This window comes from Alosa sapidissima, chromosome 11, assembly GCF_018492685.1.
Source record: "Alosa sapidissima isolate fAloSap1 chromosome 11, fAloSap1.pri, whole genome shotgun sequence".
Lineage (NCBI taxonomy): Eukaryota > Metazoa > Chordata > Actinopteri > Clupeiformes > Clupeidae > Alosa > Alosa sapidissima.
In genome coordinates, this window is record NC_055967.1 from 29,441,737 (window position 1) to 29,583,972 (window position 142,236).

The 142,236-nt window shown below is 42.3% G+C and overlaps 10 protein-coding genes and 2 long non-coding RNA genes across 21 annotated transcripts in view; 6 read left to right on the forward strand and 6 right to left on the reverse strand.

The window, feature by feature from the left end:
• The window catches only part of zgc:56622 (uncharacterized protein LOC326033 homolog), an 8,647-nt gene extending 8,634 nt beyond the window's left edge, over positions 1-13 (reverse strand). Inside the window, exon 1 of the mRNA XM_042110868.1 lies at positions 1-13. This exon is cut by the window's left edge and continues 100 nt beyond it. The gene's annotated coding sequence lies outside the window, so the exon portion shown is untranslated.
• A 4,550-nt stretch (positions 14-4,563) lies between these two features.
• On the reverse strand, positions 4,564-12,993 carry tat (tyrosine aminotransferase). Its single transcript, XM_042111026.1, has 13 exons — positions 12,867-12,993; positions 11,814-12,133; positions 11,575-11,679; positions 11,247-11,314; positions 9,993-10,151; positions 8,768-8,906; positions 8,606-8,658; positions 6,206-6,358; positions 5,925-6,053; positions 5,693-5,776; positions 5,329-5,427; positions 4,736-4,902; positions 4,564-4,577 (listed from the first exon to the last, which is right to left on the reverse strand). Exons 2-12 carry the CDS (start codon positions 12,118-12,120, stop codon positions 4,762-4,764), a joined length of 1,437 nt encoding a protein of 478 aa, XP_041966960.1. The 5' UTR covers positions 12,121-12,133; positions 12,867-12,993; the 3' UTR covers positions 4,564-4,577; positions 4,736-4,761.
• A 6,609-nt stretch (positions 12,994-19,602) lies between these two features.
• Positions 19,603-20,763, reverse strand: LOC121724458. Its single transcript, XR_006035209.1, has 3 exons — positions 20,542-20,763; positions 20,260-20,422; positions 19,603-19,668 (listed from the first exon to the last, which is right to left on the reverse strand). It is a non-coding gene; the product is annotated as an uncharacterized LOC121724458 (long non-coding RNA).
• Positions 20,764-21,034: 271 nt separating this feature from the next.
• On the forward strand, positions 21,035-23,130 carry pdf (peptide deformylase, mitochondrial). 2 transcript variants are annotated; one of them, XR_006035208.1, is made up of 4 exons: positions 21,035-21,147; positions 21,455-22,080; positions 22,435-22,654; positions 23,044-23,130. XR_006035208.1 is itself a non-coding variant. In XM_042111027.1 (3 exons), the coding sequence occupies exons 2-3, from the start codon at positions 21,486-21,488 to the stop codon at positions 22,590-22,592; spliced, it is 753 nt and encodes a 250-aa protein (XP_041966961.1). In that variant the 5' UTR covers positions 21,035-21,147; positions 21,455-21,485; the 3' UTR covers positions 22,593-23,024. The 2 variants fall into 2 exon arrangements, 1 of the variants encoding a protein (XP_041966961.1); XM_042111027.1 differs by lacking the exon at positions 23,044-23,130 and having other exon boundaries at positions 22,435-23,024.
• spata2l (spermatogenesis associated 2-like) lies at positions 23,075-26,440 on the reverse strand. 2 transcript variants are annotated; one of them, XM_042111024.1, is made up of 3 exons: positions 26,281-26,440; positions 25,238-25,571; positions 23,075-24,979 (listed from the first exon to the last, which is right to left on the reverse strand). In XM_042111024.1, exons 2-3 carry the CDS (start codon positions 25,568-25,570, stop codon positions 23,651-23,653), a joined length of 1,662 nt encoding a protein of 553 aa, XP_041966958.1. In that variant the 5' UTR covers position 25,571; positions 26,281-26,440; the 3' UTR covers positions 23,075-23,650. The 2 variants fall into 2 exon arrangements, with proteins under 2 accessions (XP_041966958.1, XP_041966957.1); XM_042111023.1 differs by having other exon boundaries at positions 26,246-26,436.
• A 918-nt stretch (positions 26,441-27,358) lies between these two features.
• On the forward strand, positions 27,359-30,981 carry si:dkey-238o13.4 (uncharacterized protein LOC560780 homolog). Its single transcript, XM_042111028.1, has 6 exons — positions 27,359-27,936; positions 28,359-28,466; positions 28,557-28,696; positions 29,089-29,185; positions 29,500-29,624; positions 29,900-30,981. Exons 1-6 carry the CDS (start codon positions 27,852-27,854, stop codon positions 30,074-30,076), a joined length of 732 nt encoding a protein of 243 aa, XP_041966962.1. The 5' UTR covers positions 27,359-27,851; the 3' UTR covers positions 30,077-30,981.
• Positions 30,982-35,149: 4,168 nt separating this feature from the next.
• On the reverse strand, positions 35,150-79,463 carry vps9d1 (VPS9 domain containing 1). Of its 4 annotated transcripts, XR_006035207.1 has the most exons (17): positions 79,214-79,463; positions 78,789-78,861; positions 63,624-63,818; positions 61,217-61,364; positions 59,218-59,329; positions 54,814-54,876; positions 54,361-54,413; positions 52,153-52,240; positions 51,949-52,034; positions 51,336-51,835; positions 51,073-51,202; positions 50,271-50,476; positions 47,409-47,493; positions 43,987-44,091; positions 41,921-42,035; positions 35,784-37,901; positions 35,150-35,167 (listed from the first exon to the last, which is right to left on the reverse strand). XR_006035207.1 is itself a non-coding variant. In XM_042111018.1 (16 exons), exons 1-15 carry the CDS (start codon positions 79,307-79,309, stop codon positions 41,924-41,926), a joined length of 2,052 nt encoding a protein of 683 aa, XP_041966952.1. In that variant the 5' UTR covers positions 79,310-79,463; the 3' UTR covers positions 35,720-37,901; positions 41,921-41,923. The 4 variants fall into 4 exon arrangements, 3 of the variants coding, with proteins under 3 accessions (XP_041966952.1, XP_041966954.1, XP_041966955.1); XM_042111018.1 differs by lacking the exon at positions 35,150-35,167 and having other exon boundaries at positions 35,720-37,901; XM_042111020.1 differs by lacking the exons at positions 35,150-35,167; positions 35,784-37,901; positions 41,921-42,035; positions 43,987-44,091 and adding an exon at positions 49,202-49,317 and having other exon boundaries at positions 47,408-47,493.
• Positions 35,303-35,870, forward strand: LOC121724459. The gene is made up of 2 exons (XR_006035210.1): positions 35,303-35,524; positions 35,678-35,870. It is a non-coding gene; the product is annotated as an uncharacterized LOC121724459 (long non-coding RNA).
• A 76-nt stretch (positions 79,464-79,539) lies between the features above and the next one.
• Positions 79,540-95,458, forward strand: tbc1d15 (TBC1 domain family, member 15). The gene is made up of 17 exons (XM_042111022.1): positions 79,540-79,650; positions 80,698-80,796; positions 80,939-81,013; positions 81,369-81,513; positions 83,488-83,692; positions 84,595-84,697; positions 84,936-85,133; positions 85,441-85,569; positions 86,615-86,718; positions 89,205-89,299; positions 89,561-89,677; positions 90,048-90,148; positions 91,706-91,805; positions 91,923-92,020; positions 92,688-92,804; positions 93,383-93,469; positions 93,712-95,458. Exons 1-17 carry the CDS (start codon positions 79,627-79,629, stop codon positions 93,898-93,900), a joined length of 1,986 nt encoding a protein of 661 aa, XP_041966956.1. The 5' UTR covers positions 79,540-79,626; the 3' UTR covers positions 93,901-95,458.
• A 1,695-nt stretch (positions 95,459-97,153) lies between these two features.
• tph2 (tryptophan hydroxylase 2 (tryptophan 5-monooxygenase)) lies at positions 97,154-105,343 on the forward strand. Its single transcript, XM_042111025.1, has 11 exons — positions 97,154-97,532; positions 98,173-98,316; positions 98,663-98,846; positions 99,634-99,773; positions 100,001-100,068; positions 100,292-100,488; positions 100,910-101,045; positions 103,727-103,853; positions 104,203-104,298; positions 104,483-104,616; positions 104,838-105,343. The coding sequence occupies exons 1-11, from the start codon at positions 97,350-97,352 to the stop codon at positions 105,010-105,012; spliced, it is 1,584 nt and encodes a 527-aa protein (XP_041966959.1). The 5' UTR covers positions 97,154-97,349; the 3' UTR covers positions 105,013-105,343.
• si:ch211-218c6.8 (apoptosis facilitator Bcl-2-like protein 14) lies at positions 105,211-110,782 on the reverse strand. Of its 2 annotated transcripts, none has more exons than XM_042111031.1 (6): positions 109,888-110,782; positions 109,538-109,630; positions 109,332-109,390; positions 108,594-108,863; positions 106,332-106,372; positions 105,211-105,656 (listed from the first exon to the last, which is right to left on the reverse strand). In XM_042111031.1, the coding sequence occupies exons 1-6, from the start codon at positions 110,120-110,122 to the stop codon at positions 105,650-105,652; spliced, it is 705 nt and encodes a 234-aa protein (XP_041966965.1). In that variant the 5' UTR covers positions 110,123-110,782; the 3' UTR covers positions 105,211-105,649. The 2 variants fall into 2 exon arrangements, with proteins under 2 accessions (XP_041966965.1, XP_041966963.1); XM_042111029.1 differs by having other exon boundaries at positions 109,332-109,408.
• A 2,538-nt stretch (positions 110,783-113,320) lies between these two features.
• Positions 113,321-118,833, forward strand: LOC121724587 (zinc finger protein 436). 4 transcript variants are annotated; one of them, XM_042111258.1, is made up of 8 exons: positions 113,321-113,613; positions 114,459-114,652; positions 114,739-114,843; positions 114,955-115,050; positions 115,481-115,591; positions 115,929-116,049; positions 116,831-117,082; positions 117,238-118,833. In XM_042111258.1, the coding sequence occupies exons 1-8, from the start codon at positions 113,586-113,588 to the stop codon at positions 118,620-118,622; spliced, it is 2,292 nt and encodes a 763-aa protein (XP_041967192.1). In that variant the 5' UTR covers positions 113,321-113,585; the 3' UTR covers positions 118,623-118,833. The 4 variants fall into 4 exon arrangements, with proteins under 4 accessions (XP_041967192.1, XP_041967191.1, XP_041967193.1 ...); XM_042111257.1 differs by having other exon boundaries at positions 116,831-117,127; positions 117,238-118,828; XM_042111259.1 differs by lacking the exons at positions 115,929-116,049; positions 117,238-118,833 and having other exon boundaries at positions 116,831-116,912.
• Positions 118,834-142,236: the final 23,403 nt, after the last annotated feature.

Sequence of the window (142,236 nt, forward strand, 5' to 3'; positions counted from 1 at the left end):
TCTTTATCTCTTGGGTTAATCATTCAACCTAACAAGGTACGTGCGCACGCACGTGTGTATGTGTGTGTGTGTGTGTTGTGTGTGTGTATAGGAATAAAATGCTTGCCTTTACAGAAGGAAGTGACCTTTACAACTTTGCCTGCTGACATTCCCCAACTTCCCTATGCTAAGCTCAAATAAAAAGCTGAATGCAGCAGTTGTTCCCTGTGTCACTGTTTCATACGACTCTCACACAAAACTGACGCTTCCTGGAATATGGGCGGGAAAACGAAAGTACAAACATCCATATGGGTGTCTTTGTTTTGCTTGCAAACACATACTAGCATACTATTAAATGCACACACACACACACACACACACACACACACACACACACACACAAATGCACTCATATGGAGCAAAATAGAGCTAAAACATTTAAAACTTTTCTGCTGTATATAATTGTGTGTGTGTGTGTGTGTGTGTGTGTGTGTGTGTGTGTGAGTGTGTGTGTGTGTGTGTGTGTGTGTGTGTGTGTGTGTGTGTGTGTGTGTGACTACAGTGTCTCCCAACTAGGTACAATCTGGCAACATGGTACCGATCAAAGCACGAACCCTACTGTATATTACACCCAACTCAGCAAGAAAATGAAACCGTTGCTCACATACTAAACGGATGCTACAACTACAAAGGACTGTATGTGGCCAGAGACGACCATCTGGTCGATCTGGTTGCAAAGGATTTGCAAAAGATAAACTATAGACATGACAGCAAGATTTACAAGCACAACACTGTAAAACTTAACTGGTTCCATCATAACACATCTGACAGTGACTATTTAAAAAATATTACAAACACATGTGACATTGCAATTGTAAATGAGGCTATGAAATCTGTATTTATCGTTGAGGTGGGCTGTTGTTTTGACCTGTATATGGACACTTGCTACTATTCCAAACTATTGAAATATCAAGCATTGATAGATCTCATTCACCAACTTGGATACAACTGTAAACTAGTAACCCTGGTATTTGGAAGTTTAGGCCATGTTCATAAGAATGTGGTCAGGGGTATGCAGTTAGGGGGGCTGCAAAAAAAGGAGGTAAAAAGAATTCTGCTCTGTTTCAGCCGTTATAGGGAGCATGCAAATATGAGCCATGTAGACCTGTTACCTTATTAATGACTCATATAAAGAGTTTTTTTTTGTGTGTGTGTGTGTGTGTGTGTGTGTGTGTGTGTGTGTGTGTGTGTGTGTGTGTGTGTGTGTGTGTGTGTGTGTGTGTGTGTGTGTGAAAAATACAAATTTTGTATTTTTTAGGGTCTGCTACAAACACTACATGCAATGCATATAACCACCAGTAGATGTCAGTATACTATTAGTCATCCAGCATCAGTCTGCGAAGCTGCAGAGAAGAACATGGAACCACTCACAAAATGACTTGGCAGTTTTTGTTAACTCTCCCATTAAAGCATAATACTACTTAAAGCTGTGAAATGAACTGTCTTATTATGTGGGACATTTATGTTTGCACAAACGCAAGAAGCTTTGTCTGGATGGTTAATAGTTATGGTTATGGTTATGGTTATGGGATTTGGCAGACGCCTTTGTCCAAAGCAACAAATACAAAACGAATACAATACAAAAAACAATATAATATTTTAAAAATGAACAGGGAACAGATTAGAATGTTGGTTAAACTATAATAAGGAGAATAGCAATAATAAACAACAACGTCAAAAAAATGAGGGGAAAAAAAGCAATATTAAACAATAATGTCCATTCAATCAATATAGTATAATAACAATAACATGGTAAGACTACATTAAGGAGAATATCAATAATAAACAATAATGTCAAATTAATCAAGAGCCTAATGGAAATAAAACAATAGACAAACCATAACGCATAAGAAGCGCTTAAAGAACTAAGTGCATGTTGAACAGGAATGTCTTTAGAGCCCTTCTTAAATGACCCAAAACTGTCTTTAGAGCCCTTCTTAAATGACCCAAAACTATCACAGGAACGGAGAGCACTGGGCAACTCATTCCACCAACATGGAACCACTGAGGAAAAGAGTCTTGAATTTGACCTAGTCTTTATGACTGGTCGACACAACAGACGCTCATCAGAAGACCGCAGTGGGTGGTTGGGGATATACATCTTGATTATTGAATTAAATAGGAGCAGATCCAGTCAGTGTCCTTTAGGCCAAAGTGAGAGATTTAAATTTAATTCTGGCTACTATAGGGAGCCAATGGAGAGTAACTAGGAGAGGAGTTACATGTGTCCTCTTTGGCTGATTGAAGACCAGGCGTGCACATTCTGAATCAGCTATAATGATCTTATTACACAAGCAGGTAAACCAGCTAATAGTGAATTACAATAGTCCAGCTTGGAGATGACCATGGTCTGAACAAGAAGTTGTGTGGAATCTTGTGTCAGATAAGGTCTGATCTTCCTAATGTTGTAAAGCATAAACCGACATGATTTTGCTATAGAAGCTACATGCTCAGAGAAATTAAGTCGGTCATCAATTACAATGCCTAAGTTACATGCCGATCTAGTTGGGGTCAGTGAAGTTGAGTCAAGCTGGATGTTAATCTGTTGGGAAATAGCTGTTTTAGCTGGAAACACCAATAACTCAGTTTTTGAGAGATTAAGCTGAAGGTGCCGATCTTTCATCCAGGTTGAAATATCCTTACGACATGCAGAAATCCGGTGAGAAACGTTAGAGTCATCAGGTGGGAAAGACAGATAAAGTTGAGTGTCGTCTGCATAACAGTGATAGTCAAATCCATGGGAGTGAATGGTCTCACCTAAGAAAGTGGTGTAAATAGAGAAAACCCAGGGTCCTAATAAAGTATTAAAGGAACCATATGTAAGAAATGTATCTCAATTAATCATAAAATGGCCCTGATATGTCACTAGACATTAAGAAATCATGTTCATTTCAAATACTTATATCACTGACAACAGTAATCCGGCCAGGATATTGTCATTTAAAAAGTGAAGTTGCAGCCCTCAACTGATGTTGATGTTGTGTTTTGTCATGTCATGTTGTGTTTTGGCCTGATGCGCCACCCTCCACCTATCTACTAATCACAAAGTCAGTAGTGTTTCGGTATCCGGGTTGGCAACCTCAAGTCAGAGGGGAGGGGGAGGGGATACACCTCTCTACAGTAATTTGAAAGTGATTGCAGTACCAGTTTTGGCCACAATCTTACATATGGTTCCTTTAAAAACATGTGTGACTGCCGGTAGAACAGGTGTGATAGACTGTAGAAGAGTGGACGGGACAGGATCCAATGGGCATGTTGTTGCTGAAGCAACTGAGAGACTGCTTCCTCATCAGGAGGAGAGAAAGAGTCCAATGATGCTGTCATACACAACACAAGGCAAAGCCCTCCTTATAGGTTCATCAAACTGAGCACTTATTTGAGCAACTTTTTCAGTGAAAAATGTTGCAAATTCATCTGCTGACAGTGAGTTGATGGTGGTGGTGGAGGATTGAGAAGAGACTTGAAAGTGGAAAAAAGCTTTGATAGAATGCCTTTTTTGCAAGTGTAACAGTGGATTTTTGGATATAGAACTCTTCTCATGGAAATGCTCTCTGTGACTTTAGAGCAAATGGGTTAGGCCTACAGAAAGCTGTTTCAGTAATACCTTTCAGCCAGTGGAAAAGTAAAAGGAAGTCGGCCAAAGCAGTGATCATCTGCTTCAATAGGAAACACATGTGGAGGAGACCTCCAGGCTGGTTCTGAAGCTCATGTCAGAAGGTAACTGTATAATGTGTATGTGTCCTTGTGCGTGCTGTGGTGAAATTAAATGTAATCATACACATATACTGTATCCTGCACCATACTGTGTGTAAGCAATCATGACACAGTTAGGGGAAAATACACAAATGTCTCTGAAATGTTCTTTATTTGCTTGTGTTCTCTAAGAGGAGATAATAGAACAAAATGCAAGTTTAAAGTTCCTACGTTTTGATTTTACACTGTGATGAAATAAACAAGACATTCAAATGGAAAGATTTATATACAATGACTGTATTGTTTGCAAAACATTTTTATCTTTCGCGTATCTATTTTATTTAAATATTTTCCTCCTCATTCCATAGTGAAAAACTATAACTACATACAAATACTCACGATAACATCAGGGTAAATTTACAGGCATGACATACTGTAAATCTACTATCAAGGAGAGCATGCATCAAATTAGCAAACATAAAGAATATACAAAGCAAAGCCCATAGTTAATATGATAACTGAGTTTTACCTAGACTGAATGTTGGATGTTAGATATAGAAACAGATGTGTCTGAACTAACATCTGGAGTCAAGCACTACGACATTGTCCTTAAATATATTGGTGTAATTTTATACGGATGGAATAAAGGAATCTGTTCTCAATGACATGGCCAAAAATTACAAATAGTATAAAACAGAAAATGGCTTTACACAAGACAGACCCACACTGGCTGTACAAAAAAATTATAAATACATGGTCTGGACAGAATCTTGGGTTTCTGAAGAGAAAACAACAATACTTTCTCAAACCTTACTCAAGTGCAACACACACACACTCTTCCGATCCTTTTAGACTGAGCTCTGTCACTATCATTCTTCCATTTAGACCCTAATCCCTTTCCCTTCATTCCTCCCTTTTCTCTTCTCTATCTCTCCATCTCTCCTCCATCCCTTTTTTCTGTGTGCTTGACAGTATCCAGCTCTCTAGCTTCCCCCACCCCCACTCCCACCCTCTCATTCTTAGGCTCTCTCATTGGTCGATTTCATTGCTGTCTTGGCTACGAGGTCTGTAGTGGCGGGTGCAGAACTCTCGGATCCGGACGCATGCCTCCACCATCATGTCCTCAGGAACCGTCACCACGATGCGGAAGAAGTTCGGGTACTCGAACGGCTGTGGGGGGAACAGATACAAGAATTGCTGAATAGGACAGAAGCATGGTTTGGGGGGGTGTCGTTTCTTTACTCACTTCCTCAGTTACTTTCTTTACATTGTCTCTCCTTGTACACCTGCAAGGTGCTTCTGAGTGTGTGGAGCTCTTGCTTTTGCTTAGTCTGTATTTGGACAGCTGCCACAGACAGCTGCCACTCAGCTGCAACACGTTTTGCAAGCTCCCTGTGGGGACTGGTTTGGGGGGGGTGTAGTTTCGGGGGTGGGGGATTGTTGCTCGACCTACCAGCCATTAAGAAAAAGGGGGACCCCCAACACCCTCAGGGAGTCATTCTCAAAGTCAGTTGACTTAGCTAACACTAACTATATCACTTATATAAGATGTGGAAGTCTAAGAAAATCTAAGAAAGGTGAAGAAATGATGCATACTGTGGCAGGCAGACAGAAGACAGACTGCTCTGTCACCAGGCGCTCGGTGAATTCCACGTCATTCTGGAACTCTGGGAAGTGTTTCATATCAATCCCCACCTATACAGAGACAGGACGAACGCATTCGAACGCAAGTTATTGTGGTTTTAATAGTGACTTCACACACACACACACACACACACACACACACACACACACACACACACACACACACACAAATGAACTTGTTAACTGAATCAGATCATAACATTTTATCAAATGTATAATCTTTGCAGTTACATGCTACATACAGTTTGATCAATAATAATTAGATCCACACACACACACACACACACACACACACACACACACACAGCAGACCTACCATAAGGTACATGGCCCCAGCGGGCATGACAGGAGTCAGCCCAGTAACGGTGGACAGTGCAGAGTAGCAGATCTCAGAGTTTGACTGAAAAATAGGATTGAGAGTAGATGAGGTAAAAACTGAGCGAGATATTAATAACATTACATAAATAATAAAGAAATGATAGTCTATTGCAGCCTGTGTGGGGGGTTTCAAAGTGTAGTTATGACAGGGAGGAGGATACTATTCCTACCTTGATGAAACTGATGGTTCGGTTGTAAAACTCCTTCGGTGTGTTGTTCAGAATGCTCTCTAGCGCCCCCTGGACAACAGTGCAGGCCCCCAGAATCCTCTGGCTCAGTTTAATAAGACCCTCACGGATCTGGTGTAGGGAGTCAAAGAAGGCAGAGGATGGAATTTAATGTATTAGGAACATAAGAAAAGTTGTCCACAGTGTGTGTGTGTGTGTGTGTGTGTGTGTGTGCACGCCTATGCATGTATGACTTTGTGTGTTTACAAATGTGCGTGTCTCACCTCTGTGCCGAACACGTTTCCGCGGTCGTGGATAAGAATCCAACCCATCCTCCAGCCGGGCACCAGCCAGCGCTTGGCCAGCCCGCCGCACGACAGGATGGGCACGTCCCGGCTCAACGGTGCCAGTGAGTGGAAAGAGCATCCTGGGAAAACCTGCAGACATAGACATGCACCCGCACAATGTTATGAGAGCATTGCATCAGGTGCCTACTGTATCAATATTATAGTTATGTAACAACATGATGTCATATAGCCTACTACACTTTCTTATTATTATAACAACAACAATAACAACAACAAAAACATAAACATAAACATAATAATAGTTGTTACAAATCTCTTTAGTTACACGCTAAACGGCACAGAGAACATTGTCTGATTGAAGAGTAAATGATTGTGGATTGTGTGCAAATGATATCACATGTTCTTTTCTTGAGATACAATGTTTTTCTGTTAGAGTCAGCCAGTGTGTCTGGTTCTGGTTAGTTCAGAAGGCTCGATGCTAAACATGTGGATCCACCCCACTTCCCATTGGCCCTTTGGGCTTGATTGACACTCCAGCTGAGTGCGGCTAAAAAATGAGTGAGGCACAAAAAAACAGCATCTCGCAGCCTTGGATCTATTGGCACAGTCTCTTCAGGGGCTGTGGGGTTTTTCCACTCACTAGAGCCTACTGAGCCCCATAGGTATAGAGTCCTGGGGGCTTAGTTACACACCACTCACACACACACACACACCAGAAACTTGACCTCCCTTAGAGGCGAACCATTATTGACTGGAGACATTGCGTCTTCACCAAGCCTCCAACAGATGCCCTGCCATTAAACACAGGGGCCCCTCCCCTTTATTTTACCCGCCCACTCTGGTGCTAAACCTTTGCTTGTGGACTAATGGCAAACACATGCAGCCAAAAAAATGCAAAGTCATTGTGGGGTACGTGGTGTACATTGTGGGTTGTGCTGAGAGGAGGGAAAAGGGGGGGTGTGTGTGTGTGTGTGTGTAGGCATGAGATTTATTTGCCTCCAAAGCCCAACTAGACCGCATCTGGACCCTTTTAGCTGGGCTGCTTTGGTCACTTCACACGGGGCCAGCTCCCCTCCGGACCCCCAGTATGGTAGAAACATCTACACCACACAAAGTGCACAGTCACCATCAGGGATTCAGTCCCTAAACACCCATCAGCTCAGTTGTGTGGGGCTACAAACCGCTCACAATTACCGTAATTGCCCCACGCCCTCAATGCCCTCTCTGTGTCAAATGCTGAATGAGAGAAAGAACTAATCTGCCAACTACTCTCAACCAATCAAACACTGTAGAGTCCCCCCCCCCCCCCCTTACTTGAAACAACCAATCAAATCATGTTTCTCAACCAGCCCCATGTTTACATCCACCACCTCCAACATACATTAAGAAATGTACATCTTCCACCCTAAACACACACATATAATTGCATCTAACCCCCCAACACACACACACACCATCACAATACTGTTGCATGTGGCCTGGGTGTCTTTCTACACCAAACTCCCCAACTACACAGCCTATCCACCACACACACACACACACACACACACAAAGTTCCTTCCAGCTCAGTGCTGTACATCCCCGGGCATTCACCCCCCCACCCCCAAACCACCTCTTCATTCTGCCCCTCTGGTCCCTTGCCCCCGATGACCCATCTCCCAATGCTCCCCACCACCCTGTGGCCCTGCCAGCCCCCCATTCACACGGACACACTACCCCTAATCCCTGTGCTGTTGATGTGCTCGGACACACGCTGCACAGCTGAGCCAGGGAAAAATCTTCCCTCCCACTGTCAGGGAGGAATGTGCCACGCTGGTATCACGAGGGAGGCCTGGTCAGCACCTCCACCTCCACCTCCACTTCCACCGACCCAAACCCAAACCCGGGACCTGCAAGCACCAACCAGCCAACACCTCCTCCTCCTCCTCTGCTTCCACCTACACCGACTCAAACCCTGGACCCCTGAGTACCAACCAGCCAACACCCCCCTCCTCCTCCGTTTCCACCTACACCGACCCAAACCCGAGACACCTAAATACCAACTGGGCATTTTGGTTTCTACCCATATAGATACCCTGAGGGCAGTCCCTGACTGTTGTATGGCCAGCTTCCCTGGTCCTGGACTAAAAGCTTTTTTCAGTGGACGTTTTCTGTTAGTCTAAGACCAGGTTTAGGTATTGCTTTGCCAGTAACCTTAAACGCAGGGGCTGAGGATCTGAGTGCCTGAGGCCTGCATTCAATTCATTGACTTGGAATTGGTTGTGTTGTGCTGTGTTGACTAGGTGGTTGAATCAGTGCATATGGATGTTTGGTTGCACAGACTGCATTGACACAGTCTTAATGTGCGCCTGTCTTATCAAATGACCACAAACTCACCATGTCTCCATAAATCTCATCAGCCAGGATAGGTATGCAGTGCTTTGAAGCCACTAGCAAAAAAAGAAAATAATAATCAATCAACCATTAGCTTTTTTCCCTGACAAAATCCTTATTGGCATAGATATTGCATAGATATTAAGTACAGCTTTTGTCTCCTACCTGATAGGATGTTCTGCAGATGTTCCTTACTGAAGACTGATCCACATGGGTTGGAGGGATTGTTGACAATCAGGCAGGTGGTTTTGTCATCTATCAGACTCTCCATATGCTGGAGATCCACCTCCCATGATCTCTCTGGCTGCTCAGAAGCGGGGGAATAGAGAGAGAGAGAGATGGAGAGATGGAGAGGTTAAAAGCAGAGCCGCCATCAGACATCACATCCGACAGCTGTGTGTACCTGACTACACAAACTCCCCTGAAGACACCTGGGCGTCCACACACACACACCATACACACATGGACAAATCGATACATAACCTGAGAGCAAAGATAAAGTTTGATTAGAGAGTTGTGATCATAACACACATGTTATATTTTGCACACACACACACACACACACACACACAAACAAACACACGTGGCAAAACAAACACACCCAGATGGACAGACAGTGCCATCCTGCTGGCAGAACATCAGGATCTCAGACCTGCTCATCTCTGGCATGTAAACTGTTTGCTAAATTAGCTCTCAACCAATCGAATAAGCTCCTGCCCATGCCAATACGGTTACATAACAGAAATGACCAGTAGCATGGACAGTATCACCCCTGGCCAGACCTGGGTTTCGTCCTGAAGTCTCAGTGAGGTCCACGACCTGTGGCTATCTGCAGCTAAGCACATAAAGTGTGTGTGTGTGTGTGTGTGTGTGTGTGTGTGTGTGTGCGTGTGTGTGTGTGTGTGTGTGTGTGTGTGTGTGTCAGAGAAAGAGATAAAGAGAGAGAGAGAGAGAGAAAGAGAGAGAGAGAAAAAGAGACAGTGAGTACATACAGCATGTATGTATGAATGAGTGAGTGCAGCACATGTGTGCACATACATGTAACTGTCCTTCTCATGAATCACACTGGCCTTTATCCCAGGCCATATCCTTGCCAGATGGGCCCCAATTTGTGTCCCACCAAGCTCTCTTCCACCCCCCTTTATGCAGCCCTCTACAGTACCCCTCTACGCCTTCCCCAAGAGACAGCCTAGGCCACACACTCATAAAGGCCTCAGTCCTACATTGCCCTATAGTTTTCCTCCTTTTTTGCCTTTGCTGGATCTACACATGGTTCCTAACTCACACACACAAACACACACACACACACACACACACACACACACACACACACACACACACACACACACGCACACAATTGTATACACACACCAATAATCAGACCACTCACCAGCAGGTCATACAGTTTGACATTTATGCCAAGAGATACCGCAAGGGTCTTGTACAGGGAGAATCCAGGGCATGGAACCAGAATGTTGTCTCCTGGGTTACAGAAAACACTGATGGCCAACTCAATGGCCTGGCTACACCCGCTGGTCAGAATCACATCCTGAGTGAGATTAGAGAGAAGGAGAGGAAACAGTTGTTACGTTGGAAATACTTTGCAAAAGTAGGTCTGGCAAGATCTACCTTGATGGTACTGTTAAACAATGGTGAATAAATGAATAAGGGCTGTTCAAAATCAAGTTTCAGAGTGATTTTGAGAACAATAAAAAGTTGACAGCCAATCAGAATCCATCAAATTTTAGCCATCACATTCCTCAACAAGAGTAGAGACTTTCCTTATCGTTGGTCGTGTGGAAGCTTTTATTGTTATAGTTATGTTTATAGTTACCGTTCCTGGTGTGAACGGCCCTTAACACATGGCAAAGATATTATATTCCCTCGTTTCTATAAAATAGTTGTACAATCATACTAAAGAACAGTGCAGAGAAAGAACCACACACAGGAACAGTCACACAGGAGTTGTGCCATATGTGATACAGCTGTAACAGAGAAACAGCTAACTAAGTTGAATTCTTCTATTCCACCATAATTCCTGTAACTTTAAAAAGCATAAGGATGTCTCATGTCAAACATTTTTACTAGGCCTCACAATAAAAGACTAGGTAAAAGACTAAAGGACTTCACCTCACTGTGTGCTGTGTTTCACTAATTCACGGATTGGGTTAAATGCAGAGACCAAATTTCCCTCACGGGATCAAAAGAGTATATATACTTATACTTACTTATAGGTATATGCATGCCTTTGAGTGTGTGTGTGTGTGTGTGTGTGTGTGTGTGTGTGTGTGTGTGTGTGTGTGTGTGTGTGTGTGTGTGTGTGTGTGTGTGTGTGCGGTTTGAACCCCGACCAGTAGGAACGGCTGAAGTGCCCTTGAGCAAGGCACCTAACCCCTCACTGCTCCCCGAGCGCCGCTGTTGTAGCAGGCAGCTCACTGCGCCGGGATTAGTGTGTGCTTCACCTCACTGTGTGTTGAGTGTGTTTCACTAATTCACGGATTGGGAGAGAGACCAAATTTCCCTCACAGGATCAAAAGAGTATATATACTTATACTTATACATTTGTGTGTGTGTGTGTGTGTGTGTGTGTGTGTGCGCATTATTTTAGAAATAGGACAGTAAACAGTTGGTAAAGGTGACTTACCTTGGCGTCTAGTGGGGCCTCAGGTCGGCTGTAGAAGTTAGCCACAGCCTCTCTGCTCTTTTGATAACCTGTCAGTGTCAAGGGAAGGATAATAACTGACAATGCCAAACAGCAAAATGCCTAAGATATTGTAATGTTTTTTTCTTTGTTATTTGGTGATTCTCTATCTGCTCCCTCTTCAAAGACTTTTCTCTGTCTTTTTTTCTGATGCTCACATTCATGAATCTCCCCTTCCAACACTACAGTTGGTAGTTGGTGGGTGAAATGATGTTGATCTTTGTCAAAGACATGGGCTGTTTGTGTGTGATGTTGATTTCATCAGCCTTACCCACTGATGGAGCGTATCCATTATACTTCTGTGAGTCAATGGCATCCTTCATGGCCTGTAGAACCTTCTCGTCTGTGGGCAAGTTCCCAAATACAGTGGGATCCCCTGGAAAAGATCAAATAAAAACATACAGATAAGTGACAGAGAACAGAGACAGGCCTAAACTGGACATGCAGACTCTAGGACTGCAGGTAAACCATTTTGGAAGGGGTATGGATTGAGCGCAAAGAGAGCTGTACCGATAGAGAGGGCGATCATGGGCTTCTCCGGGTTGGGTGTAAGCTTCATCCCATCCACGATGGCCCGGATGGGGTTCAGCGTGTTCTTGGACATCTCAGAGGCGTGGACGTTCCAGCGTTTGATGTGTCCTTTTAGTTTGGCAGGGTTAATGCTGCTCCGGCTGACATGATGGACACCTTTGCCACTGATGCCATTAGTGTGCACACCATTACCGTGGACCCCATTGGTGTGGATACCATTTCCATGGGTCCCATTACTCTGAACATTTTTGCCATTCATTTGGACTACATAAGATTTAGGATCCATTGTTAAGCAACACCTAGGGTGTGAGATGAATCAAAGCACAAAAGAATGAGTCTGACATTCAGAGGTTGAGTCCAAATAAATTGAACCTATAAAGCTTTAGAAAAACAAGTAATAGAAAGTTGCGATCTAACAAGAGAAGTTACAGTTCTTGAAAATATTTATTGAGATGTTTAAAAAATAACTTAATTGGACAAATATCATTATTTAAGAAAATCTAACATTCTAAATTTCCAAATATTTGGAGATGTACTGTAGTTGCATGTGTGCAATCTGCCGCCAGGAGTTGTAACGTACAATGAGGGCGCAATTCTCCACTCATTCATTGATAAAAACATAGACACGCAAAAATATTCATACGAAGGGTCTAAAATTAGTTAGGCTACTCAAAGCCACATTCTAGGATTGCACAAAAACAATTACCTGTTCATCCAAAACATGCAGAATCAGATAAAATAGCAAACCCACAATCATGCACTGTATAAAAATGACGAGTGCAACTAATTGACAGAGATTTATCTAACAGTTATCTATTACATCCCCTCTAACAGCAGCACTAAATTACTATTTTAATTCAATGTATAATTAATACTTCTGTTCACAATTTTCTGCTAAAATATCAAAATTCATCAAAGTAATTCCATATGTAGCTTGAGATCCGCCTATTTTAAATATTTTGTTCAATTCAAATTTGCGCTTCATTATTTTAGTGCCATTTATTGACATGAGATAAGATGCCAGATAAATACCTGTATAACGTCTGAACAGTTTTCACTCAGCAGTAGACTGTATTGTAGTTATATGCAATGTATATGCAGAATGAAATTAAAACCTTTCCATAGACCGGCTTTATAGCGAGCCCCCCAAAACTGGGTGTCGATTCCTGCCCATTTTTTCATTGGTGGAGGATGAGGGCTGTCCCAAACTCCCCCGTTACATCATTGCTTAAAATGTAAAACACTTGAAGGTTTAGATTTGAACAGTATCAATGAACTCTTTCCGCTTACTGGGAGGCGTCTCTCGACCCGCAGGACATGTGTCCTCGTGCGTAAAAGCGCAAACCATGTGTGCACGGTGATGGGCGCTCGATGATGACCGCGGCGTTTGAACAGCCGCTGACGGTCAGGGCCCCGAAAACATATTTACTGTACTTCTGTTCAGTCAAAAATGATCTCAGCATTTTCGTATTTATATTTATCAATACCCTAACATAAAAATGGCGTTTGTAGCTTGATAAAGTAGCAGCCTTATCACCGAATAGTACATGCTCCTTGTCTTTTCTCTCTTTGAAGAAAGTACAAGGTGACAGCGTCTATCACAGAAAGTTCTACATTCATAAAATCATATTGGATTTGTGAGGGGTTATAATGAACACGGGATTGAGTGATGCATCGTGACAAAGTAATGCTTCAGAATATTTTCCAGAAAATGTATAGGTCTATGAACTACATAGTGACTATAGCAAAGACACACAGTGTGGCAGTTATTTACTTTTCGTAAATATTGACAAGTTCCAAAAAAATCCATTTCTATACGCGTCAGTGAAATGCTCTCTGGCGTCAGCGAAAAGTTGCCCGGGCATCACTTTAGAAAATATGCGCACTGGCTTGGTGTCTCCAATATCGTCAACCTCACCATAAAACACATTTGACCGGGTAATAGACAACATCAGGAACGTTCAAGGGTTATCAGCTATCATTTTCGAACTGATCCCCAACCCCCCCCCCCAAACACACACACACACACACACAGGAGGGGATCCTGTTTTGCTCATTTTCTTTGAGGGCGTATGTCTTACATAAGATCACCATCCCCTCACGTTTCTAACAGGCGGTTGCTGTGCGCAACTGAGCTGCCAAACAAGGGAAGGGCTGTAGCCTGTTATCGTTGTGGCGTTTTTTTATATTCAGGTGGACACACAACACACAAAAAAGATCCCATGTTTTCACTTTGAGATTCACCTACAAAACCATACATGATGTAACTCTTTTGTCCTGGCACACATCAAGTTCTGTAAACAAGTGTAGGCCTACCTCTGCCATGTATATACACAAATAGTCATGAAATGGTCCACACACATTTGCCTTGAACATTGAACCTTTGTCTTTTCTACTGACCAAACCTTTTTTCTTCTGGTTGCTTGCTTTATTTAGTAGCGCCCTGTACAAAACATTTACAATCTGCAATTAAAATCCCCCACCCCCATCATCATACATACAAAACAGGCGACCACACAAGTACACTTTCCCCTAAGGACATGGCCCTTCTGGGCCCCTTTAACCTCACATCCCCCATTGTTTCCTTCCATATTTTATGCTTTTCTTATTTCCTCTCCATTTTGGACTAATTCTCTTCAGATTATTCCAAGGAAAAAGTCCATGACTACTGCAATGTTCTTATACCCCCCCATGGGGGCAATTCATTCATAATTACATTCATTCATCCCACACCAGGCCTCTGAGCTCTTTTAGCCTCTCCAAGTAGCATGTCAGTCTACACTTTGCACTGTGAACATATAAACATTTCTCTCTCAAAGGCCCCCAAAGCCCACTAACTGTCCCAGCATAACCCCACGGGTGCTGTGCTGAAGTAGTTGTGTCAACACTACGTGCAATGGCCTTAGGGAACGCTTGATGACCCCCCCCCCCCACACACACACACACACACACACACACTCCCCCATACCTCTCTTTCTCTCTCTGTCTCCTTTCTTCCTCTAAAATTGACATCACCAATCATGACTGAGAGTGATGAAATACTGGTGTGTGCTTGTGTGAGGTATAGTATACCCACTGAAAACACGCACAGTGATTGGACAATAAAAACCGGGCTGCCGTATGGCTGGTGGGCTGACATGAACTGGAGATTTGTGTGTAACAAGAGCCAGGTGAAAAATTATTTCACCCACAGAAAAACAGACATATTGTACATTTCACAGCTGGGCAGGGAAAAAGATTGTGCTAAGACTCAAAAACATGAGTTTCAGTGGTTCAGAGTTAACAAAAACAAGTCACAAATTACAGTATGTGATATACTGATATGAGGTAACGGTAACAATAAATTACTGCAGCAAACCAATAGATGCACATGTGTCCATAAAATAACATTATAAATATAAACAGATTTATGCTTACATAACATACATATTAACATATGTAATTCACACATGCACACTTGTGTGTAGAAAAAATTGGACTACAGGACATGATCTGAGTCTGAATTGTCCGACTCACTCTCAGAGAAACAAAGATTTCACATCAAACAATACACTGTCTTTATCCTCCTCCTCCTGCTCCTCTTCAAAAGATACAGTAAGCTGTGTGACATTTAAGAATGAGGTAATATTACTAATAAATTACTGCAGCAAACCTTGCACCACATAGATGCATGTGTGTCCATAAAATCCCCAGATAAATAAAAAGGCATCTGTGCTTATATAACATAATGTACAGATTATATATGTCTTCATGCACACACACAGTTCTCCTTCAACAGTCCCAGAAAATGTTGCTTCTTTTCTATTGGACTACGGGACAAAGTCTGAGTCTGAATTGTCCGACTCACTCTCCACAGAGGAGTCAGAAAACAAAGAGTTCACATCAAACGACCCATTCTCTCCATCCTCCTCCTCCCCCTCCTCCTCTTCCTCAGACTGGTTCCCCGTCTCCTCCTCCCTTTCCTCCTCTTCCTCAGACTGGTTCCTCGTCTTGTCCGCCCCGCTCATGCTCGCGTGAGGTAGAGGGAGTCGCCTGAGCACCACAGAAGGCTGGAGCAGCGGGGAGCGGATCAACAAGCGCTGAGTCTCTGCGGAGATCCTTGTCACACACGCGGGGCTCGCTCCACCGCTCCACGCCGCCTCCTTGGGGGAAGGGGCCAGGGAGGGGAGTGGGGCGGGGTCCTGGTTGGGACTCCTGGTTGGGAGGAGGATGGGGGTGTCTGGATCGAGGGGAGGTGTGAGGGAGACGAGGGCTCCTTGTGTGAGCAGCTCTTGGGAACACTCCAGCAGAATGCTTTTCATACGCTTGTGATGTGTGGAGCACATCTGTCTGAGACCTGACACCAGCGCCACCTCCACTCTCTCCTCGCATTCCTCCATCCTTAACACATCTTCCCTCTCCCTCCTCTTCACCCCCTCCTCCTCCTCCTCCTCCTCTCCTCCCTTATCTCCCTCTATCTTCTCCAGCTCTTCTCCCTCTGTCTTCTCCAACTCCATCTCATCTTCTTTCCAATCTCCTCTCAGGCCTCCTGCTCCTCCTCTTTCTCCTCCTCCATCTCCTCCTCGGCCATGATCCCAGATCAATTCGTTTGAGTCCTGCTCCTCAAGTAGGAGCGGGCTGTCGAGGTTCTCACTCCCCTCCTCCTCCCTTAGCCTAATCTCTGGGGTGGAATCTGCGGTCCGACTGGCAGATTGAGGCTCTTGGGAGCAGCTCGGCTGCTTTTGTGTGAAGTTTCTGTGTCTGTCTCCAGTGCAACAGTTGTGACAGCACAGTTGTGGCTTTGTACTCTGCTGGGAATGCCTGAAAGTGACTGGAGAAATGACAGGGCTCAGGTTTCCATGTGCAGAGCACTGGCTACATGGTAGACTGGTAGTGTTTGGAGAGCTGCTGCCAATGCTCAAGGCTGGGTGAATGAAGAGCAAAGAAAGAGGGAACATTTAAAAAAAACAAAAAAAAAAACATTTTGCATAATATGCTATTGCAGGGACATTCAACGGTGTGTCCTAATCACAGCAGTCACAGCATCACAAGCAAAACTGAAAGATTAGTCATTAGGTTATAAGTGGGGGAGGTAAAGAAACTGTTCAAACACACCACATTGTAGTAGCCTCTTCAAAGTCACAGGAAGACTGGTCGAACTGGAGGCCAGCAGGTCCAACAACAATTCTTCCCCTTCTGTCATGGGCCACTGTCTCCTCAGGACCTGTCAATATTCACTATTATTACTACTATATTATCACCCAGAGAGAAGAAATACTCTTTACTGATTGGCTGGCGGGGTGGCTTTTAATTCTGAATAACGGGACACCTATGAAGTAGATCTGGTAAAAAAAGTTTAATTGCCATTCCATATCAATGCTTATGAATGGTAACTATAACAACGATAGTAGGAGCAGGTTGAGCCTGGAGGCAGGCTTCGCAACAATGGAATCAACTGTAAACAAGCTAACTGTCCATGCTATCGCAGTTATATAGGGCCAACGGGCGGAGGCAACTCGGGCGGAGGCAACTCCCTTCCGCTGCGCGTCGGGGAGTTCTTTGCCCCTCGCCCTCGTCCATTAATTCCGTATAACAGGACACCTCGGCGGCCGTTATCCCTTATTTACTATCTAATTTTATCTTACTGAAATGGTCTCTCTCTCACACGCACATATGCTGTGCCTACAGGCGACCCATCCAAAGCAAACACACACTGACACAGATATAATGTACACCTACAGGTTTAAAGAAACACAGACCCATGCGTATTACCTGGTCCAGGCATGTCGGTTGTGGTAGTGCAGACTGTAGCTCTTGTAAATAATGGTCCAGCCTCTCCTCCAGTTTCCGGGCATACTGTTCACCATACTGCTCCTCCATAAGTTCCTATTCAACAACATTTTACTTTAATATACAGTATCAACATGTAGGGGGGAGCCAAAGATGAAAGATTTAATAAAATTATGATATTCATTTAATTTTCTGGAGGCATTATAGCTGTACTACTGCATTATTGTATTAATACAACAAAAGACAGTAATATAATATAAGCTACAATGACATATAGCATGAAAATGGGTTTGGTAGATAAAACCGCCATATATATTCAGCTCTGGCATTAGTATGAAGATTCTGCCCCCTGCAGGATATAACTTAAATCGGTCACCCACACGGCAAATGATTAACATAACCATGCAATACTGATATATCATTAAACGTACAATTAGTACTGCCTTCTTAATTAAAGCACAGGAGTACATTTGAAACATTAAAATAAAATAAAGTAAAAGATAACTTCAGCTGTCCAAGACTCATCTGGACAGCCTATTGATGCCAATAACATTCACCTAGTTAAAAAGGAGGGTTAACAACAGATGCACAGCGTGCACTGGATCTTAGTTTACTCTGATATAGGCTTGCCGGCTGTCCTTGTCTCTGGCAAGAGACACCGCAAATTCTCTGAACTCCACTGAATTCTTTCTCATCAGGTCCATGTGTCTTCGAGACTGTGTGTAAACAAGTCAGAACAATTACAATTCAAGTTTCTACATGTCTAAAGTATCTCGGTCTGCAGCAATACAATGCTAACACATCGGTTTATACATATTGCTGATTAACACCAGTCCTTTTAGACAAGTCACTCAACTCGGCGGCCATGCAACGCACTTTGGGCAGTTATTGGGCAGCTATTTTCCTATTCAAGAGAATGGGGAGGCATACAGGAAGGGGCGGCATATGTGTAGACAACGGCCATACAGCGTTACGAACTAACCCCATGCATTTCTATGGAGGATACTTTGAGTGCTGTGTCTCCTCATAAGAAAGTCTCTGTTAACACTACTCAGGTCACATCAACAGATATTCATGTGGAACTGATGCCCCCTAGTGGCAATGGACCTTTACTCACACATCTGCTGTACTGAGGGAGTTGGCTGGGGAAGAACTTCATGGTCTTCTCCATGGTGCTGACAGGACAGTGGTCCTTTCGAATCATCCATATGATCACCTGAGAAAGATCAATGCAAAAGATTGAACTTTCGCCCCCAAAAACAACTATAAAGAGAGCTATGACTCCTTTACTATAGTGCCTGAAAGACATGTAATAGAATAAACAAATCTCTACACGTATTCCAACACACTACACTTACATGTAGTATATTTTAAACAGTTAATCATGTTTTCATCCCCACAAACGCAGCTGCAGAGGAAAATCTTTCCAGCTCATACACATGAACAAACAGTCTCTGCTGCATTTGACAAATTAAATTATGGAATATTAACATGATGAATGTGGGGTCTAATAAGTCCTCTCTCTCTCTCTGCCTTGTGGATTAACATGATTGGATATAATGTAAATAACTATCTAGTCAATGGTTAGCACAAAATGGGTTGATACTTGGGTGAGTTGGTTAGTATAGGTACAAATAATGTGGTGACCACATGGGCTAAGCTTATGTGTTGAAAAGTTCATAAGTGTTTTTCAGATCCTGCATCATGGGCCAGGTGTTGGTGTGAATGTTTTTGCTTCCAGCCAACAGGACTTCTTTGTTACTGAATAAAAAGCGTGGTATGTTTGCTTATGTCTAGTATTTCTAATCACACCACAACAATATCACAGCAAAGCCACCCACCAGTGTCTTAAAGCCAAACACGATCTTCATGTGTTTGATACAGGAGACCAGGCGAGGCAGGAGGTTCAGAGTGACCTCCAGGAACTCTATGACACGCTCATAATGTTCAACATCGCGGGCCCTCAGAATCGCCCAGGCCTCAGCAGCAGCAGCACGCACACTGCACAGCTCGGCCAGGGTCAGGGAGCGCCAGTCTCCCTCCAGCCACAATGGAGGCCCCAGCACTGCACAAACACACACACACACACACACACACACACACACACAGAGTGAGGCACCTTTGACAAGGTCCAAATAACCACAACATGCTCCTCAGTGCAAAACACATAAGTAACATGCTATGCTAACACTTATTCACAATTACAGTGGAAGACTTCATCAGAGCAAAATATATTTTTTAAATAAGGCACTGCTGCTCTTTTACTGGATAAACACTGCATTTATCAATTATCCCAGTCCCAAATATAAAAGTCCCACTGCAAGTAGGGTATATGATTCCACATTTTAACACTATCCAAAATCAGGTGAAGTGAAACTACACTGAGCAATTTGAAATTGTGTGATGTGAGGTTTTTATTTCTGACAGGTAATCAAAATAGTCTTCAACATTGTGTTCGGTGGGGGAAATGGCGCACACAGGTCGTTGTATTCTGAAGTAGCCAAATAGCCTATCTATAACATATTTAGCCATTGCATGCTAAGAGGCTGTTTTCTGTAGGCTAATTATTTTTTGGAAGCCTACTTGGGATTGTCTGATTTGGGATTTTAGTCTACCCTATAGCAATGACAATATTAGCCTAGGCTAAAATCCATACCATTCAGTAGATCGGTCAATCTCCCACTCCAAGCATATTCAATAATCCAGAGAGGAAGAGCAGGTAGAAGTTTCACACACTTTACTTCTGTCTTCTTGAAGTCAACAGTGTTCTCCATTATCGTTATCAATGCCAGCAGTCTCTTGGTAGTTTTTCCTTAGTCCTGGTGCAGAAACGGAACAGATACAGCGACTTTCCAAATTAAAGTTTTCATAACTGGCAAATGCATCACTTTCTTTATGTTGCTGCGGTTTATGTAGTCCCTCCCAAAGGCTACCCTACCTGCTCTCATCTCTTCCCTGCAGATGGGACATGTTCGGGCAAGAATTGATGCGGTGGTTCCCCCGCACAGGCTTTTGCGGGATCGCACTCCACGCTGAGGTAGCGAAAAAACAAGATACACATATTAATATTGTATTAATAACTCGATGCCATATGTTCGCCTAATTGCTGCCCGGTCCAGTGAAGACTATTAAGGTTAGATAAAGTTTTGCCAAGGCAAAGGCGGGCCCCTTGCCTGTTCGAAAGACTGAGAAACAGCATGTTTTAACAAAATAAAAGCCGTCCTTTTTATTAAAAGGCCTACTCATTTTTTGTGGTTAATTTAACATTGTTTTTTTTTTATTATTATGATAGAGTATTGTACGTATTTCAATATTATCATGATTACTTTTCCAGGGCTTGAACATTACTTAATTTTACGCCTTGGAAACTTTTATTCTGACGCCATGTAAACAAGACATAGGCGGAAGTAAACGCTGTAGATGGATAGGAAGTCAAATTTCCATCATGGAGGCATGGTTCTGAAAGTCACCAGATGATAAGAAATTACTTTACTTATTTCGTGTTGAAAGTGCATTGCAGATATTGGTTGAGTGGATATCGTCGGTAAGTTCACTACCACCATGACCTTTATATATGTTACGAAAGCAGTCTTGTGTGTTCCCTGACAGGCTACACTACACTGTAACGTAGCCTACAGTATGTTTTGGGATTTCCATATTTGTCAGCCTTCATGTTATGCTTTAACGTTAATAACCTATTAACCCATGCATTGTCAGTTGTGACTGAGAATCTAGTTTGACAGCAAATTAATGGACTTGTCATATGTATTACCATCAGAGGGCGATATAGAATCATCTTGGTTTGTTGTGGTACTTGACAATATCTGGTGACATGTCTTGTTCTGTTACAGTCACTGAGGGCAAGTACCATCCTGTCCAGACATGACACGACCATTGAAGGGGACTCTCTGGCCCTGCCTAGTGAAGATCTGCACCTCCAGACCCCTACAACCTAACAGTCACCATCCCCACCGGCTACTAATGGCATCCACTCTATCCACCACCCCCTCATGTGCCCACTCCAGTGACATCAAGGTCCGCTCCTACCTGCAGTATGTGAAGCGCAAACTTAAGTCGCCCCCCAAGCCCCCTTACAGCCACGTGTGCCAGGTGGGAGACCCTGTGCTGCGTGGACAGGCGGCCACCGTCGCCCCTGAGGAGGTGGGCAGCGCGGACGTCCAGCAGGTGATCCGCACACTCGTGCAGGTGATGCGACGGTTAGAGTGTGTGGGACTGAGTGCGCCCCAGATCGGCGTGCCGCTGCGCATCCTGGCGCTGGAGTACCCCGAGCAGATGCTGCAGGACAGCTCAGAGGCGTCCCGACGGGCGCGCGGCTTGGAGGCCTTCCCGTTGCGTGTCTTCATCAATCCAGAGTTGCGCGTGTTGGACGGTCGCACTGCAGTTTTCCAGGAGGCCTGTGAGAGCCTCTCAGGCTTTTCTGCATCTGTTCCGCGTTACCTCTCAGTGGAAGTATCAGGTGAAGGCCTCATACATACCATAACATACTCACAGCAACTTTTTCAAACTAGCACGACTGAATACATACTCACATACATGGATTAAGCCTTGTCCTGAACTAATAAGAGAATTTCAATGGAGATTTTTCCATTGAAAAGGCTACTAGCCTAGGACTAGGCTTAAGGAATGTACAAGAAATTGGCCATATGTCTTGTTGTCTAGATCTGTACAGAATACAATGTTCCCCTGTAAAAGTAACATCCTGACATCCTGAATGCCAGTCGTACCAAAGTAATCATTCTAGTCAATTATGGTCAGTGCAATAAATGAAATGAACCGTCAGTGAACAGTTTTCTCTCTCTTCTCTTGAAAGGTCTGAATGAGAAGGGTGAGCCGATCTCGTGGCAAGCGAGTGGCTGGCCCGCTCGCATCATCCAGCATGAGATGGACCATTTAAACGGTGTCCTGTACATAGATCGCATGGACAGTAAGACCTTCATCAACATTAACTGGCAGCAGTACAATGAGTAGCAGCGGGAGTGATCATGTTTTTTGGTGCCAAGTGAACTGAGGCACATTGAGATATCCAGAAGGTAAACCATGCAGAACAACTGAGAAGAACTGGACCTTAAGGATAACGTCAATCTTGAATTAGGATTTGTGTGTTCTTCACATGCAGATGAAGGTTAATTAGAAAACTATGGAAAACCTTAGTCATAGGAGACAGTAGTCGGTGACCTCAAGAAACAGAGATCTTTGTGAAAACTCGCCGTATTTCTCCTTTAATGTTGTCAACAGAGGTGCATTTTTTGTCACAAAGAGGATCATCATATTTAACAGCGATCTGCAAATGAGTATGCACTGTATGACTGAATTGACTGCTATCCAATTGTGGTGCAATTGCTGAACATAATGTGTCAGTACATGTGTGTGTGTGTTCATATGAATAAAAGACTTTGTTTACATTTGTGTCTTGCAACAGCAAACAAATACATCAGAGAGAAAGCAATCAATGGCTTTTAAGAGTCTAGAAGACCTTTCTTTACCCAGTGAGATCTCCAAAAGAATGGGATGAAAATACATCAAATCCATACTCAGATATTTTCCTTACAAGCACCAGGAAAAAAAATACAGGTATCATTCTGCATCTAGTAACAATGTATGTTTCTAACCCCCACCACAAACCATCTTGCTCCTTAGTTCTCTCTTTCAATTTAATGGATTTTAAATTTTAAGTGAAACTATCACCCACAGCCCCCTGTTGATATCACAAATCTTTGGAAGACAAAAGAGGTTTTCACTACATACTTCAGAGAATGTCTTAGAAATGTAGCCTGCAAGAAACACTAATAAATGTGAAAGAAGAAAATATATAAACATACACATCCAAAACAAGTTAGTATCACTTTGGTATATATGGGTGTAAAAGTGCTTGAAAAGTTCAAACTGGTTTCCTTTTATCCAGTCCTCTAATCTTCCCTGTGAGACTTCCTATAGTTTGAGGAATACTTCAAAGGCAGCATTGATAAAGGTGAAGATGCACAGGCCACTGTGCTGGAGAAGACTGGTACAGCCATTTAAACAACCAGTCACACCGGAGAACCCGGGTAGTCAAAGGGGTTTCCACAGAGACATTGCAAAGGGCTCTTATACCAGCACTCTTTGCAGAATTGGGCACAGCAGTGCCTGCACAGAAACTCAGTAGCGAGAGAGCACAACTCACACACATCCCTCAGTTCGCGCACACTGTGTGTTTTCCGTTTACAGGAAGCTCCGTCGAGGCAGGAGGCAGAATGAAAGATCTGGCAATTTAGGCAGGCGAACTGGGGATGGGTCCAGGTAGAGGTGCAGCACTGATGGAAAGGCATGGACTTGTTGGGCTCCAGCTGGTACTCCACGTCGTGGTTTTCCTGGGCACAGCGTTGCCCATCCTCGCACAGGCAGTCGTGGGCACGTCGGCAAGTGCGGCAGGTGACATGCGGTTTATCTGTGCCCTCTAGACAAAAGTGCCTTTCTGGAAACCCAGGTGGGGAGCGCTTGTCCTTAGGACTCATGAGTTTGATATGTTTTGTCTCACTTTCGGCTGCCTCTGGCAAGAATGCCTCAGTGCTGAAGGATATGTCGTGTCCTCGATCTCGGCAGTAGTCGAGGACAGCACAGGACGTGCAATGGAGAATATTGCACTGTTGACACAAGCAGTTGTAGCGGTTTCCAGACTCCACACAGCTACACACCTCTAGGGGCTTTTGAGAAACACCGGGTGTGGCACTGTCGGTACTCTGAAACGTCTGCTCCTCAAATGGGCTGGTTGGCTCAGGCCTGGCCCCTCCACCTGGCGAAGATGGGGAGGAGAGCCGGTAGTTCAGGGTGGACCTACACAGACGTGTCTGCGAAGGCGCCTCACCGGTGCAGAGCACAGGGCTGCTGTGGGCCTGTTTGAGATGGCGGCGGGAACCTTCGGATTGAACGGTCACCCCCACAGCCTCGGGACTTCTGGATCCACCATCTCCCTCTCCTGTGTACAAGTCCTCATCCACTTCTGAAGCGTCGCAGCAGACCTCCTTGATAGACCGCATGTGGACTCCCAGGCTTCTCTGGACACTCTGCAGCGCCACCTGGAGGCTGGGGCCTCTGCGTCTCTCCTGCACCAGCCTCAGCTCCCACTCAGACGCCCGCAACTGGGGCCGACTCAGGGACTCCAGCGTAGAGAGCAGCAGCTGGCACTCACAGCGGGCGGTGAAGAAGCTGCAGGCCAGGCTAAGAAGATCGTCTGGCCGCACGGGTGATGTGCCCAGGCACAGCTCCCACTCTCCACTGGCCCCAACTGAGACACGGTAGCCCAGCAGACCGAACAGCTCTTCCACCTGCTCCATGGACAAAGCTGGCCTGACATGGTGTGTGAACATGCCAGAGTAGGTCTAGGTGAGAGGGGGCAGAGAAAAACATCAATGTTATAAAATGCTTTGTGCTAAATGTTTTTCCACAGGTGGTGGTTGGCCAAAACAGTCTTCAGTTCAATAGGAGATGCTGCACTTGTGATTAAACAGAAGCCTGAATGGTTCATAAATAAGCAGGTATGGTTCTAAGTCTGTATGGTTCATATATTTTTTACTTTCTAAATTTTGTTTTCAGTTGATCACCGTGCTAGATATTGCTGTATATCTGATTTTACCCACCTTGATTATTCTGTACTCCTTCCTCCACGGATACAGGTAGAGGTTGAGAGAGGCAAGTTCCAGCACCTCAAAAGCCCTGGCCAGCCCCTTCAGTCCAGCCCTGGCTGTGGCTGGGCAGCGGAGTGACTCCTCCATGAACGAGAGCACGTCCAGGCCGTGGGTGAGGTAGCAGTCATCGGAGCTCTGTCCCATGAGGATGTCCTCAATGTGCTTGCAGAGCTCCTCATCTCGACAGATCAGGCTCCAGCCTCCCTGTTCAATGTGCTGCTCCAAGCTGGCCTTGTATGCTTCAGGGAGACTCAGGCCGTTTGTCTCTTTGATGCCAGGGCTCATCCTGAAAAGATGTTAGTAGCAAGAGGAGTTGAAAGAACAATTTAAAGGAAAAGATTGACAGTCACTAAAAATGTACTTTAATAGCTATTAATTAGGAAAAAAGCGCAACCATCAAAGCTAAAAGCAAGTGCGTCGAGTGAACCATCTTGTTTGCAGCACAGTACGGTGTGATCATTTTTTTGTCGGTGACATACAGGCCCGATTAAGAGTATAAACATGATGTAAAGTGGCAACTACACAACCAGGTTGTTAGTAACCTAGCCAGGAAGGTTAAGTTAGTGTGACAATATTCGTTTACTTTAATGTAATTCATCAAGTTAAATGACTGCACCAACTAAACTTGCTCTGAAGTTTACTACGTGTAAAATGATTTCACAACAGAGCGATAAGTAAAAGCCACTAACTGCTAGTAGACAGTTGACAGATTTGTTTCAACTGAAATCAGCTGACCTTGCCTGCTAGCTAGCTAGCAAACAAACTTATAGGAAAACCCAGCTCGGAAAACAGCTAGTAGTTCTCACACGTAAGCGACTAGCGTTTCTACATTAGCTCAAAGTAGGCTAGTTAGCAAGCTAATGTACCAAAACTTTGTGTACGAGAACGATGGCTAAGTTACCGATTAAAGTTAAAGCAAGTCGACATGTTAAACAGGGGAAGAACTACAAAACAAGCAACCTTTCCGCGTCTCTTCGGCGTCCAAAGTTGCTTACTTGTTGATTTACAATTCGGAAGAGTGAAAAATGATCTTCAACTCTAACTCATGAGCACACATTAGTTTCATTTCACTTCTGACGCCGCATCAAAAATATTCAAACGTAACTTCCGTGCAGCTGTGACTACACACGATACATTGTAGCCTATGCCACCACTTGTGATATTTTGTAATGGCTTTACGTGATTTATCCATTACTCTGCCCTACTTTAAAAATTATATATATATATATATATATATATATATATATATATAATCTATCTTTTTTATTATTAAAATCACTGCATCCTCTCCATGTGTTCCTGCCATATACTGTGGGCTATATAGTCTATGGTTCCTGCCAATGTGTCGTTTCAACATTCTAGCAAACTGACATGGATCTAAGCTTCAAAATTTTGATGCAGTCTGTGAGTATCGCGTCACGTTCTCTCTAAACACATCTGTGTCTGATGAGCCTTCCTGGGCCTGGCCTACAGGTTGCATTTTTACAATTTCGCCACAAGAGGGAGATGATCCAGATGGGAACGAATCGTGCGTTTCCCAAAACCATTGCTAACCTGTTAGTTAGTTGGTTTGCAATGGGAAATTGCTTTGCAACCAACAAAGTTGCTAACTTAGTTTTAACTAGGTTTTTGGGAAATGCGGCCTTGACCATTTGAGTTGCATGTGGCCCATTTCAGTGCTGCTGCAGTTCTGCAGTTGCATAATAGCCTACAAATTAGTTAAGAAACATTTAAATCTACGCAGTATCTCATGTGTAATAAAGTGCATGGGCGCATGTGTAGGCCTAGTACGTTTTAACCTTCTAATTCGTTTTATGTTCACTAGTTTGTGTTCCCGGTCAAAAAAGACCGCTGCATTATGACTTGTTATGAATAGTAACACATATATTATCATCTAATATTGTGATAGACCTTTGTAGCCTACCAACTTATGCTTTATTGGATATTACCAGTTTTATTTTTTATGAATTTGCTATTGCCTGAGGTCATGCAAGTCAGAAAGGGGATTATAATGGGCAAAGGTTCCAGTGGGGGCTGGCATAGAGAAAGAAGGGGAGGGTGTGTGTTTGTGTGTGTGTGAATGTATGAATGTACAGAAGCACAGATACATCAACAGGTGTGTTAGACTCGACTTTATACACTGACCATTTTCTCACCCATTCATTTCTAATGATTGTTACAAATCTTTACCTCCTGGAGCGAGACTATCAACTCCATTCAGCAACAATTAATCAACTCTTATCACACCATTTAATGACCGTTAAATTAGCCAGTTCAGCATAATGGACTAGCCTATGCCTTATCACTAACGAACTTAGTTAGTGTGTCGTCTTAACAATCGAACAGTGAATAATGGGCGAGGTGTCCCACCATCTAATCCGGGCGTGGCTAGGATTGATGACATTGACATAAGGGCGGAACCCTGGACCCTCATATCAGTTTAAAGGGTCTCAGCTCTTTATGAAGAGTTAAACGGGCAGATAAAGTCACAAACTCTGTCACAACCTCTTCTAGATATAGCCTATTGGCGAAGTTCTCTGATTGTTTTGATTTTTTTCCGATCGTAATGTCAAACGGGGACAGGTTGGTGTTGGCACTTGGCGGTGCAGGTACCGTGGGATCCGGGGTTGTCAAGGCACTTCTGGATAGGGGTAAGACATGCCTTTCGGGTAGAATAGATTAATTTGCCTACGCTATAGGCTTGTTATAAAGGCAACGTCCTGTGTGATAGGCAAATAACTCAGATTTTGTGCGTTGCCACTTGAGCCTTTGAGCGAAAATACTTTTGTTATGTATTTGTAATAGGCTGTTCATTGTTGTCCTTGAATCAAAACAGAAATAAACAATTTAACATGTAGGCGACCTTCGGTTTATCCCATAGGCAGTAAAAGGTTTATCCAGAACCGGCTACAAATAGAGGGCTGGCGTGGCGCGTGTCAGGTGGAACAGACGCACGACGTTCGAATTCAAACTCGCTCAGGGTGCGGGAGCGCTTGATGGGCTACCCTTCTGTGTCATGTCATTCAATTTGATGTGGGTTATCTGTATGTGATTTTTTCGCCTCGATGTTTAGGTTTCAGGGTAGCCGTGATCTCCCGCGACAGCGCCAGATTGGATAAACTCAAGGATTTTGTTTCTCCGTCCACCAAAGGCAACTTGATCACATTGGTGGGGAATGTCGGTGAGAGGACAGCTTGGCTAAAACCTTCCTTCAAAAATTCTCAACACGAGCCAGTTGCATCTGAGTTGAATTTATCTCTCTTTAACTCAGGCACAGAAGATGGTGCAGAGGAGGCGAAACAAGCTCTTCTAAAACTGGTGGGGAAGGTGACAGATGTGGTGTCTTCTTTGGGCTTCAGCTGGTGGCAGGGTGGACCCCCTCACACACAGACCGTAAAAGAACTGCACTGGGTAAGACTTGTAGCCTTTTTATTATTATTATTATTATTATTATTATTATTCTATGTACTTCACTTTTAAACATTTTAAAACTATAGGCCTACTCTTTGCTTTTATTAAGCTTTGCTTTTGTTTATGTAAAAGCACATTGAATTAACCCTGTGTATGAAATGTGCTATATAAATAATGTTCATCCTGACACCTCTAGATTCACAGACATACAGTACTTTTAGCATGTTTTTCCCCTCTGTCCTGTATCCAAAATTTCTCCTTTCAGTTTTGTCTCATGTCATGTCACGGTTCTCTGTCTCCTCAGACACCCTACAGACGTCTTAACTCTTTGATTGTACCCCTATCTTGTCTCATCACTGTCTCTTGCTCATCAACTTGGTCTGATTCCTTAGGTCATTGACACATTACTGCTCAGCACCTTTGTCTCATGGAAAACCTTCTTCCCTTTGGTGAGGGATGATTCTGACTGCACCTACACGTTCATTACAGGTGAGTGCCACTCCTCTTCATAATCTTGAGAGAGACGTTATGAAACCACACACTTTTGATTGTAAACTAGTTGGCTATTAATGCTCAGATAAATTGTTGAAAGAAGTTCTCATTATGATAGGCCCTTAAAACAGCTACTGTGTACTTTGTTGTATATGACTCTTTTTGTCATTTTTTGAAGCACTGGGTACCACCTTAGCGCTAAATAGGTACTCAGAGCATTGACAATTGAGTGTTGCTTTAAAAGCGGCCCTTGGATGTTTTTAAGTGGTTGGGGTATTAGTTAGGCTGCAATAACAAGCTTATCCCTGCAGGTGGTGCTGGAGAGAAGATCCTGATGCCTGGCACTGGGTTCCTGACGGTGGGAGCAGCGAGCGCTCTGGCCTTCTGTCAGGTTCTGCGGGAAGAGTACCCTGATGTCTCCTGCAAACTTAATCAGGTGTGTGTTGGTTGTGTACACAAAACACGTCCCATATTGTTGGTGGACAAACAACAATTAAATAACAAGGTTGTTTTTGTTGTTTTATCTAGGATCAACAGTAGGTTTTTGTTAGTCTTCCATAATGTATCAGTACTGTATCAGGCCCTGTAGGTCATGGATACTTAGAACAACTAGTTATTTGTTGTTCAGGTAGATCGGTGACAAGGTAAAAACTCTCTACGATACTCCTCAACAGATTTTAAAGCATCTCTCTGGTTCTCCTCCTCTGGCAGGTGAAGATCAACACGGGAGTGGCCACTCCAGAGCGCATCGCCCCTGGGTTCCTGAACCACCTGGAGCTAGGGGAGGCAGTGGCGACGCTCATCGAGAGACGGAACACCTCCCACACCATCTACCCGGTCAGCTGCCCTGCTGACCTAAAAACAGTGATCCTGGAGGGGAATCTGTAGAGCCCATCCGCTTGTGACGCCATCAGCAGCAGTCAGAACCATCATGTGTTGGAATCCTTGGACATCCTCTCTGTCTTTGCTGTTGCCAGTTGATGTTTTTGTTTGTGTGTGTGTGAGTGAGCGAGTGATTGTCTGTGTGTGTGTGTGTGGGTGTGTGTGTGTGGGTGTGTGTGTGTGTGTGTGTGTGTGTGTGTGTGTGTGTATCTATCTTTCTCTGTGTATTTGTGTTTGCGTGTGTGCAACCCCTTTTGCATGCCAGTAAAGAGGATATTAAGAGGATAAAGGGCACAGCTTTGAAATATCAGCCATTTCTGTAAATGTATTATTTGTCTGGCTCGATTACATTACACTGCGTGGACAGATCGACAGCAGTGAGCACTAACCCTGTGTAAATTGAATTGTGAAGTGCTTGTTGTGGGAATTAAATCAAAAAATGAAAAAGAGAAGGTGATGCGATTTAACACAATATTGTTTTATGCTTTCTTTTTATTGTACAGATCTTTTGACTTTTGACTTTGACTTTGATCTTTTGACTAGAAGCCACTCTACTCTTTGTGTGTGTTTGTGTGTATTAGTGTTGATTTGTGTGTGTGTGTGTGTACATGTGGTGGGAAGTGGAATGCTTCTCCCCATTTTCGCTCACAAACACACTTTTGCCCCTCCCACCCTCTTAGTGTGTCCCATTATCCGAGTGCAACCAAACTTGTAAATAGGGGCTGCAATCCCCCACCCTGCCTCACACACAGCCCTACGGATTACCCGTATGCCACAGGAAGATGAAATGATTTTGTAAAGAATGGATTGCATTGTTTGTTAATGCCATTGTTTATGTCCCTGTCATTTGCATACAGTATGTGCTTTAGCAATATGAATGTCATGCCAATAAAGTAACCAGGATTCACAAAGCCTGACTGCTAACAGACTTTCTGAAAGGGATGGGGTTTTGGGGGAGGCTAGGAGGTTGGTTGGTTGGGGGCTAAACAGGGCTGTTGTAACAGTCTGTCGTGTATTTGTGATTGTGTGTTGGCCGACAGCCAAATTAGACCAAACTTTAATGAACAACAGTGGGACAATCTATCGTCCTGGCTTCCCTGCTCTCTCACTCACACACACACACACACATACACACACACAGACATATAGGCTATACGTAATACAAATAGCACACATAGGCACAGAACAACACTCAGACTTCACATTTCTCAGCTAACTTCAAAGCTTATGACAAAACAGAAAACAGAATGCAGTGGGATATGGTAAGCCCTTGGATTTCCAAACTTCTCTGTGCACTGCATAAATTCCTGTCATCTGCAAAGATGGCTTTTCACCGCTGCTTTGAAGGTGAACTCCAAGGGATTGTGAGGATATGAAAAAGAGAATGAGAAAAAGAAAGAAAGATGGAAGAGCAGAATGAGCCAATGAAAATAATTGCAGCTGCGCCAAAGTACTTAAACAACCAAGCACACACATTTATTTCCCTCACTCGAATCTCTGATCAGTTGAGAATCACTGACAAAAGTAGAGCATTGTTGTGGTTGGGCGTAAAGGGGCACAAGACCTCACAGGATACACAAGACATCTTCAGGGTGTGTGTGTGTGTGTGTGTGGGTGGGTGTGTTTAGGTATGTGGATTACCTGAACCAAATGAGACAGTAGCCATGGTAACAACAGTCATAGGAGAGTTAAGGGGAGGGTGTGATCTCTGCCTGCTCTGGGTCTGATTAGGACTTGGAACCAGGCCGACGCTACAAAACACAGAACTCGGTCGAATCCTCGAAATCCTATAACCGACGGGGAAAACAAAATAGAGACTTTGGCGAACAGTGCTGCCATCTCTTTCCCTTGTCGTGAGAGTGTAAGCTGTCCCTGCCAAAAACGGAGCACAGCTAGGCCTTAGTCACTCTATCCACAAAAAAACATCAAACTCCGGTCTGGGAGACTGACACACAGCATGATACATTGATCAGCAACATACATACACACACATACATACACACACACACACACAAACACGAATGCCATCTACCCAAAATGACCATTTATTATGACATGTGATTGCCGCCACCCCCCCCCCCCCCACACACACACACACACAAACAGAGACGGGTCACAAACTCACAAAGATGACGAATACATGGAACTCAGCTCTATGGGGATGATAAGCCTTTGCGTGACTACGAGGCTGCCAGAATGAGGAGAGAAAAAAAAGGAGAGAGAGGGAGAGTCGAATAGAGTGCTGAGGATCATTATTGGAACCCATCGCTGTGAAGTCCACTGATACGGAGCGCACAGGGTGCCCCCCACCACCCCACCCCCCCTCCTCTCTCCCAGCTGCCATGTTCTGCTCCGAGTCTGACCAAGCGGTATGAATTACGAACGTCGGAAGTGGCCCAGAGTATGTAAAGGCCACTGAGTTCAGCCAGGAGCCACTACTGCTTTCACTGATACAGTGGCGGACATTACTTGAGTACATTTACTTAATTACTGTACTTAAGTCGCTTTGTCATGTATCTATTTACTTGACTAATTCAATTTTGCTAAACTTTTTACTTTTACTCCAGTACATTTCTAGGCCAAATATCTTACTTTTTACTCCACTGCATTTTGTGACAGCTGAAGTACAGCTGAAGTTCCTTTTGGAAAAAAGACTGTCCAAATACATACTTACATGTGTATTTTCCATAAAGCTATAGGCTTTAAATAATGATCTTGCCTAAGCTATGTTATTGTTATATCCACTATTTACTGTACCTTGTTGACCCCTTTTCACAACATTGATGTTACACACACACACACACAGACATCATCAAGCAAATGATGATAGACAATCTGACACTATCAAAACAAAAGGGAACGTCTTGATTTGGTCTGAAAGTGTAAAGCATTCAGCAAAGCAAAAAGTGGTTACTCTGAAGTATCTAAGATAAGATATCACATTAGTTTGTTTTTAGTTCTTTCTACATACAACAATTCTTAGTTGATTTTGTCCTTGAATGAAGGAGAAAGGCTCAATCAATGCCTATGTCTGTGCAGAATCATTTTAACAATAGTAAATACAACTGTACTGTATTAGTCATATTACATTTTAGGACTTTTACTTTCGATACTTAAGTACATTTGAAGGCAAGTACTTGTACTTCCACTCAAGTGGAAATGTAAAAGGAGGACTTCTACTTTTACTGGAGTAACATTTGACCATGTGTATCTCTACTTTCACTCAAGTACAGGATTTGTGTACTTCATCCACCACTGCACTGGTACTGATGGAGGCAAACGGAGAGTGCAGCCCTGCTGAGTTTACTGAGGGGGTTCTGGGTTTCTGTTTAAGTATATAAAAGCAGAAACTTGGGACGAGTGGAATTTCATCTGAAACTGGACAAAGACCTTTTAAATAACCCCCCCCCCCCCCCCTTCTGATCTCCCTCTAAAATACTGGAAAAGGCTGCATGTATGAGACATCAAGCCAGGCCAGACACTGCGTGCATGTCTGTGCATGTGTGTGGTTGCCTAATTAACAGACACTGGCAGGGCTTTTGCCACTGTGCGTAAATGAGATTAACACCATCCAAAAACAGCATAGGAGAGTGTAAGGGAGAGAGACAGAGAGTAAGTGAGTGAGTGAGTGAGTGAGTGACAGAGAGAGAGAGAGAGAGAGAGAGGGAGAGAGAGAGAGAGAGAGAGAGAGAGAAGATGGGAGAGATAAGTGGAGGAGAGAGCGAGGGATAACTAGACTGTCAGTGCAAGAGAGAGAGAGGGAGAGTTAGAGAGAATGAGTGAGTAAGAGAGTGAGTGAGTGATTTCTGGGAAAATTGAAGGAGCGGGTTGGTTTTTGCAGTCGCTGCAGAGGAAAGCAGAGTGCAGATAAATGTTTGCCGTTGCTGGGCGCTGGCGTCACATCTGTGGCCGGTTCTGAGGTCAGAGGAAGGCAGAGCGGGAAGAGAGAACTCACGCTATCGGCCACACAGCTGGGAGAGGCTGGACCGCACACACTCTCTCTCTCTCTCTCACCCACACACACATACACACGCCGGGGAATAGGACGCAGATGCAATGACCTTCCCGTTTCATCCTCCCACAAAGATAGACTCCGGTTAATATTTCATGTAATTGTGAAATGTGGTGAAATGTAGCCTGTGAATGGGCAGATATACACAAATCATTATGTTACCCAAAAGAGCTTTTAAACTAAACAAAGTTCAGCATTGACAGGTTTGTTTGGGGTTCTTCTGATTTGCTTTTGATGAGGTAATGAAAGCTTGCTTAACAGTCAACTTGAATAAATAGGCCTAATTCTTGCTATCATTAGACATGGCACTATCAACATTAGTTTATTTATACCATGTATATAACAAGGACTACATTAGATCCTTAAGTTTGACACTTAACACACAAAGTACATCGTGTTATTTGTATTATACAGTAAACCATGTTACAGGGACAACTTTAACTGAAACTGAAGACATAGGCTAATATATAATTTCTTATGGTGCTAATGTCACAGCAAAGACCAATAGCAGCACAGTAAAGTTTTTTTGCAGGGTGAGGTAGCCAAGCGATTACAAACAAATCAAATAAAGTTGTGTTTGATAGCTGTTAATAGTGTCTGAGTTTATGGAATGCCAAATCATTATCAGTTATTTTTACTTGTGTAGTCATCCCCTGGCTACAGAATGGGGAGCAGGAAAAGGCTGCATAAGTTCTCAATGAGCAGTCAACAGACCAAACAGCAAAGGGAGCTAAAACGCGGGTCTTGATTAGTGTGGAGCTCAGACTGGTGCTCAAAGAGACGAAAGGCCAAGTGAAACAGAAATGATTCAAGGGGACATTGAGACACAAAGAGTTGTGCATGAAAGTTACTGAAGTTCCCAGCGGGCGAGAGAGAGAGGGGACTGTAGGTCTAGGGGTCCGTCGGCGGAGCCTCCATCTGATTTGGTGTGGCATGTTTCCTCTTCTGCCCTCAAAACTCTCGGGATACTCCAGCCATCTGGCAGTCATAGCATTATAGATGACCCCCTCCCCCCCACCCCACTTTCACAATTGGTTCCCCTGCCACCGAGCCCTCCCCTCCAATACCACACACACACACACACACTGCCATCACCTTCCGTCATAATGGTTCCTCCTTGCACACGTCAGGTCTACGTTACCCCCCACTGAGCTGCTACTCTACTGCTTCCGCCTGCTGCCCCATTCGTTTAAACAAATATTAATTCAACTGAGCAGACAAGAGCCCATTTAGCCCGGGTGACTGCAAGGCTTCATAGTTGGTGGGGAGGGGAAGTATCAAGACAGGACAGCAGGGGAGGGGAGAGGGGGAGAGAGAGGAAAGGAGAGGAGAGGAATCAGTATCGCCATTGTCGGGCCTTTCCGATCAAACTGGACACAACAGTGCGTTTTTTTTGTTTTTTACTTCTCAAAGTTGGGTCTTCCTTCTCCCTTCAGACAGAGGTCAGTTGAAGCAATCATGAAAAAATAATATCAACTAAAACATTATTATTAATAATTAATTATAATTAATATTTAATAATTACTTATAATTTAATTATCAACATTAATTTGAATAATTTTAAGTAATTTGTTGTTTCTTTTGAATCACCATAGAACGCATGAAAGATACAAGGAAGAACTGTGGTGGGTTCGTAGTTTAAAGTTTAGATACATCTTTATTGTTAGAAAACTCAGGATGTCAATCCCATTCTTTCTTGACCACCCACACACACACACACACACACACACACAGAAATGGAACTTACAAAGCAAACTCAACTGATGCCAAGGACATTCTCCAAATCAGTCAAAGATGGGGAAAACATGTAAACACAGTTTCACATAAAAATGCCATCAGTATTTTTGACATCCAGTGTACGTTCACATTATAATAATTATCTTAAAAATGCTTCAGACAACAAATAAACAAACAACAAATAAAACTCAGAAAATCCTTACCTATCTGTTGAGCATATTTCCTTAAACAAGGAGTTGCCTACAGTTGATATCATTGCTGTACAAGTACATTTAAAAAGGTTAATTCAGTGTTAGGGCAATCAGGAAAAGTTGAAGTGTCATACTCATATTTTATGATACATACAATGATACAGTAGTTTGAACCATCATACACAGCAATTCTTTTCACATTTCTTAACACTTTGCACTCATACAAACTCAGTAAAAAGTATTAAATAGCAAAATTGCAGCATAAAAAAATGACTTATGAAATGAAAACAATAACTTTAGTTTACATGATCATAGTGCAGTGGTTAATAGGAGCACAGACCACCCTTGGGTATAAGGTATAAACAAATTGTAGATAACAGAGATATAGAGTTTGTTTTGTTTATTCTATGTGGTAGGCCCTGAACCCCTCTGATAGTGTCTCAGCCTCACCAATGGCTCCCTACTCTGACCCAAAGCGCTGTGTGCCAACGCAGCAGTGGGCACATGTGGCACCAGGGCACGGAACAGGCCGATCCCCACAAACGCACATCACATAAGAGGCTTGTTGAGATGTGACACTGCCTGGATGATGCTCAGATTAGACATTGAATGCTTGCTAGCTAGCTCCACCCCGATTATGCACTTCTCAAGGGGATGAAATAAGGACAGAAATCTGGAGATGATTCTTGTAAACCCATCTTGCTTTTTAAGGGAGTAAATAGCTGAAAACATACATGATCTGTTTGTGCAAACACACATGGCCACGTTTCTCTCGCACACACACACGCGCACCTCATTTCATAACACAATATTACACTCTGTATAAACACATCTGAAGTGCAGTCTTAAATGTTAAGTGTCTATCATTGTTGCAAATGACAAGATATACACCAGAACACATAATGGAACATGTAAAAAAAGGCTATAACTGGTTGACTGGTTTACCAATTTTACAGTTAACTGTAAAGCCCTAAAGCCACTTTTGTTTATTTGTACAAGCGAGAGCAGTGATAGTTCCTCAAAAAGTGTTACCTTAAAACAAACCTAGAACCAAGCAAATAAGATGTAATCTAAGAACCCGCTTGATATATAATATAGCTGTTAAATAGTAATGCAATACATCATCCTTCCTACAGAAATTAACACAAACAGTGCTTTGATTAGTAAAATATGAGACTATGGTTGTTCACAAAATCTAAAACTGCAGGAAGAGGGCATTTAAAATAAACCATAGCATCATGCATGTGGGCCTTTGATATTGTCACTTTGGTTGAGAAGACATCAGGCACATGCTTGTTGATACATATACGACACATCTGGCCAACACATGGCCGGACTCCTGCCTTTATATAGATTACTTGACAGATGTGACCGTGGTTTTTCTACAGAATGTCTGCCAACACCACCAGGCCTGTGACCGTGGTTTTTCTACAGAATGTCTGCCAACACCACCAGGGCTGCTCTGCTCTGGTCCGTTGTGCAGCCTGAGGATCACTGATGGGGCGTCCTCTTCTCCACACCTGCCACTGCCGACAGCAGTAACCACCCCACACAGGGTCCCTGCTTATCCCCTATCCACATTCACCCAGCGCTCACACACACACACACACACACACACAGTAGTCAGCCTACCCCCCTCAGTCAGTAGAATCCAATGGAACTTTGGACATATGTGAGAGGCATCGTCATAACGACGCCCCTGAGTAGGAGAGGGGGTGGGGGTATTTACAGGATGAAAGTGGGGTGGGGTGTGTTTGGGGAGGAGGGAGAAGCAGGGTGAGCTGGGTGGTGCGGAAATGGCTGGCGGTCCCGTGGTGGGTTCTACGGAGTTCTCACAGGAACCTCATCTCCTCCCAGTTACAGCATGCCTTGTCTGGAGCCTGCCCCTCATCTGAGTACAGCAAAAGGACAAAACATAATGCATCCATTACATCACATTACACTATATTACAATTGATCAAACTGCATTACAACATACACTATCAGTCAAAAGTTTGGAGCCACTTAGAAATTTCCATTCCACTCCATCATAGACAGAATACCAGAGGAGATCAGTTGCATTGTTTTTTTTTTTTAATAAGGACAGCAGTTTTCAGATTACATTTTGTGCTTACATAATTGCAGAAGGGTTCTCCAATATTTTTTCAGTTAGTCTTTTAAAATGATATCAGATTAGTAAACAGAATGTGCCTTTGGAACCATTTCCAAACAATTCAAACCATTCTGTCTGTAATGGAGTGGAATGGAAATTTCTAAGTGACCCTAAACTTTTGACCGGTAGTATGCCTGTTACATTACTGTATACACAGTTAAGATCAGAACCAGATGCTACTGTATCAGTAGCAGGTAGCAACATTGAGAAATTGAATTATGATCCAATTGAATGGTCAAATGGCACCCCACCTTGTCTGAATATTCTTTGACATGTGACATGATGGAGCTTGTGCACCTTCCAGTTTTACAAAATTAGTCCAACTTGTGTGCTTATTACAAGATTGCTTATGGGTTTATTGCTTATGGGCTTCTCAGGAGGTTATTCAATATTTTTTACCACTCTAGTTGCCAATTTTTAATGCATGTCTGCCAGTTCGCTTCAACCACTTCTGGGATGGAAATCCCAGAAGTGGTTGAAGCGAACTGGCAGACATGCATTAAAAATTGGCAACTAGAGTGGTAAAAAATATTGAATAACCTCCTGAGAAGATGCCATGAAGTTATTCTCATCCTAAAAGCTGAAAATGGCTACTCGACTGATGACATACACAACCACGCCGACCCTGCTCCCTGGCCGTCATCTCCATAGCGATGGCAGGATCAGGGGGCGGAAACGGATGCAGAGGGCCTCGGCCCTCCTCTCTCCTGGGCACCCGAGTGGATGTGACAGGGCCCCAGACAGAGAGCGAGGCCAAGTAAAATGTTTTGATAAAGGAGGATAACTGTGTCACAAAGAGTTTAGGGCCAGGCGAGGAGACGATGTCAAAGCGGGTTAGGAGGCGCGTTGCGCTGTGTACGCTGCTTGAGGGAGTCGACATATGATTGACTCTGCTCCACTCAGAAATGCTGGAATTTTTTTACATTTTTATTTTATTATATTGCTCCCAGAACAGAAATAAAGAAAATCTAAGCAGGTGTCCAAGACCACACCTAACTGATGCAGTGACTGATGCAACCATGTCATTGCATCAAAGGATTTGCATAGCTGAGATTCAGATCACTAGATCAACACTTTAGTTCATTTGTATTTGAAACCAGAGCCTGTGCAACATATTGTGAATCATGATCAGGTCACTTCCTCTGACGCACAAAGGAGCTCACGCTTTATCAGGCCAAACAGATGAAACCCAAATCCCGCTAACAAATTGGATAAAACTAACTAATACACTTCAGTTCAATATTCACTATATAATACATTTAAAATGAAATATGACTTCTTAGGTAGCCTTCTCTTGCTGTAGGCTACATTCATTGCACAGCTGCCTATGGTGCTTTTTAAAAAGATGGTACATCATGTTCATCATGTTGCCTCAGGTAGTTGGAAAATACTCCCAAATAACCATGAGCCATAAACTGCAGGATTAATTGCGGCCTTCATGATTTGACATTGCAAGTTTGATTAAAAGTCAATTAATCTTTCAGCCCTAATTGTGATCATTGACTAAAGCTTCATCCAGACTACTTCATTTTCGTTTGAATCCAACACACTATAGTTATGTTTTCTCCTTTCATTTACACTAATCTGGTGTTTTCGAGCTCCTGAAATGGTTTGAACGCTGTCGGCTCTATATTCATTTGAAAACTCCAACTTTGCGTTTTAATATGGACCACGAAACCGCAAGCATCTGAAAACAATGACTTAGAAATCCATATTCCCTTCCTGATTGGTCCTTGTAAGTCTGATCTTTCTGTAGTGTCCATGACTCACTTTGACTTCCACTACTAGCCTGCCAGCAGTGAATGCAACATTGAGGCCGAAAAACAAGCGTTACAAGCCTTGCTGTCCTTGGTGGCAGATCTGTAGTGCAGTCAAATTCTGCATTTTACAATGCTGACAATTGCTTAAATGGTCATGTGATCCGTGCTTCAGGTGTCCCACCTACTGTCTAGGTCAGGGATTCCCCAACTGTGGTACGTATACCACCGGTGGTACACGAGCTTCCACTAGGGCAGGCCCGGAGTGGGCAATTGGGAGATTCGGGAGAATTCCCGGTGGGCCGCTTCACTTCTGGGCCGGTCGAGGGAAAAATATTGACATTTGCCACGTTAGTCGATCTTCTCTTAAAGTAGGCTACACACATTCCACATTCTATGCCTAACATCGCAGCCTCTGCATGGGTTGTAGCCTACCATGTGACGGAGTTCTCCCCTCCCTAGAAGAGTTGGTTGGGTCCATATAGCCCGTCTTTTCCCAAAAAGTTCTCTCAGATACCATAGCCGGGCCATCCCTAACGTAGCAAATAGCGATAAGCGTCAGGGAGGATGGATAGTAGAAAGAGGCCAGGAGGGACTGAAAAGGCCAGGTAAAAAAGACAAAAAACATTGGAGAAAATTCTGCCAAATATGTGCCAAGCTTCCAGATTTTTTTTGAAGAGGACAAACATAAGTGGCAACTGGTAAAGAGAGATAGTCTATGCAATGATTATTAGCGGAGTAATTGGGAATATTAAATTAATTAAAATATTAGCCTTTTCGTATCATCCAAAATGGCGATTCATAGACTTTGCAAATATTATGCAAATATTGATAAAAAAAAAACAAACGTAAGCTTGACCTGTGTATGCAGTAAAAAAAGTAGCCTGAGGAGCAGATCAGCCAGTCCCCCGCTGAAAATGACGAGCCCGAAATTAGCTGTGACTAAGTAGAGGATAATAGAGTAAACCATATGAATTAAAGTTGTTTAATATAAAAACGAACAGTATGACAGCAGGCTACATGATCAACCTATAATTGTTTGCTCAGAAGTGGGTGTAGTAAAAGAGTAAATCGCCAAACAACAATATGATAGCTGACCAATGCAGAAACATGTAAACAATAGTTAAATATGCCTCTTTGTGGAAGAGTGATAGGCCTACATTTCAAATGCTTTTTCTTTTCTTTCTTTCTTTCTGTTTTTGTTAACTTATCAACCTATCCTTGTGGAATAATGCAATATCTTTTGTTAACTTCTCTACAGGATAGTAAGAGCTGAACTGTTGCTTTATTTACGGTATCCAATTTCCACCACCATGGAAAAAGTGGGCCGGTCTTGAGCCTGAAACTCCCGGGCTGAAAAGTGGCCCCACTCCGGCCCTGCACCAGGGGGTGCGTGAGATGAAAATGGCAATGTCGGAAAGGTGTTATTTGTTTTTCTTAAGCCCATGTTCTCTTTGTTTCATAATGTTGTTCTCCACCCTGTTTTTTCTTTTTAGTGTGAGCTCATAGACCAGTTCACATTTTGATTTTGTTGTCATGTAGGGCGGCTAATTAAACATGGTGCCTGGAATGCGTCAATAGAAGGGGTTACATTTTTATGTGTGGTGATGATGGTAGGGGTACGCAAGGCATGTCAGAGTGTAGGTGGTGGTATGCGGGGAAAATAGTTTGGGAACCGCTGGTCTAGGTAAACCGTGTGGACAAGATTCTATCATTTGCAGACGTGAGTGTGGATGGAGAACTTATTTAAAAGGAGAACAGAATAGTGTGAATATACACAGACTTCAAACAGACTTAAATTTACACAGTGCCAAGATTGAAATACCTTGAAGTATTTGAAGTATTGCTGAGTAAAAAGGAGGAGTAAAAAGGAATCAAATAAAATGTAAAGAACTAAGAACAGTGAAACAGACAAAATAACCAAATAATAAGCTAAAATTGGCTTTTTTCACAAGAGAGCCTATTATCCAGGTAAACAGAATGCAAATGAGTGCACCTTACCGGTCAGGTGAGCTTAGTGTTGGGCAGTGGAGTGGTCAAGGTGTGTAGTGATTCTATATAGGTCAGCGCACTCTGCATTGAAGTGAGACAGTAGCCCTCCTCACCAATCAGGTACCTGAGACAGACAGACAGACAGAGACAGGAAACGTGAAGGAATTACTTACACGCCCAACAAACTGCATTTCATCTGGTCGAGCAAATTCAGTTCACAGGACAAAATATGAAATCCCTTGCTCTGTGCTATTGGTAAGACTAACACTACCAAGATGATGGGATTAATGTCCTGGAGGCATTTAAAAACTAGTAAAAAATAAATATATTTGGATGCAAGTATTAGTTAATCTATTAACACTGATAATGTCTTCAAATTAAAACAATGACCTGTGGGCACTGGGCAGGCGTCAGTGAATCAGTGATGAGTTATACACTGGAAACATCAGCACTGCATATCAATGGTTATGCAAATAGACTGTTGCACGGCAGGCAAACAGAGTGACTACAAGCCTCAAAAATGACCCTTGTAACTGATTACATCTGTCCTTGTTTACAGTTTGTTGAAAGGAACATTGGTGATTTACGCATTTCTTGTTGTTGTGTTGAGTGATGAGGCAGAATTAAATGAACTGGATGGCTGGAATAGGAGATAAAGAAACGCAGGACACAGAGGGGTGGGTGGGGGTGCTCTACAGGGTGGAGGGAGAGGACCAGGTTCGCGTCAACTCTGGGTGACCTTCAGCTAATGAGTGCAAGACACGAGGAATGCTCAGAGCAGAGCAGTGTGTAACAACATAACGGGAAAGAAAGACAGAGATGGAGAACGAGAGGGAGTAACTGTATGTGCGTGTCTGTATGTGTGTGTGCATGCGTAAGAGTGTGCATGCGTAAGAGTGTGTGTGTGTGCGCGCGCACATGGGTAAGAGTGTGTGTGTGTGTGTGTGTGCGCGCGTGTCTGCATGCGTGCATGCATGTTGTGTGTGCGTATAAATCTAAGTAATTGAACGAAAGCAAAAGAAACTCCGAGCAGCAAATGTGCAGTTGTGCGTGTAACAGGCACTTTTCTAAATCGGCTATAAACGTTTTGATAATTTAAGTTTTTCCCGGCAAACGGCATCAGCATACGCAGCCTTTCCAACGTTGAAGGCTTCTCAGCGAACGAGTCTGCGTTGGCTCCAACCAGGGCCTATTCCAAACCGCGGAGCTACAGAAACATCCAGTGGGATTTTATTTGTATTTTTATAGACCAGGAAGGAGCCCGTCGAGAATATCCCCACATTCCTTGGCCAGTGCCAATCTAACCAGGCCGTAAAAGCACCCTCATGCCTCAGATAAACAAGGCTTGCTGGTGCCTTCTGCACTGACACGCAAGCAAGAGAGGTGGGCGGAAGGCTGCATGGGTGGAAGGCTGTGGTTTGGGGAAGTGGGTGCATCATGTGTGTCTACTGTGTGACTACCTTCTGAACTCTTAGAAGTCATCAGAAGAAGCAAGAATGAGAGCGAGTGAGGGAGTGTGTGTTTCTGACAGTAAGGTCTGAGGGGACACAAATAGTGGATATGGGCAGGGATGGGCAATATTTATGATACATGTATTTCAAATACAAAAATAGTAGTTTGTCATTTGTATTTTATTTAGTTGAAAATCACAGCCAAATATTTCTGATGAAATCAAATCTTGGTGATGTGACAACATCATAAAAGTGCAAAACAATAAATGTAGCCTCTGACTGGTGCTAATTTGCCCAGGCTTGTTGTGATCAGAATACTGAGATTCAGGAAGATGATCCAGTGCAAGATGAGTAACGTGTAGGTTGCTCACACACACCAAGGGTGTAAGTTTGGGCTCAGCTTGGGCAGGGACATTAACTGGTTGTCCTGGAGATGCACACTTTATGAGGACACGTTTAAATGAAAACAACTTCACATCAAAAATAATATGAATGAGCTTGATAAAATATATATATACACACGCCCATGTGGGAGTGTTTCCATCAGAGTGTGTCATACATTTGCATTTGCATGGCTGGATGCATGAGTGTGTGAGAGAGAAGGAGAAAAAAAAGACTACTCACCCCTCATGAATGAACTCTTCCAAAGCAGCACACTCAGAAACCAGCTGGGGAAGCTCTGTGCGCAAGGCCACAAATGAGAGGATAGGCAACAGGTCATCTGCACCTCTGTACGCACGCACGCGCACACACACACACACACACACACACACACACACACACACACACACACAGAGTCGTTCAGCATTACTGTTGTATATTTCAACCAGGGTCTCTACATCAAGCTCAGAGATTAGAATGTGATTGGTCCAAATTTACGATTTACGATTAGCCATTAAAATGACAGGCCTGATTGCTTTGTGTTTACAGAGGAGGAACACTATAAACAGTGCTATGAAAAAGTTACTAAACCAACACTACCTTGATGTCTTTATACTTTGCTGATTGTATACCGTTCTAAAAGTTCCTAGTTTAGCCCTGCCACACTCCTGGACCAAACTGCAAACATGTAGACCACAGCCCTGGTTCAAGCTCACAGATGGAACCAAGAAAAGACCAGCCACCTGAGTTTGAACAGTATGTGGTGTTGGCTTTTTACACATAGAGAGTGTTTTCAACCACTCCCTGATATCTATGTGAAGAGTTCAGATGAAAAAAACCCTCTAAACGCCACCTCCGCCCAAAAAAATGAGATAACAATGGTGAGTGAATGCTCTCCACACATACATTAATCAAATAATGTAGCTTCAAAACTTGCTAAAAACCACACTCTTCCTGGTCTGAAATATCTATTTGTAGGCAAAACCTATAGCAGCCTGATAAAAAAAATGGTCATTTAAAAGAAAAGTGGTCAGATGGATTTAGAGGGTTTTGCATCTGATCTCTTCATGTAAAACAATCTTAAAAACGTTATAATGAGGAGTGAGAGTATAATGCATTGCGTGAGTTACTGGAATGACGAGGTAAAATGATTCCCTCTCATACAGAGGCCTAGTACTGATTCACTGCTGAGTAAGCAACGGCAGTCTCGCAGGCTTTAAGGTGCGGGCCACCTTGCGTGAGAAGGTATCCAGGTATCTCTTTTCATTCCTGGCCTAAATGAAACCGAATCCACTACAAACAGCTAAGATATTCACTCATACAAACACACACACCTACTTAGTGATAGTCTCTGCATTCTTTTCCTTCTATCAAATGGTACTACTTACACATCAGAACAATGAAGGCCAATGTACAGAGACCTAGTGTCCTATAGGTCAGAGTTGTGAGGTAATCACACAGAGACAGAGACACAGAGAGAGAGAGAGAGAGAGAGAGAGAGACAGAGACAGAGACAGAGACAGAGACAGAGAGAGAGAGAGAGAGAGAGAGAGAGAGAGAGAGAGAGAGAGAGAGAGAGAGAGAGAGAGAGAGAGAGAGAGGTGAGCATACATAAGCTTATCATAGGAAAAAAAAGGAGAGATGAGAAAATAAAACTGTTAATAGACTGGAGGAGGAAGTGACTATTGGTATTGGCAGTGTGTGTATGCGCATGAGTAATGACGCCGCACGCATAAAAAGAACAAAAAAAGACAGACGTCGCGAAACACAAAAGCACTGGGGGAGTGTGCAGGAACAGTGAGAATGTGCGATTGTTTGTGTCCATGCATGCATGGGTAATTTCATACTTTCTCACCAGCAAGTTTACACAAACTAAAAAGGGGGGCAAATGAGTCTATCAAAGCTGGAAAGAAAAGTGAAATGTCCCCTAGGCAGCACAGCAGGGGAATCGACAACTCCTCAGGGGCAACAGGACCTCTCTAACACCAACCCAAGCAAAACCCAAACTCGTTCTCTTGCCATCAGATGTGCCTTTAATTGTTTTGCCAATTAATTGTTTTCAAACAAACCCCTTGTTTTATGGTTGTTCTTCCAGCAACAGTGTGGGAGGAAACATTCACTGGCAGTGGTTTGAAACCAAAAACGATCCACAATAGATCAAGAATTTCCAAAATACCCCAGGAATCAGAACCCCACCGCTTCTCACAAAAGAGAGTCAGAGGCCATGTTGGGGATGGAAAAACTTTTGAGATTCACATTTATATGTGACAGGTTTGATATTCCTTTATATGAATACAAATTGTATGATTTAAAAAAAAAAAAAAAAGCACCTGACGACTTAGCAACCCAGATGGCTCTATCTACCACCCCCCCCCCCCCCCCAGCCTCCAATGATGAGAGCACCTAGAGGGAGCGAGAGGCATGACCTCAATGTCTCTTAAACACTTTAATGAGTCACTGCCACTGGATGTAACGGGGACACAGGACGAGACATGAGGGGAGGGGGGTGTTTTTTCTGTGGGAGCCGTGTTTACACTCTGGAAAGCCCTACACACACACACACACACACGATCCCCCACCCCGCTTTAAACCAGCTACAAGTGGAAATGTTTAGGGGCACGGGCGTCTCAGTCCCCTTTTTAAAAGGGTAATGGCGAGAGAGGAGGATATTGAACCACTTTTTCAAAAGTGAATGGGACGGGCATGGCGTTGTTATTGAGCTCTCAGAAAAGCTCTGCTTTCTCAGCTGACCTGGACCAACACACTTTTATAAAGGCACATGTGCAGGACAAATGACTCACTTTAACTACCGTCAGTTCGATTCCCAAATATAGACAATATCGGCCACAGTGTGTTTCCAGAGTGCTTCCTCATGCTTTGTCAAAGTTAACAGCAATACAACTCAGGGGACAGACACATATGCCTGTTACATAGATGTTAGCAGTATCAGATCAGGAGAAAAACATTACGCAATGTAGTAGCTTACTGGGTAGAGTAACTAAAAATGAGAGGAAAAAAATAATAATTATGAAATGCAGGTTTTGGCCTGCACACAAAACAAGCAGTTTACAATTATGCATAACAGAAGGCCTGATAGCTTCAAGAAAGGGACAAATTCTGCCTGCCTAAGAAAGCATGCAAGGAGGATATGGGCTAGACAGTCCTATCTGCCTTTGAGAAAGTTCTGTGCAAGTAGTAGCACGCCCCCGCCCCCCCCCCCCCTCCCCCTGTCCCTAGCAGTACATACCCCACTGCCCTCAGTTATTCTGCCCCTGCCTCTGGTCCAGTCTGACCCCACCCCTGTTCCTCTCCTCGGACCCCTGCGCCCGGTCCCGACACTGAGTGAGTTCCAGACAGGCCGACCCACTTAAGGGGCAGCTCGGCACCGCAGGCTCAGTGGGGGGTGCAGTGGTGAGGCGGCAGCCCCACTGAGACTCGGACACTCTGGGAGCTGATGAGGTCTGACACTGGGCCATGGTCAGGCGGGAGAGGCTGGCGGGGTTCAGCTGGACCCTTGCCAAGTCAGGCCCTTTCTTTCTTTTTTGCTTGTGCTCGCCACTGTAAGTTTTCCATTATTTGCGCTTGTGTTTTCTGTGCAGTGTGATAAAAAGACAGGAAGGAGGAGAGACGTATGGGTGTGTGTGTTCTAAAAATGCAGAACTCACATAGCAGCTGTTTTGGGAGGCGAGTTTTCCTCATGGAGAGAGCGGTAGTCTTCAGCACACGCACAGATGAGCCTCAGTGTTCTCACTGTGAGAGAGAAACAGTAGCCAACTCAATAGAGTAACAACACACACACACACACACACACCAGAGACTATCCAAGGTGAACTGACAAAAGCTGCACACACAAACATGGGTGACACTTCTAGACAACTGCAGTTGAATCAATTCATCCTTAATACTAGTGGTGGTCAGGGCAGCCATCTACCACATCGCTGACAAAAATAGACTGACCAGACGTCAATTTAATCCATTCGATCATTAAAGACCTGTCAGAGTGGAACACTGGGACATGTTCATAGGATCCATGTGTCAAATCCACCCCCTCCACACTTGCTTGCTTGCGGTTGTCCATCGAATCCAATGATGACGTTCACTTCTGCCTTTTAACGGTGAGTTTTCTGATAGCTGAGTAGTCCTATCCTGGATCCACAGGTTCTATTGCAGGTGGGGCATGTTAAACATGGTATTGGTGTTGCTGGCACTCATGGGTGTGTTCCTCCTGAGCCTTTGTTGTCTGTTGTCCTTTCCTCCTATAGTGCTTGGGTCCCATCTAGACATAACTGCAGCCAGATGTCAGCAGCCATGCTCTCCAGGTCCCCTGGTTTGATTTTGGTTTGGTTTTTTTCTTCTGGCCTCCAGCAGAACGCTGGCCCTGGTGTAGCTGGCCATATAGCACTCTGCGGGGGAGACGATTGTAGGGCATCCTTATCACATGCCCCCAACCAACGAAGTTGGTGCTGGGTGATAGTGGCCTCAATACTCTTGCAGCCTGTTCTGTTGAGGAGATCAGTGTGTGAGGCACTCTGTCACGCCAAGTAATTCCCAGGATGCGCTGGAGACGGCAGATGTGGAAGTGTTCCAGGGACTTGATGTGGCGGCTGTAAGTAACCCAGGCTTCACAGCTGTAGAGGAGGGTGGTGATGCAGGCCGCTTGGTAGACGATTTTTGTGTTGAGATGAAGGTTCTTGTTCTGAAAAACCCGCCGCCGGAGTCTCCCAAAGGCAGCTGATGCTTGTTTGATTCTATTCTGGACCTCATTGTCAATACTATTGTCTTCAGAGATAATGCTCCCCAGGTATTTGAATGATGGAACAACAGACAGTGGGGCAAACTTAGTGGGGCATCCAATACGGTGGAGGACTTCCCACAAGAGATCTCTCTGCCCAGTGTCAAAGGCTTTGGAGAGGTACACAAACGCCATAAACATCTTTATGTTGTTCCCTGCACTTTTCTTGGAGTTCTGGGGCTGTGAAGACCATGTCGACTGTGCTCCTGTTCTTTCTAAATCCGCACTGTGACTCCAGTAGCATAGACTCTGTGATGTCATTGATCAGCCTCTGTAGCATCACCTTGGCCAGGACCTTGCCTACCACTGCAAGAAGTGATATGGCCCTATGGTTTCCACAAATAGCCCCATCCCCTTTGCTTTTATATATGGTAACAATATTGGCATCTCTCCATTGCTGTGGGATGTTTTCATCGGCCCAAATCTAGGTGGTGTAACGGTGTAGTGTTCTTGTGCAGATACCCCGCCTGTTTTAGCAGTTCTGCAGGAATATTGTCAGAGCCAGGAGACTTGTTGTACTTCAGGGAGGGGATAGCTGACAGAACCTCCAGGAAGGTTGGAGGTTGGCTGAGGTTGTCAATAAGGGGAAATTCAGGCAGTTCATCCAGGATGGTATAGTCTGCATCAGAGTCCTGATTTAGTAAGGTGTTAAAATGTTCAGCTCACCTCTCCAGGATGCTATTCTGGTCTTTTAGGATTTTGAGCCCATCTGTTGTTTTCAGGGGGGTGATGCAGTGACTTATTGGGCCGTAGATGGATTTGACTGCATTGTAAAAGTTGTGCTGAAATCCAGACACACTCACACACACACACACTTTCCACTCCCTTTATATCAACAGACTGGCCAAAGCACCTTCATCAAGGCGTACAATGTATGACTGTGACTTGAATAACAAACACAAATCAAATACGACCATGATACTTTGAGAGGAATGATAACTGTTTTAGAGCAGTAGTGGTACTGGATACGCTGTAGATCTACTTGCAGGGGGGTTTCCCTGCACATTAACTGCAGATCCGTGATCACTGTTTAACAAGCCAAATCATGAAATTTCTCATCACGTGCGTCTTCTATAAATAAACTCGTACTATTTCTCTTTTCAACAAATCTACGTCTATGTAATCATCCTCAACAGTGCAGAAAGGGAGCAAGTAGAAAGGAGCATCTGTGTCGAAGAAGCCGTAGTGCTTCAGCCTGGCCATCAAATCTAGCGGTAATGTCTGTTGCCTTATTGGCGTCATCTGGTTATCCATCAAGTTACTGAATTGAGCCACTGAGTTTAGGAGATTTTGGTGGATTTTGGTGGCAGGTAAACTCCAGTACCCAGTTCAAAATGAGTCTTCTTCAGGTGATATTGCTAGCAACTATCAATTAGCCAATCTACAGTGAACTCATTGTACAGCATAGGGATGTTCAGATTTTCTGGGTGCCATACTAACCCCATCCTTTCCATAATCAGTGTCCCAGCAGTAGACATATTAGGCTGTTTTTTTTCATACATGGATTAGGCCTAGTCCTAGACTAAAAGCTTTTTTCAATGGAAATTGGATTTGTTTTTGTTTTTTTAATTCCAAAACTAGGTTTAATCCATATACGTGAGACTAGCCCATTGAGCTCACTTAAGGAATGATGATTCTAACCCTAATATCCCAACCCTTTTCCATTAGCATATGCAAATCATTCCTGTCCCTGGGATGAGGTTTTACCAGAGGACTTAAGTCAGACTTAGCTTACCGATGCACTCCAGTTTCCTCTGGGGACAGCAGTCCCTGCACAACATCTTCAGTTCCTGCACTGCTGGCTCATATGCATAGGCACCATTCAGCACAGATTGGTTACTGTGGAAGAGTTTTGATGGGACTCCAATGTCACCTGGTGACGCGTCTCGGTATAGCCTGGCGCTGATCTCAAAGGCCAGCTCTCGCTCGTGGTACACCTTTCTGTAGGCCACACAGAGACAAAACACAAGACCCAGAACTTTTAATGTTGCTGGCAGCCCCATTGCGAAACTACTACTCTAAGCACACCAAATAACAGTAAATACTAGCAGAAAGGAGATGGGGATCTTACCATAAATTACACTTTATGGAAATAGGAAGAGTAAGAGCAATGTAACATCCATAGCACTGTTATAAAAATGCTTTGCTAGTGATTTCCCCCACAACAAGTCAAGAACTCCACCTAGTGTTAGCGTATGATGACTGCAGTTTCATAAAATGAGTATGGATGTTGTGAACTGACAAAAGCCATGGCACTATATCTATTTTACACTGAAAAAAAAAATCAATAGCACCTCAGTCTGTTCATACATAATCGTCTCTGATCTCAGTCGGACCTAAAGACTATAGTTTCCCTCGGGGATCAATAAAGTATCTATCTATCTATCTATCTATCTATCTAGTTCAAAGTGCTCCTTTAGAATGAAACCTTATTTCTAGTCACTCAAACACAAATGCTGAGCAAGTGTACGGCAAAAGCTCTACTTTCCTTCAGTAGTTGATCTCAATGGAGGTCGTCCTGAGCTCCTATACGTTACCTGAACAATGCGAGAAGGGGACTCCATAGTGGTGTGAAGAAAGCCTCTTCTATGCTGGCCACACATATGTCTTTGGCACTTGCAGTGTTGAGACATTCGAATGACAGCAAACATAACGATAACAGTCGATCTAAAACGAACAAGAAAGTGCTATTTACACAATGAACTATTTACAAAGTTCTGCAGAAAGTTGTCACTGCAGTGATAAATTAGAATGAGCAACAGTGCTCAGTGCACACACACACATGAACACACACACACACCAATTGTATTGTGGATGTCCTTAACGATGGTCTTCAGGTGCTCCTTGAGGGCCCGCTCCTCCTGGTCCTGGATCTGAGAGTCGACTTCCCCATGCACGGGGTCAGAGGTCAAGTCCAGGTCAGTGCTCTGACCCCAGTCCAGCTGTGTCAGGAACTGCTCCAGGTCCTCGAAGGAGTTCTCCCGGTCAGGCGCGGTGTGGCCGTGAGGCTCGTCGCCGTCGGTCTCCTCGTAGTGTGAGCTGTGGTCGTGTGTGCTGTGGTCGTGCGACAGTGACACGGACAGCGACATGTCGGACAGCGAGTGGACGACGCCCGGCGTGCTACCGTGGGAGCTGTCCGGGTGCAGCAGCAGGCTATGGGCACTGCGCGAGGGCTTGATGGGGGTTCCATAGCCTGCCATGGGGCTTGGGGGGGCATACCTGCTGATGATGGGGTAGAGACGGTTGTACGTGCGGTATTGGAGCCGGTGGAGCAACATGACCACAGGATGGTCAGGGCAGCTGGAGAGGAGAAGAGATACATACAATTTTGTGAACTTATTCTAAGAAAAGTGAACAGTCTTGATATTATGATTCTTTGAGCTGTACATTAACTGTTACATTAAAGACATTACCTGAGCATGTAGTTGACGAGCCCAGAGACTAAGGCGGGATCTTCCGGATTCTTCTTCAGGTTTGCCTTCCACATCTTTGGCCAGTCCTTAGCGAAACAACGCACATGAATTAACCTACTACAGCACACTTCAACATGTCAGCAATATGAGAGCTGTAGCACACCATATCTAAAGGTAACATCACCACACGGAAAAAAGACTTACATGATCTTGTTCATATTCAAGAATGTTAGCATACAGTAAGCGCTGTTCCCGGTCTTCTGCTGACATGATGCCGGACGAAGCAAACCTCCTACACACACAAAACATAAATAAACAGCTGTAAGAAAACTCCCATTAACAAACAACAAAACAAGACTGTTTTCAAACCAAAGGACAAACTGAAAGGACTGGGCTTAATGGTAATTCATTCTCTTTCTGGGAGGACCATTAAAGAGTTTATGGCTCATTTCTATGTGAATACAAACAGGATTGTTTCCCAATGCCACTCAAAACAACTACAGATTGCTAGCACCACCTGTTGTACAATGCATTTTACTGCAAGCAGTTTTGACAGCTACATGGGTAGTGCAGTCAAAGATTATACATAGGCGGAGCAAGATATTTCATCAGGAGCCACTTCCGGGAACCGGGATCGCACGAGGGGGGTGGTCAAAATCCCCCTTTTATGCAGAGCAGAGGCAGCGACTGCTCCATTCAACTCTATGGCCATAGCTCAGAATTTCACCACATACGTTAAGATCTTGGTTCTATAGAGTTAAAGGGGAACTTGGCAACTATTTCAACGTAATAAACCCGTTTAGAAATCATTTGGATGGTTAAATGACCTGTTCCGGTGAAAATGGGGACTTTTCCCACGGCCCCTAGCGTCCCCAGGCGGAAAACCAACCTTGCAACATTGAGACTACCGTCCCGGAAAGAGAAGTGAGAAACAAGAAACTCGTTTTAAATCGTGTTTCTTACCTTGTAAGATCCACATTGTTCTGCCGAACTTATGCTAACCGTTTCGCTAACTTGTAAACAAATCCATGTGCTTTATCGTTACCTTTTTCCACAATTTGAAATAGCCTAATGCACAATTTCTCCAGCAGAGGGGGAAATACAGCTAATCCTGCCAAGTTTCCCTTTAAGTGGAATGTGAATTTTGGGCATGTTTTCATGATCCTCAAACCCTTCTGACCATTGTGCACAAGCCAATACAATATTTCCACAAATTGTTCCCAAATATCTCCTCTTTAGAGCTAGCTCTAAAGCCATTCAGGCTCTAGAAAACACCTGCCCTAGACGCAATTTCAAGTGCCATTGGTAAAAAAAAAAAAAGTGTGTGTAATTAATTTATCAATACATTAATTTACTCCTGCACCGTTTCATCAATGCCCTTACACTGCCAACACCTAAAACTACTATATATTTTTATATTCCATAACCTCCCCATAAACCTGTGCAAAACCTGTGTGTGTGTGGTTGTGTGTGTGTGTGAAATTGTGTGTGTATTTGGAAAATAGCCCCACCCTTCACCCATACCTAGAGACTGGCATGGTTTTATTTCAGTTAGCCTAATAGCTGGTTTGATTTGCATTGAGATGATCTTATGGAAAGTGCCCCATGCCAAACTCTAGGTGTGGTGAAGTGTATGTGATTATGTGGGGCTATTGTAATTATTTTAATTCCAAAGGCCAAGGGAACTTTATCAGAATGCATAGTATCCTGGATTCATGAATGATTCATTCACTAAGAAAATTTGTGTCCATAAAGGTTTAGTTGTAGTGATTGTGACATGCAAAATTCACCTTTGTTATTAAGTGTGGTTCTACAAACCGTTCATATTAAACGCAGCACTTTGTTCTTTCTGTAGTTACTTCATGTAAGTATGACTGTTCAGGGATCGCGGTCCCTTTAAATGTTATGAATGTGTGATGACGTATAGCTCCATGTCTGTTTTGTTGCTGGACAGCGGCATTTTTATTCTCAGTGTTTTGTTCCTATGAAAATAAACGACACACGCATTTGTGTGCTCAACATGAGAAATTGTCTTTTGCGATTTACTGCAATTTCCACATAGTCAACTTTAGCATGGGTTCTTAACATATGCACAGCACTGTATAATGTCTATTTATACTCTGTACATAGCCCTTTATCTAACTATATACACTGTTGTACATAATTAATCTCTATCGTCTACATAACTGCACAGAATACTGTACTCAACCTGTACTTTGGTATTTAATGCTTCTTTTGCACTTCTGGTTGGATGTCAACTGCATTTCATTGGCTCTGTACCTGAACTCTGCTTAATGGCAATAAAGTTGAATCTAATCTAATCTAATCACTCTAGTCTAAGTGAAGAAGTCTCGAAGTGAAGCAAAACAAAAATATCTAGTAGAATACTACAGGTTTGTGGCGAGTGTCTACCTATTGGCCTCCTCCTGAAGCCGCAGTCTTCGCTCCTCCATCTTCCTCTGGAGCTGTGAAGTTGAGGAAACTATTCAACTATTTTACTATAACTGTTAACTGTTACTGTCTTGACTAGTGTATTCATGAATTACAGGTGAGTTCTCAGGACAAGCACAGACCCACTTAATACCGCTCACTTACTCACAAAACTGTTGCTTCATGAGCCAGACTGCATATGAGAAAGATATCTACAGTGGTGATTTAGTTAAATAGGCTGTTCCTCTCTGACCCCCTTCACCCATGTTACAAGACAAAGGCCAGACCAAACAGACATAGCTTTTCTAACAAATAAACATCCCAAAATCCACTGTATAATATAGGGCTGGCAGCATGTCACAGTTGAAGTTTGCCTGTGTTTAAAGTGTGTATTGAGAGACAGCAACGTCTCTCGAATCCCGTGATAAAGGATACAGCATCTTGTCTGGCTTTGGCGATGATGAGGTTTTCCATCATTTGCCGCTGGAGGGAGAGGGTCTGCGTTTAAAAAGAAAAACGTTTAATGAAATCAAAAGATGAGAAACAGAATTCACCCATTATTTTGTCTAACATAACGCCTTTCTGTGTGTTGTGATCAGATCTCGATAGACTACAGTAAATGACAGGCTACTACCTAAAAGTCTACACTCCACAACCCCAAACAAAAGTGTCCTAGTTTATTCCAGATATAGGACTAGGCTACTGACCGATCCAAACTTCGGTAAAGTTAGACAGAAATTGGCAGAACGTTTTCATTGCATAATAGAGAGCTCCATCTAACCGTAGTAAGGTAGAAAACAAGCTACAACCCGGTTTTCATTCGAAAGAACCGTGTACATATGTGGATAAATAAAACGCATCCCTGTGAGCATTTTGCTTTCAGCCGAGCATCTAGGGACCATCTACAAAGTGCAAAACCGAAAGTGGATACAAATACATTTAAATAGCTTCACTGTTATTGAGCCTAGTGCTTCCAAAATCATAGCACACAGCTAGTGCTTCCCTAGCAACACACTACACCTGGCAATTAGCCCATTTCACAAGATGGGGCCGCTGTGTAAATCAACTTCCTGTGGAACAGCACAGTCATATAGACAGCAAAAGAAAAATCCACAGGAAAGACAAAAGCAGGAAGACGTTTTACCCTGCCAATTAAGGCATCATTAACATCAACGAGGCCAGACACCTGGACACTGTGAAATAGGCTTATTACGGGAAAAACGGACTCTCCCTATTTATAATATATTTTTATTGGGGGTAAAATTCAATAGCTTCACTGTCATTGAGCCTAGTGCTTCCAAAATCACAACACACATCTAAGGCCTCACTAGCAACATATTACACCAGCTAATTATGGAAAAACAGACTCACCCTATTTAATCTATGTTTAATGGTTGAAAAATTCAATAGCTTCACTGTTATTGAGCCTACTCTGTCCAAAATCACAACACACATCTAGGGCCTCCCAAGCAACATGCTACAGCAGATAATTATGGGAAAATGGACTCGCCCTATTTATGATGTTTTTAATGGGGGAAAAAATTCAATAGCTTCACTGTTATTGAGCCTAGTACTTCCAAAATCACAACACACATCTAGGGCCTCACTAGCAACAGACTACACCTGCTTTTTTGGAAAATTATGCTCAGCCTATTTATAATATATTTTTATTGGGGATAAAATTCAATAGCTTCACACTCATTGAGCCTAGTGCTTCCAAAATCACAACACACATATAGGGCCTCCCTATTAACATACTACACCTGCTTGTTTTGGGAAATTATGCTCAGTCTATTTTTAATGATTTTGTATTGCAGAATAAATTCAATACCTTCCCTCATTGAATATAGTGCCTCAAAAATCACTCCACAAATCTAGGGTCTCCCTAGGAACATACTACACCTCGTAGTATGGCAAGATCTAGCTCTGTCTATTTTTCATGATTTATTTCAGAGGAAAATGTCAATGGCTTCACTGTTATTGAGTCTAGCGCTTCCACAATCCTTCTACACATCAAGGGTCTCCCTACGGTTGTACTACACACATCTACAGTCTCTTTATTGTGATAGCTCAGCTCTAACATGCCAGGTCTGTCTTTCTCCCTGGATGGCCTTGCTGCTTGCCTTGATTTTTTCTTCAATAAAGATTAATGAAAGACAGGCTGATCAAGAATTTCCCAAAGTAGTAGGTGTAGCAGATAGGGAGACTCTAGATGTCTGGAGTGACTTTGGAAGTGCAAGACTCAAATAGTCATTTTTCAAATAAAAATATATTATAAATAGGGCGAGTCCGTTTTTCCATAATTAGCTGGTGTAGTATGTTGCTAGTGAGGCCCTAGATGTGTGTTGTGATTTTGGAAGCACTAGGCTCAATGACAATGAAGCTATTGAATTTTACCCCCATTAAAAAATATATTATAAATAGGGCGAGTCCATTTTTCCATAATTAGCTGCTGTAGTAGCCTATGTTGCTTGGGAGGCCCTAGATGTGTGTTATGATTTTGGAAGCCGTAGGCTTAATAACAGTGAAGCTATTTAATTTTTCCCCCATAAAAATATATATTATAAAAAGGGTAAGTAATTTTTTCCCCCTAAATAGCAGGTGTAGTCTGTTGCTAGTGAGGCCCTAGATGTGTGTTGTGATTTTGGAAGCACTAGGCTCAATGACAATGAAGCTATTGAATTTGTCAACCATTAAAAATAGATTATAAATAGGGGGGGGGGGGGGGGGGGGGGGGAGTCCGTTTTTTTCCATAATTAGCTGGTGTAGTATATTGCTAGTGAGGCCCTCGCGGAAGCGGAGCGCATACACGCTGCTCGCATGCACTTGCTCGTCTGGTGTAGCCAATGGAAACATATCTTTGCAAAAGTTCTGTGGCCATTCCATGTTCGTCAAATACGGTTCTTGCATGATTGTTCAAGGACTGAAAAACAATTGCTTTAGCTCACAGGCCTTTTCTCCTCCGTAGGCTACTGCCGTATAATAGCGCTGAAAATTTTGTGGCATGCATGACTGAGCAGGACTGTGCATGACCTTTTTTGTCAGATCATGGAGAGATTTCAGGTGTGCAATAACTTTAAAAGGAGTTTTCATATGTTAGGGTGGTATGGGCGATTACTATTGAAATGTTAAAACCGAATTGTCCACTGAAATCAGGACTTAAACAACCCCTGAATTCATAATGGTGGGTGGGTATAAATTGGGTACAACCCAAATTATTAATTGCACAAAAATATTGTTTTTTTGTTAAAAAAAAAAATTGGATTAGATTCCCCATGCTAATTTAAAAGTAAAAATCACATAGGCCTATTATTTAGGAGGACTACCCTCGCAAAAAATATGGGTATGTTTGTTTCAAATGAGTAGCCCTCCATATGATTTCGGGTCTTCAGGTAGCCCTCATTCCCAAAAAGGTTGGAGACCCCTGGTGTACACGGTTCTCTCGGATATAAACCGGGTTGTAGCTTGTTGTCTACCTTGCTACGGTTAGATAGTAGAGCTCTCTATTATGCAATGAAAACGTTTCTCCTATGATTTATTGAACAGCAAAACGCGAATCTTGCGAATCTGCCAATTTCTGTCTAACTTTACCGAAGTCCGATACCATGGAGGCTGGCTTATCTATGTCAGTTCTCAGAATTGTAGATTTTACGCAATAGCCAATTTAGCTGCTTTGATCCTTGAGCGCAAAGTGTACAAGTGACCCTCAACATTAGTAAACACAAACAATTTACAACAATTTTCCAGTTTGCTGACAAATTAAGCATTAGTCACATCTTCACCGACGGCCTAGTCATATAAACCGAACCAACTGAATTACTGTCACACACACACACACCACCATAAAGTAATTCAAAAAACAGCCTCTACCTTAAGAAATGTCTTAAGTTTCTTCCATTGAGACCGGAGGTCCATCTTGCTTTCCCGACGTCGGTGAAACATTTTTGGCAACACGAACAAAATAGATAACTCTACAGGCTCCGGGTTCTATTTCAGACTGGCAAATTGTGTTGGCTAAAAGGTGAATATGTGCATTCATTAAGGCAGTGTCGATTAGGGGCCTGTATCGAAATACAACACTCAAACGTAAATGTAAAATCGTATTGGTAGGCTAAACTTCCAAGCGTCTGTCCCCCAAACTTACTTCACTCCAAACATTTAACATTTAGAATCTGACTCACAACAGTGTCCTAACTCCAAGTGAACACGCTTTGGGTTACTTGCCACTCACTCACATAGCCTAATCATTCTTCCGACAAATCGACCCGCGAGAAAGCGATCACCTGGTCAAAAGATGAGACATGCGCAAAAACGAAACACATTTAGCCGCCCACAACATAGCAAGAGGCTGTCGGCCCACTGGGGGCAGATCTGGCGGTCCGCTTCCATTTTGCTCATTGGTTCTCTGGTGGCCCGCTGGCGGGTTGCAGACAAAAGGGCCAGTAGGCTAGGCCTATTTTGCCACTATTGGTCTGAAATCTTTTTAATTTGTTCAGTTGTACTCCATACATTATTTTAATATCATTTCGTGTATTTTCTTAATATTCATGACAAGTTAAATTTAAAGAGACGGTGGTCCAACGGCGGACCACAAAAGTGGTACGCCAACGGCGGCATAGGCCTACCGCGGTCTGCCAATCTGGGTTGGGATATTTAGGTGGTTGCGAAATTGATAGCGCGAAATGTGTAACTTCCTCTTATTAGGTCTACTGTTGTAATATCTGCGCATAGTTTGCCTCCTCCACCGCAATCTTTTAAAATTGTAACACAATTTTGTTCGCAACTAGGCTACAGCTCGGCCAAAATACGCGCAAACACACACAGCGTGAAATATCTTACCAATGATGTTTTCTGCGTTGCCTGTCCAGGAGTAAGTCTAGCCATTCGAGCCTCATAGTTTGCTTTCAACTTCTCATTCAGACGAGATGCCTCCTCAATTGGGGTGAGTTCCCTGATATCCCACAGAAATAGTAAGCATCATTATGCGTCTTCAAAATAGCCACAGGGCACAGATGAATGGCTCAGAGATGGGAATGACATCGAGCATAGAACAGCCAGCAACATCTCTTCTACCCAAAAATGTGTGTGGTGACAATGATGTAATATGTTTTAGATGCTACTTGTGCCAAAGAACACCTTTAGTCTACTTCTGAATGATAAATGAAAAAGTGAAAATATCTCTGTGCAGCTTGACAAAGAAAATTTGAAAAATCGACAAAGGCAAAAGTAGGCTATATTTACTAGGTGGATCATTATATCAGACACTTAAGATATTAATTATTTGTGTATTTTGTGACTTTTAACCATAGGCTATGCATGCTGTTAAATGTAACTATTACATTAAATCAAGACTATACTAATTTGACAACATGAATGATATACAGTACAGGCCAAAAGTTTGGACACACCTTCTCATTTCAATGTGTTTTCTTTATTTTCATGACTATTTACATTGTAGATTCTCACTGAAGGCATCAAAACTATGAATGAATGCAAAGTTATTTGGTCCACTGATGAATATTTGTCAAGTTATGGCTTGCTGAATGTGGTATTAAATTAAAAAACAAATAGCAACTTTGAAGAAACTAGAATATAAGACATGTTTTCAGTTATTTCACACTTTTTTGTTAAGTACATAATTCCACATGTGTTCATTAATAGTTTTGATGAATCTACAATGTAAATAGTCAAATAAAGGAAACACAGTGAATGAGCAGGTGTGTCCAAACGTTTGGCCTGTACTGTCAATCATCTCAGAGAGCCAATTTAGCCATTCAGGAAACAGTGATCAGCATTTCCTGTCGCCTCAAGGCCGTAACATGCTCCTGTGTCTGTCTAGCGCACAAAGCATGTGACGAGAATTGAGTCATCAACGCACATGTAGTCCAGTCATTTTAAGCCAAAATAGGGGTCAAGGTTGAACAAATTGCAACACAAGCAAACTTAACTGATTTTGAATCCTCAATATGTCCTGTGTAAGGGAAAAAAAGCCCCGAAGAATCCCGATAGGGGAAAGTTTCGAAAAAGACCCAAATATACCCTATTCATGCGCCTATTTAGTATTTTTCTCACGTGAATAGGGGAAAAAAATTAACCTTCACATATCACCATGAAAATTACTGAGTTGATTACTTACATCAAGACAAACAAAAAATGTATTATAAGTTTTTTTAAAAATTTTTGTTAACATGGGCAAACAGGGCATAATGTAATTACGTATAGTTAATTTGTATAAATAGCACAACGGAGCTAATAGTCCAGGCAAAGGTCTGACCCAAAACTAATTGCAACAGAATTTATTTTCACATTTTTATATTTCAATTGGTGATCTTTACACCATAGTAAAAGACCACTGATGAATATTTGTCAAGTTATGGCTTGCTGAATGTGGTATTAAATTAAAAAACAAATAGCAACTTTGAAGAAACTAGAATATAAGACATGTTCAGACATGTTCAGTTATTTCAAACTTTTTTGTTAAGTAAATAATTCCACATGTGTTCATTAATAGTTTTGATGAATCTACAATGTAAATAGTCAAATAAAGGAAACACAGTGAATGAGAAGGTGTGTCCAAACGTTTGGCCTGTACTGTTAATCATCTCAGAGAGCCAATTTAGCCATTCAGGAAACAGTGATCAGCATTTCCTGTCGCCTCAAGGCCGTAACATGCTCCTGTGTCTGTCTAGCGCACGAAGCTGACAAGAATTGAGTCATCAACACACATGTAATGTGGGGGGTTTCATGTGCTTCCCAACAATTGGGACTGTGCGTCAATGACACACACAAATGTACACAGAGTACCACTTGCTTAAGTCACCACTGATTTCTGACTTACTTTCTGTCTGGGTTCTCCACTGTCTGCAGCCTCTGGAAGATCTCAGGGGGTAGAAAGGGGGAGGCCGTCCCCTCTCCCTCTGATAGGACACGCCGGTGCCTGAGACGAATTCTAGCGTTTGGTCTGCTATGGACATCTAACTCTATGTCTGCATCATTGATGGTAAAAAAAACAATAAAAAGCCCGTTTGAACACATGCGTGACACTATAATTAAGCCCTGTGTACCTATTTGACCTGATTAAACATTTCTACTTGTCACCTGTGGGTCACAAGATGGACAACCTGATTAAATCACTAATCTGTTCAGCAACAAATATAGCCAAATACCACCCCTGAATACTCTTCTAAGAGTCCCATGACAGGTCCAGAGTTCAGAGATACTCTAGGGTGGTTTCTTATAGACCTTTGGCAATTGAATTGCAATGGCCGCTTCATATAGACCCTGAAATATAGCCGCGGCTGAAATTTTTGGTACCCTTCTATGGATAAATTCAATCTGTCTTTCAAATTATTTGAAACTGCTAAAAGTATCAGCATTCATCATTGCTCATTCCATGTTTAATGCAAATTAGATTATGTTGATTCTTCATTCAAATTAGACAATGTTGATTCTTCATTCAATAGAATATGTTGTTGCATAACCTTTAAAGGCAATAACTTCCAACAAACACTTTCTGTAGCTGAATGAGATTCCTGTATCTGTCAACAGGTAGCAACAGGTAGCCTACTCTTCCTGAGCAAACTACTCCTGCCATCTCAGGTTTAGACAGATGTTCAATGAGATTTAGGTCTGGACTCATAGGGGACTTCAGAATAGTCCACTGTTTGTTCCTTAATCCTTGACCTGTGACTGAGACTGAGTTTTCTGACACTGAGATATACAGTATGTTTCGCTCCAGGATGCCTTCTAGTCTTGTGATTTCATTGTGGCCTGCAGAGTCTCAAGGCCCCCAGCCCAGATGCAGCAAAGCTACACCAAAACATAACCAAGCCTCCTCAATTTTTCAAAATAGGTACAGGTATGGTGTTCTTTTCTTGGTCTTAATTTTTTTGGTCTGTGAACATAGAGCTGATGTCACTTACTGAAAAGCTCCAGTTTTGTCTCATCAGTCCGAAGGACCTTTCTCCAGAAGGATTGTGACTTTTTGCATTTTAGCCAGTTCTAGTCTGGCTTAAAAAAATGTTTTTCCTTTCAACAGTGGAGTTCTTCAAGAAGTCCACTATTGTCCAAAAATAACAGATGGTGTGACACAGATGGTGTGACACTGATGTACCTTCACCTTGAGTTCACCTTGGAAGTTCTCTTTGACTCTGTGTCTTCCAATTTGCACTATCATTCTAGCTGGGTGTAGCCAGACTCAAATTATCATTACAATTTGGTAATATGCAATTTGGATTTGATTATGGTGCGTATTTCAACCTAGCCTGAAAGCCAGCCCAAATTTACACTGCCCACATTTGAGGATGTCAAATGCCTTCATCGCTGTCTTTTAAAGTTATTGCACTGTCAATATTTTGTATAACAGATGCGATAGCGGAATCTAACCATCTCTCTTCTGCCAACCAAATCGACTCAAGCTCTCTGTGGACATGGATGACTGCTAGCTACACTGCAGCTCATCTTTCCTCCATCATATAAAGCCCGCCCAAATGATTTGATTGGCCTGAACACATCTTAACAGGCATAGACACTTTTCAATGATTTTGTGGGCAGGATAAATTCAGGTTGGATTCCAGGCTACTCTCCCTCTGTTCAGTCTAGGGTCAATTTTCCTCTGGCAGCCCCATCCAGCGAGGTTGGTCACAGTCCCATGCGCCTTACATGTGCAACTGTAATCACTGAAACATCAAGCTGCTTGGTGATGTTCTGATTTTACCATATTGTCTATAATTGTCTTTCTGATCCCCTCAGGTAGCTATTTCCTTTGATTTCTCTGGTCCATGTTTATTTGGTGTACACAATGATACCAAACTGCAGAGTGACTACTTTTCTCCATCTAAATAGGCTAAATGACTGAATATAAGATAAAATACATCTGTAATACTAATAAAGGGGAGTTCATTTTAAACATCACTGTAATCCAATATGTCGTCATCTTTTTAAAATTATCTCTTTTGAAACATTACTCTATTTAATACCAAAGTCATACAGCTATACAGGACAAATTCAGCCTGTATAATAGATCTACATAATAGAACATAACACACATTCAGAAAAGTTTCTCTTGCTATATTTCTCTTGCTATCCTTTTAAATGGCTGTGGTTTTTATATTTTTAAATATCTTTTCCAAGTTTCCCATTGTATTGTTATATTTATAGGATAGATAGATAGATAGGTAGATAGATAGATAGATAGATACTTTATTGATCCCCAAGGGGAAATTCAAACTTGAAATTAGCGTTACCTGTCTTCTCAGGTGCAGCTGGCGTAGTGTTGGCCACAACTGGGGGAAGGCTGGAAGAGGTTGTCTGGTCGGGCAAAGATGTGTAGGACGGTGGTGGAGGTTCCTTTTGTTTTGCAGTAAATGACTTGATTCTTTCCAGACACTGTTCAGCCAACTTTATCATCTTATCCACTTCCACGCTTCCCATTTCATCCTCTATAATTGGAAGGGGAAATTAAGAGAGTGGAAATAATCCATAACTGGGAAAATTACACTGGTTGAGAACCAAAGATAAAGTCAGGTGGTGTATGCCTGTTTCCTATTACTGTACATACAGAGAAGCATGGGAATATGAGTACTGAACATTGTTGAAGAAATATCTAATATCATCAAAGTTTCCTGTGTTTACCCCAGAGTACTGAAAGTGTTGTGAATCAGCCTCATTTCTGTAAATGTACATACTGCGTACTTCTTATGGTCATCTGTGATTTTTGTACCCATGTGTACCCTGTGTGTGTCTTTGGTCTGTATGCAAGCATCCTTTGTTTATCCTTGAATTCAATGAAAGCCAGTCTAGGCCTTTTGCCTATCACCAGGTGTGAAATGTTAATGTTTGTAGAACAGCATGTGTCCAGGCCTCTGAGGAACTTCCCAGGAAAGGGGGTAGTTTTAATTAAAAGACAATAGAAGCTGACCAGACCTGATGAAGGCCTAATCCTCATCCTCCCTTTCTATTGCATATTCAAACTGGGTTGGACCTAGAGGTCACTCCTTCTTTTGTTTGTAACATAAAGTTAGTACACTATTTCAGAGAAGTCAGAGAATACTGAGAATCTGGTGAAATCCATGATGGGGTGAAACAAACATGTACTTCTCTCCCTTGAGGGCCACTGGCCCCTCATTGAAAAGAATAAAGCCTGGATCCTGATCTTGCATCGTCCTGATTGAGTCTTAAGAGAAATATGGTAGTAAAAATATACAATCAGTACCCAAAGGAGATCAATTTTGATATCACTGTGGCATTTCGTCTGTACACTAAATAATAATGAAAAACATTAAGACAATTGACCGATTCTTAGCCCTGCCCATTGAACGCAAATAACCCTTAGCTGTTCTAAAATCAGTGTAATCTAAAGACTCGAGTGGCTTATTGCTTTTCTAAAACGGTTACTGCATATATCTGGCAAGATTTCATAAAATAGAGGCACAGCAACAAGAAATGTGACAATGTATTCATAGATAATCATTCTTCCACCAAGAAATATAATCGAGACGCAGCTACTTTAACTTTTGTATCAAGAACGAAATGCGCTCAAGGTGTATGTTTATGCTGGATTTTACAACGGCATGGAACGCGATTCAGCAAATCATAATCAAGGACTGGAACTATCCGTTTTAGAAGCTTAGTGAGAGAGCGAGAGGTGAGAGAGCGATCACAGATCAATAGACAAAAGTAGGAAGCCTCATCTCTTGTTGGTCAACTCTGGTAATTAGTCCATGGGCCAGACCAGATACCGGTACCATCTGGGTGGGCAAATTCTAGTTGTGATTTTTTTTATACCTACACATCCCTAGTTTATGTTTTGATATGATGCTTAAATTTCACTGCTTGTTCTATAATTTCAATTTCAACTCTGAACTGAAATCAATGAGATTTTTTTTTCATGAATGTGCACTCTTGATATCATTGGCTTTTACGTGCTGATAAGGATAGTGACTGCCCACCTAGACTAGTTATATAACTTGATCGATTCAAGTGCGTTTGAAGGATGCCAGAGTGTCTTGTTTATAAACAGAGGTATTCTTTGGTCCTGGGACACTTTAAGTAATGGAACTAGAGATGTTTAGATGGAGATGTTGGTTCATCACAGATCCATATGACTGCTCCCACATCATGTTACTACCTTGCTTTTGATGGTTCTCCCAAGCCCTGCCTAGTTCGGTCAAACATTTAGTCCTTGGGCCAAAGACCCAAAATATAGCATACCGGTACCATCTGGGTAGGCAAATTCTAGTTGTGATTTTTTTTATACCTACACATCCTTAGTTTATGTTTTGATATGATAGACCTCTGAGATTAGTAGCTTTTTAGTGGTTATCACCTAATGAAGTAAACCACCCTCTAATATAAATCGCATTTTAGATGCCTGGTGCATATCCTGGTTGAAGCCATGGTTAAGACACTTGTCAGTGTTGTATAATATTGTGTTATTGGTATCATCTTAAAGAGTACATCCTAAGCTTTCATTTAAGCACATTGGTGAAGCCCTCTGGCAAACACAGGTCACTGGAGCTCTCTGAACCCTCAAAAACACAACATTTTCCACAATTTCCGCCTAAACTATACACTTTCTTTATGCCCTGTGGCATCAGAGAATATTACAGATACAAAAGACAGAAACTGAAATACTCTCTGGACTCCAAGGATTCTGGAAATGTATGTAAGTACATGTATGTAATTGTGTTTCTATTGTCATGCCAAGTGTACATGAGTGTAAATGTAACATTTTGGCTACAGCTCCATCAGGTAGCCTATGTAAAGTAGCTGGGTCATCCTTAGCATGGAAGAAAAGTTGTGCACACACAAATAGAACTATTGTTATTAAAATGTTCATTTAGGTCTATATTTTATTGTTTGTAACTGATCTGATTGAATTTGATGGAGAATCACTCTTCACATCATAAATATTGTGTAACCATACAGAAACAACATTTTTTACATGGCAATATTATACATATTTTTAGGGCCCTGTTTTCCAACCTGGTGCATGGCGGGAAACAGGTTATTAGCGCAAAGTTTATTCGTATTTTGCACGTCTCTTTTTTTGAGCAACATACCCAGGGGTGTGGCAATTAACGACCTAAGGAGGGGTTCTGGTGCGTAAAAATCGCTATCGTACACTACCTAAAACGCATTACGCCACTGACCAACAGAAACCTGCATGGTCAGAAGTCCATGGTGAGTTGTTTATATGTTATTATGACCGCCGCGCAGCGAAGCGGCAGTCATATAGGTTTAGTCAGATTTTTCTTTTTTTTTTCTTTCTTTCTTTTTCGCATGCTCAAATTTCCGTCAAGGATTCCCGGGACACTGAAAGACCGGGGTACACGAAACTTGGTGGGCATGTAACCCCACATGGATAGCATGGAACCATCGTTTTTCGTTTTGATCTGTAGCCCCCCCGCTGGACTGGACACCCTGAAAGGAGGGTAGGGCAGACACAGTTTTCTGTGAATATCTCGAGAACCGTAGGGTTTAGGAGGACCATTTTTTTTTGTATGTTGATCTCAAGGGGCCATGTCAACCCATTCCATAACTACTCATTTCATGTATAGCGCCACCTAGTTAAACACAAAAAAGTAACAATGAGGTGTTGTAATCGCAGGTATCTGTGACCTAACATAGTCAAAACTGCACAAAATTGGAAGTGTAGGATCATTATGACACCCTCTGTATGCACGCCAAGTTTCGTGGAATTCCGTTCATGGGGGGCCACATAATAAATTAATTTATGTTACTATACACCAACTGGCCTGTAGGTGGCTGGAGACAGTTTTCTGTGAATATCTCGAGAACCGTAGGGCCTAGGAGATCCACCTTTTTTTTGTATGTTGGTCTTAAGGGGGCATGTCAACCCATCCCATTACCACTTATTTCATGTATAGCGCCACCTAGTTAAAAATTAAAAAACACACACATACGCAGGCAAACACACAAACACACATACGCAGGCAAACACACAAGCACGCACACACACACACACACACACACACACACACACACCCACACACATAAACATATACATGTACACGCACACATGCACACAATTCAAGAATTTCTCAGAATTATGAACAGGCAAGATGGGGGTGGGGTTGTATAAAATGAATTTTACATGTGAAATCTATGAACTAATCATGTTTGTCTAGCAGATAGCAGTGAGAATTGAGTGTGGATAATGCAATTTAGTGAGACAGTTAGAATCATATAGGCCTTTCAGCGTGATTTATTTTTGTGGAAAAAATGTGCTGGACTGGGCGGCCGTCATATTTTGTACCGCTCTGCGGTACATCTAGTTTTAAGGGCACATTATCAACAGTGATATGGGCGGGTGCACAGCGCACCATGCTTCTCTCATCCAAAAACGCATTGGCGCACATCCATGCAAAACATTACAAATTACACGATAACCATGGGAAACATAATTAGAATAAAGATATTACGAAATACATCTCACAATGAGTAGTTATTTACCATCATTTGCCAATTGGTAATGACGGAGAGGCAAATATGAGCTGAACAGCTAAAGACGTCATGAAATGTAGGCAACTCCTCTGCAGGATAAACGTCATTCGAACATTATTGGGGTAAGTGTTGCTTTATCCAGGCTATGTTTTCGATGGTAACCCATTGTCAGTCAATAGTGAAAGTAATTAACTCTGTATACTGTAACTGTTTTGTTGTTGACTGACACCACGGTGACGTTAGTTTTACTTTGCCAATCAGTTCAAATAATAGGCGAACACAAATGTGTGTAGGCTATAGGCTACTCTGCTAGGTTTTAGTAAAGTATGGTTTAGTGGAATAACTGTTCCATACGGTCTGGCGTGCAAGCAGATTCTATGACTATGAAAATACTGATGCGCTGTTTAAAGTTGCACCACTATCTGTTAAAGGGAATGATATGTGTGCCAAAACACACCCATGACTGATTAAGAAACCTAGGAACGTCTTGTTGCGCCATCCGCCCGACATTTGATAACGAAAACACTCCCAATGTGGACTGGACATCCCACTAAATTGAAATAAGCTTTTCGCAAGTGACCATGTGTTTTAGACTGTCATGATAGGGCCATTGAAAGGGGATAAGTGGACTCAAGGTTCCAACAAATTGTTATCTTTTGACAAATTCCAGAATGACAAGGGAATGGTAGCAATGTGTAACCTATGCTCAGCTTGCCTGTTAAAGGGACACCAGGCAACGTTTTCATGTTAATTAATCATCTTCGTAAGTCGGTATATGTTTAAATGACTCATTACAGGGCAAATGAAGACTCTCTCGCCCGTCCCTACTGCCTGTAGGAAGAATATCCCACTTGCAAGTTCAGTATATCGTACCCACCGACCTGCAGTCTCACAAAGTCTCAGACATCGCGAGGAGGATCAGTTTACATCCTGCATCCACAGCACAGAGGCAGGCTAACGAAATGCTAGCGATTGTTGCAAACATGTGTATAATGGCAGAGCCGGCGAATAAGCAGCGAAAACCCTTGACGGAAGATGCAAAGAAAAGGAAAAGAGCTTCAGACCGAGCGAGGGCTCGCGCACGTATCGACACATACAGATGCTAGGGGGAGTTTTGTAGAGAAAAAGCATCAGGCTTGCCTGGTATCCCTTTAAAGGAGAATTCCGGTGTGATATTGACCTAAAGTGTGTTGAAACATGATACCGAGTGTGAACGTATGTCTCATAGCTCATCTCGACTTGTCCCCTGTACTCAGAAATCTGCCGCTAGTTAGCCAATGCTACCAACAGGGTTTCGATGTGGTGCCTCGGGCATCGGCCTAGCCATGAAAATAAATCACTGTTTTACACCATTTACGAGGCTCAAAGTAGCTCCATACTTCATTGGTAGACTTCCGAGGGCCTTGACATTTACGAGACATGGAGAACTTTGAAAAAGCACTGGTAGTTTATTTACAAGACGATTTATACAGACAGTACCTTAAGGAATTTTACCGTTCGACGCCATCTTGAATTTAGTCACGATAAGTCGAGCGACGAGTACGAATGAACAGGTATGATAAGGGGTCAGATTCCAAAACTAATTCCGTGGAAATGCATGGATTCAGTTGCTTCCAAAAGCAGCAACTGGAACTCATTTGGTTCATTCGATAAGGCATTAGCTGACCACATATTGTTTTCCAGCCTTCAAATTTGGTACTGGGAAAACCCATGACAACAAGCTTTTATTGATAGGTTACTTTCATGCTGTTTATTGACAAAGGCAATTTTTATTGCATCTTCCCCGAAAATGTACACTACTGCCATATCTCAGGAAGTAGTAAAGATAGAGACACACAACTCACACCAAATGATGCGGAAAGTCCATATTTATATTCAACTTCCATTGACATTATAGGGCTAGACCCATTATTTTTGGTGTTATTTAAGAAAAAATGATATTTTCAGCCTAGCTTTATGGACGTCTTTAGTTGGAAACTTCAGAGGCTCGGAGGGCCACCTAAACATCAATAGAATTTATTTGGTTAATGGAACAAAATTATTCTAGAGACAGATTGATTTTCAAACTTTTTTCAAAAAGTGAGGCGGATGATGCACCCTAGTGTGCATATGAAGAGACCTCGGTCCCCCTTGCTTGTTGAAATAAGCCACCATCGTGGTGTTGTCTGTTCTGACCAGGACATGATGGTGTTGTCTGTTCTGACCAGGACATGATGCCCTCTCACAGGCAGAAAACGTCTGAGTGTGAGCCACACTGCCATGAGTTCTAAACAGTTTATGTGCAAAGATTGCATGTGTGCATCCCACAGCCCATTTATCGACCTGTCCTCGGGAGTAGTTCCCTAGCCGCTTAACAAGGCATCCGTTGTCACCACTATCCTGTGTAGGACAGCGTCCTTTGGGGTTCCCTCTGTGAGGAAGAGTGGGCGTTTCTAGGTCCACAGCGCAGCAGGCTGCTGAGATTGCAACGCGGCCATGACGCGAGGGGTGCAATCCCAGAGATGCTCACATGTATAAGCGGCCAAGTGGTATGACTACCAAGGCTGACGCCATGAGACCCAGGAGTCTGAGGCAGACCCTGAATTTCACAGTGGCTCCCCAGGCGCACTCTGAATGAGACAGAGTTTAGAGACAGCCCTATAAAGGTGGTGATCTGATATGGGCGCAGACCGCTTTTCTCCCAATTTATTCTGAAACCCAGTAACATTAGGTGCTTCGTTAGGAGAGCCGTATGTTGCTGCGCTTCCTGACACGAGTCCACGGCCACCAGCCAGTCGTCGATAAAAGTAGCCAGACGTAAACCCTTTTCCAGGAGTGGGGCGATAGCCTCTTCGGTGACAAAGACTTAAGGCCAAATGGGAGGGCTCGTAGCCCACACCTCGAAAGGCAAACCTGAGGAACTTTCTGTGGTTGTCATTGATCCAAAGGTCCAAGGTCCAAATCACATGTCATGTAATCATTAAAGTACATGGAACACCTCACTTTATCGTCACATGTCCATGCTTCAAGTGTCCATTGAAACGTTTAGGTAAATTATACATGAACATTGACAAAGGATAGATAAAAATGTTGACATATTTTAGAAATTAGGGGGTAGGGATACATTTTGTAGAATATAATAGGGTGTTTATCAAGCAAATCATACGCTTTTGATATCAAATTAACCAGCAATAGCACAGAAAAGTTGTGATATTATCATTATGTTGTCAGAATTGTAATAAAAACAAACTTTAGTAATCTGCGGATAGCGAAAACGCATATCAAACTTGGTTAAAAAAAATCACTTGTTGGCTATTCACTCAAGAAGTAGTTGATATATTGCCAAATAAACATGCTAGTGATGCAGGAGGTGTTATACCAGTCAGTTTGATACCAAACATAACCCTGTTGGAGCATAATTTAGTGTATAGGCCTACAGAATGACAACATAGATTTTAAAGTGTCGTGAAAATGTCAGTTCGAACAAAAGCACTAAATATGTCAAAACTATTTGACTGCACCATTTCCCAGAGTGCCACCATGCTTTTTATGAACCATCAGGGTCCCCTTGAGACATCTAGCATAGTGGCTTGCTTTCATACCAAAATTCTCATAGGACTTTATTTTGTGCAAGATGCTGCTGGAGTATACTCCCCAACATGGTTATAAACGTATGACCTTACTTACCATTTAAACTTATACACTTAGCTAGATTACATATGGGTGCCTGATGTAGCTGTAGCCAAAATGTTACATTTACACTCATGTATTTACACTTGGCATGACAATAGAAACACAATTACACTAACAAACCAATGAAGTTCCATGAGCGGAATTTTGGCCAAAGTCATCCTTCTTAGCTTAGTCCTGAAATCACATCCAACAATGAAGTAGTATGGGTAAAGCATACATTTCCAGAATCCTTGGAGTCCAGAGAGTATTTCAGTTTCTGTCTTTTGTATCTGTAATATTCTCTGATGCCACAGGGCATAAAGAAAATGTATAGTTTAGGCGGAAACTGTGGAAAATGTTCACCAATGTGTTTAAATGAAAGCTTAGGATGTACTCTGTAAGATGATACCAAACACAACACTGACAAGTGTCTTAACCATGGCTTCAACCAGGATATGCACCAGGCGTCTAAAATGCGATTTATATTAGAGGGTGGTTTACTTCATTAGGTGATAACCACTAAAAAGCTACTAATCTCAGAGGTCTATCATATCAAAACATAAACTAAGGATGTGTAGGTATAAAAAAAATCACAACTAGAATTTGCCCACCCAGATGGTACCGGTATGCTATATTTTGGGTCTTTGGCCCAAGGACTAAATGTTTGACCGAACTAGGCAGGGCTTGGGAGAACCATCAAAAGCAAGGTAATAACATGATGTGGGAGCAGTCATATGGATCTGTGATGAACCAACATCTCCATCTAAACATCTCTAGTTCCATTACTTAAAGTGTCCCAGGACCAAAGAATACCTCTGTTTATAAACAAGACACTCTGGCATCCTTCAAACGCACTTGAATCGATCAAGTTATATAACTAGTCTAGGTGGGCAGTCACTATCCTTATCAGCACGTAAAAGCCAATGATATCAAGAGTGCACATTCATGAAAAAAAAATCTCATTGATTTCAGTTCAGAGTTGAAATTGAAATTATAGAACAAGCAGTGAAATTTAAGCCTGGTTATCTTCATGACTGTGTAAAGTAGAAAGAATCTAAGTAAAACAAATAAGATTAAAAGCAGATGTTAATAATAAATAATTCAATAAAATAATAAAGTGACATGCATCATAATAATAATAATAATAATATTATTAAAATGGGAAAGCGTCCATGGTATTCATTAGAGTAGGCATGTCCATGTCGAGGAGTCTAATGGCCTTATGTGCCAAATGTTTTTGATGGCAATTTCTATAATACGCTCACCAACCAAATGCTGGAGTTAACAGACTGTTTATTTATTGTTGGTGCGGATTTCAATGCTGTGTGGGACCCAAGTATTAATTGGTCGAACGCAAAGGCTACTGGGGAACAGGCTCAGGTCACAAATGCTCTGAAATCATGGGCCAGCAGCTTGGGGTTTATAGATGTTTCTTGGTGTTTTATGCCCCCAACGTTGTCTTCAAGGCAACGCTGCCTGGAAGGCGCTATGGTTAGGCATGGGTTAAGGTTAGGGTTAGGTTTGGGTGCCTTTAAGTCGACGGTGGCAGCGCTGCCTGGAAGACAACGTTGGGGGCATACAGTAAGAGCTAGATATTTGGCGTGCAGTTAATCCCACCTGTAAGGATTATTCTTTTTTCTCAGGTATACATTAATCTTTTTCCAGAATAGTTTTTCTTTTTGCATCCCTTCAATTATTTCATTCAATTGATAAAGCGGTGTTACTTCCATTGTCTGACCATAAAGGGTTTGCGCCACCATAAAGGGGTCCTTTGCGCCACCATAAAGGGGTCCTTTGCGCCACCATAAAGGGTTTGCGCCACCATAAAGGGGTCCTTTGCGCCACCATAAAGGGTTTGCGCCACCATAAAGGGTTTGCGCCACCATAAAGGGGTCCTTTGCGCCACCATAAAGGGTTTGCGCCACCATAAAGGGGTCCTTTGCGCCACCATAAAGGGTTTGCGCCACCATAAAGGGGTCCTTTGCGCCACCATAAAGGGGTCCTTTGCGCCACCACCGGCGACTGTCTCAACGTGCTGTTTCGTGCTGTTTCAATACTTCTTTATTGAAATATGAATCCTGTATCACTCAGTTTATTGCAGAAATTAATGTTGGCTCTGTAGAAGACCCCAGGATATTGTGAAAAGCGATAAAAGGTTTTATTAGGAGCAATACCATACTAGCTAGGTCACTTCAACCTTCAACTACAAAACCTTGAAAGTGAATTCACCAGATTAGACTCATTGTTGCAAACTAATTTTACTGATAAAATAGCTTTGGAACGATCACTAATCAAGAAATAAATAACTAACATTCTGAAACAGAAATCTGAATTCCTAATTCATAGAACGAGACAACGTTATTATTTCCAGGGCGCTAGACCTAGTCATTTACTTGCCATGAGAATTAGGACCAGTGACCATTTTTGCAGATATACCTGCTATTAAATCTTTAGATGGCAATATCAGAACTGAACCTGTTGAAATAAATAAAACCTTTTAAGACATTTTATTCTAATTTGTATGAATCAGAGGTTACATTGGATAAAACCAGAGACTTTCTAATGAGGGAGACACAGCACTCAAAAAATCCTCCATAGAAATGCATGGGGTTAGTTTGTAACGCCAATATGGCTGTTGTCTACACATATCCCACCCCTTCCTCGGCAAAACGTCGACATGTGAATACATTGAGCCAATCATGTGGTGTGATGTGAATACATTGAGCCAATCATATGTTGTGTTGTGAAGACATCTTCCCAATCATGTGTTGTGAACTCGCCGCTGGAGCAAGATTGGTGTGGTGAAGCCCACGCGCATTTCGGCTGAATAGGATGCCCTATGAGTGCCCAAAAAGCGTTGCAATATGGCCGCCGAGTGGAGGGACTTGCCTAAAAGGACTTTGATAAAACCCACTTTGACAGATGGTTAGATCAGCTTGACTTGCCTCAATTATCAGGAATCGGCTAACTTATACAAATTGATCACTAAATTAAGAGAGGCAGTACAGAGTATACAAAAGGGAAATCGCACTGGGCTTTGATGGGATCCTCCCTGAATTTTATGCAACTTTTTGACATTTCTTCTTGACATGATTAACTTCTCTATTGAGAAGGGTGAATTCTCAAGGGATGTTAACACAGCCTTGATTTCCTTACTCTTGAAAAGGGATAAGGATCCTACAGAGTGCTCTAGCTATCGACCTCTGAACCTGTTAAACTCTGGCTTAAAAATACTTGCAAAGCTCCTAGCCCGTCGTATGGAGTCCCATGTGTCAAAATTAGTCAATTCTGACCAAACAGGATTCATAAAAACGAGAATGGCAGCAGATAATGTTAGACGCCTTCTCCACATTGTTGATGCTGCAGAAGACAGAAAGACATCAATGTCACTCCTTTCTCTGGACACAATGAAAGCTTTTGACAGACTTGAGTCATGACTTGGTTATTCTTTGTTAACACTGCTCTGGCCTAAGTTCTTGTTTTGTTTTTTTCCTGACAACTTGTGTCTTTGTTTACCTTGAACTGTCATGTGTTGCGCCAATGTGATTTTGTTTGTGAGTTTGCCATGTGCTTCTGACTCCGCCCCTCTCTTTGTTTGAATTCCCGCCATTTTGTAGACTCACCTGTTCTTTGTTTGCATGATTAGTTTGTGAGTATTTAAACCCTGAGGGCTTGTCAGTCTGTGCTAGATTGTGCCCAGGCCCGGAGTGGGTAATCGGGAGAATTCCCGGTGGGCCGCTTCACTTTTGGGCCGGTCGAGGGATTGGAGAAAAATATTGGCATTTGTCACGTTAATCTATCTTCTCTTAAAGTTGGCTACACACGTTCGCATTCTATGCCTAACACCGCAGCCTCTGCATGGGTTGTTCTCCCCTCCCAAGAAGTTAATTGGTTGGGTCCGTCTTTCCTAAAAAGTTTTCTCAGATACCAGCCGGGCCGGCCCTACCGTATAAGCGTCAGGGAGAATGGATGGTAGAAAGATGCCATGAGGGACTGAAAAGGCCAGGTAAAAAAGACGAAAAGTATTGGAGGGAAATGCTGGCAAATGTGCCATGCTTCCAATTTTTTTTGAAGAGTTCAGACATAAGTGGCAACTGGTAAAGAGAGATAGCCATGATTATAACGGCGTAATTGGGCTAATAACCTAGCCTACTGGACGTTGTAGCGTTGTCAACCTATTCGCAAGTAACATATTAAATGAATTAAAATATTAGCATTTTGGTATCATCCAATATGGCTATTCATAGACTCTGCAAATATTATACAAATATTGATAACAAAACTCAAGCTTGATCTGTGTACGCAGTAGCCTATAGGCCTAAAAACAAAAGTAGCCTGAGCAGCAGATCAGCCAGTCCCCCGCTGAAAATGATGAGCCCGAAATTAACAATGACTATAGGGACAAGTAGAAAGGATAATAGAGTTAACCATATGAATTAAAGTTATTTTATGGAAGAAAGAACAGTAGGCTATGACAGCAGTAGGCTACATGATCATATGGCTTGTTTGCTCAGAAGTGGGTAGTAAAGGAGCAAATCTCCAAACAACAACATGATAGCTGACCCATGCAGAAAAAAACATGTAAACAATACAGTAGTTCAATATGCCTCTTAGTGGAATTGTGGGATACATTTCAAATGCTTTATTTCTTCCTTCCTGTTTTTGTTAACTTATCAACCTATCCTTGTGGAATAGTGGAATATTAGCCTATAATAAAAACTACAGGATAGTAAGAGCTGAAATGTTGCCTTATTTATCCAATTTCCACCACCACTAAAAAAGTGGGCCGGTCCTGGGCCTGAAACTCCCGGGCTGAAAAGTGGCCCCACTCCGGGCCCTGATTGTGCCAGCTTGTGTCCTGTGTCGAATCAATGCTGCTGTACGTTTTTTTACCTTGTCTCTTGAAGCTTACCTGTTCTGGACCTATGTTTTGAACTCTGCCTTGGATTATTTTTTGCCCTGGATTTTGCCTGCATTGCCTTTTTGTCTGCCTTTTGAATGTGAAAACTGACTTTTGTGTTCCATGGGAAATTGTTACCTGAGTCTTTCTCATTAAAGGAGAACTTTGTCTCTGAGCTGTCTGTGATTGGGTCCTTAAAAACTGAAAACCTAACATTCTTAGTCAGTCTTAGAGGTGATGGGCTTTGGTAACACTTTCATTGGTTTGATTTAAAGTTATATATTCTAACCTTTCAGCCCGAGTCTTAACCGGACGTACCTCTACTTCCCGTTTCTAGATCTTAACGCCCCTTGAGTCCTCTCCCTATAGCCTCTGGCTTGGGTGTCACCAGTATGCATTTGCAATACAGCATCACCTTTCACTGTTTGCGGTTAGCAATGTGTTTTTTTTTCTTCTTTTTTTTCTCTCCCTCTCTCTCTGAGAACCCCTCTGTCTCTCCCTCACCTTTTATCCTTATGCGAGTAGAAGCTTATCAGGCTTAATTAACTGTTCTGCACTACTTCATTGATGACTGCTTGCAATTCAATTCACTCTGCTAACATCCCCATTGTTAAACAGTTTAAATATTTAGGTATTGAGGTTTTTCCTTGCTTAAACCAGATTGTTAAGCATAACTTTTCTGTTGCTCTGAACGTCTTGAAAAATCTGGAAAAATGGATGGGTCTCCCAACATGTCTATTCAAGCGGTTAAAATTAATGTTGTACCCAGGATTAATTTTGTGAGCTTGCTACCTCTTTCCCCTCCTGATTATTGGCTTAAATTACAATCAGCAGTATCAATTTATCTGGAGAGGCTGCAACTTAAAATGTCTACTCTACAGAGGAGGATGGTGGCCTTTCAGTTCCCAAATTGAAACATTATTGTTGGTCCTTTGTGTTAAGGCCCCTCCTTACCTGGTTTGACCCAGATACGTCTGTTTGCTGGCGTGCTTTAGAAAGTGCTATGATAAAACCATGGTCACTCTATGAAGTTCTTTTTGCCAATGTCTCTAATAAACAGTGCCAGCTACCCTTTGGCCCCATTATCTCATCTTATCAAAACTTGGAGATTGGTTGAAAACATATTGCCATAGTATGTAACTGACACTTTTCTGTCTACTGACACTGCCATTATTCAACAATACTGCACTCCTGATTGGTGGGAGGCCTATAACAGTTCGGGGGATTCATTATCTAAAAGACATTTTAGCGAGTTTGGCTTGTTACCTTTTTTCCAACTTACAAAACGCATTCAGTCTGCCACGTTCTTCATTTTTCTTTTACCTTCAATTAATAAAAAGTTGGAAATGTTGTGTAAAATGCAAATAAAAACAATGATTTGCCCACACAGGTTTGGAGTCTTTACTTCTAAGAGACTCTGCCTCTCTGTGATGCTCTTTGTATAATTATGGTGCCAGCTACCCCAATTAGTTGTGAAATATTCCTCTTGTCTTTATCATTACACAACTTTTTCAAACATTTCCTTGCCCCTGTCCCAACATTTTTTGAAACATGTTGAAATGAACATACCGGTATATTTACCTTGAAATAGTAAAATTTGTCATTTTCGATATTTATGTTGTCTATGCCCTTTTTACAGATGAATATGGGTTTACGAGGTTTGCAGATTTATCACATTCTGTTTTTGTTTGCATTTTACACAACGTCCCAACTTTGTCTGATTTGGGGTTGTAAAACACATGGGCCTGTGACATATTGACCTATCCTTAATTAGCTAGTATTGTGGTGAATGGGAACTAAAATCAACATTAGAGCAGCAGCATTAAGTCAAGGTTAGGCTCTGTGCAGTTTTTGTGTGAGGGGAAAAGAGGATGGGATGCTAGGTAAAATAAATAATTAACTTGAACCACATGATAAATGTATACAGTATTACTCTCTGTAACATTTGCCAAGATGTGTTCTTAAATTGTGGCGTCTGTGGTGGTAGCGTATAGGACTCCTACATGGCCTAATTACTATAGACTGAGTGTCATGGTGGTAGCCTATAGGACTCCTATAAGGCCTAATTACTATAGACTAAGAAGTGTCATGGTAAGACTGAGTCATAGTCAAGAGACTGAAGTCAGGTGGCAAACGTTGCTTCCCTGACATAATGTCATGGTAGGGTAATGCTTTTCTGTGATGTAACCACCTAATAACAATTAACAGTAAACCTTAACAATAGAATAACATTAAAAGTATCAATTCATAGACAATGTTTGAAATTGGTTCAGAGGGCTATGAAACAATGAAAAGGCAAGCAGATTGTGTTTTGATCATCTCAGTGAATGTCCAACATGAACAGTCTCACTGCACCATTGTATTTTAACTCAAGAGCGATATGTTCACCTACGTTTTGAGGATGCATCCTCCAAAAGGACGTGGGATATATAGTTGACACTCCTCAAATATTCGCAGTACGCCTCCTGTGGGATAAACCAAAGATAACTTGTTATTGCTAATCTGTGTTGATCAAGTGCCAAACTTCAATTTTGACAAACGAAACAAGAGATCCAAGTCGACTGTGATCATGAACATGTTTAAAACAGGAAAGTTGAAACTATTTTCGTAGTAGGATAGGCTACTGAATTACTGCAAATCGTAGCCTAAGCCTAGTTGGGCTGATAATTGGGTCGGTGTGACAGCTTGCGGTCTGTTTGTTTACATCCGCCCCTACCAGACAAATCATCTGTTTCAGATGACCGTACACTGCATTTGATTATTCATATTGTCCAGCCTCGATTGTAAATAATAAACAGGCAATGTTTGTAGGCCTACCTTGTGTCTGTTTCCCGAATCCAACTGTATTGCAGTCTTGACCAGCCTCATTGCAATCTGTAGAGGCTTCACGTTACCATCCGTGGTGGCTGCCATTGTGCAATAACATGCAGAAGAGGGTGGGAGCTCTGGACCTTAGAAATGAATCGGTCGCAATCTGAGGCTAAGGGGCACCTTTTCTTGAACCTGTATACCATTTGACATTTTTTGTCACTAACGCTATGTTACATTTGTTCGATCTCTATACTGTTAAGATCTACGATTTGTGCGGTATTACTTCCGCTGTGTTATGACAGCAGCATGCCAATGCGTCTGCGCGCTGACACACCATGCGGAAGATGACTTGTCAGTGTTGTTGTGGAAAGCTGACAGGCACGTGAGCTGTGCAACGTCGTTTGTACACTACAGTCGACATGGCGGCAACTACTCCTCCCAAGGTATTGGCAAGACACAACATTTTTTTCAATATATGTTTTAAGGCTGAATTGGTCGCCTTTTAACCACGAATTGTTTAAGCTAGTATTTGGTGTCGAGGTTACGGTGGCTATGATTGTGGGCTATTAATGTCACTGGGTTAGAGGGTCCACACTTTGATAGCTAGCTATGTCCTGAAAGCAACGGCTATAACGTTAACTCATTCAAGGTAGCTAACCAGTTAGCTTGTAGCCTGTCAGTCAGCTAATGTTGTCTGTGGACACCTGAGATGCCACGAAAGCAAATCGAGAGGTTACTCCTGTTTCTAATTGAAGCAAAATCTCTTCACAATACCTTCAGTTTCGCGTTATATTTAGGTAGCATGACGGCATTCCCTTGATTATGTATCTTATCTGATATGCCGATTGTTAACGTTAATGTTTGCTTCCTGCAAATGTCAACAGAATCCATGTGCTTTCACATCTTCGAGTTGCAAGGAAGCATCAAAGGTCGTTTTGAAATACCACTAGACTGACGTGTCGCTCTTTTAACCCTTGTTTGTCGTAAATCTTACATGATGAATCAATATGTCCTCCCAGGTTGTTGCCGCATTTATAGGTCATTTGAATGCGTCTGCCAAGGGATAGTAAACATTAGACGTCGTATTGTTTTTCATTTTAAGGGATAAAACATCTGCTGTGATAAATTCTTAAAACAAAGACGTTTGAAACGCTCCACTGTAATGCAAGGAGCAGGCTGTAAAGTATGGTTGTGTTGAATTTTTGAAATGTGAACATGTAGACTGTACAGTATATCAGGAAAGCATTGATTTACAACTACTTGACATGTGTCACAGGTGATTTAACAGCAAGGGCCGTTTGTTTTGTAGATGTCAATAAGTTGACTGAAACTGTATGGAAATACTTGGTGGATTCTTAGCTCATAGGCCTAATTCATTGATCCAAAGTACAAATATGAACACTTTGACTTGGTATTTGGTGTAAGACTTGCAACAGTTTCAGAACATTTGCTGGAATTGCCTTGAGTAAACACAATATCTCTTCTCACAGGTTATATTTGAACACGAAGGGGTCTTTGTTCATTCAAGTACAGATGATGTGGACGACCAGGATTTACTAATATCAGGATTCCTGCGTGTCTTAGATAAGGTGGGTCACTTATTTGTAATAGTAACACTTATTTCTTATTTCTAGTAACTGGTGTTATTATCAGTCTCTTGCACAATTGGGAGCATGGTTTATGCTGGTCATAGACTCACATAGTTGTCATACCTCTTTGTCTTTCTTGCAGGATGGGGAATCTGTGGTTGAATATAAACCACTGGAGGAGTCAGTCGATCCATCAAACATGCTGTGCGCATGCAAGGTTTGTTTGCGTCTCTGTTGATACAATACATTTATAGGACTTAATATGTGTAACAGAAGATTTTGTGGGACAGTGTCAGACCAGCTGTTTTCAGTAGTCTAAATGCTGATCAGGAGATATCTGCTCCCATCCCATGACTGTGTGGTGCCATAATTGAAGTCATATTATTACAGGCTAAGCTCACCGTTGTATTTTGTTCATAGCTTATTACCTCATTAGGGCAGAAATGTGTAACAACAATAAGTGTTGTTGGTTTATTATATAGTTTATAAAGTAATAGCCGGAGATGAGCATCATTAGTAATAGACATCATTATTCAATTTGGATGATGCTAATTGTTTGTTGACCTGTTCAGGACTCCAGTTCAGTGGTGGAGTGGACACAGTTTCCAACGGACCGGTCACATGATCACACAGTGGATCAGCAGCAGAGCTGCGAGACAGAGTGGGACATGGTGAACACAGTGTCCTTTAAGAGGAAACCCCACGCCAACGGCGAAGGTGGGCAGCACAGCCACTCTCATTCACCTCCGTCCACTCCGGCAGCTCACAGATCACAGATCACAGGGCTCTTAGTTTTGACACACTCCTAGAATCGCTAGGAAGGATACGGGAAACTTACACTAAGCAGTGTTTCCCACAGAACTGAATTCCATTTGTGGTGGTTGGTTTGCAGAATTAACTTGAATGCAACATGAACGTTTTTAACAAATTAGCACAGCGTGGTTATGATGCTAACCAGATTTAAGCAGAATTTAGTACAACCTGGAAAATCATTGTGTGGTGGTCAATGTTGATATTGTCGTAGGCCGCCACAAATAAGTGAATGTATGGGAACTTACACTAAGTGATGCGGACGACCCAAAGACTGTGCTCTTGGGCAGGGCAGGGCACAAGTGGGAAATAAGAATGGCATGGCACCAAATTTTGTTGAGTAGTGGGAGTTCCTGGAATAAGCATCAAACTAAGCAATTAACTAGCTTAAAATTACAGGGGAAGGTACACCATATATGGTGAGCATGAGCATGTGCCATCAGTCAGTGGTTGCTTATGCTGTTTGTATAGTTATTCGTTACCAGTCTCTCATTAGTGCATTGTTTCGACGAACACACAGACTGTAGAAAGGTATTCTTTACTGGTCAGTGTACTTTAGTTTGCACAAATTAGGTCTGTGTCCTTTGCAGAAATTCCTAACCGTGTTGTGGTTGTGGTTACAATGATATAAGTGTCTCATCTTGATTTCATTGTGCTGCCATTTCTCTGTTGTAACAAGTGGTAAAGCCAAAGTCCTTTTAGGCAAGTCCTTCCACACTCAGTGGCCATATTGCAACACATTTTGGGCACTCATCGTTCATCTATTTCGGACACAACTTTGCATGCACAAGGATCTCGACACACGACCTCGCAGCTCTGCGAGATTACAACACATGATTGAATGAATGAATGAAACCTTTATTGCCCCAAGGGGGAATTTGTCTTGCATTTGGGAGCCATAAGTTACACAGAGCTAGACAACACTTATACAGACTCACACATTGATACATAGAATGACACTTATACAGACTCACACATTGATACATAGAATGACAAACAAATCCAAAAAACATACAATATTAAAAAAGTGTGTATGCATGCTTTAGGATGGTATCAACCTGTCAACCTATTTAACAACTGGATGCTCCTTGGCACAAAAGATGTAATAGCTCTGTTTGTTTTTGCATGTGGCATTCTATAGCAGAGTCCTGAGGGAAGAGGAGAGTACTCAGAGAAGAGGGGGTGGGATGGATCATCTAGTATCTTCACAGCCAAATGAATGGTGTATTCGTCAGAAATCTGCATGATACTTTTCACTTCTGATCCAGTTATTTTCCTGCCTAGTTTTGTAATTCTGTCTATCATATTCCTGTTTTGAACAGAAAGACCACCCCCCCAACACTGAATTGCAAAGGTCACAACACTCTGTATAAAAGTTAAATAAAACAGCCTCAAAATCGCTGTATCAGCATTAAAGCTACGCAGTTTTCTTAAGAAATAAAATCTTTGTTGTGCCTTTGTGTATCTTGCTAGAGTGTTTGCCTTCCATGTGAGCTTTTTGTCAATTATAGTACCTAAGTACTTATTGGCACGATGTACTCACAACAAAACACATGTTTGGCACGATGTATTCACAATCACATGTCAACTTTTGGTGGCGGAAAGGGCGGAATATGTGAAGACGGCCAAAGATTCTAGAACAGAGCTCTGTTCTAGAGTCTTTGGTGACGACTGCCATGTTTGCGTTACAAACTAACCCCATACATTTCTATGGGAGATTCTTGGAGTGCTGTGTCTCTTTCTTGTGAAGCAGCAGTAACGCCACCGACTGACAGTCGGTCAACCCGGGTCAATTTCTGCCATTGCGAGTCTGTGCCGCTTTAGATAACAGCGTCTGCTAAATATCAGTCAACTTTAACTTTTAACTTTAACACGCCATAGGCACCTCTCACCACACACACGAGAAGAACCGCTGGGCCTTCGCCTTCACCACCGCTGACCTGAGAACAGTCACACTGAAGACTGAAGGCTGGACGCACCTGGTCTTCTGCCTGAAGGATGACACGACCTTGCCCGCTATCCACTTCCACCAGGGTGGCAGCCAGGAGTTTATGGACTGCCTGCGGAGATGCGTTCATCTAACAGAGTGAGTACTCATATCTTTCTGTGAAGCTGCAATCACTTATGCTTGCAAAATCATCCAGTGTCCAAGTTTTTTTTTCTGGTTTTGTTGCACACAAAGTTGCTGTGCCAGGCCTGTTTCTCTGAACTGCACTGCACTCTTTGGGCACAAGATGGTGCCTCAGAGCCGCGTCCGTTCGTCCATTGAACTATAGTATGTGGGTCTGCTGTCGAAAATGAGGAAACAGGAATCAGGTTTTCAGAACCAAGAGACCCCTCACCTCAGTTTGCCTCGCCTTCACCGTAAAGACTCCTGCACATTTAGCACTCAAACACCAAACATCCTCAACAGATTCTGTGATCTAAAACCCAGGTGTAAAAAAGCACCATCTCTCTCTCGCTTGCATGTTCCCTCCCTCGCTCTTTCTCTCTCTCTCTCTCTCTCTCTCTCTCTCTCTGTCTCTCTCTCTCTTGCTCTCTCTCCTTCCCTTTCTTTTCTCGCTCTCTCTCCTTCCCTTTCTTTCTCTTTCTCAGTTTCTCTGATCGAAATATCATGGTAGATTAGCCTCTGGTGGACAACACTCTTCCAGCAATGCAGCAAAGAGACAGTACAGATAGCCATTATTAGAGTTCTTATCAAGGCTCTTCTGTGAGGAAAGGAGGGGGGCGATCAGGACTACGGGGTTCGTTCGACGATTTATGGCTGCATGCAGTAAAGCCATCAAGGGAGTCATGTGGCATGTTGCTATGCAGTTTCCTAAATATGGTAGCTTTAGTCCCAACCTCCTAAAAAAGGCTGCTACAGTTATAGTCAGTGTTCTTGTACATGAAGTTCATGTATGGAGCTCTATTTCATGAAAGTTCATTGTTGGTGTCATCTGTCATTCTTAGCTGATTTGTTTTGGCATCTGTATTTTGTTGTTTTAGGAGTCCCAGGGACAAAACAACATATCTTGTTAGCTGTCATAACAAAGCTCTATCACAGTCCTTTGAGAACCTTTTGGATGACACCAACTATGGCCTGGTTCAAGTAAGTGGTTTGTTATATTAAGCACTCGTGAGAGTCTTTAATAATGCATGATGAATTGATGCATTAGAACATATTTAAAGACAGTGACATGTCGATATTTTAGACAGTGGCATGTTGGTATTTTAGACAGTGACATGTTAGTAGGTAATGAGATATACACTGAACTCCTAACATCTGTCTAGTCACACGCATTAATGCTGTTCTAGTCACATGCTGACATGCTGTTCTGCTGACACAGAAGCTGAAGAAGGACCCCTACACCACCACGCTGGGGGGGTTCTCCAAGGTCACCAACTACATCTTCGATGCGTTCCGTGCCCCAGAGCTGGAGCAGAGGGAGAGGCCAGAGGAGGAGGTGGCCGACATCTTGGGGGAGATCATCCCTGGTTTGGAAATCAGCCAGCTGGAGGAGCCGGGATTTGAGGTCATCACACGGGTAAAGGGGGTCTTCAGCAACTTTGTTGTGATCATCCAATCAAAACATTAGGAGCTGGGCATCTTATTGCCTGCCTGTTAACATATCTCAAAAATTTGACCCATGCATCAGTCACCTTAAGGCTTAGATCACGCTGACTAGCAGTGGAAGCAGCAGAGGCGCCTCCTAACTGTGTGGCGTAGGGGGCTAACTGTGTGGCGTAGGGGGCTAACTGTGTGGCGTAACTGTGTGGCGTAAGGGGCTAACTGTGTGGCGTAGCGGGCCTCAGGGAACAAATGTATGCTGATACGGTTATTTTGTCCTATAGGTTGACCTGGGATCAAGGCCAGAGGTCCAGCGTGGAGACCCTCTCACTCTGGAGGAATGGCTCAAGTACCAGGACCAGGAGGGCCGAGTGCGCAAAGTCTCACAGCTCAAAGAAAGAATATTCAAAGGGGTAAAGTCTCTTACATTGTACACAGAAAGTAAATTTGGCTGCTTGTTTGGCTGTTTGGCTGCTTGTTTATGTATATCATCATCTTCATCATCATCATCATCATCAACAACAACAACAACATGAAATGGTTTTGGTCAGAGTTGAAAGATTGCAATCTCACCCTCCAAATTAAAGCTGAAAGCTATTTTTTCCTCACTATCATCACGATGCTCGCATATCTGATTTGTTGCTATGCTGTCAGGATTGTTGGCATGGAGATAAACTGAAGAAAGAACCATTGTATGACGGCTTGTTTTGTGTTTAAAAAGTAGTTGCTTTTAAAAGTGATAAGTAATAAGTATAAGTATACTCTTTTGATCCCTGCATTTATCCCAATCCGTGAATTAGTGAAACACACTCAGCACACAGTGAACACACAGTGAGGTGAAGCACACTAATCCCAATGCAGTGAGCTGCCTGCTACAGCGGCGCTCGGGGAGCAGTGAGGGGTTAGGTGCCTTGCTCAAGGGCACATCAGCCGTGGATGTGGGCATGGGAGAGCAGTGCTCAACCACTTCCCCCGCCCACATTTTTCCTACTGGTCGGGGATCGAACTGGCAACCCTTCTGTTACAAGCCCGAAGCCCTAACCAGTAGGCCACGGCTGCCACCATAGTAGTCCTCAAAGCAATTGACAAACTAGTCTGTTGAAATAATCTGTGTGTGTAAAGAAAATTAGGCCAAGCACTGTAACTGTGGCAGCCCACTTGAGACATCCACAAACATTAAATGCGTTTTATGTGTCACCGCATGAGTGGGCAGAAAAGAGTGACTGGGCAAAACACACTACACTAAGTGACACATTTGTACACACAAAGGAATTCTTTTTTAATAGTAATGGGCATGAATTAGCCCAGACATGAATTTACCCTCTTTATTTTTGAGAATAGTAATGACACTTGTATTTTTCTGTGTTTTACTTCAAGCATTATTATATTATTCTTGATAATCTGTTGTGTATGTGTTTATGTTTATGTTTATGCATGTGTGTGTGTTTTGACTTGTAGGGCCTATGCCATGTGGTGAGGAGAGAGGCCTGGAAGTTTCTGCTGGGCTACTACCCCTGGAACAGCACCTCAGAGGAGAGGAAGAGCCTCCAAAGGAGGAAGACGTAAGACCGCCCCAATGCTCCAAATGATCCCTCTGTTACACACTGCATGTTATTAACATGTATGTAATGTATATATGAATGTGTTTATGCTAGGTTCTGTATTTGAATATGTGGGTATGTAATGTGTGTGTGTGTGTGTGTGTGTGTGTGTGTGTGTGTGTGTGTTAGTGTGTTAGTGTGTATGCATACGTAAAAGGTATGGATATATTGTTTGTAATTAAAGACGCACCTCACCTCGGGCAAAAATCTAATTTTTGACCTTTTTAACTTGTCCATAAGGTGTGTTTTTATGTGTTACAAGACATCATGAGTGAAATAACACCATGGTATTTATGGTTTAGATGAGCAGTGCGCTAATTGATGTTTCAGAATAACACATTTAAAAAAAAGCCTGTCATTGTAGCAGGACAAAGGATGGAACCCAATCCTGACTGATTTACAGGGTGGAAAAATAATTTGCCTGAGGACTCATCTGCACATTTAGCTTTACAAGATAAGCAAGCAAATGCCTCAGAATTGGCTATCTTACATTAGCATAACATTGTTAGCCATTTGATAACATTGTCAAACCGAGTCGTCAATCAGGGGCAATTAGCCCCCCACATCAGAGAGGAGGCAGAGGGAGTAGAGATGCATACAAGCCCTTTCAAGGCCATGAAGGGATTTTTTCATGATTTTTTTTTTTCATATGTAACTTCATACCAATAACTAAGATGAGTTATAGGAGTTCATCAAGTTTCATCAGAGGAGACCCTGATAAAAAATAATGGCAGTTATTTTGGGTCAAAGTACAGTGCAATACAGTAATATGGTCATGTCTAAAATAATATTGTATCTATCTAGGGCTAAAACGGTTACTCGAGTAACTCGAATAATTTGATTACAAAAAATGATCGAGGGAAATTTTCTGCCTAGAGCAGGGGTGGGCAACTAATTTCCCCAAGGGGCCACATGACAAACTGGGACTGTTGAGGAGGGCCGGATCCAAAATACCGAACTCAAGTCTGAACTCAATTCTGTTCAATTCTATTCTGTTCTTGTATTTTTAATTCTTGTAACATTAAGTAAATCATATGGTTTTGTTTACTAGTCGTAAGAACAGATGAAAATGTGAGGGAGACAAAGGAAAAACAGCAATATTTAATCTATGTCCAGTATTTAATCCTCATTCTCAAAAATGATTTTTTGACATTGACATTTTTTTTTTCAGTTTTCAAAGACTGATATAAAAAAGTACTACAATATCTATATAATTAGGCTAGGTCATGAAAATGTGAAGGAGTCAGTACAACCGATAGGCCTGTGCCACCATTTCATCAACACTCAGCAATATTTCATCATTAAATCACTACCATCATTAAATTAACTCTATGCAGAATTAGACTACGAAAATGTGGAGCAGACAATAGTAGGCTGTCATTAGTTAATCAACATGCACAAAGAAAACTATTTTAAAAATGTAGGCTATGTTTTTGCTTTAACTTTATGCACATAACTGTGATTAGTCAACTCGCTCTGTGTGTTGAGCCGGCTGCTTCAAGCAACCTGTGGGTAGTAGCATCATACTAGTTCGCTAACATAAGCTTTGCAAATAAACTCAGACATATTTTGGTTACAATTACGGGGTTATCCGATTGTAAACTGTCTATCTGCCAGTAACGTTTTGAAATGAACACTTCGTATCTCCAACGAGCAGCAGTAGGAGTTCGTTCTAACAACCTTTGCGGTGGTGAGCGACGCAGACATAAGAGACACAAAACTTTGCCGACGTAAAGGCAACTGCATTGTGTCGACGCAGAAGCATAAATTCTATTCACCAGCACATCAGTGAGGGTGTTTACGTCGTATGCATCCACGCACAAATTTATGTAAAATAAAAACAACGATATTGATTTGCATGCATTATCTCTATGCTAGGCTCTTGACTACTGTTCACTGTTTTCACGGACCTTACGTGGGCCGGTCAGGGAAAGCCCATGGGCCGGATGTGGCCCGCGGGCCGTATGTTGCCCATGTATGGCCTAGAGGCTTCGTTTAATTCCTATCACTTGCGTTATGTGGCCTGCTCAGCTCAGGGATCATTGTTTCACACGTAGGCCTACTGTTATTATTGACGCGCACACCACAATCAGAATTAAGTTGGTGCTATGACGGAGAGCCAAAAAAACATCCATAGGCTAAAAGGCAGAGAATGTCCAAAGTTTTGGGATCATTTCAAACTTAGAAAAGAAAACGACAATGTACAATGTGTCCACTGCAAAGCAGAACTGGCGTACCACAACAGCACGTCAACGATGATTCAACATCCGATCCGAAAGCATCCAGTTGTTTTAACACCAGCTTATCAAGCGTTGCCGACACAAGGCAACGTAAACATTGACACTTGAAGTAGTGCAGTTATTCTTTTTAAGGGGAATGTTGTTAGTTTTTATTATTTGATGTGTGTTGATGGCTGACGTTTGTGTCCTCCTCTGGTCCTTCTACAGAGACGAGTACTTCAGGATGAAGTTGCAGTGGAAGTCAGTCAGTGAGGAGCAGGAGAGGAGGAACTCCAGGTTACGAGATTACAAGAGTCTTATAGGTAAACACTAAACAAGAAAACCCCACTTCACAATGTCTCTTTTGGAAATAGTCTCTTTTAAGTTTAGCCTTAAATGTTCAGTTAAGGCTTTGGACATAGACTACTCCTGGAAAAAAGAATAAAAACATATTTCTTTTTTATCTAAACATTTTTTCTTACCTTTTGGAATCAATGATCATTAGGATTACCTTACTGGAGGTGTGTGTATGTTCAGAAATGCAAAGACAACATGTCCAAATGGTGTCGTGTGTGTATTCACAGAGAAAGATGTCAACCGAACTGACCGGACCAATAAGTTCTATGAGGGTCTGGAAAACCCTGGTCTCATCCTGCTCCATGATATCCTGATGACATACTGCATGTATGACTTCGACCTGGGTGAGTACATTAGCCTAGAAGAAATCCAGTGAAAGAAATATAAATTCTTCCTGTCCAGATAGCAATATCTACTCGTGTTAAATCTTATTATGGTAGGTCATATAGGCTCCAGTCTTCACATAAAATTACATTACAAAAACCTTTTCCACCACTGTTAAGGGAGTACCTTGGTTTACACAATTAAACTCACTATCTGTATGTCCCTCAAGCACACACTGAAAAGATCACTCCCATAGATATACAGTTTTCATACATACACCATGGTTGGAATATTTAATGACTAGTTTAATCATTTATGTGCGTCATATGTCACATGTCATATGTCCTACATAAATGTAATAGTATATATTATCATTGTGGATGCTTGCAGGTTACGTGCAGGGCATGAGTGACCTGCTCTCTCCCATCCTCTACGTCATGGAGAATGAAGTGGATGCGTTTTGGTGCTTTGTCAACTTCATGGATGAATTGGTAAAAGCTCACCTTTCAGAGAAACAAACAAACTTGTGCTTTGCGCTTTATTGAAACTAACAGAATTGGCACAGCGGTTAAGCACAATGACCACCACTAGAATTGTTATGAATTATGCGTTAATGAAATATGTGTTATTCCTGTTTATTTGTTACTTTTATTTATCATTGTTAAACAGCAGGTTATTGTGGTAGCAGTTTGATTTACTCTATAAGTCAAGCTTCGGTTTAAGATTCACTATATAATTAATTCAAATCATGTGATGACAAATTACTTTCAAATAGTTAAGGTGGACCACATCTGGTTAGTTTAGCAGCAAGTGGAGCACAGATTGATAAGCATGACTGTCATACAAGGACAACATTCATTTACAAAACATATCTGATGTTAGTACCATTTGGTCAGAGTCCCTAGCTGCACATTTAACTGTGTTTTTTGTCATTTGCGAATTGCATTAGTTTGAAATTGTGATTTTAGTTTGATTTTGATTACTCTTTCAGCCTTCAGTCTGAATAGGACAATTGTCAGGAGATCCTTATATGGGCAAAGATGACAGCTTTGAGTCCTTTTTATAGGTGAACTTCAGAGGTCTATGAAAATCTGACTAGTCTGCTCGCTGATTGGTTGCTTGATCATTTGCTTAACTTAGTGTGCTTTAATAGGCCGTTTATTTATTACTAGCTCACTGTTTTATCTAACCAGAAGGAGCTGTAGATGAGTCAGTTCTACAACAACTTTGATTCTTTTTATTTTCCCCACACTAAGAACTAATTGGCTGTAAAGATGCACCACACACAAATGAAATCAGATTATTACACGGCTCTTCAGAGTGCTGCAGAAAGTTCCAATCACATGAATGGGCCTTCCCAACGTTCGGAGGTCTGTTAAATCTATATAATTACTGCTGCAAAGTATATCATGACCGCTGTCAATGGCAACGAGTTTTGTTCTTTTGATTCACGTCTTTCATATCATTCCGCAAGAAGTCCGTTCGCTTATTGCAATGGAATTTCATTGAAAGTGAAAGTCAGCTAGTAAGACGTTGCCACGCAACACCTGAAACTGTCAAGTTCTATCTGTGTAGAAAACTATTTATTTTGTCAGTGGAAACGACAAAAACCGGAGCAAAATCATTTTTAAAGATCCATTGTGTTAAGTTTCTTTTCTCGTTTTGGCAAGTAGCACATATATTTTAACACATATTGTAACAAATTTCGTTTTAAGAGAGCATTGTTTCCCTCTCAAAAACACCACTTCTGTTGAAAGTAGAAAATGTTTTCTTCATGCAACAGTAACAATAGTGTTGTCCTGCTGGAAGCACTGCATGTCAGCACCTTAACATGATCAGATCTGACCACTCCAAGCCAACTAGATGAGAGAGATAATTACTTTACACTACAATTGTGTAGTGTTTCAGAAGAGCAACATTTCCTCCTGCCTTGGGCATGGTCAAGTGATGGCTTGAGATGTGACGTCTCTTGAGATTAATCGTTTGTGTGTGTGTGTGTGTTTTTTTTTTTTAAAGTAACAGTCTCTGGGGTGTCTGGTTTATTTCAGCATGAAAACTTTGAGGAGAAGATGCAGGGGATGCGGACACAGCTCGTCCAGCTCAGCACGTTACTACGACTACTGGACCTGGCCTTCTGGAACTACCTGGGTCAGAGATTCTGCTTAAGCAACAAATATCAACATCAGCTCAGTCATAATTTGTGAAAGTTTCAGATAAAACGACCAGATTGACTGATAATCGTTACTTCTCGTTTTCTTCCTACAGAGGCACAGGATTCGGGGTACTTATATTTTTGTTTCCGGTGGCTGCTCATCCGCTTCAAGAGGGAGCTCCACTTCCAGGATGTGCTCCGCTTGTGGGAGGTGTGTTTACAGAATCATCTATAAATCACTGATCATGTCAGTGCAGCAAGACTGTGTCTGTAGGACAGAGAAGTGTTCAAAGAGTGTGTATGTACACATGTATCGTAACACCTCCAATTATCACCCATTTTATTTGAATATTCTAAAACAACAATGTTTTTTAATACTTCAAAATAACATTTGATAAATGAACGTTACATTTTTCAGTAGCCATAGGTGTGTAGATTTGAACAAAATCTGGTTTGATTCTTACCGGGGCTTTTACTGCCTAAAATGTCCGATTTTGTTTACCGCGCTCGGAGGTTAGTGCTGGCCTGGTGGGTCGTCTACTTTCACCCTTTCAACGGCACATGAACGGTTAGACTGAGAATTCTCATCGCTACTTCAAAATTCCACTGGAGCTCCAAGCGGATTTGTACACGCAGCCTTACAAGACTGTTTACAGCTCTTCGAGTCATGGCAAAATGTAATTTTTGATACACAGCTAATTTAGATACACTTATAGTGTGGGTGCTTGCGTTTCTTTAGGAATCCGCCGTCTTGGTTTGTATAGAAATGAATAGTAAGTGACACATACATGTAAGAGGACGGAAACACGGGATTGGTGGTAATAGGGGGCGTTCCGATAATGTTTGTATGTGTGTGTGTCTGTGTTTTTGTGGTTCAGGTCATGTGGACTGGGTTGCCTTGCCAAAACTTTCACCTGTTGGTCTGTTGTGCCATTCTGGATTCAGAGAAGCAAAAGATCATGGATAGGCATTATGGTTTCAATGAGATTCTTAAGGTAATTGTGCTATAGTGCTATTTTTCACCATCCATTATTTTGTGTGTGTGTGTGAGGTTGGACAACATTAGACCACAAACAATTATTGTGCATGAAAGAGAGGAATGGTTTTAACCCTTAAGGTGGGGATTACATTAGCCAGCTGCAAGTGGCAGGTTTCCTATTGTTCTCTATGGTTTGGCAGCGGAACGGTGGCAACGCTGGCGTAACACTAGCGTTGAACAAGCTGAGCGTTGAACTTGGTTCAACTTTCAAAGCGCAATGCGAGCGTCAGTTAGGGCAAACTGTTTGTGTTACCATAGGAACAAGATAGAACTTATTATGGTCTGAGCGTTGCGTTATGCTTGCTGCTGCCGCTTGCCGCTGGCTTGAGTTTTTGAACATTCTAACATAAGATTCTGTTCCGCAATAATCAAGGTTCTAGAATTCTATGTTGAATTCAATGAACCCAGATATTCTTTAGAACATTCTTTTTCTAACATTCCCGTCACACCGGTGTGAAACTATTAGTATTGTTTGTCGGTCAGTCTTGCGGACTGCAGTTTTTGATCTAACATACCTGTAATTTCATTGCACAGCATATCAATGAACTCTCAATGAAGCTGGATATTGAAGAAATCCTTCATAAATCCGAAGCAATCTGTTTGCAGATCAAAAACTGCAAGGTATGTACAAGGTGACATTTCTCCTTTATCGCTACTGAAAAGTGTGCTGCTGCTGTTGTTGTTAGCAAGTCATGTAGTTAGATTTGGTTATTAAATTAAAGCTTTTTTCCCATGTAATCTTTATATGGCATCATCTGGATATCATCTTATTAAAGAACTTATATTGCACTTTGAATGTGAGTCCTAACATGATCCAAAAAGAGCTTTCTTTTCAATAATATCATATTCATCTTGGTCTGTAGGATTTACCTAGCTCGGTTAGTGAGACTTTGGGACTGAAAGTTGCCTGTATTAAACCCACATTGGAGCTGAGCGACTATGGGATCCTGACACCACCTTTGCACACCTCCGGCGAACTCGTTGTCTCCAGCGGCCACGGACGATTGTCGGAAACGTCGTCCAATGGCTACAAAGTAGCCTTCATCTCGTAGTGAAACTTGAAGACTCGAGGCTCAATATAGAGACTTTTCACACTCATACACACACACACCTGGGAGAACTACAGAACAGAGTTTTACCTTAAACCAGAGGTCAGAGTGCAAACAGCCCAGAGGAAAAAATGGAAATTATATATAGATTCATATATAAATAAGAATGTATAACGAGGGCCTAAAGAGGCCCAAAATGTATTATTTTTGTAATTTCTTGTATTATATTTTCTTTCATTGATATAATCATTCCTTCCCACTCTGTGGAGAGTTTTAGTAATGTCAAAAAAGGTGGAGTCTACATTTGGTGGAAAAAAAGTTTAAAAGTTAAAAAGGTTTGTCTTTTCTGAACCATGCACACAATTGTTTAAAATTAAAATCAACAGATGCTGTAGTATATGTTGATTTTGAGGCCTTTCAAGAATTATATTTATTCTTAGAATAAGATAAGTATTATTTGGACACAGGGATAGTTTGTATTTTTTTATTGGATGCTGTGTGATTTCGCTTATAGGTGTGATAATTCATACTTTTAAGTATCATACTTCATCTGCCATTTCATTCTTGATTGACCATCATAGAGTTCTCAAACCTTTTTATAAGCCAGGGTATAGACTTTGTACTTATATATACATACACACACACATATGTATATTTGTATGTGTGTATGTATGTAATATAATGCATTTAATTTGTTATTTTTATTGTTTTTGTCCAGGAAAAAGGAAAATATTAAAAATGTAAATCACTTTTTTTTTTCCTTTTTTTTTTTTTATAATGTTGGCCTGTAATTGGATGGGGAAATAGTTTGGCATTTAAAAAGTTTCAAATGTTGAACTCCAACGCCATTCTTTCTCAATCTGAATACCTAGTAAATTGATCTTGTGGAAGGCCCACAAAAAGCAAACATGTTGTAACACATTTGGATTATTGCCACTTTAGTGGTTTGGAGTTGGCAGTGATTTTCATGTAACGTCAAATCAAGGCAGTTTTCATAATAGCAAAACAAATATAATAATAATGTCTGTTTCAAATACCACACAAAGAAAAGGGTGAATTAGCCTCAGATGGTTTCTTAAATATCCTCCATCTGTTTATTATAATTTTTCAGAGCTCTAATGGACTGGTTGGGCATTATTAAACAAGTTGTTTATTAAATACTTTATTTTAATGTTGATCAGTATCAGACTGGTTCTGCATAAACTTTCAAAAATGTGTGTTTTGGTTTCTAAAACTGCACATGTACTGATCTTTCATTAGTCACTGCACACCACAGACAATACTTTACTAACTTTGTCTGCTTCTACACCCTGAGTCGTCCACTTGTATTTAGTTGTGTTCACTTCATACAATTAATTCTTAGTTCTGTAATCATTTGTTTATCTTGGGCTGGTCAACTCATCCAGCACCTGGTGAAGGTTGTGTACAGATGTGCCTCTTGCATGAGCAGGGTGGATAGAAGTGGCCTTGCTTTTTGAAGGCCGACTGTCACAGTGATGTTACTCAATGCAAACTAACTGTGACTACAATAAACTTCAACATAATGGGATGACACCTAAAATGCTGTAGTCCATGGTAACTTTGGAAATTGGAAAAACAATTTACACAACATCTGCATATATAAAATTGAAATGGTAATACTATACCACTAGATAAACATCACAGCCTGAAACAGTTAAGCATTCTCTTGATTAATTCATTGATCATGTATTATTAACCATACATGACAATCCCAGTAATATCTTTCCACTGCAAGTAATACAAAATAGCAAGAGGAAGATGCAGCAGTCCATTTGCATACAAATGTGGCTGTCACGAATGAGTGTTCAGAGAGTCACCAGTGCTCTGAGGGTGGCATTTTGAACATTTGAACGCTTCAGCCACGCTGTTGGACTTAAGGTCATGATCTCAGCTGAGGTGTTGACTGTTCCGCTGTGCCTCTTAGCCGTTTTGACATTTAGACTCCGCACACAGGCGGTGAGAATCACTTCTGTGCCCACCAAAAGTATCTTTCATCTGTTCATAACGTCACAACAAAGCCAGCGAAGTGGTCCTCATCCCTATTCCGCGTGCTTTCATTTCCTGTCCCACAGGAAATTGCCTCAGAGCCAGCTGATAGCAGTTGTGCTCACAGACACAGTTTTATCTCCCACCTCTATGCACTTCTGATTATTAAAGCAAAGCCTGTGACAAACAGACATTCATTCAGTCCGACGGACTCATAAACACATTCCGCGTCATCAGTGAGGGAAGTGTGTGTAGACATGGGTGGGGTGTGTGTGTGTGTGTGTGTAGGATAGTGGTCGTTGAGTCGGCTTATTCTTATTTTAGCAATACGATTTCATCTTGAGAGAGTATAAACCCAAACAAGCATTTGGCCGTTACTGCTGCTCTTTTGTAGTGAACAGTAATGGTTATGGTCATATGATTTAACAAACGCTTTTGTCCAAAGCAACTTACAAATAAAACAATACATTAGTTAAAAATGAACAGTGAACAGTTTTACAATGTTGGTAAGACTACATTAAGGAAAATAGCAATAATAAACAATAATATCAATGCAATATCAATGATCAATAGCCTAATGAAAGTAAACAAATGCCATAATATAGAAGCCATAACTCATAAGAACCACTTAATTAATTAAGTGTATGCTGAACAGATCTACCCCTCTTGAAAGACCCAAAACTATCACAGGAACACAGAGCACTGGGCAACTCATTGAGAACAGTTATACACACCACAAAATACCTAAAAGTTAGGATCATGCAATATTCATGTCTGAATAGTCAAAAAAATGTTTTAAATAAAACTTTTACATTTTCAGTATTCTTTATTTATCTGGGGTGATTACCACTCTTGATTTGAAATACCAGACTACTGTCCATGTAGCTTTACTTTCATTACCATGTTATGAAGTCTGAACTATGACATGGTAATTAGTGCATATGGACAGCTAGCTCTGGACATACCTTAAGACAGCATAAGTACTGTAGGGCAGGTCATTGTTACTGTGTCACCAAGTAGCTTTGTGATTAAGGTGAAGAGGGTCATCCATCTTCAGCAGGGCTGATTAGGGGGCTGAGCGTGTCCATGCTTCCAAAATAAGGTGGGCTGGGATGAGTACGTCCACCCCACCCACCCTAAGAGGATGTGCTTCCTCAGAAAACAGAGAGAGATAGAGTGAGAAAGTGTGTGTGAGAGATAGAGAGAGAGAAGGGTGGGGGTGCGGGGGTGCGGAGAGAGAGAAAGAGATTATGGGGGCTGCTGAAAGATTGGGAGAGAAAGAGAGAGAGAGAGAGAGAGCGGATATGCAGCTTATCACATCCATCCATCATGCTATATAAACAGGGCTCTGTACTCACCAAGGGTGTCTTAGCTTTTCCGCCTTCAACTCCAGTGTGAGGTGCGTGTGAATCTTCTGTGTGTGTGTGTCCCTAAGTTTCGCCCCGATGGCGTCCCCCAAAGGCCAGCTGACCAGGAAGGGGCTCCAGCCTGTGCCGAGGATGCAGCCAGCCATGATGATGTTCTCCAGCAAGTACTGGGCCCGTAGGGGCCTCTCTCTGGACTCGGCCATGTTTGACCAGCAGCTGCACACTGGGGGCAACCTAGTGAGAGAAGGGTTCAAAATGATGGTGAGTAAAACAACAACAACAACAACAACAACAACTTTTAGAGGAATTAACACAACATGAATAAACAGAGAAATGCTGGCTATGCAGTCATAGATAAAGCAAAGGCAAAGAGATGTTGCACATTATGTTGTTGTGAAGAACTCAGTATATCTGTAGGTAAATGCAGATGTCAGATAGTTGTTGCTTTATGTATATATTGTGTTGTGTCTGTTTTTCGGACATTTGGGCTTTTTTAATTGCTAATTTCTAATGTTGCAATTTGGCATAGGATGCAAAGGTAATTATGTTGTGAAAAATCTTAGTATCTATAGCAGAGGTGAACACAGGTGGAGTATTGTTTATTTGATCTTTTTTTTTTTTTTTTACTTTGCTCTGTGAAGATCAGACTTCCACATCTAAAATTAGTAAACAGATACATTTTTGTTAACAAATAGCTCACTATGCTAAATCCTGGTGTAATATAATTGTGTAGCTCTTGTGAGTAGGTGCATAATCCCTGATTTGTATTCATAAGAGTTCACCCCTGTGAATAATACATTGTAATCCATCAATATCCTGCTCAACCCACATGCATAAGATCAGATGACTTCAATGCCACTCCTTAAGTGCTTGAATTGTGTCATCCTTTGCCTCCTGATAGGCTCGTAGGAACTCCTTTGGCAGAATAGATGAAAAACCTGATATAGAAGGCAATAGTGCACCCCATGACCCAGGGAAGACTGCTCTCATATTCTCTGTGAAAAATGAAGTGGGTTGCTTGGTGAGGGCTTTGCGTCTTTTCCAGGTAAGTGGATATGGTGTCGCATTTAGATGGTTGTTGTCGAGTAGGAATTTATAGGCTATCACTATGTCTCCAAATCCCAGAGTTAATGAAGTCTCTACCATTCTATTTTTGTCCGATATCTATGTCTAAGACAATAATTAGTCCAAGCCCTAGCTTTATATGTTACATAAGCTTAAGTAGTATTAGGTTCTTAATACCTCATAATCATGCACTTTCTTGTTAGGATCTTGAAGGTGTTAGGATTACAGACATATCCGGACTTTCTATTGTATTACTGGACAGTAGTATTACTCTCTCTTAATTAACACCTACTGTACTTCGGTGTGTTTGTGTTTCCTTGCTGAAGGAGAAACATGTCAACCTGGTCCATATCGAGTCCCGCAGATGCAAGCGCGTGCCCACAGAGGTGGAGATCTATGCTGAGTTCAACTGCACCAAGAAGGAATTTAACGAGCTGGTGCAGTACCTCAAAGACCACGTCAATATCGTGTCCTATAACACACCTCAGCATGTGTGGTCTGTGGACGGAGGTGCGTGCTTTACACTGCCTCATCTATTCACTGAGGAAATCTGGTGCTTTAAGTAAAATGTCTTTACCCTGTAACCTGTTGTTCAAATTCTGGTGTCTGCGATTCTGAGGATCACAAATCGTGTTGTTGTACATGGATTGAGACGATGTGTTCGGTTTGGTGAAAGGTAGCTCGGGAGGATTTAGGTCTACCGTTGCCAGCAGTCACTAAGTGCAATTAATTCAGCACCACCAGTGTGTGGACAGCCGCCGAAAATTCAAAAACGCAAAAGACAAATATGACAAGTGACTCTTAGAATCCATGTGTTTTAGCCGAGTTTTTTTTGCTTTAAAAAAAAAAGTTTAAAAGCTGCCAATAACGCCTAGAAACGGAAACATTTATTTACCCACTGATGTATCCATCTTCACTTCAATCAAGATAAATGGCCTATACAAATAGATCAGCTATAAATATAGATAGATAGATAGATAGATAGATAGATAGATAGATAGATAGATACTTTATTCAAGGTCTCAGTAGCATACAGACATCACGCACAACATGCACAGCAGAAATGGTAAATATAAGTATAAACATATAAACATATAACAAAACTCCACTGTACAACAACAAACAAATAACATATAACATATATAAAATATATATACATATAAACATTTATGTACTTCACAATTTTACTTAACTAAACCAACAGCACCGAACATGTGTGATATTCTGAATGCTGAGGTCAAGGGTCTTAACAATTTTATTTTGCTCGATTTTTAGTAAACTTTCAATTCTATCCTAGACTGTGAGGATTGTGTGTGTGTTCTGGGGAGCTTACCAGATGGGGAAGGAGTTCCCTGGTTTCCTCAGAAGATTTCTGAATTGGACCAGTGCTCCCACCGAGTACTGATGTACGGCTCCGAGCTCGACGCTGACCATCCCGTGGGTGTGGTTTTTATGCAAACACTTTCATATCATTAGCCTAAAACTTTAATTAAAAATAGTTATGTGGCTTGTGAGTGATTTCATCACATCAAACCAGTCATACGATTTGTCATAGCTTGGTGCAGTGTAAAAAAAAAGAACTTTAAACTGTATTATGTTCTCAACATTGATTCTATGATTTCTAATTTTCAAAGCCTACTCTTTTGTTTCCTTGTGTTCTCCAGGGCTTCAAAGACAATGTGTATCGTCAGAGGAGGAAATACTTTGTGGAGGTTGCAATGAATTACAAATTGTTAGTGAAGCATCTACATCCCATTCATTTAAAATTGCATTATTAGTCATACTTCATAATTTCTTCAATTGAGCTTTTTTGCATTATACACAATGCAATAACTGACTCAGTTATTACACTGTGAATGCTGTAAAAAAGTTCATTTGTAAAACTGGTTGATTCTGCATCCAGCCACTGTATCCGCCTATGCAATGACGACCGATTGTATGTATTTCTTTGTTAGTGGGCAACCAATACCTCGCATACAGTACACAGAAGAGGAGGTCAAGACTTGGGGGGTGGTATTCCGTGAGCTCACCAAGCTCTACCCCAGCCACGCCTGCCGAGAGTACTTGAAAAACCTCCCATTGCTCACAAAGCATTGTGGGTACCGCGAAGACAACATCCCCCAGCTGGAGGATGTGTCCCTGTTTCTCAGAGGTACTAAACACAGCTGTAAACATCTTTATTTGAATGAGAATATGTGTGACTACCAGTGGTGTGAAACACTGGCCTAAAAAGCAGTAATGCACTTCAGACATGCTGAATCAAATATTAAGTGTCAGTAAACAAAAAGAAACTTTTGTACAAACAAGGAGATAGTTATTCCATCACAATTAGGTTTGTCCAGTTGAACCCTGAAATGTAATGCAGTTGAATATTCATTAATGTTCTTGTTAGTGGCCATGATTCCATTCATTCAACTCTATTTCTAATTCTGACTCTTATTATCATTCTCCTCTCAGCCAGTTCACAATTCTGCAATTTGATTTATTTTTTTAAATTAAGTATATTCAAGGTTTTTCAAAAAATAATATGTTTCCTCGTTCCTTTGACTGAATGCGACCTATGACCTTTCCAGATAGGTCAGGGTTTACCGTGCGTCCAGTGGCTGGGTATCTGTCTCCGCGTGACTTTCTGGCTGGCCTAGCCTACCGTGTGTTCAACTGCACCCAGTATGTACGTCACAGCACCGACCCGCTATACACACCAGAGCCGTGAGTACTGAGCACACACCCAAACTCACCTGCTGGAACGTGTCACTCACATACACACATATACATATAGACGCACGCACACACACACACACACACACAAGCACACACACAGTGTCACCTACTGGAAGGTCAAACACACGTACACACACACACACACGCACACACACACACACACACACACACACACATACATACATACATACATATACACACACACACAATGTCACCTACTGGAAGGTCACACACACACATACAAAACACACATGTATGCACACAGACATACATAAACACACGCACAGACATACACACACAATCTCACCTAGGGAGGTCACACACTCACACCCATACTCAGACACACACATCACAGACAAATAATTAAAAAAAATAATAATACAATAAAATAGTCTGGCACATACATACATACATACATACACTATCTCACTTCATGGAAGGTGTCACACACACACACACACACACACACACACACACACACACACACACACACACACACACATACACACACACACACACAAATATACTCAGACATACAAACCACGCTTCCCATTTTCTTGGTAAACACAAACATCTGAAGGAAAGAATATGGTATCTTTTAAGAAGAAAAGACTAATACAACACGTGTGGTACAAATGAGTTGAACTCAGATACTTTAGAAGGAGCCCTGTGATATTAGTTAAGATGCCTAACATCAGTGAATGTTATTTGAAATATTTAGTATTTTGCATAGACTGTAGCTCCGCCCCATACACTGGGCTTTATCTTGGCGTTCTGAAACGCATGGTCACTGGCGAATAGTTTAAATACATTTAGATTTAGGGGTTTGTCCAGTCCACATTCGGGGTGGTTTTGTTATCAAACGTCGGGCACTTGGCACAAAAAGGCGGTTCTTATGTTTCTAAATCAGTCATGGGTGTGTTTTGGGCGTAATATCCTTTAAACCAATGAAAATGACATCTGTCATCATTCCCTTTAACAGCAAGCAGCGCAACTTCAAACAGGCAGCGCGTTGTGATAGTCGGTGGCCTTGCACGCAAGACCATATTATTTGAAGTCATTGGCAAAGTGAAACTAACTTCACTGTGGTCTCATAGTCAACGACAAAACAGTTATACACAGTTAATTACTTTCACTATTGACTGACGATGTGTTACCATCGAAAACATATACTGAAAAAAGCAACACTTACCCCAATAATGTTCGAATGACTGAATAAATCTAAGAACATTTATCCTGCAGAAGAGTTGCTGCTTAGGCCTACATCTCATGACAGTGCGTCTTCAGCTGTGCTTCATATGCGCCTTTCGCTATACACCAGGGGCCGGTTTCCCAGTAACATTCACTCTTAGTGAGCTACGAAGTTGTTTACCTTTATAGTCGTGGTTCCTGAACTGTCCCTTAAGAGTCTTCTTACAAAAAGCTCTTACGTCTGACGTACAAGGCACTGTCCACCCTGAAGGTGCTGAATTGGTTGACATCGATTGCTCAGAAATCGATTTTTTACTTCACGTGGAGGCATGACAGCATTATGAAAGACAGAAAGAAAGAACATTGCTCAAATGTCGCCTCCAGTAGGCCTAACATTCACGCTGCTTCAACATGGATGAACTTATTAATAGCATACGATGATAAAAAGTAGAAATTAAATGATCTACCCTTAATTAACAAAGTTTTCACAAGGTCTGTAAGGGGAAGCGAACGGCAATCTATCGGCATGACCAGCTGCTATAACCCCCTAACACCTTTACCCATTACGCCATCCTTCATCACTCCATATGAAGAACTTATTTGAATAATAGTATTTCATTGTTTTGTTTTGTTTTCATCACAGCTGATTGACCAGCAACCTCATTTAATTCAGTATTTTGTGCCATTGGTTAACATTAAACATAAAAGCAATCCCCCATTAAACATTGTAGAAGTTAGTGGGGGGGGGGGGGGCAAGAAATAAGAGAATAAAGCTTTTTAATGCGTGCACATTTTATTATTTGTGTGAAAACATTTCCAGAAACTATTTTCTTAATTAGCCTACTTACATAAAATCATTGGCGAACCAAAACAGTGATATTGTACCATACAAGTTGTATGCGCAACAGAGATTTCTAAAGATTGCTGTAGGCTACAGTGGCGGCGACTAGCGTCGAGAGCCGAAACATTGCTACGGTGCAGCTAAGAGTGCTCCAGACCACTCACCAATGAACGATGTACGAAAGAAAATCGTAGCAAAGTACATTTCGGGAAATGCGTGAAAATGTTATGATAGAGATAAGGTAGAGGTTATGAACTATGTAGGGTTAAGAAGGCTTCGGGAAACCAGCCCCAGTTTTTTCTTAGTCAGTGGCATAATGCTTTTTAGATGGTGTAAGATTATTATATCTATATCTAAATATCTATAAGATATTTTTAGATCATGCGCCAGACCACACCTTATGTCGTTAATTGCCACACCCCTGGGCGCATTGTTTAATAAAGCGCATGGCGAAGTGAATCGTATGGCAAAAAATTTGAGTGTAAGATAGGAATAAGCTTTGCGTCGTGATAAGAATACACTTTGCGCTGCGTTTTAGATCACCAAGATAGAGCCATAATATAATTATGTAGTTCTATTTTATTGTGTTGTGCCTGCCAGTCTTTTCCCATGTTCCCAACGTTCCCATCTCCCACAGGGACACTTGCCATGAGTTACTGGGTCACGTTCCCCTGCTGGCCGACCCAAAGTTTGCCCAGTTCTCCCAGGAGATCGGACTGGCTTCCCTGGGAGCAACGGACGAAGATGTGCAGAAACTCGCCACGGTGAGTGCCACGTCTCTCAGACATTCATCATCTCCCTCCAGCTCTGTATCATTTCTGGTCTCCCTACCCCGGCATCCAGGTGAGGATGAGGGAGATGGAGACGGAGAGGTCCATGTTGTGGTAGTACATGTGTGCTGAGCTGATGCGTCTGATTATCTTTGAGTGGCAGCTATTTAGCATAATGTGAAGAAATGAGAAAGGCACTAAAAAGGTCACAGCTATTGGCAGTGGCATTTACAATCTCATTGTTTGATGTGTGGAGCTGAGCCTCCTGTGTGCTTGTCCACTCTCCGTGGCATGACATTTTCATAATTTCATGTCCGTTTTTCCCCTTCTATGCATCTCCCAGTGTTATTTCTTCACCATTGAGTTTGGCCTGTGTAAACAAGAAGGGCAACTGAGAGCATATGGAGCAGGGCTGCTCTCTTCCATTGGAGAGCTGAGGGTAATCTTCCTACGTATGAATATGAATATTAACAATATATATGAGCATTATATATGCACACATAAATGCACACGCACACACTTTTATCACACATTTGTAGCAACACAGCAGATTGAATCTGAATCTTAATGTGTTCCCTGGTTCAAGGAGTTACTGAGTAATGCTGTTTCTGTTTGCTGTCAAGCATGCACTCTCTGACAAGGCCACAGTGAAGACATTTGAGCCCAGGACCACTTGCAATCAGGAGTGCCTCATCACCACCTTCCAGGACGTTTATTTTGTCTCGGAGAGTTTTGAGGAGGCCAAAGAAAAAATGAGGTAATATATATGTCAGATAACAAGTCTTTGCTCTGTTGGTATATATACTGTACCGCTCATATACATATCCATTACATGAAGAATTTGTGAACTTAAGGGCACCCTATAATTCTTCACTGTGATTCTGAAGACTAGACCGTGAGAGATGTGCAGATAGTTAAGGAGCAGCTGCTGAAGAATTCATCACCCTTCATAACCCATACTTAACCTTCTTTTCTCAGGGATTTCGCCAAAACAATCAAGAGGCCGTTCTCAGTGTACTACAACCCCTACACTCAGAGTATTGACCTCCTAAAGGACACCAGAAGCATTGAAAATGTGGTGCAGGACTTGCGTAGCGACCTCACTACAGTGTGCGATGCTCTGGGCAAGATGAACAAATACCTGGGCATATAGTCTTGTTTGCATCACTCCCATGGAAACGGCCAGCACTTTGTCAGTTTTCAGTTGGTTCTAGTTGTAAATTGTGTGATTGCAAAATGCCTTCAAATGTATTTCACTGCCAATTTTCTGTTGTGCTGCTATAAATCTCTTCCTACTTTCATAGTTTATTGCAGTATAGACAAGGAATAGTGCGGCTTCAGATTCAGAAAGTCAAGTGTCATAAGACCTAAGGTTTTATTCGGCAACACAGACCCAGCCATTTCAGTGTGAGGCCAGTGGCAATGAGTCATTGCAGAGCCCTCTTATATAATGCTGGTTTTCTTCTTATGAAAACATTGTAATCATCAACACTTTATTTAAGGACGCTTACTATAGCATACAATTTCCTGAACGTGTATGAGCTCTTAATTTTCAAGAAAGCTCTTCACATTTATATTCATGTTTTGCTGTCACATGACAGCAGAGTCAAAAACAAACATAAAAAAGAAACAAAAACATTAATAACAAAAAAAAACAGTATTAAAAGAGAAATTCTGATAAGAAAATACAGTATAATCAACAATCAATTAATGGAATTCATACAGTGGAGTCATTGACTGGCTTGTCCTGGCATGTTGTGTCCTCAGTATGTTTCTCAAAGTCACTGTGATCAAGACCTATACACTCATGTCATATATACAGTGAATAAAGTGTTAACATCTGAAAGTGTTAGCATCTGAATACCTGCTCTAACACTGTCCACTGCTGTAGCATTATATATTTTAAATCTACAATGGGATGTTTTTAAAGACTGTATTTCCTTTTAATTCCCTTTCACCAAAAAACGTCGGTCCATTGCAGCAGAATTATTATTATATTCACATTTTCCAAAAAGGTCATTATAAAAATATATGTTGTCAAGTATCAAAGAATATACTAAGATCAGTTTAAAAAAAAACTGTGTTTTCATCTTAATAGTATATCACTGGATCATATCTGCACTCTACATTCTGAAAGTTGGTAGAATTAAATGGTACATGTGAATGATACGTATTTAAGCTAAAGTGTGATGATCATATGTGTTAACACATTCAAAAAGCTGCTGTCTGATCTAACATTCAGTCTTGGGTGTATTGTGAATATAGTACTGGATCTGAAATATTTTGTCATTCTCTGGTGTTAGTGAACTAACTGATCAAATGAATTTACGAATTGCATTCAAAATGAAATCTCTTGGTTATGGACATTTCAGGAGAGAGGTAGTAATGTCAACTTATGGCACAACTATGGTCCCTTGTCAAGGCTTTCCTGACATTAGAGAGAAAGGAAGTATAGAAATCTGTGTGCCTCACTGGACCTCATCTTCATCGTCCTGCCCATCAAAGGCTTTCTCCTGGGGGAAACACAAACACAAACAGATCAGGTTCATGTCTATCTGTGTGTGTGTGTGTGTGTGTGTGTGTGTGTATGAATATATGAATTAAGGCATAAATATGCCAATTTGCCAAATTAGAATTAGATTAGGAAATCTGTTTTCAAATTATGGCGTCAATTATGGACTCATTAAGGGTACTACCAGAGGTGGGACCAAGTCACTGTTTGGCAAGTCACAAGTAAGTCCCAAGTCTTAGCAGTCAAGTCCAAGTCAAGTCCCAAGTAAATACAGAGAAGGGCAAGTCGAGTCCAAGTCCAAGTCACATCAAAGCCAAGTCGAGTCCAAGTCCAAGTCCCAATCTTTTTCAAGTCCTGAACAAGTCATCAGGTACTCTTCACTTAATAATGCCATTATTAGACTATCGATCATAATTTTAGCACTTCCATCTAATCCACAGTATTTTTTGTTTATAAATACAGATTAAAATATGTTCAATGTTTCTGTCTTGTAATCTTTTACGACATATGCATGCGCATACCTGTGTAATCTGTAAACGGATAGCTACATAACACTCAGCACAGCTGCAAATATATATATTGTTTTTCCAAATTGCGGAGCCCACTGTAAGGATGAGTAATAATTTGACTGATGGCAGTTCACTGCGCTAGGCCACAGATTTGCCTGCAAACAATTTATTAGGCTGTCTGGCAGTGGCGACTCATAAGGGAAGCCAAGGTCAACACTTTTATATTATTTAAAAGATAATAATGACAGTAATTTTGTTTTAAAGTATTCATTTCTTAAGAAATACTACACATTTGATGCTGTTTATCTCATTTGTAAATGGTGCACTGTCACTTTAAGCCCATTGAGTCACACGTTCTCATAATGATCCTTTTTTTACCAGCTCCGTTCAAATATAGCCTATGGCTAGTCCACAAACTCAAACATTGTTTGTGCCACATGTATAGCACAATATTAACAACGATAAGCATGATATTAAGTTGGCACAAACAGCTTTCATTCCCTTGGAAAGAGAAGCATGTATGACATGATGCTTGCTTGACATTTTCTGTTTGCAATTAAAAGTGAATTATGAGCCTGGTAGCCAGTAGCCACCTAGCTACAGTAGCTGAGTGAAATGTATTTCAATCGGCATATCATGTGCTTCATGTAAATAAATTATTGAATACTTCAAGACTATTAAGACCAGTTCCATTACACAAGGCAAAGACAACTCTTCATAATATTCTTGTCCACTTTCCAAATCACAGTGAGTGCAGCTATGTCATAGTGACCTGGATCTCATAGTTTATAACAGTACAGTAGGCTAGTGAGAACCGGATAATTCACAATCTCCTCTAATCTCGTATTTGTTGCCTTCACGATTTCCTTTTATATGTTTCTTATATTTAAAAGAAGATATCAATCATCATCAACAATGACAAGCCAGCTGGAACCTACTCATTTTCTCTCCCTCTCGTGCGTGCTTGGATGCGTTCTCAATTAAATGCAGTAGGCTAGCATAAGTTCAAGTTGGATCTTAATGGAGAGGACTCGAAAAGTATCAACTTTATGTAACATGCTGTTGGTGCTTTTTGACATTAAACGTTCTCTAACAAGAGTGCAAATCAGTTTGCAGTAAAGCTACTAGTGATTGGCTAAATGTTGGTCCTTCCTCTGTCTCTTGGTGCCCTACACACAGTGCGTAATGCGTGTGGGGGTAGCGGCAGTACTGTACTGTGCTCTGGCCGCTTGTCTCCGCTATTTTTTTTTTTTTTTTTTTAGTCGCGGGAAAGCGTCTGTGGGGTGACTGGTCCACGATCAGGAAATTTAGTTTTTGATTCGAGACATGTCAAGTCATCACAAGTCAAAGAGGCAAAGTCCGAGTCAAGTCTCAAGTGAATAGTATTCAAGTCCAAGTCGAGTCGCAAGTCATGCCGAAGTTTATCAAGTCAAGTCTGAAGTCATTAAAATCATGACTCGAGTCTGACTCGAGTCCAAGTCATGTGACTCGAGTCCACATGTCTGGGTACTACATAGTTCATACTGCATAGGGATGGATGAAAATAGTACATATTAAGAGAATGTAAGATGTAGTTTATATGGTTGTATTAAGACAAGTAAATAAATAATAAAATTAATGTGAGTGCATGTAAAGGATTTTAAAGAATACATTTATATTGCCTCCTAGAGTCAGTCGAACCAAGCTTTTAGGTCTGGTCTGTCTACTACTTACCCAGCCTCCATACTTCTGCACCCATCCAGAGAAGTTCTGCTGCAGGAAATGGGCTCCGAAGCCCATAATTCGGTTCATGGGCTGCACATCCAGAGTCGAGAGCCTGCTAGTCACCTCAAAGGTCATGGCTATCTGGGCCTGCTGGGTGCCATGTGTACTACCAGCCCAGGAGGGGACAACGCAGTCCAAGAAAGTCTTGGTTACCTTCTCAAATAAGCTGTAAGAGAAGGAGCCTTGGAGCTGTTTGACCAGCTCTGGGTTCTTTTTAAGCTGGGGAGAAAGGGGGCAGAGAGAGTGGAAAATCAGCCTTGCAGGAGGATAGGTTTACTCTGGTACAGTAACATTTATCATAATATAACACAATTGTATTATAGAATGGTTTGATGAAATCATTAAAAGAATGGACTTAATATAAACACTATCATATCAAAGAAGACAAGACACCAAAGACGTCTTTTGTCAAACAAAAGAGTATCTTTACCTAGATGTTGCACTTTTTGTGGGGAATTAAGGTGAATATAAGGAGGCCATATTTGTTTAGCCTACACAAGATCTACAGTATGCTTTCTGGTACATTCTATAAAAAGCTATACTAACATCACACAATGCTGACATAAATGCATCAGGCATAGTAGCCTACAATACAAAAGACACATCAACACGCTTAAATTGGCTGAGGTGCATCAGGCTACTCGAGGTTAGTGTGAGTTGAGTATTGTGCGACGCTACGTTTTTTACCTTTCCATCCAGTTCATCCCCAGCTTCCCTCAGGAGTTCAACAAGTTTCTGGATAAGATCTGCATTAGACGAAATACCCAGTGACAGTCATGTACAATAAGAATATGTGAAAGAGGAAATGAAAGTCACCATCTTCCCTTTAATGCAGGTCACTGCCCATTTCATTCATTAAATTATCTCTAGGTGGGCATCAGAATTAGACCTACCATCGCTATCAGTCACTACATCAGGAACGAGGTCTACATTGTCGGCGATCTGGGTAAGCTTGTCAGCAACACTGCCCAACTCATCCGGTGGGGCTAAAAGGTCAGAAAAGTGCAGATTATTTGTTCTTGTCCTGTCATGTTTCCCTCTATTTTTAGGCTATCATGTTCCTCTTTGTGAAGACCTCTGGACCCAACTTTTATAACCCACGATTTAGTGCAATGAATGCACCATGAAAGACTAACGACTAATGAAAAGTTAAGACAACAGATTTAGAGGACTTATTATTGAGAAATAGTAGGCCTATAGTAGAACCTTTATAGCGTAATGCAATTGGCCGTAGGCTACTCACCTAGTCCCTGGGCAACACGTCTTAAACCACTCGATCCTACAGCTTTCTGGTTTGGCTTGAGTTGAGAAGTGTGGTGGGGTAACTTCAGTGGAGTGACCAGCGACTCGTTCAAAGCGCTTCTTCTTTTAGAACTCCTCTTTTTCCGCCTGGTGCAGTATGCCTGGAGCAACTTAAATTCAGTGCTATCGTCCACCGAGGCAGCTGTTGGACTGACTTCTCCTGAAATGGTCTCCATTGCTCTAGGCTACGGAGTTACACACTTGTCCTACAGTATGTTCGGCTGTGCAAAATAAGTAGGAAGTCATAAAGATAAAGTTATCAGGCCTACTTCCTTAATCAAATCGCCATACGCGCCTATACTGATGACAGGAAGCGGCATATGCGGTGTGCTCGCCGCTAGGTTGCATTGCGCGAATGGTCCAATGAATTGGCTGGGCTCAGCGCAAAATTACTTTCAGTTTTACAATTTAAGGTCAGGGGTCCTGGTATCCAAATGTGTAGTGTAAGTGTTCTTAATATATCAGCAGAACCCACCTCAAGCAACAAAAATGAATTAGAAAAAATTAAAGATCATTTGTGAGAAAAAGCATAAAAAATGCGCTTTAATATAACGGGAAAGTTCATTTCCCCCCCCTAATTTATTTCAAAAAGTAAATCTTTCATTTATTCTAGATTCATTAGATGTGAACTATTTCAAGCCATTTCAATTTATATTTCAAGCCACCAAAAATGAGTAGGCCTATCTCAACATATACTGAGCCTAAAACTCTTAGTCTGGTTCAGTAAACACAACCACAAGCATGGGAAAGACTGCAGACTTGATAGAACAATGATATGATCCAGGGGTTCCCAAACTTTTCCACGACAAGGCCCCGCAAATACCACTAGGTTCTGGCCAAGGACCCCCTTGATGTGTTATTAAACCTATCGACAATACTACCGCAAATGTAAAAATACATTAAGCTAATACTAATAATTATTTTAGCCACAAGCACTTCGCGATGGAGCATACAGTGTGTAAAAATTGTATTTGGGGCTTTCTGCTATATGAGAGCTATCGCTCTACTATTAGTCCAAGTCATTATCATGGGAAATATAATGTTCAGATATGCGTCACATTATTATAATGCCATTGTATAACAATCCTCATAGCAATAGGTATATTTTAAACTTTTCAAATGTATTTATTTGTTGCTTTTATTTTTCCTTCCAACTTGCTGAGGCCCCCTGGCACCCCCTCGCGGCCCCCGAAAACCATTATGATAGCCTACTCATGATACCCTCCACAGGGAGGGTAAGCCACAGAAGGTGGGCAGGGTGTTTTTTGAGTGCTATGAAAGTATATTCATGAAAAGTTGACTGGAAGGAAAGTGTGTTGGAAAAGGTGTGCAAGCATCAAGAGCCACCACGCACAGACGTGTCCAGGAAATGGGCTAAGTGCCTATAGTCAAGCCACTTCTGAATCAGAGACAAGGTAGTGTCTACCTGGGCTAATGAGAAACAGAACTGGACCGTAGTGGTCTAAACCTTATATATACCACACATGTAACAAAGTGTGTTAACTTAAAAAAAACATGGCTACACAAATGTTATTTTTAACGGCACAAATCAGCACAAACATAGCACAAACGATTGAGACCATTTTGGTGAGTTTTGGACATTGATGGGGGGCTGGTGACGTCACACGAGTAATACGTAAACCATAATAACTTAGAAAACATAGTAGCACAAATGTTTCTTTTAACGGCACAAATCAGCACAAACGATTGAGACCATTTTGGGAAGATTTGGACATTGATGGGGGGCTGGGTGACGTCACACGTGTTACAAATAACGGTAGGCCTAGCACAAATGTTACTTTTAAAGGTGCCATGTGTAATGTCCGCCAAAAAATCAATTCATACTCCACATTCCATAAAATATGGGGGCAGTATACCTCCAGAAAGTGAGTTGGTCTACCCTAGAGTAACAACCGAGACACGTGTATTGCAGTTTGGCTGGTGGTTATGTTGCCCGCATACCGCCTCCCATGGTCGAAACTGGTATTATGACACCTGTCGGGCTGTGGCTAGTAATTTAGCATGCTAATTCAGGTTGATAGCTCTGCAGCACTATACCTTGTCATTTTTTAAATAACATCATCGCCCTAATTTCTTCTCATTCTTTTGATGTGTGTAGCTCATTTTTTGGATATTTTTACCTCAATTATTACACATGGCACCTTTAACGGCACAAATGAGCACAAACGTAGCACAAACGATTGAGACTATTTTGGGAAAAATTGGACAAGTGGGGGGCTGAGTGACGTCACTGGCCAGAAAATGTAAAGTTTAATTACTTAAAACCTTTAACAGTACAAACGATAATTTTTACGGCACAAACGTAGCACAAACGAATAGCAGTGTTTAATCATTTTTTAATAACATGGGGGGCCAGCTTCGCGCAGGTAATGCAGCCTTCTACCAGGTGTTTTGAGAGAACTGTGTATCCCTTCAGGACTGATTTTAGGAAAAAAAGTCTTTAGTTGGGTCTAACAATTAATGATCAAATGTCCTAACCTATGTGAGTAGGCCTAGACTATATAAAAGAGAGTTACAACTCCAGACCGATGCCTGGAGTGCCACGGACCTAATTCAAGCACACATTGATGAAGAGAAGTGTTTGACAACGCTAGTGAATATAGGCCTACTCAAAGCATCTTAGGGCAAATCAAGAAAGAGTAGGCTATATGTAGTGCTGTGCTGTTTTTTTTTTTTTTTTTGTTTGTTTGTTTTTTTAAAACATTTTAACCACAATATATAATACAATATTTTCCATCAACATCGGTGCCCTGCTTATGGCGGCCTTACATTGTACGATTTTGGTCTGTTTTCAGAGTCGGCGACTACATTTCCAAAGTCGGACTGAAATCATGGGAGTTGTACTGGAATCGCGGCGCGCTCCCGTCAACTAGATCGTTAAGTGTAAGGTGCCAATCTTAGCGGTTTTTAAGTCAGTCGGAGACAGTCCTTTTCTAGTTTTGCCGTTACGACAATACCATATTATCTGTGAACTATAAAAACCAATAGACCTCTCTCCAACACCAAACAGGAAGGGGCAAAGTAGGCGACAGCGACAGCTAGCCTATATGATTATTTGTTATTCTTATAATATTTGTCATTTCTTATACATATTTAGTCGGCTCTTCCACGTGACAGAACAACTCTATATCGGTTAGGAATGTCACGCATGAAACAATGCTGCAGAAACATGAAAATACAACTTTGAGTTTAGTAGGCTGTACTGACTCTGTTTATCTATTGCACGATGGGTAATAATTTAAAGGAGTCTAGTTGCAGTCTTGTGAATAGTGACCCTGCAAGATCCCTAGTCATTGCAAAATCATAGTCTGTGACTTAAAACTCTACTACTTTTTAGATGTGAGAGGGTCTGAGACTGTAGTCTTTCAAAAATCTTTTCCAAATCTTTCCAAAGTCTGTCGGTGTAAGGAGGGCTTTAGATGATGAAAAGACTTTACTTATGACGGCTGGAAAAGACTTTACTTATGACGGCTGTACTGACCCGGAACTGCCTACACTGGTTGGGAAACCATAGAGAGTGGAAACTGTTTGCAGACTTCAATGATAATGTCATTGTATTTTCCTGGATTTTCCGACCACAAGTTTTTCCACACACTTTAACGTTTAATTTAATTCTCAATGTCGGCGTATCGAAAGCGTGCCAAAGGTTTGTTTGTCTTACAAACATCTGTGTTTTTTAGCCACAAGTAGCCTAACCAGATGTGTGTTGACTGACTTTTTTTTTTTTTTTTTTTTAAATGAGCAGTTCAATGGCCATCATAGACAGTAGGCCTAAAAGAAATGGCCATTCAGTGCACTGAGCGGAACAAAAACATGACGACGTTTAAAAACGTTCATGGTTTTTTGGTCGCCTCATCTCAATTCAAGTCAATGGTGAGGCGGAGGTAGAAAATGTCGAGCTTTTGATGTTCTAAGATAACATAGACTGATTGGTAATGTGGCCAGAGTTGTCCAAAAAGCCAATCTGTAGGTCCTGCCATCGCGAGGCAACAGTAATAGTAGACTACCAAACTACATTAGCTATGCTAGGCATAGGGCATAGGCTATTCTTCTTGGATTGCTCTCTTGTATCTAAGGTTGGATTTTTAAATAATCATGTGTGAAAATACACTGTGCTATACGTTTATAGCTCAAAGAAGGTGTCCACAGCATCACTGCGACCTTTCGAGCATCTCATTGCAACCTTTTGGGTATCTTTTGAGCATCTATTTACACTTACATCAACTGGTTTATTTAGTATGATTTCAAAACCAATCCTTCCTCAAGGCATAAAAACACTGAGAAACAAAGAAATATGAAACTGGTTATTCTAAGTGCTTGGCTTAAGAAACATGAATTAGTCTATCTGAAAATATGTGGAGCTGTGAGCAACCCAAATTTTAAATCTCACAGCAACATGACTGTCTGAACATGGCCTACAGCATGACATTTCCCTCCCAACAGTAGCCTAATCTTAACTAACCCTGATGTCTCTTGTTTACTTGGTTGAAGTTCCTTTATCATCCTTGCGCCTCTGGGTCCCACCACTGAGGCTACTGTCAGCATTCCTGTGGCGGGTGGCAGAGCAGCGCCTAGTCAAGTACTACACCAGGCTGGAGGAGTTTGTCGCAATTGTTCTGGAGATAGTCCCAGACTTACTGAGTGCTACGGAGAGGGTTGAACTACTCTTTGGCCTGAGAGCGAGGGTGAGCGCGAGCACAACATCCCAGGCTTGTAGTGTTGAAGATAAGTATTGCTTTAGTTTTGTTTACACTCATGCATGTTTGTGTAGTTTATTCTAGAGTTATGCCACGATCAGCCATCAGTAACTCTGCAGATAATGCAGCCACACCTGGAAAGAGTCTCTAGCATTGCTAAATCCGTCTCCATTGATGAGGTAAGCTGATAATTCCACAGGGACATTCATGCTGCTGACTTTCATGATCTATTTTGTCATATCAGATCTATTTTTTTTAATATACGTAATCCTAATTTTGCATTTGAAAAGATTGGAGATCAAACCATTGAAGTTGCTGTGAGGAACTTTCTGGATCTCATCCAAACGCTTCTGCGGAATTCCACATACAAGAAGCATTTCTTCCAGGTGAGACTCAGAATGTAAATTGGCCACAGCCATCTGACACCTGTCACCTTCATGAAAATGTCATGAAAATAATAATGGCAATAAGAAAACGAAATGGAGGGAATCATAGAAGATAAACCACGTAAGGGGCATAAAAAGGCGTCATAGAATTTTGGTCGAAAAGTAGGGAACTCACAAGTTAGCGCCCTTAGAAACACTATCATCCGCACAATAGGAGAATTCTGGCGGTTTTTCACATACTGTAGATCTCCGTTTCTTGAGGTCACTGAGTACTGATGGTACAAATAAAAAACGCCAACAGAATGAATGAATGAATTTTGACTATACCTGTATATGTAGGGAAGTGATTCTGTAAAAGCAGGTAATTTGAGAGTAAATTGCCTTGGCATGTGGCACAAAATATTTTTCTCCCTTCTTTGTCTTGTTTCAGGACATTTACCCATTGCATTATGGTCCCAAATATGACACAGCACTTCAGTTACTTGTCTGGGAATTCCTTTGCAGACTGGAATTGGTAATGCCAGTGCCTAGCTTCCATCAGGTGTGTAATTTTTGAAGATTCATTTTTATTTCGAGAAATCTTTATATTACGAGAAAATCTTTATGAATCAAATATCACTTTTTGTAATTAGAAATGGACTGATGAATTCAAGGGTAGCCTACATGTTCAAGTCCTAACATGATGTGATACAAAACATATGTGTTTTGATCTGAAATGTGATCTACCATGTTTTTGGTAGATTTCTGCACATTTCCATTCACAGCATCCCAGTGATTGACTCCCACAGTCAGTCTGAAATGCTGTGTGTACATTTCTTTGTTTCACAGGAAGTCACACAATGCAGAATGTCGCTTTAAAACTAGTTAACCCCTTACAGGCTTCCTCTTGGTTTGATGAAGACCCCTTACTCTTGGAGGATTCTTTAGAAATGGTCAATGACCCAAAAGAAGTTCAAACGTTGTTGCTGCACTTCAAACATTTTGGACACCTGGACCCAGGTCAGCTTAATGTATCAATGCATAGCATGCACATACAAGAGAGCAAATGCAATACAACAACATGAACATTCATGAAATAGGACAAATTGAAGCAATAATCTTTAAGTATAATTATGCTTGCAATTTGCCTAAGTAGATGTGTTGTGTAGTTTAACCGAGACTTTCTCATGAGTTGACACAACACTCAAAAAATCCTCCTCATAGAAATGGATGGGGTTAGTTTGTAACGCCAATTATGGCAGCCCCTTCCGTGGCAAAAAGTCGACATGTGAATATATTGCGCCAATCATGTAGTGTGTTGTGAATACATCATGCCAATTATGTGTTGTGATCTCGCTGCTGAAGCAATGATGGTGTTGTGACGCATTACGCACGTGGATTTCTGCCGAAATAGATGCCCGATAAGTGCCCAAAAAGCGTTACAATATGGCTGCTGGGTGGAGGGACTTGCCTAAAAGGACTTTGGTTTAACAATGTGAATCCTAATTTAAATGCCAGGGCAAAGTGCAAAATTCATGCATGCATGCATGAACTATAGCGCGTGAGAGCTTTTAGCTAACCCCCGGATGTTTGTATAGAATATTTTGCTCATTTTATTAAATTTAGTTAGTTAGTTTTACTTAGATTTTAGACTCTCAACTTTGCCCAGTATTTAAATTAGAGCCCTGAATGTCTAAAATAGGTAGCAATTGATAATATGTTTCCCAATAAAGTATATTTGTGTGGGGCAGGGTAGAGCCAGTGTGGTTATTAAATCTCATTTTCTGGTGGTGTTTTCCAGGATCCTCATCATCACCCATCTTGGCCAACACTATTCTCTCCACATTGTCGGTCTCGTTTTCTGTGAAAACAGTCCTTAGTCGCTGTGATCAAGCAGAGAAATGTGTGTCAACTGCCCATGTAACCCAAGCTTCAAGGAATGAAGCAGTTAGACATAGAGACATTAATGAAGAAGCCCAACATGGAGACATAAATGATGGAGATGGACATGGGAATGTGGATGTGCTCGATCCTCAGAGAGACACTGATCAAGGCAAGCAGAGAAACAGGGATGAAACCCATTTCAGAGTGAAGAATGGTGAGGAAAAGGCTTCCTGATGATTAACCCAGGTCTAAAGTCATCATTCTTGAAATATGGTCAAAATTATGAATTATCAATGCAAGTCTAACATGTTTTTTAACCTGCAGGTCACTCGAGTGAGTTTGAGAACCCAGTAAGCAACAGGAGTGAGCAAGAAGATCTGCCATCATCAGGACAAGGTCCTGGGGTATCCCCACCACAAGACAGCTTGATCGCGGAGGGATCCCAGTCAGTCAGCACAGCCGATGACTCTGCGAATCAGCTAGTACAGCAGGCATGCGCAGAACTTGGGAATGCTTTTTCAAAATCAAGTCTTACCAAAAATCAGACTGGTTACCCTGGAGACAGGCCCCACCTTTGCACTCACTGTGGTAAGAGATTTAAATGCACAACCCATTTGAAGGACCACATACGTATTCATACAGGGGAACGACCCTATGGCTGCTTAGACTGTGGGAGGAGGTTCTCTCGGAGCACACATCTGAGGCAACATATGAGATCGCACAGTGCTGAGAGACCGGGCAGCAACAGACGGAAGCAAAAAGTCCCGACACCCTCAGGAGAAGGACCTAGGCTTCCCCCACCACAAGACAGCATGGAGGAGGGATCCCAGTCGGTCAGCAAGGCTGGCGGCTCAGCAAGTGTGGATAAACACAAGCAAACCCATGTAGAAGAAAAGAAAGCACCCCAAAAGAGTGGAATTGTCAGCAGGATGTTGATTCCTAAACTAAACAACACAGCCACTAGTCGGCTACAGCATAAATGTACTGAATGTGGCAAAGCATTCTTTTCAAAATCAGGTCTCAGTAGACACAAGAAAAAACATGCAGAAGAGAGAAAAGAAAAGAGTCGGGTTGGTGCAAAAATGTTGACACCTCAGTCAAACAGCGCAACCACGAGTGGGCCACTTCGGCATACGTGCTCCGAATGTGGCAAAACCTTCATTTGGAAATGGGCTCTTACTAAGCATCAAACCATTCACTCAGGAGAACGGCCCCACCTCTGCTCATACTGTGGGAAGGCATTTAGAGTGAAGAACGTTCTGGAGTGCCACTTGCGCGTCCACACCGGGGAACGACCCTATGGCTGCCCAGTCTGTGGGAAGAGGTTTGTCCAGAAATCGAACTTGGTTGCTCATGAGCGATTACACACGGGTGAGAGACCTTACCTGTGTTCTGTCTGTGGCAAGGGTTTTCCTGTCTCGGGGGCATTGCTAGTTCATACGCGGCGCCACACAGGAGAGCGGCCATACACGTGTGAGTTCTGTGGGAAAAGTTACACAATGTCAGGCCGTCTGGCTGTACACAGGAGAGTCCACACGAAGGAGAAACCGTATGCTTGTACAATGTGTAAAAAGCGGTTTAGGTCATGCAGCCACTTGAAGAGACATATACGAACACATACAGGGGAGAAACCGTATGAATGTTTACAATGTGGCAAAAGATTTTCGGTGCGAAGCAATATGAATGTTCATCAACGTGTACATAGGTAACATCTATGGTTTCGTGCCGATTTTAGCGTTGTTGGGGCTAAACACTTGAATGTCAGCTGAAATGTCAGAAATCTCATTCATAGATTGCACTCCTATCCAGATGTTTATATTTATAAAATAAACTTGGTTTCTAGACCTTCTGCTGATGACTTGTAGAGTATCACTTTGTCCGACTGTTACCTTTTTTCTGTAGTTCAGTTTGTGTGTCTGGTTGTTGTGCGGCCCGCCGGCTAATTTTCAAAACCCAATGTGGCCCTTGAGCCAAAAAGTTTGCCCACCCCTGTGCTAAGGTGAAACCGTATAACTAATCAGTGTGTTACAAACTATTTTCCTCAGATACCCATTTGAATCGACATATGCAATCCCATACCGTGTGAATGCTTACAATGTGGAGAAAGATTTTTAAGGAAAAGCCATGAGAAATCATGTGCATACAGTAAGGTGACATCTGCAGGTTCATAAAGATTTTAGTTTTGGAATCTGCCATTGTGCCATGCATCTCAATCACAAATTACAATGCAGACCGATCCACATTCATATTTATGTTAAATATCTTGACCTTGTGTCAAGACCTTCATGAAAATGCTGAAACCTGTGAAACTGCTGCAACCTTGGAAATGTTTTTGTATTATAAGTATTATAAGCATTTCAAATCGACTTTATCCAAGGTTATTACCATTTTTGTGTTACCATGTAGCTCCTAAAGAACAGGGCTATTTGTGACTAAGGAAATTGTACCTTTAGGTAAAGAAAAATATTGTTACAGTTTGTTATGTATGGTTTATTAACATGGGCACAGTTCGCCTGTCTCATGATAAATCGATGCTCAATACTAAGTAGTAGCTATGTAATCTAATGACTGTGTAATAAGGAATCCTTTATAAAATTGTGTTTTCAAATTGTGTAGGTGTTGTGAGATCACAAAGGTTTTTTTTTGTGTATTGGTACTAAGTTGATATGCCATCCAGAACTGTTACGGTAAAACTTGAATTGATGCATCACACTATTGCCACCATTTGATAACTGTGGGTCATCTAGATGCTCTGCAATGAATTTCCATCAAAATGTGGGGTTTCGTAAAGTCACAGATTTGGTAAAACCTTAATCAGAATCAACTTTATTGGTCAGGTTTGTGTTAAACAAGGAATTTGACTCCAGTTAATCTTTGCTCTCAAAGTACAACACTCACTTAACATAATAAAGAATAAAAACAGAAAGGTCAATAGGAAATATTAAAATACTGTAATAGAAATATATGGGGAAAAAACAGTAACATTACAAGAGTAAGAATAAGTGTATGTGCAGGATGAATAGTATAAAGAGCAGTAGAATATGGATATGTATAAGTATAACTACAGTATGTACATTTGTAAATAAATAGAACATGGGTGGGATAGGGTAGTGGAATTGTGGAATAGTGCACTATGGGTGGAATAGGGTAGGGCAATCCAAACCAGACAGTGATGGAGGTGCAGATGACCGACTGAATGATGGCTGAGTAGAAAGTGGTCAGCAGCTCCTTAGGCAGGTTAAACTTCCTAACCTCCATAACCTCTGCGGGGCCTTTTTGTGGACAGACTTTTTAATGACACTCATGTTTTGGTGTTTATGGCATGGAGAAGTATCTGGTATTTGAAAGCAAAGGCTGTTGCCTTGTGTAAACTGCATTAGTTAGGTGTTTTATCTGGGACAAATGTAGTCTACAGCAATCCAATTCCAAATTTTAAAATGCCAAATTCATCTCCATTCGATGTTCAAATGCAATGTTTGAATTTCAAGTATTGGCCACTAGATGGCGATGATGCTGCATTTATGGCTCACAAACCAGATTTAGTCCAGTCTCACAGCAACTACTCTGCGCACGCATGGCATGGCAAGGCAGGTGCTCGAGTCATCTTATTTATGTGATATCAGAAGTTATTTAAGTCTTGAAAGCCTTAAATTGTTATAAGAAAATAATGGTTAAGTCATACAAATACGTAGCTTACTTGTTTTCTGTGCATCAATGCAATATTAACGTACAGCAGACAACAGGGTTGAGGCTGTTTGCTTAGTTAAGCCTGACTGTGTGGAGATGGTAAGACACCACAGCAGAACACAGCATAGACAATACTGAATAGAGAAATAGCAAGAATGCAAAACATGAACATAATCACAGTGGGTCGCAAACCCCTGGTTGACACTGACAAAACCTTATTGCTATGACCTGATGGTTAAGTTTCTGGTCCAAATGCATATTCAAAAGCAGAATTTCTCAGCACCACCTCAGAAAACAATTGGCTCTCCAAGTCTTTATGAAAAATCATCTCGGAGACTCCCGTAGTACCACTAGAGTCGGCGTACCCATACCACAGTTTGAGAACCACTGTTCTTAAGGAAGTGGAAGGCACACTTATTATAAATACATGATAGATAGATAGATAGATACTTTATTGTTCCCCAAGGGGAAATTCAAGGTAATAGAAGTTTTTAATAAAAAGTTAATAAAAGTTTTTGGTATTTTAATTTGTGGGAGCATAAGGAATATCATAAACTTTTATTTTTTAAATTGCTAATTAAATATTGAAATGCTACAGTACTTAAAGAGAAGGGAAAGGTGAAATATCTGCTGAGAGATCATTTCATTGTGCTTCCAATAGAGGTCTGTGTTGCACTATCATGCAGTGTGCACATATTGCCATACTTAGTCTATTGCTGAACTCTTACTGGAACTTTTCACACTGTTTCTAAAATCTTCAACCTTTATTGTATTAAGAGGGCCACTTATTGGCATGATTGAATTTAAGAAGCATTCTCTGTGAACATGTTTCAGTTAGCACAAGTTCTGAAAAGCAGCTGGATAACGGTGACGGCTGTTCAAAGCCCCCGTAAGGCTGTCCGTCATGATTGAAGCAGTGGGCAGAGCTGTCGGCACCCAGACTGGGACTATCAAGCATTTGATGGATACCAGGATAGATTTGACGGATGCTAGGTTGGATACTAGGTTGGATAACATCATGGAGAAGCTCACTGCTTTACAAAGGCAATTGGACCAGAATGGGGGGAAGAGGGTAGTCGTGTAAATTGGAATGCGCTCCAAGACCAAACAACTACAATCTTCTCTGCTTTTGGCCCCCCTCAACCAGCACTGGCCTCGGCCAATGCCAATGCCCCCGGAAGAGCACTGCTGCGAGACGCTCTTGCATTTCTTTCCCCACCTCCTACAGACATCTACTGTACTGTATTCTTCCTCAGTGCTCTGTCTTCCTGTCCTGTCTACCCCCTTGTCATATTGTATGTATGTTTGTGTAATGTATGGACAGGTTGATGGTCAATTTCGCTGGTTCTTGTGACTATGTGACAATAAAGGTTATATATATCATATAAATGCTAAGGTCTAAGGTTTAGACAAGATACAGGTAATTGCATGAGATCAAAATGTACAATATTTTATACATTACAGTAATACAATACTTTAACACTGTAGTAGTTTGAGTCTCATAAAAGTCCTGAAATATACAGATAAGTGCGGAATATTTAGGCAGTTCTAGGCTGTAGCCTGCTGGTGCCTCAACGTGCAGGTGAGATTCAACTGGCCCATTGTGACAGGTGAGATTCAACCGGCCCATTGTGACAGGTGAGATTCAACCGGCCCATTGTGACAGTGAGATTCAGTGGCGACCATTCATTCCTGTCATTCCCTTGCCACCCATCATCACCACATGTCGCTATGTGTGTGATAGCACTGTTTGACCAGCCACCCAAGCGCTGATCAATCGGCATGCAGCATCACCTCTGCCACTGAGAGAGCTCCTCACCTCGTCTTTATCTGCTGATCAAAGCGCACAAAGACAGACAGATGGCCTGGAGGAGTGTAGCCACGCCAGGCACACAAGCTCATCAGAGGGCTGTTGATTTAGTGGCTTGTCACGGCGTCCCTCGGATCACACACACACATACACACACCCAGGGGATGCAGGGCACGTGGTGAGGGGGACCATTTCCCATAATTCATGACACTGCACAGTGCTTATCTAGCAGTGATGACAGAGGATGCAAATTGACTTTCTTTTTTTAAATTAGGTAAACTTAAAGCAGAATGATCTTTACAGTTTAAGTTCATATACATTTTTATGAAAACTAAAAAAATGCCAGAGTAAAATAAATTTAGTCCCACTTGGAAATGGGATGATGTAGGTTTCGGACACAATACACATTTACACAGTGACAAGTTTTTTGGATAAGAGCATTAATTATTAGCATTTGTTATTATTGTTTGGTTTTGTTTATGTAAAGCACATTAAATGACCTCTGTGTATGAAATGCGCTATATAAATAAACTTGACTTGACTTGACTTGAATTAATAACACATACGCAAAGATCTCTCTGTCACACACACACACACAAACTCATACACCCACTTGGCCACACAATCAGTCTGAGGTGTTTTGGGCTGAGCTGAGGATAAGCGCAGACTCAGAGCATTGTGCTATTTTCACATGTAAATGCTGCTGCCGCTGGTGTGTGTCCTGTTGGGGGAAAGCTCATTGTTGGTATTGAGCAGCTCAGAGGAGCTGTGCTGAGTGTGTTCACAAGCCCTGTTATCAGATGAAGTGCAGACTTAGCTGGCTTCAGCAGGACTATGGATGTGTGTGTGTGTGTGTGTTGGGGGGCGGGGATCCATCGGGGGACACGGAGGGAGTTTGGGGAGATCACGAGGCAACAGGACGCCTGGAGAATAGAACAGCTGGCAGAGTCGCATGTGCCATCCCGAAACACAAACTCTCCCAGACGGCCTGAGCACGGTGGGAACCTGGCGGCAAAGACATCCACAAACATCTTGATCCCCCTAGTCTTATTATCAGCCACCAGCCAGGCTGCTGCAGAGTACACAAACACACACACACACACAGCCCACAGACCCACAAACAAGTGCCGACACACACACAGCCCACAGATACACAAGCATGTGCAGACACACACACACAGCCCACAGACACACATAAACACACACACAACAGACTTACAAAAACATGGGAACTTACCCATGCACTCCCCAACAGACATATATATATATATATACATACACACATTTGTGGGACCTACATATCCATTAAAGCACCAATAATTAAGGCCCGTTCAGATTGCAAGAAACTAGTGATGAAGGGACAAGGGTATGTTAATGTATTAAGCAATCACAGTCAAAGCAACTTGGCAACGTGAAAGTTACAATAATTTCCACTTTTGAGGTGACAAGCAGCAGGCGATGACCAAATCACGCCATCAACTTTGGTTGTTGATCAGCAACTGTGGGAATCTTTAACCATAAATTCCAACATTCAGGAAGATGTAAGTTGACAAGTGAACTGCAGGACTGTAAGCAAGAAATCAGCTGCGCCATCCTAAAGTGAACTTGAATTCTGCACAGAGTACTGTAGATCTGACCAAGTGTACTAACACAAGTGATTAAAAAAACTGTTAGCAAGTGATGGAAAATAAAAAATGTGTTCCAGTTAAAAACAACAGTAAGTTCTTATCAACTCTTTCCTTCCAGTAAGTTCCTTTAATAACTTGTGTGCTCTCCTCAGGACAATTGTGTTTTCGGTGAAGGTGCTGCTGATGCTTAATGGCTTCCATCTAGAACAAGGCATTCATGATGGACTCCTCCATGCCCAACCGAATCTGCCATCTCCACATCTTTTGCCTCTGAGGGAGCAGGTCTGACTGAAGGTCATCCCACCTCACGCTCAAACACACACAAACACACACACACACACACACACACACACACACACACACACACACACACACACACACACACACACACACACACAGGGAGAACACTCACTCACTGGCACACGCCCTTCACACACACAGGGAGCACGCCAGAAGTAGTATTCAGTCACCCCGACAATCAGCCCCCACCCCCCACTCAACACCACCTCCAATTCAACACAGGAGGATAAGGTAAAGAGATGAAAGGATGTCTCTGTGTTTGTGTGTGTGTATCATGTGCGACCATGTGTCGCTTCTTTTTGTATGGCTTGTGTCTCCTGGAACACTACCCTCCAACAGAGCAACACGCAGGCAAAGACTGGGTTTGCTGAGTGTTTGGAGAGGGTGGAATAGGGGGAGTGTGTGTCTTTCAGGCTGCTGTGAACCCCCATCCTCCACGCAGACTCACTCCAGCTCCACACACACACACACACACACACACACACAGAAAGACAGAGTGCCTCTGGTCACCAGCAGATTCCTGTGTGTTGGCCTGTAAGGGGGCTGTCCCACCCCACCCCTCCTGTCAGCTCTGACTCTAGCCGCACACCCTCATCTCCCAGCTTTCTGTGTCACACTTTCTCTGCATTTTAAGTCCCCCCCCCCTTTCACACACACACACACATTCTCTCTTTCACTCTGTTTCTCTCTCTGTCTCCGTCTCTATGTCCAAAATCCCTTTTACACTCTGATTCTGTCGCCTTCAGTTGCTCGCCCCATCTTTCTGTTGCCTTTGTTTCCCATTTTCAGTGTGTCCAGGCTCCAAAAATGGCAACAAAAACAGCCTGGTGCAGGCTGCATCTACAGAGACCACGTGTATTCAGGTGACAGGCAGCTATAGAAGATTGTTAGGAGATGCTTGCTGTATGTGACCAAAAATGTCTTAGCTTAGAAGCCACGTAACATGGCTTAGAGCACCTTTTACAACAGCATGCCATCTCTACCATGCCATCTCCATCACATCTGCTCTCTCTCTCTCTCCAACTCTCAATGTTTATACATCCGTCCGTATCCATCCATTTATTTTCATTTTCTTTGCCTGTTCTTATTCATCTATCATAGGGGCAGGGCCCACAAAGATATCACACACACACTTTATGACTGCATGTTATCCACATGAAAGGTAACGGTTGATCTCAATCCAAATGTAAATCTCTGCAATGACATGGAACTAAGGTCATGGAACTAATTTTGAGGAACAACAACATTTAATTCAAAAGATATCTCTGACATCTCTAGAGATTTCCCTTGGGACATATTGTGGATGATTGGCTTGAAGCGTCAAATAGCATCTTGTGCAGTCAGTCAGCGTCGATATAAGCCAGATAAAGGGCCTTGATTTAAAGAACGGGTAAAATGACATGTCACTCAATTAGCAAAAAATTGGCATTAACTAAAACCATTGTGTGGCGTGTGGGAGTATTGAGCTAACCTACTGATGTTTGCGTGTAAAATCTTGGTCTTGGCATTAAATGAGCTTCAGTTCAACATAGACTTTGCACTTTGCCCATATTTTAAATTAGGGCCCAGGGGGTTGAAATGATAGAAAGGGATAAAGAGGTGATGGTAAACAAGACAGTGAGAAGCCGTGTAGCACAGTGTGTAGCCTATGAGGCAGGGGAGTCTGACAGCGCTAAAAGGCATGAGAAAGCAAGCTGTCACAAACACACCTCAGGAAACGGAGCGAGTGAGAGTGTTGTGTGGGTTGTGTGTGAGGGGTAGGCCCTGTTTATGTGGGCTGAGAGCGTGACAGTGGCTATTACCCTATCCTGCTGAGGGACTAAAGGGGTGGGGGGAGGGCTGTGTGTGTGTGTGTGTGTGTGTGTGTGTGTGGGGGGGGGGGGGGGGGTCAGTCACCACTGCCATTTTTTCTGCTGCTGTGGGCCTTTTTTACGGCTGTTGCTTGGCAGTCCGTTCTGGCTCTGTGACAACTCTCCCTCCTGCCTCCATATGACTCCCGCTTCACCCTGTTGCCCCTGGGAGGGCGATGGGGGTCTCCAGGGTGGGGGTCCAGGGCCAAGAGGAGGCAAGAGGCAAAGCCTCTGGGGGCAGTGGTAGGGGCTGACCACCACATGGACCTCTTTCAGCAACGAGCACAATGACTAAGGGAGAGCCGAGAGGGGAGAAGGAGAGATGGGGAGTGAGTGGGGGGGGGGTGGTTGTGGGGGTCGCTGGGGGAGCTTGACGAGTGACAGCTTTGTGTCAGACTGCAGATTGCAGTTTTCCCAGGTGAAATACGCCATACGGCAGGGCTGAATTCCACCCCATTCAACACGTTGCTGTGATGCAGTAAGATGAAGCATTAAAGCATAACAACAGATAAACAAACAAATAAAATAAACAAAAAGCGCAAAGAACTAACTTATATTTCTGTGCATTAAGATTTATTAACAGTCTTATCATGGACATGCTGATGTAGCATCTGCTACATAATGAGCATTCCATACTATGCCATTGTGCAGTAACTTGAGTACTGTGTGAATGTGTGTGAATCTTCCTTACTATTGAATGATGTGGGATGATATGCTCCTCTCTGTATCACTCACACCCATTCAGACATATAAACTAGTGCACACTTATGTGTATGAATGCACACATATGTGTATAACATTTGTCATTTGCATCGAGCTATTAGTCTTTGTGCCTTAAGTGTTGCTAGGCAGACAGCGAGGTGGTGCCTTTGGGGTAGGAGGAGGTGGAGGAGGAGGTGGAGGAGGAGGAAGGGGGGTGACGTGCGGCCCCCATACCGTCTCTGATGGTTATTAATGACACCCTCTCTCACCACTGGGCCCCAGAGCCATCTGTGAGCCTTGCACTCTCACTCTCACTCTCACACCCTGCGGAGCTTCACTTCTGCTCCATCACCATCACCCACCACCACCCACCACCACCACCCCCATCCACACTCCAAACACACAGAGAGAGAGAGAGAGAGAGAGAGAGAGCGAGAGAAGTCAGTGGACAGGACCATATGATATTATGAATGTGAACTGTGTTGTCATTTTTTTATTGTGGAAATTTGTTGTTTGTCTATGTGAGTGAATGTGCTCTGTGTTGCAAAGCTGAGGGATAACATTAAGACATCTCAGTGGATAACTCCCTCTAGTGGATAGCATTTGAAAAACAGAGCACAGGAATGTCATATGCATCACAGTGTTGCATATGTGTAGTTGACCAATAACTGCCTACAGACATGAGAATGGTTCTGTTTTGGTGGTACAAATGCTCTAAGAGCGATAACCCTCTGAGGGTTGATTGGCATCCTCTTTGACCACACTCCAGCACTCTCAAATGTTAAGCAATTGCTTTCGCGCAGTGTGAACAGCTAACAAATAAACAAAGACAAACAAGAGGAAACAATGGAGCAGAGACAATACATCTGTTTTTGCCAAAATTCAATAAGTAGGGCATAGTCTGATGTGAAGATATAGCTGCATGGTTTTTTGTTGTTGTTGTTTTTTTTTTTTGGGGGGGGGGGGGGGGGGGGTTGCAATGTCAGTGATGACTTATTACACCACGTTGGTCTCCATTGTACGGTCTGTTTTCCTCCAAGTGTGATGACATAGCCCAAAGAGCAGGGAGGCTCTTCATAACCTTCCAGCTGATTACCCCAGCTCCTCAAATCTGTTGCTGAATCAGAGATTTCTGCTGGATGTGCTGTAGGAGGAAGGTATATAAATGAGACCAAACTTTATCTGGGTCCCCAAAAAACACAAGATGGATGATGTCCTTTTTGGCCGATAAATCAGCTAGCTTGCCCTGCTCCTCCCTCAGGTAAGGGTGGATGGTGGGGATGAATATGTAGGCTCCTCTCTCCAAGGTGAGGGTGGGGAGAAAGGGACTGGGGCTATTTATAGACACTGAGCTTTATATTTCGATGTCTGCGGCCACAAGACAAATCTGCGCTCGTCTGGCCGTTGGTGCGGAGATAAATAACTTTGAACTCAGCGTGCTGCCGCCGGCCGCGTGATCTGAGAGACCAGTGTTAAGATCTCGGGCAGTACCCACGCTGTGGGGTGAAACAGGTCTAGTGAATGAAAGGTTAAAAGTGTAACAGTATAAAAGAGAAGACACACACACACACACGCACACACACACACACATAAACACACAAAACATCACACATAACTCCCTGTGTTTGTGTGCTGGAATGCAATGTGACTTCTCTGGAACTGTACTTTTTTAAGAGGATAAGGGGGAGAATGTTTAGGGGTTGCCATGACTATCCATGCAGATATGTGCCGGCCAACCCGCATCACAATTGGTCACATGATGGAGATGTGGACTCCATCCACTGCCCCTTCCCCGTTTCCCGGAGGACAAAGACGTCGTAAAATATAACAGGGCCATAAAAGCACAGAGCAAGCACACACTCTCACAGACACACACACACACACACACACACACACACACACCACACACACACACACAAAAAGGGTCTCCTGTAAGTGTGTGTGTGTGTGTGTGTGTGTGCGCGCGCGTGTGTGCGTACGTGTGTGTGTGTGTGAGAGAGAGAGGAGAGAGAGAGAGAGAGACAGTCAGAGGGGTCAGTGTAGCAGTGTGTTGAACTTTGCTGACCCTCTTGCCTAATGAGCCACAGCCGAATTAAAACAATAGGCTGCGGCTGGTAGGGATGTGGTGGGACGGGATAAGACCTGAACCCCACAGGGGGGTTAACATGCCTCATCAGGCCTCAGTCAGAGATACACTCCAGCCCTGCCATTTGAGCCCCTCATCCCCCTCCATCTCACCCCAAACACAAGGCTAGTGTTGCTGATCAAGCTGGAAACAGAGTGGAGATGCCCCCCCACCCATCACCACCACCACCACCTACCGTACCACCCTCCACCCAAAAGAAAAGACAGTGGGCTTGAGGAGAGTTGATGAGGAGGAGCCTCATCTGAATACCTTAGAGGGACTTGAGGCACAGCCTCTCATCATCATCACAGTGGCATTTGCAACCGATCTCACCCCCCGTTCAGCCGAGTGCCCACCAAAAGAGTGGCACTGACTACTGAGTCTTGGAAGACCTGTTTCCATAGCTGCACTCGGCTAAAACGTAGTTTTCTCATTTTAGTGGTGGCTTTCTTCTTATGCATGTGTCTTTGGAGGGTTCTGTGTGTATCTTGCTTGTCTGTTTCTGTGGTTGTGTGTGTGATTGTGATTATGTGTGTGTGTATGTCTGCATGTACGTACGTATGCACATGTGTGTTTTCTTCTTTCTCTCTTGCCGAAGTGCAATGGCTTCTTGAAAGGCTCTCCAAACTTTATTTTTTTTTTTCGATCCCCCTCTCTCTCTCTCTGTCTCATTCTCTCTCTCTATCCCTCTCTTCTCTCTTTCACTCTCTTGCTGCCTTGCTGCATCAGAGAAGGGAGAAAAAGAAGAAAAAAAAAAAAAACAGGCGCTTTTCTCATGTTAATGAGACACTTTGTCCCGCGATGGATTATCCTGCCGTAGCCTTTTGTGTGGAGCCTGCAGCGGAGCCCCCTGGGGTCACCCCCCCCCCCCCCCCCCCCCCCTTCGACTCTGGGACAGACACAAAGCCCCCCGAGCAGCCCCTTCTTCCAGGCTAAGGCTCCCCTGCTCCGCTCCACACACAAATTAGCCAGGCCCAATTCGACAACTCAGAGCAAGGGGCCTATAGCGCTATTGAGAGTGTGTACAACGCACACCACCCCCCCCCCCCCCCCCCCCCCACCAACCCCCACCCTCCCAACACACACACACACACACTATGACTAAACACACACACAACCCCCCCCCCCCACACACACACACACACACACACACACACCCCAACACCACCACAACAACCACTACTACAACAACAACAACAATATATTGCTGAGCGAACGCCAATGGGGCAGGCATTGGTTAAGACACACACACACACACACACACACACAGACACACCCTGCCCTGTCTAAATGCCGTCGGACACGAGCACGCTGCAAGGGGAGCACAGGTGTCCACAGGTGCTTTATTGGATACGTTAGTCACTCTGTCATTCTTCAAAACGTCCAACCGCACAGCACTGTGGGTCTCTGCAAGTATCTCCTTCCTCCACGCTGCCTTGCTGATTTCTGACTGCAGGGCTGACAAGGGGCCTTCAGCTGTGACATTCTGCAGAGGCCATTACTCACCATTAAATTTCTCTATAAGCTGCATTGCTGACCCTCACAGGTCTCTGACATAAGCCAAAGTAAAAAATATGCACATGGGAGTTAAAGTGAAGGTACATTTGAAATAATAACTCAAAAGCCTGGCCCTATACTGAGACATAATTGAAGGCAAAAGCAGGCTCTGACGCTGCATATGTGATAATGGCCTGAAGTCCTCTAATGTCTCTGATTATGGCATGTTGCCATCGGACTAAAACATGCATAACACATGAGATGGGTCTCAATACAAACAAAGTGGTAAGCGGCAGCTACATTTGTAAGGAATAAGGATCTACTAGTGATTCTTCTCAGCCTCACAAAAGCCACTTTCTTCCTCTAGAGGCCCAGTAGGGTCTAATTTTCCTGTTGTGTTTCATATTCAAATAACATGACAAACAGCAAGCTTAAAGGCAGAGAGTAAAAGAGAGAGATGGAAAGAGGGATGTAGAGGAATTTGAACAGAGCGGTTCAGAAAAAAAGAAGGAAAGCGAAGAGAAAGACTCGGTCGGTGATACTGGGGCTTTTCACTTGCAGTCACTAATTGGCCACCCAAGCATCGTCTTGATCAGAGAGGTTTTCTCCTCTAAAATTGTAGTATATCCACAATAACATCTTTGTTTTTGCTCCTACTGATACCATCAGACTCATCATGTCTTTTATCCAATGTGAAGAGAACAAAGCAAATCTCTCTTTATTATCTATTATTTATTTTTCATTTTATTTATGTATTTATTTATTATCCTATTATTGCTATTAATAGTCTTGTAAAAGAGCATTTGCTCGTTAATTCTTCCTGTCCTCTGTTCCATGTTTTAAAGTATCTCTTTTATTTATTCTTAATTTTCAGTTTTATCTTTTTTTCTCTTCTTGAATTGAACATAAATGCCTTCCACAAAACACAGCAGCCACTGTTTCCTATATGTGTTTACATTCATTTAAAGGAAAGGAACACACACCCTGAACTTGGGTAACTGAATACCCCCACCAGACACACACACACACACACACACACACACACACACACCTCAGGGGTCCATGGGGAAAGGTGAAGAAGAGATGATCCCATTATTTCATTAGTCATTTAAGAGCGCAGGAATGCCTTCTGCGGCAGCCCCCTCCAGGGTTCGGGGTGTGAGCAGAGGCTAATTTCTCAATGGAGGAGAACAACAGGAGGGAAGAAACGCAGAGAAAAAGAGGGCCAAGAAAAGGTAATTTGATTGTCCGGCAGCTCCATATGCTTCAGTCTGCCCCGACAACGTGTTGCCACTGCTCTGAGCTCTGAAAAGCAAGGAAAGAACCCCCTCCCTTCACACACACACACACGCACACACACACAAACAAACACACACATACACACATATACACATATGCACATATACACACACGCATACACACATATACACATATACACCAGGGTTGTGCACAATTCGAATTGCAATTCTGCTTCCTGTTTGCTACCTCAATTGAAATGCAAGTGAAATTCAAGAATTGAATTGGAATTTAAGAGCCAGTTTCAATTCAATTCTGGAATTTTGCACAAGCCTGATATACACACACTCACACATACACACACACTCACACACACACTTACTCACAAACACACATACACCCCCCCCCCCCCCCCCCCCCCCCACAAAAAAAAAAAAAAATCGCGGACAACGCTGCAAGATAGAAAAAGCCCAACCATGCGCCCTGAATCAGGTTAGGGAATAATGGCTTGGGTGGTGGTGGTGTTGTGGTGGCGGGTGTGTGGGTGGGTGGGGGTTGGTGGGCGTGGTAAACAATGGGAGGTGGTAGGGTCTGGGTGAGGCTGACGGGTGGAGATGGGGTGGATGCGGGTTGGGGTGGGGAAGGGGGTAGCGTCGGGGTGAATGGAGGTGTCAAGTGACCCGCAGCAAACACTGTCAAACAGCGCACGCATTCTGTGGGGCGCACAAAAGCACAGCCACCTCCTTTCTGAGCACTGAGGCACTGGAAGGGCAAGATAAGGGAATCTCTCAAAGCGAACTCAGGGAGAGAATAGGGGCCCTCCATTTTTTCTCTCCTCTTTCTCTCTACATTCTCTTTTTTTCAGGAGGTTCCAGCCTAAAACACTTGAATATATGCATATGTGTTTAAAAGAATGAGGCTGTAAAGCAACACTTTGTCCAACAAGTTTTCCTCTGTCTGAGCTATTCGCCGTGGCTATTGTGCACTACGGGCATTATCCAGTTCACTTGATCCACTGCAGATGACAGCGAAAGGTAGAGAGGACCCAGCAGGCTGTGTGCAATCCCAGCACAGAGGCCTGTGGTGCTGAGAGACGTGGGCCGAACAGTAGCCATTCAATAGTCCGTGTGTTTAGCTGATAGCTTGTGTGACTGCGTGCATGCTGATGTTGTCTGAAAGGAACAGTGTCTGGTGGAAAAGGCAGATATGGCGTTGACCACTTTAATACAACCAGATGCTTCATGGTTGAGTTAAGAACTGAGGGTCCAGGGAGTAGACCAGCAAGATAACATAAACGAGAGAAAATAAAGGTATTTATTTACTGATCTGTAATCTGAATTTACTCATTTGCAGTATTGTTCATATTACTGTATTATTTTAATGTCATTCTTACCATTCTCCCTCCATTTGTTTGGATCTCTTTTATTTACTTTTTTTTTTTTTGCTCGGTCATAGAGTTGACCAGGTTTACATTTCACCACTAGTTGCATACTATTATAATATGTATGTGAGAAATAAATATTTTGAATCTGATCTGATCACTTGGGCTGGTTGGGACTGAGAGGAGGTGGTGATATGCATGTACAAGCAATGGCTCTCACACTCTGAAGTACACACACACACACACACACACACGCACACGCACACGCACACACATGCATGCATGCACACACGCACGCCCGCACACACACACACAAACACGCACGACCGCACGTAATGCATATTAGCAGCAGGACCCCCTCTGTGGACAGCCCTCGGGGAAACACATACTAATCACCACTGGTCGTTTCGTGTAGTGAGGACGAAGTCACCGAGGGTTCACGTGTCACTTGCAGGAAGCTGCACAGCTCAGCGACTAGCTCTTACTCAGTGCGCAAAATCACGGCGTCCTGAGACGCAGCGTGAAATCTGAGCTCCTATGATGGGCGTAATTATCACACCAAAAACACGACCCGCTCAGCCCCTCAGGCCTCGGAGGCTTCGTCTTGATGGGCTGCCAAAATTCTGACTGAACAGGGTTTCATATCTGGATAATTTGCGCGTAAATCATACCGTTGAATATCTCTTTAAGGGCAAATCTGAGGGCAAATATATTAATCAAAGTTCATGTATTTTATTGCTTGTTACCTTAAAGGTACAGTCCATATTTTTTGTGAGAAACTGGAGTGTCTCTAGGCCAATGATAATACTGGCATAATAGCTCACAATTGTTCATAGGTGTGCATGTTGTTGGTATGTTTTTCTGACAGGCATGTAAACAAATACGTAATTGGATGCTGAGACAGAGAAAAAGTTTGTAACATGCACATAGTAACATGAGTAAACTATGCAGTTCATATTGATATTTGGGAACACTGCTTATATAATCACATATGAATCTAAGGAAGTGGCTTATCAGTAATCAGACCTGTCCACACAAAACACAATAACAAGTGCTGAAAGGCCCTTATTTACATCTCTGCAGTGAAGTGCTATTTGTTTATCTGTCCGTTAGTCTGGCAGAGAAGGAAATAGTCTGTGGTTTAGCTCCCTGTGACTCCTCTAGAGTGGTGCTAGGGCACTGACATGCTGTGCATTTTAACCCTCTCACTGCTGGAGTGCTGTTTGCTCTGTTAAGAGGAAATGCGTCTTGGCGTGGTTTCATTTGCTCTACGCTGGAGTGCTGTTTATGTGAGCAGAGGAAAAAAAAACGTCTGAGAGCCTCCCTGAAGTGGGGCTTTGTATCTTTGGCTCGACGATGGACGGCGTCTGCACTTGCACTAAGGTGAGTGGGAGGGCAGTGTTGTCAATGAATATATGAAGAGCTCTTTTCCAAAACGCTATAAATCCATTTTTGAAAACATTAATAAGTCATGTTATTTAATTGCTTATTTCAGGTAATATCAGTAAAAGTGCATTTGTGTTGTTTTGATTGAGTAAAGATAAATTAAGTAACAACAGTTCAGTTCTACTGAAATTACTGGGAAAAGAAAAAAGGTTTATGAAAATGGCTTAAAATGGTGGATATAGCGTTTTGGAAAAGCGCTCTTCATTTAGACAATCCTCAGGTTTCTTCTAATCAGAGAGCGAAAATATGAGGACAGGAGATCCTCACTTCTAACTTGAGCCTCTGGAGAAGTTTTAGTTTTAGAGAGTAGACACGATGCATGACTGAGTTTAGTCACACTGAATTCCTGATGTAAAACATCCCTCTGAAAGCATCCTGCTGAAAAGGCATTTGAAGGCCTAGAGAAAATTAACATTTCACCCCCGGCAGCAGGCCTGCTCTGTGGAAGACTTAGCTTCAGGCAGACACTGCTAAAATATGCACTATTTACACCAAGTACAACTTCCCAGTCACAGTCACCCGGGATTAAACAAACAATGCAATCCACACACACACACACACACACACACACACACACACACAAACCCAAACGACAAAAACCTAGCCTTTCTTTGCAAGACTCACAAAGAGCTGTCTGTGAATGCGGTGGTGCTGGTTTTGGGCAGAACACACAATCATGCAGCACAAAGGGAAGCCGCCCTGGCGCGAGCCCAGTCTGGAGGACATGATGCGATCGTCCTGCTCCAGTCCGACCTATACAGCCACAAGACGCAGAGAATTTAATTTACCTACACCAGGTGCACAACTGAATTGTTCCGTTTGCAGAATAGTTTTAGAACACTGCTCTAATTGTTTTGAATGTGCGAGTCACTATATTGTCTGGTCTAGCCGTTTCCATTGATTATAGTGGAAGCTAGTTGTTGCAGCAAATGCTCCATGAATGGAGCGCTTCAGTTATGATCCCAGTGTAGCCTGCCCTTAAGAGTCTGAGACTCCAGAGTATATAGTCTTCTTGATTGTCTCCTGTACATTTGTGATGAATAAGGATCCCCAGAAAGGGCAGCATGTAATAACTGTTGTTTTTTTCTTAACTAAGAGAGAGAGAGAGTAATGGATGGATGAATTATAGAAAGAAAGACAAAAATAAAAGCCACTTGGAAAGACACCACCTAAGGTATTACTCACTCACTAGAAACGTCATCCGTCAGGAGTGGGAAAAAAGGTTATGTTGTTATTTTTCCTGAAGAAAGGAAAAAGTCACCATTGAGATTGTTTTTCCTGTTGAGGTAAAGACATTAATGCACATTCAATCTCAAAATCCTGTTTGCAAGCTCAAAAACATCCATATCAAATTTGCCACAAAAACAACACGACCAGCCCCCTCTCTTGCAACCACCATAAATTGGTGTGTGTGTGTGGTGGGGGGGGGGGGGGGGGGGGGGTAAGCCCTGGCTACTGCTCTTAATTTGGGGTCTGGTAGGTATTCAGCTTTATGCAAGCAGAAGAGGGCTGGAGGACAAGGGGTGGGGTTGGAGGTGGTGGATGCAGGCGGCGGGCGCGAGAGGAATGTTTAATTAAATTTTGGAGCGTCTCAGGCCTCTTTTGCTCTAAATAACCCTCTAGCTCAAGGAAGAGATTAGTACGAGACGAGGGGCGAGCCTTTGGCAGGAGAGTGGTCATTATGAGAGACCAGTGATGAAAATGGAGACAGACTGAGAGACAGAGAGAGGGAGAGAGACAGCTAGACACACAGAAAGAGAGAGAGAGAGAGAGAGAGAGAGAGAGAGAAAGTAATGGACACAATGACAGAGCAAACAGTAGATATTAAGTGAGAAAAAAAAAATAAGAGAGATAGCAACTATAAAGAGACAAAGAGGTCAAAGACATACAGTACAGTTTGATACAGGCGAAAACTGACTTGCAGTGGGGAGGAAAGTCAGAGACTTACAGCAAAAAAGAAAAGGAAAAGGATAGTGGTCAACTGAACAAGCATGAGGTCAGCCATGTCCCTGGAGTTTGGCATAAGGATTAGTGGCATTCAGTGGAGATACAGGGCACACACTCCCTCAGCCCAGACGTGGCTACTACCACAAACAATTGAAACCCCCCCTCACTTCTCAGGCCTTTCTCATTTTCCACAGAGGTCAAATTTGTTTTGGCCTGTATCTCAGCTGGGTTTGTTAACCCTCTGCTGTGGATTCCCTGTTTGGACATTGCTTGTTAAGTGCGTCTTGAACTCTGAATGGTCAAATATGCACTTCACTCCAGAGCCGAGACAAGACGAGGTATTACATGTAGGTATATATGAAGAAAGGATCGTGTAGAGAGGCATACAGCACTGAAGCAAATATTGGCTCGTCAAAATGACAACAGAGTATTTAACGTTGGAATGAGTTTATGTGTACAGCGACCCACTTGTTCAGTCAACATTGCTTAATAGCAAAGAGTTGTTGAAAGTTGTGTTTGTTTGGCCACAGGGGTTACCAAAGGTTTGGGGTTGTCAAGCTGCATTCCATCAAGGTGTGGATGAACAACCTGCAAAGGATCTGGTCCTGGCAGGCAACTTGCTCAGGGGCTCATGTCTTGCTTTCAGTAGATGCACTGAGAGCTTTCAAAGGAGAGTTGATTAATAAAGACATGATACAACAGCACATTATGAATAGGCAAGCAGAGCCCAGACTAATTTCTCATAGGGATTGACCTCTCCTGATTGTGGGCCTGAAGTGTCAGAGGGATGGCTTAGCTAATACCATATCATCTCACTTTGAGGGAAAGTTTTAATGTGTGACGAGGATCCCTGTCAGAAGTTTGTTAGCCATGTGCCAAATGGTGGGAAAGGAAAAGGGTTCATATCAGTAAATGGTTTCATTAGTGTCATGTCCAGCGCAGAGAAATCATGGCGATAGTGGCCAAAGCCAAGGTCGGTCAGAGTTGAAGGTCGTTCTCAGACCATTCCTGGTTATGCCAGTCCTTCATCCTGGGATCAAAGAGGATGATTCAGTCACATTGCAGACAACTTCAACTTATTATCTGTAGGATGTGTCTCAATGGAGCAGACAACTGTGTCTGTGTTTGCAGGACTGCATGCACTGGTCATGAACCTCTGTCTCTATCCGCTGACAATAAATCATTAACCTAGACTGAGCTCAGCAACTTGGGAAAGGACTGAGCCCTGCTATATGTGAAAATCTATGTAACCAAACCCATGAATGAAAGATGTAGGAACTGCAGGGCATCAGTCACAACCATTTCATTTCAGTGTTGGGAGTAACAAGACAGTCAATAGTCATAATGAAATGTTACTCCCGTTTCATTTCAGTGTTGGGAGTAACAAGACAGCTGCTGCTGTAATTCAAGCTTTTTCTGGTGTATAAGAGACATGTCACTTTTATCTTTTCATATTCAATAATGCAGTTACAATTGAAGGGTTCAGATGCAAAAGCCTCTAAATGCCACCTATGTCAAAAATGAGATAAAGATGGTGAGGGGATGCTCTCCACACATAGTATACGCTAATCAAATAATTTAACTTCTAAACCCACTAAATACCACTCTCTTCCTGGTCTGAAATATCGATTTATAGGCAAAAACCTATAGGAGCCTGAATTTAAATGCTCATTTAAAAGAAAAGTAGTCAGACGGATATAGAGGATTTTGCATCTGAACTCTTCAATTATTGAAATATGGGTTTGTTACGTGTTACCGTTATCTTGCTTAAAAAACAGACAAAGGCATCCTGTTCCCTTCCTATTTATGTCTACATGTTGTCCGATCGTATGGTGGCTCCAGAGGTGTACTGTATGGTAAAATAAGAGTTGGGTAAACTTGGAATGATTACAGTAAGGTCGATTGAGCCATGCGGTATAACAGATTTTTTAAAAAGCATTCAGAACATGTTTGATGATGGTGGAGGTTACTGTCCAATGTTTATAACAATACCAAAGGTATTAAATGATAGAGTGTTGATAAGTGTACATACCGGTTATTTTCTAATGTTAAAAGTTGCAATTTGGTGAATAAGACTGTTGTTGTTTGTGAGCTATACTGTTGACACCTAAAATACCAGTGACAACAACGGTGGGCAAACATGCACAAAATGTTTCCTAGCTTCATATTAGTAGTCTATGAAGGTAAATAGTCCTATGGTGTTCATTGTATTTTACTGTTCCGCTATTTTTTTCATCATTCTTATTTTGGGCACAGTGATTGATTATGTCTTAGCCCACGTGTTTAACAGCAACGGTTAAATATTATACTGTATCAGACATGTGAACAGCAAAAATATAAAAGTAACTGAAAAGTTACTTTCCCTTTAGTAAAGTCTAGTTAATTTTATGCACAGTAATTGGTAAAGTAATTTAGTTCTTTTTTTAAAGAAGTAACAAGCAACCCTAACTGTAACTAATTACTAATTTCCAGTAGCTTGCCCAACACTACATTTCAGAAGATTAAAAAGCTATTATTCTATTATTATATATTGGTTGTATGGTAAGGTGGCACTGATCATATTTGATGTTCCCTTCATATTTCCATGTATTAAGCATTAAATGTGCTATGTGTGTTTTTTCTGTTTAAAACATCCAAAGAAATCCTAGAAATAGCAGCAGACTGTGAAGCAACAAGTGTTTCGACGTAATGTGAAAAAGTGCTCTGTATTGTCCAGATATCCAGATCTGTATGCAAACCAGCTGAGGTCAGCCCAACTTTCTTTGCAATACCATGTTGAACCACATGTGACGCTCTATCATATACAATGTCAATGTGATTCGAGTTGTCTTGCCACATTGAAAATGTCAATGTGGCAAGACAACTCGAATCCTACAGAATACCACATAGCACCTTTAATACACCTCAATACAATACAATTCAGACACACAGAGATTGCTGTTTATAGACTTCAGTTCTGCATTTAACACCATAATACCACAACAACTCATCTGCAAACTTGCCAAACTGGGACTCAGTACCTACCTCTGCAACTGGCTACTGGACTTCCTCTGTCAGAGGCCTCAAGTAGTACGTGTTGGCAACAATATCTCAAGCAGCATCATACTGAGCACGGGGGCCCCTCAAGGCTGCGTGCTCAGTCCGCTGCTCTTCACCCTGCTGACGCATGACTGCACTGCAACCTACTGCAACAACCACATAGTGAAATTTGCTGACGACACAACTCTGGTGGGTCTCATCACCAAGGGCGACGAGACTCAATACAGGTTGGAGGTCGACCTTCTGACCACGTGGTGCAGGGACAACAACCTCCTGCTGAACGTCAGCAAGACCAAGGAGATTGTTGTTGACTTCCGGAGAGGTCACACCCAACACCTGCCACTGACCATCGACGGTGCTGTGGTGGAGAGAGTGAGCAGCACCAAATTCCTGGGGGTGCACATCAGTGAAGACCTCTCCTGGACCACCAACACTGCATCACTGGCGAAGAAAGCTCAGCGCCTCCTGTACTTCCTGCGGAAACTTAGGCGAGCAAGTGCTCCACCAGCCATCATGACCACATTCTACCGAGGCACCATTGAGAGCATCCTCTCCAGCTGTATCGCTGTGTGGGGCGGAAGCTGCACTGAATACAACAGGAAAGCCCTGCAGCGCATAGTGAACACAGCTGGAAGGATTATTGGTGCTTCACTCCCCTCCCTGAAGGACATTTACACCTACCACCTCACCTGCAAAGCGACCACAATTGTGAGTGATGTAAGTCACCCCGCTCACAATTTGTTTGATCAACTGCCCTCTGGGAAGAGGTACAGAAGCCTGCGCTCCTGCACCACCAGACTCACCAACAGCTTCATACACCAGGCTGTTAGGATGCTGAACTCTCTCCCCCCTCCACCCTCAGCTACATAACATCCTGGACTTTGGACCCACAATGGCTGCCTTGCACTACTCCACTTGCACTACTCCACTTGTACACTTGCACACTTTGCAACTTGTTGTTGTTGTCCTGTTGTCCTGAAAACACTTCTGAACACACTTCTGCTGCTCTTACATAACTTGCACCACTATGCCACTTGCATACTTAGGTCAAACAGAACTACCTCAGCCATTTATCGGCCTGACTTTTGCACTATTATATTGACTGTCTACTGTATGCACAATTGCACAATTTCAACTCAAATTTTGCTGCTCTTATTTTCTTCATTGTATGTGCCTTCTTATTTTTACTTTTTATATTGTTTACTTGAATGTTAACAAGTGATAAGTGGGGAAAAGGCAACACCGTGGGATAGTAGGAAACGTAATTTCGATCTCTTTGTATGTCTTGACATGTGAAGAAATTGACAATAAAGCAGACTTTGACTATAAACATTTCTTAAGAGCCATTTAAGCCATTTCATTGGAAGTGTATGAGAGGTTTTGGTTCCCATCCCATGCGAACAGCATGTTTGGGCATTAATGAGGATCATACTGCATACAGCACTCTCTCATTACCCATTCGACCCTTCCCTCTCACACACACACACACACACAGGCCCTCTGCCACTCCACTTCTCAGCTCTCTGCTCCACTGCTGAGGAGCGTCGGCCTCCCTCACTTGGAGGAGTAAGACAATGCGGCCAGCACGCCTTTGTGCCTTTGACATCCTGCTGAGCCACAATATGGCCGGCCAGGGATCAGTGGACAAGGATAATGGCCATTAGGGGTGAGAGGCTGCGCAGGCAGCAGGGGAAGGTGGATGGTGTCCACGAGGCTCCACATACACACACACACACACACACTGCTGCATGCTGTCGGGGATGGAACTGGGGAGGGAGGGTTCGTGCGCAGGGCGAGGGAGAGAGGATCTGGGAGGAAGGTTGTGTGTGTGTTTGTGTGTTGGGGGGGGTTGCACCACAGAGGGCCTGTCCCCTCTGGGGAATAGTGATACTGCAAGTCCAGCTCGCTTCTGAACTTGGTTCACATGCTGCGTGCTCCGAGATAAAGAGAGCAGGAAGAGAGGAGTAGAGTGGAAAAAAAGAAGGATGCATTTGACACATGGCTTCTACTTGTCTATTGTCCGCTGTTTGTTTTTGACCTCGGCTATGGATCAGTGCCCTGGGGCAGCCTGGGAGATTCCTCTTTCTGTTTCACTTTCTGTTTAGGTCTGTGACAGCTTGGTGTTGGAGTCATGTATTTTACAAATGGCAAAGTTGCCATGTTATGGATTTAAACTGCTGGGATTCAACTGGTGTTGTAGAACAATGGCAAAAAGCTAAGGATGTTCAGCGGTCGATGACTTTTAGCATTCCAAATATAGAAACTGTAGCATTGTCTTGAAACAATACCTGGAGATGTTCTTTGCCATAGATTAAAATCAATAAACCAGTAATCCTTTAATTCATGGCCTCCCAGGCTGTGTGGTTCTCCTGCTTCATGGGTCTTGAGCTCGGGAGCTTATCTTTCCGAGGGGTCAGTGCAAATGTTATTAAATGGGTCACTCCTCACCTATTCCAGGCCACTGCTGTCGGGGAGATGGATCAGAGATCGGTAAGTACTACTGGGGGCTAAAAATAGATAAATAAAATACATAAATCAAAGAAGAAGTGCTGCAACAGCAGAGGCAGCCCCTCCAACACCTCTGAGCAGGCTGGGCCTGTGTGGTACCAATCCACATACAAAGATGAAGCCTCCACTACTGCTCCGCCCTTATCAGCATCCAATCACTGCATAGG

What these genes read in the sequence shown, in the direction of transcription:
- tbc1d15 (XM_042111022.1), top strand. Translation starts at nt 79,627, where the DNA reads ATGGCGGCAACTACTCCTCCCAAG. An exon ending in AAGAAAGAATATTCAAAGGG is followed by an intron (nt 85,570 to 86,614) that starts GTAAAGTCTCTT and finishes TTTGACTTGTAG; the next exon opens with GGCCTATGCCATGTGGTGAG. An exon ending in TCAACTTCATGGATGAATTG is followed by an intron (nt 90,149 to 91,705) that starts GTAAAAGCTCAC and finishes GGTTTATTTCAG; the next exon opens with CATGAAAACTTTGAGGAGAA.
- spata2l (XM_042111024.1), bottom strand. Translation starts at nt 25,570, where the DNA reads ATGAGCCCTGGCATCAAAGAGACAAACGGCCTGAGTCTCCCTGAAGCA. An exon ending in AGGAGTACAGAATAATCAAG is followed by an intron (nt 24,980 to 25,237) that starts GTGGGTAAAATC and finishes CCTCTCACCTAG; the next exon opens with ACCTACTCTGGCATGTTCAC.
- tph2 (XM_042111025.1), top strand. Translation starts at nt 97,350, where the DNA reads ATGGCGTCCCCCAAAGGCCAGCTGACCAGGAAGGGGCTCCAGCCTGTG. An exon ending in GGGCTTTGCGTCTTTTCCAG is followed by an intron (nt 98,317 to 98,662) that starts GTAAGTGGATAT and finishes TCCTTGCTGAAG; the next exon opens with GAGAAACATGTCAACCTGGT. An exon ending in ATGTGCAGAAACTCGCCACG is followed by an intron (nt 103,854 to 104,202) that starts GTGAGTGCCACG and finishes TGCATCTCCCAG; the next exon opens with TGTTATTTCTTCACCATTGA.
- LOC121724587 (XM_042111257.1), top strand. Translation starts at nt 113,586, where the DNA reads ATGTCGGCGTATCGAAAGCGTGCCAAAG. An exon ending in CAGTGCCTAGCTTCCATCAG is followed by an intron (nt 115,592 to 115,928) that starts GTGTGTAATTTT and finishes AACCCCTTACAG; the next exon opens with GCTTCCTCTTGGTTTGATGA. An exon ending in TTTTGGACACCTGGACCCAG is followed by an intron (nt 116,050 to 116,830) that starts GTCAGCTTAATG and finishes GGTGTTTTCCAG; the next exon opens with GATCCTCATCATCACCCATC.
- si:ch211-218c6.8 (XM_042111029.1), bottom strand. Translation starts at nt 110,122, where the DNA reads ATGGAGACCATTTCAGGAGAAGTCAGTCCAACAGCTGCCTCGGTGGAC. An exon ending in TGTAGTGACTGATAGCGATG is followed by an intron (nt 109,409 to 109,537) that starts GTAGGTCTAATT and finishes GACTGTCACTGG; the next exon opens with GTATTTCGTCTAATGCAGAT. An exon ending in TGCAGAAGTATGGAGGCTGG is followed by an intron (nt 106,373 to 108,593) that starts GTAAGTAGTAGA and finishes TGTTTCCCCCAG; the next exon opens with GAGAAAGCCTTTGATGGGCA.
- tat (XM_042111026.1), bottom strand. Translation starts at nt 12,120, where the DNA reads ATGGATCCTAAATCTTATGTAGTCCAAATGAATGGCAAAAATGTTCAG. An exon ending in TGGATACGCTCCATCAGTGG is followed by an intron (nt 11,315 to 11,574) that starts GTAAGGCTGATG and finishes TGACACTGACAG; the next exon opens with GTTATCAAAAGAGCAGAGAG. An exon ending in TCAAACTGTATGACCTGCTG is followed by an intron (nt 8,907 to 9,992) that starts GTGAGTGGTCTG and finishes GCTTCTGAGCAG; the next exon opens with CCAGAGAGATCATGGGAGGT.
- pdf (XM_042111027.1), top strand. Translation starts at nt 21,486, where the DNA reads ATGACACGACCATTGAAGGGGACTCTCTGGCCCTGCCTAGTGAAGATC. An exon ending in CCTCTCAGTGGAAGTATCAG is followed by an intron (nt 22,081 to 22,434) that starts GTGAAGGCCTCA and finishes TTCTCTTGAAAG; the next exon opens with GTCTGAATGAGAAGGGTGAG.
- si:dkey-238o13.4 (XM_042111028.1), top strand. Translation starts at nt 27,852, where the DNA reads ATGTCAAACGGGGACAGGTTGGTGTTGGCACTTGGCGGTGCAGGTACC. An exon ending in CACATTGGTGGGGAATGTCG is followed by an intron (nt 28,467 to 28,556) that starts GTGAGAGGACAG and finishes TCTTTAACTCAG; the next exon opens with GCACAGAAGATGGTGCAGAG. An exon ending in CCGTAAAAGAACTGCACTGG is followed by an intron (nt 28,697 to 29,088) that starts GTAAGACTTGTA and finishes CTGATTCCTTAG; the next exon opens with GTCATTGACACATTACTGCT.
- vps9d1 (XM_042111018.1), bottom strand. Translation starts at nt 79,309, where the DNA reads ATGGCAGCCACCACGGATGGTAACGTGAAGCCTCTACAGATTGCAATG. An exon ending in CAACGCAGAAAACATCATTG is followed by an intron (nt 54,877 to 59,217) that starts GTAAGATATTTC and finishes TTTTAAACGCAG; the next exon opens with ACCCTCTCCCTCCAGCGGCA. An exon ending in CCTCCCAAAACAGCTGCTAT is followed by an intron (nt 44,092 to 47,408) that starts GTGAGTTCTGCA and finishes GCGTGCGTACAG; the next exon opens with AGGTGCAGATGACCTGTTGC.